The 113,446-nt window shown below is 40.0% G+C and overlaps 6 protein-coding genes across 10 annotated transcripts; all 6 read left to right on the forward strand.

Moving 5' to 3' along the window:
• Window positions 1-6,760: 6,760 nt before the first annotated feature.
• On the forward strand, window positions 6,761-8,261 carry LOC145450313 (acylglycerol kinase, mitochondrial-like). Its single transcript, XM_080328826.1, has one exon. The coding sequence runs from the start codon at window positions 6,890-6,892 to the stop codon at window positions 8,162-8,164; it is 1,275 nt and encodes a 424-aa protein (XP_080184952.1). The 5' UTR covers window positions 6,761-6,889; the 3' UTR covers window positions 8,165-8,261.
• LOC145450312 (RNA cytidine acetyltransferase-like) lies at window positions 8,216-17,680 on the forward strand. The gene is made up of 23 exons (XM_080328825.1): window positions 8,216-8,489; window positions 9,241-9,412; window positions 9,700-9,822; window positions 9,883-9,944; window positions 10,229-10,400; window positions 10,457-10,580; window positions 10,648-10,802; window positions 10,870-10,968; window positions 11,055-11,191; window positions 11,250-11,337; window positions 11,616-11,791; window positions 12,724-12,820; window positions 12,880-12,996; window positions 13,064-13,207; window positions 13,677-13,832; window positions 13,902-14,035; window positions 14,104-14,270; window positions 14,506-14,798; window positions 15,674-15,751; window positions 15,808-15,966; window positions 16,907-16,983; window positions 17,134-17,214; window positions 17,278-17,680. The coding sequence occupies exons 1-23, from the start codon at window positions 8,290-8,292 to the stop codon at window positions 17,393-17,395; spliced, it is 3,129 nt and encodes a 1,042-aa protein (XP_080184951.1). The 5' UTR covers window positions 8,216-8,289; the 3' UTR covers window positions 17,396-17,680.
• Window positions 17,681-23,133: 5,453 nt separating this feature from the next.
• On the forward strand, window positions 23,134-33,892 carry LOC145450331 (protein STPG4-like). Of its 2 annotated transcripts, none has more exons than XM_080328844.1 (7): window positions 23,134-25,339; window positions 27,949-28,020; window positions 28,086-28,172; window positions 29,470-29,699; window positions 29,762-29,816; window positions 30,405-30,512; window positions 33,636-33,892. In XM_080328844.1, exons 1-7 carry the CDS (start codon window positions 25,214-25,216, stop codon window positions 33,747-33,749), a joined length of 792 nt encoding a protein of 263 aa, XP_080184970.1. In that variant the 5' UTR covers window positions 23,134-25,213; the 3' UTR covers window positions 33,750-33,892. The 2 variants fall into 2 exon arrangements, with proteins under 2 accessions (XP_080184970.1, XP_080184969.1); XM_080328843.1 differs by lacking the exon at window positions 23,134-25,339 and adding an exon at window positions 25,409-27,075.
• A 15,984-nt stretch (window positions 33,893-49,876) lies between these two features.
• On the forward strand, window positions 49,877-93,356 carry LOC145450562 (organic cation/carnitine transporter 2-like). 2 transcript variants are annotated; one of them, XM_080329080.1, is made up of 11 exons: window positions 49,877-50,232; window positions 52,034-52,240; window positions 58,421-58,521; window positions 87,028-87,182; window positions 87,263-87,431; window positions 87,605-87,743; window positions 87,854-87,978; window positions 91,453-91,667; window positions 91,726-91,908; window positions 92,935-93,076; window positions 93,139-93,356. In XM_080329080.1, the coding sequence occupies exons 1-11, from the start codon at window positions 50,056-50,058 to the stop codon at window positions 93,230-93,232; spliced, it is 1,707 nt and encodes a 568-aa protein (XP_080185206.1). In that variant the 5' UTR covers window positions 49,877-50,055; the 3' UTR covers window positions 93,233-93,356. The 2 variants fall into 2 exon arrangements, with proteins under 2 accessions (XP_080185206.1, XP_080185205.1); XM_080329079.1 differs by lacking the exons at window positions 49,877-50,232; window positions 52,034-52,240; window positions 58,421-58,521 and adding exons at window positions 80,222-82,838; window positions 85,028-85,237; window positions 85,996-86,096.
• On the forward strand, window positions 58,597-70,001 carry LOC145450564 (solute carrier family 22 member 4-like). Its single transcript, XM_080329083.1, has 8 exons — window positions 58,597-59,507; window positions 59,592-59,760; window positions 62,361-62,499; window positions 62,608-62,732; window positions 64,671-64,885; window positions 64,948-65,130; window positions 69,075-69,216; window positions 69,279-70,001. Exons 1-8 carry the CDS (start codon window positions 59,459-59,461, stop codon window positions 69,403-69,405), a joined length of 1,149 nt encoding a protein of 382 aa, XP_080185209.1. The 5' UTR covers window positions 58,597-59,458; the 3' UTR covers window positions 69,406-70,001.
• A 5,521-nt stretch (window positions 93,357-98,877) lies between the features above and the next one.
• On the forward strand, window positions 98,878-109,489 carry LOC145450571 (organic cation/carnitine transporter 2-like). 3 transcript variants are annotated; one of them, XM_080329089.1, is made up of 12 exons: window positions 98,878-98,893; window positions 99,732-99,941; window positions 100,477-100,683; window positions 101,303-101,403; window positions 101,527-101,678; window positions 102,285-102,453; window positions 102,599-102,737; window positions 102,858-102,982; window positions 103,463-103,681; window positions 103,762-103,940; window positions 108,640-108,781; window positions 108,843-109,489. In XM_080329089.1, exons 2-12 carry the CDS (start codon window positions 99,765-99,767, stop codon window positions 108,943-108,945), a joined length of 1,713 nt encoding a protein of 570 aa, XP_080185215.1. In that variant the 5' UTR covers window positions 98,878-98,893; window positions 99,732-99,764; the 3' UTR covers window positions 108,946-109,489. The 3 variants fall into 3 exon arrangements, with proteins under 3 accessions (XP_080185215.1, XP_080185216.1, XP_080185214.1); XM_080329090.1 differs by lacking the exon at window positions 98,878-98,893 and having other exon boundaries at window positions 99,075-99,941; window positions 101,527-101,639; XM_080329088.1 differs by lacking the exon at window positions 98,878-98,893 and having other exon boundaries at window positions 99,076-99,941.
• The last annotated feature ends 3,957 nt before the right edge of the window (window positions 109,490-113,446 follow it).

Here is a 113,446-nt window from a genome sequence, read left to right on the forward strand (position 1 = left end):
CAATGTACTTAAATAAACAGGTTTTGGTGACGTTGGAAGAGTATTACCAAGTAAAATCCGTCCTGAGTGGATGACATCTCGCAATCTCGCTGGACGGAATATACTTTCAGTCAAATCCATTTGCGCGGGTTTTAGCCGCGATAAGCGTGGATCAGACGGCGGCCCATTTGCACTGGATAAGGGTGCATATTAAGAGTGCGTTTTATGGCAGATGTGGAATCAAAATAAAAAAATCTCAATTACATTATTTAGTACATTTCGGGTGGAAAACAAAATTCGATTCCATCATCGTACATCGATCGACCGCGCATGCGTCAGCGCGATTGCGGAAATATTAACTAAAACGCGACAAATCGAAGAGAAAGAATGTAATCGCCGTAGTCCCGGGCCTTTATTACAAACGAACGACACCGAGTTATTCCACTTTATAAAGGGAGATAATGTAATTATGACCGCAGGGAAGTAAATAAACAATGAAGTTTTACTTCGGGCGACATATTTCATAATCCAATTCTACGGTTGATATATGTCCCCAAGTGTTGGTGTACTCGTAAATAGTAACCGCTAATGGCGGGGGATGACACAGACGACATCTGTTATACAAGCATATATTACAAGGTCCGAACAGGAATTATGAATGAGTGAATTTCGTTGACTCGATAACGCCTACTATACAATACACGCATCTCCCTTGATAAAGCGACCGTTATTGCAATTCCTATGAATGTTCGATTTTTCACACCAACAGATGACCAGACAAAAACGCAGCTTCTTTTGTAGTAGAATTACAAATATTTTCGGAAATGAATTGTTGTAATTGCGAATCGTGACGTCAAAACACAATGCCACGATGTTGCTCTGACTTAGTGCAAATGCCGCATGGAATTAACTGTACAGGATTAGACGACTTCCTAAAATCGTAAAGGCACGATCCATTAGCATGCAGAAATTTATTTACTATAGCTGCAGTAAATCCTTTCTCGGACACAACGAACAGCATCGTTTAATTGAAAACAGCATGTTGTCCCACTAATATGTCCAATTTGTACATATGATGAGATACACAATGTACACATATGCTCACCTTGCAAAGAATCACTGTATCCCAGAATACTTTCAGTTAGATATTTTACAAAATAAACCTTTTGCCGTAAGTACCCGTAAACTTTTATGAATGCCAATGCTCCGGATTTAAATATGGTATATTTTAGTAATTTTTTGCGCAACAATGTTCCTCAGTTGCATTCTATTCTGGATAAATGAGTAACGTAACCATATGTAAAACCGAATCACCAACAATATTATGTAGGAGATATGTATGATTCACTTCATACAGTACTCACGGCTTTCAGCATAGTTGAATTTATACTAATATGGCAAATATGAATCATTATTTTTATCCACAAAAATTCTACCCATATTATAACACCATCTCATTTATGAAACCGGGTAAATTTATACTAGATTTTTACCCGTTCTGGGCTCGTGCGTTCAAATTATTCGCTTCGATCTTGATGCCTGCTCGACTTCAATGCTTTCGCGGCAATGTAGACGCGCCCCTCGATTATATCGCAACCGCATCATTAAAATGAAAAGTTCTGTCTCAAATGATTAGAATGCGAATCGATATTTCGGAAATCCCTACCACGTCGGCATGACAATTTCTATATTTGATTCCCTCGGCCACAATTAATCTTGCGATTATCTGAAACAGAATTAACGACGCAGAAAAGGCATAAATTGGAACGATTTGTCCTGCCTTTGCGATTGTGATGTGAATGAAATTGCCAACGAAAATGATTTGAGGCTGTCGAGGTATTGATTTTTCGCGAACGGGAATAGATCGAGAAGCTATAAAAACATTTCTTTTTGACAAATTTGAAATAATTCATTCCAGCAGTATGACTGTGACAGTCGTCATTACTAATCCTTCGATCCATTACGTCAAATTTATCCGCCTGTCGCAGGCAGAAAAAAAGTTTTAATGATAGTAGCAGTAGTGAACTTTCACCTCAGTTACACAACAGGCTTTCAGAAAAATAGGAATGCCTAAAGGGTGCGAATTACTTATCTGTAGGCTCCTAATTCCAGCTGGCTGGACGAAAGCCCGGTGCATGCGTTATTCAATGCTTCATTGCATGGTTACCATAGCAATCATCAGAATTACGTACTGATGTAGCCTACAGATATACTATATATTATGTATAGATATATATTCAAAATATGTATGATTCTGAATAATTGATGGACGTATCTTCTGATGTTACAATGCAAGTAGATGAAGGGTACTCGCAATGAAAACATATTGTGAAAAACTCGTTTCACTGCTCGCATATAAGGAAGTATACAAGCGATTGTGATTATGCGTAATTAAACTGAGCGTATAAATTCAAGTATTGTCACGTAGGCGATTTGGCATCTCATAACGAAGGCTCATTCTTTTGCCGAAAAAACCTACTTTTGTGCGGAAAGTCAAGCAGTATTTCGAAATTATATATAATGATCAGAAGCAGGAATTCATCGTATTCCAAAAAAGTAGCAGCAGTGTTCGTCAGTTGATATGAAAACCGCATTCGATGCTATTGTCACCGGTAAGACTGACACAAATTCACTAATAGATCAAACGACATAGCGCAAAAATAAAATCCGGTTCAGACACGGTCAACATGACAATCACTGACCAATCTGTTTTCAAATAACGATCTCTATCGCCAGCTGCTGAATAAAAAAGGATAAAGGGGTGATAATATTTTGATTGAAAAAGACTCGTGAGATGACTCTGAATTCTGGGCATTAATTCGTAATCACAGTGGATGATAGTATCGATGACTGCGAGAGAGAGAGAGAGGAAGAGAGAGAGAGAGAGAGAGAAGAAGAGAGAGAGAGAGAGAGAGAGAGCAAGAGTGAGAGAGAGAGAAGGGGAGAGAGAGAGAGAGAGAGAGAGAGAGAGATAAAGGCTATATATGTATTTCATCAAGTTGGAAAGCGATATGACGATTGTGAATGGGCCACTGCAGAATCTCCACCAACACTATGATGTTCTGCTGAGGTAACGGGCGTTCGGCGCTTCGTGGTGGGACTAAATTTCAATGATGATAGGATTCCCAACGTTTGAAATATTGTGATATTATTTATATCAGGGTTGACCAACCTTTTCGGTCAAAGGGTCACGTGCAATTGACGAACCATTGCGCGAATTTTTTTCAAAGTTTATACGTCAATAATATTGTTACTTGAGTATATTGCGGGTCTGTTGTAGGCTATATCGCTAGACTCAGTGTGTAAGGACAGGACTATTCGGCGCCTGAATATATCGAAGCTTCGGTCAACAATCCTCAATGATTTTGTGCCTAGGTTTCCTTGTGGACCGTCTTTCTGCGAGGAAAAACGCAAGGTCGCATGTAGTACGACACTTTGTCTCGTATTATGGCGATTATACTTGGACTCAATATGGTACGTTTTCAGGGGGGGTAACAATATTAATAGCAATATATCGAGTGACAACATATTGCGCGAGGCTTGAAGAAAATTTTACTTTAGATAAATCTACCGAAAAATATTCTACTTTATTGTAATGTACGATGATTTACCAAAAATATGACTGGGCCTTGGATCTTCCAATGTAACGGAGCTGATATTTTAGTCATCAACATCCCAAAGGTTGCTGTCATTGCTCCGAATATTTCAACTTCTTTACCTCGGAATCAAAAGCGCACAAGTACAACACACCAGAGGTGGTCAAAGTAGTCAAGAAAGCTACACAAGTAGAAGTAGCGATGAAAAAAATCTACTCAAGTACGAGTAGAAGTACTTCTTCCATAAGCAACCTAAAACTACTTGAAGTAGAAGCAGAATTGACTGACTTTAAATCTACTCAAGTAAGTAAGTAGTTGTGAAAACGATCGTCATTCGTTCGCAGGGATTGTCAAAAGGTGCAAATAGAGCTACGCGAAAGGTGCAGATCTTGCTGCATATTGATGCATACCAGGAGGTGTTCAATTTTCGAGACCATATGCATTCGTCCGCATCATTGGATGAAAATGATAGTATTGATATGGAAATGCGATATTAATCCTCTGTTTAATCGAACAGCACGTTTTAGAAAATGTATCATGGTATGGCGCACTCCCCCATATTATGAGATCAGTAGTTCAGTCGAAGAGCAATACGGAGAAGTTGTATAGGATACGGTGTAAACACTTTGCACGATTAGTAAACGTGATTAAAAACTATGGTGGATCGTAAAAATGCCATATTTTGTAGCTTTATATCCGGAAATTAAAGGCATTACTACACGTGCTTGCACACTTCAACATGTATGTTATGCAGACAAAAAAACTGATATTAATCAGAACTCAAAGTATATGATACTGGGAATTAAAAGTGAAGTATAAATACTACTTCTAAAAGCGGAAAATGTATTTCATGTTTTTAGTCCCGAAAGTTTCAAAGGTAGAATGCTAAAACAGCTCTAAAACTAAAAAAAGTCAGAGTACACTTTTCCAGATTAGGTCACGCCATGGACTGCTAGATTACGATATGATACGTAAATGCTAGATAGCAAAACATCGGTTTCAGACGTTATGATGAGCCATATAGAATGTGATGAAATATTTCATATGGGCGAAGGGCGACAATGCGGTGTGAACGGAACCACGCCAACCCGCTACCTAAATTATTCACCGATACTCTCGTGAAATCATACTGGTTACTCCCTATCCACTGAGCGCGAAGCGCGACGAAAATTATTGGCTTTACTAAACTTTAATGAAAATTAAATGTTGAGACTCTTTGAAAACAGCCTCGAAATTCCTCAGGCTATCTTCCCGATTGGAGGATTAAACTACTTCTACTTGACAAACTGAAAATAGCGAAAAGTAAGTAAGTAGTTCACAAAATATTACGAAGTATAAGCAGAAGTAGCGAAAATCAGATCTACTTGAGTAAGTGCCAGAAGTAGAGGAAAATTACTTGAGTACTTCGAAAAAGTAGAAGTACTTCGTTACTGACCACCTCTGCAACACACGCGCGTCCACATCGTCCAAATATCATATGATCGACCGAAAAGATCATCGCTCCATCAAATATGCCGGAACTGATGTGTGGAACAGTATCCTGCCAGCCATCCGACAGTCGACGAGCATGTCCACTGTCCAGTGTCCACATTCAAGTCAAAATACAAGCAGCCACTACTAAATAAATACTAGTCCATCCTCCAGATTATCGGACCACGACTGACCTATCGATCTCGCCTTCCACGACATGCCACTCCATTTTTGTCGCTTGCTTTTTTTCTATACTATAATCTTCTTTTACTTTTCATTCAATGTGCATGCCTCCCCCTTACATCGCCTAGGCCAAGGTGGGTGTCTGATTCCATAGACTACTCCAAGTCGCTTCGACACCTCCCTATCTTTTCATTGTATCGCATTTTTGTGGTGTATTGAACTGATAAAAATTGCTAATCAACCAGCAATGATGATGCAATGATGCTGCAGACTAATCAAATTTCCAGTTGGCCTTGCAAGTTCACAATCTGGGCAGTTCATTTTTGATAATATAACTAATTTCGAAAATTACATCGCGGGCCGCTCCTGATTTATATTATTGGCAAGATCAATAACTGTAGACTTGCTTTACTGCACCGGATGTTCCCGGGGTACCCCAGGGGTTCCCTGAGCCAGTCTCATGGGTTCCATGGAGGTCAAGACACTCACTCGATCAATTCATACAGCCTAGGATTTGAGATGAAACACCCGCCTTGACCACCATTCATTGCAGGCAATTTGCCCTGATTACTATACTAGTGTCGATACGTCGTGTGCAACGGTGTATGAAGGATAGGCTGGGGTCCAAAATTTTTCTAACTCAAAAAATTCATTCGTGCGAGGTGCGATTTCATGATAACGGTCGTCTTGATTTTAATATAGATAACATCAGAAGTAGTGTTGGAAATGGACAGTGGCTACGAGAAATTTTATTGAAACCTCACGTGGTACGAACGCTAAAAAGGTCAGGAAACACTCTTCTCTTAGAGTATAGCGTTACATTATAGCGCTATTGCGTTTCGACCGAGAATGCGATGGCCCCTTCCAAGGTGAAGCCACACATTCTGTACTGGTATCCGAGAGGGAACAGCAGAATAGTCACACAATACATATTCATTACAATGTTTCATTTTGAGTGAAAATGATTGTATAACACTATGTTGATGCAGAGCTCATTTAGTAAACAATAATCAATAATTCTGTACTAATAGTGTATTAGATGTGTAGTTCGATTTGCATTGCATTCTAGAACTGAAAGAAAATTTGGGGATCCCGCAGGCTTGCAGCTTAGCGTAACTGTTCCCTAGGTTGGTAGTGGAAGAACCACTGAACTAGACTACTAGGTAATAAACTAGTAGAACTTTTACCTGTACGTCTGTCTCTTATTTAGATAGCTCAGTGGTCAAAACAATGAAGCTGAGCGCAAAATAGCAGCAGGCGATCGGCGGTAGTCCTGTCATCGACTGTCGCTTGCGACACGAAACCATCCATCGCGGCATTGGAAGCATACACGACCCAACGACACGGAAAGAAATATGACTGGCGTTATCCTTCCTGTGGCCAAATTAATTTTCACAGATCAGTAATCGTGAATTTGAGATACATTGTTTAGCCTATGCGCATCATTATTACAAGAGAAACAGTAATACCCAAAATATTATTTGTATATCATCATTTTGATTGATTGATACGCCCAGCCAAAATTGGTGGTCACTGGAGCAGAAAGACAATGAAAACAGCGTGGGTTCTGTATATTCGTGTATAGTGACTTTTCTTCCAAAATTCGAAAGCTCCTATGAAGCATCTTGCTGTTTGCCGTAGTGAGTGTTAGTTCATTTGCCATGTTTGCGGTAAAATTTGCTAAATCGATAAAAAACAACCCAAAAAAATCAGTTGTTGTAGCTGGAGCGCTAGCATGGGCTGCTTCGTACGCAAGAGATAAATATGTTGCGTTTCTGACGGTTCGAGGTGAATGTCAATCAGCGGTGTTATTGGGACGACAGCCGCTAAACCAATTCCAGAACCCGACCCGCGTGTCCGTTTTCATAAACCCGGCAGCAAATAACGGAAAATCCGTGAAATTATACGAGAAATATGCCGAGCCGATCTTGCATTTGGCTGGATTCAAAGTTCAATTGGTGAAGTTGCAGTATGAAGGGGAAGCTAAACAGTTGATGTCAGTTGTGGACGAAACGGATATTATCGTTTCTGCAGGAGGGGATGGCACCCTGACCGAAATTGTGACAGGTTTACTCCGCAGACCAGATGACGAATGGAAAAAAATTCCAATTGCAATTTTACCTTTGGGAAAGTCAAACACATTATGTAAACGCTTATTGCCGGATGCCGACCATGAAAAACACCCTCACCTTATCAGTTCGGCTGCAACTGCGATCACCAAACAAGCATGCACTCCAGTTGATGTGATGCAAATTGAGGGGTCGGAAGGCAAAACAGTTTATGCCGTGAATAGAATTTCTTGGGGAAATTACTGTGACGTCGAAGAGAGATCACGTAAAATGTGGTATCTTGGTTATCTAAAACCGTATGCCGCATATTTCTTGTACTACCTCAGAGGGCGCTTGGATCCACAAACTTTCAAAGTTGCTTTTACAGATCCCTGTGAAGCTCCTGGTTTAGTGGAAAATGCTGACTATCCCACACAGCAGCAGCAAATATCAAGCTCGTCTGTTCTGTCAAGAATTTTCACAAGACTTTGGCCGTGGCAGTCATCGTCTGCCGATGCCCAAGATGAATTTCCAGAGCCACAAGAAGAATGCTCAAATTACGCCTGGCACGGCCATGAATCGTCGAGCGTTGAATTCACAGCAGAGGCAAACACCCATCTGACGGCAGGCAATCGTGATCTGGCCTCCATAAAAGTGTTCGTTAATAGCGACACGGCATCGATAAATGACTTCTTAAGCCAAAAGGATCATGATTTTTCAAAGGTGCAAGAAACCTTTGATGCAGGCTCGTTCCAAGTGTCATCCGATGAAAGTGCTTCTGAAAACCGATATATTTCTATTGATAATGATAGGTACGAAGCAATGGATTTAACAGTGAAACTGTTGCCAAACTGCATAAAAATGATCCACTCTCCATCTGCTGTATAGGCTAACTATCTTGTGATGTTTTATTATTGATATTACTGGTATATGATAACATTATACTACAATTATGTTCAGTGTCGCATCATATTATGTTTCAGAATTTTCTGTAATTACCAAATAGTATCAGTATGGTTCGGAAAAAGGTTGATAATCGCATAAGAGTCCTCACCGAAAATGGCGTGGCGTTGAATCAAAGGACTATGTTCGTAATTGTTGGGGATCGGGGAAAAGATCAAGTCGTCATCCTACATCACATGCTATCGAAAGCTGCTGTGAAAGCAAGACCCTCAGTTCTTTGGTGTTACAAGAAAGAATTGGGTTTCAGCACGTATGATCATTATTTATTGTCATAAATTTTAATATCCTTGGCAAATAATTACAGTAGAGACTTTGTATTATTGATATGATTTACTCGCTATTAATATGCTTACACAATGACTAGACTTTTCGTAGCTGAAATTCTATAATATTTTTACATCATTGATATTTGTTGTATTATAGAGACTCTTGGAGGTACAGAACTCAAGTATAAACCCAGACTGGAATCGGTGGTTGTTTTCGTCAATAAGTTGCGCGTGACAGAAGGGTTTCTTCCGTAGAATAATTGAAGAATTAAATGAAAAGTTGCGCGTGACGTTTGCCACCAATTCCACTCTGGATATAAACTGAATAATATATTCATATTGAAATATAGCCTACCTGGATATTTTCGGCTGATACTCGTCAGGGGTAATCGTCACTCCTCTACTAGTTCACTACTATAGTTGCTGACGATTAGTCCTGACGAGTGTCAGCCGAAAATATTCGGGTGTCCGTTGATATACATCAGTGATACTACTAAAATGTCACTTACGAAAAGTCGAGTTCGGTCAATTATTATTCATGATCATTAAGTGATCATAACATCATAAAATATTTCTCTAATAACAGAGTAGTTCTGTCGAATTAATTGAATTGTCATATTGTAAGATTGTAAGGGGATCAAGTCTGCACTACTTAAATGAGTTGGTCAGTTTACTTGCCAGACTGCTGTGTATATTGCACTTGAATGTAGTACCAAACAATAATCCAACATTTAGAAATCGTAAGAAAAGAATGAAGCATCTTCAGAAAAGAATCTCGAAAGGCACTCTGGATGTGAATGAAGACGATCCTTTCGAATTGTTTGTTGCCGCAACCAACGTCCGGTATTGCTATTACAATGAGACGCACAAGATTTTAGGAAGCACATATGGAATGTGCGTCCTTCAGGTAATGTGATTTTAATGCTACTATCATACACGCTTAAAACTTGATACTCATGTGTCATGTAAACTTGAATTCCATGTCTGGATATTGAATAAATTCCCTCTCTCCAGGTTTGTTTTTTGTTAGATGTGAGCCTATTAAAATTCAGACTATGCCCGATCGACTATTACACCTAAGGGTAGCAATTGTGATTATTGTGATGCAAACGCGAGGTTGAATAAGCATATTATTTGTTGCACCATGGAAAGTTGATGGACGGGTTCATCTAGTGATAATTCTACATTTTCCAGGATTTCGAGGCACTCACGCCAAATCTTCTGGCTCGGACCATCGAGACAGTCGAAGGCGGCGGAATCATTTGTATCCTGTTAAGAACTATGAAGTCATTGAAACAGCTCTATACGATGACAATGGTATTGTGCCAGCCGTTATGAACTATGATTAGTTGGGTATTAATTTTGATTGGCATTTAGGACGTTCACTCACGATTCCGTACCGAGTCGCATCAGGATGTGGTCGGACGCTTCAATGAAAGGTACGAATCATTTCACACGACACGAAGTTTGATGCTGCAGATTGACATGAGCCCAAATCTAGTGGCAATTTTGTATCTTTGATTAGTTGGTGGTTATTCGGTGCGATTTCACTCCCAAGTATATATACCACCCATTGTAACTTAACTTACTACTTTCAAAATTTAATGTTGCCACAACCAACCATATTTGCTGTGTTAATATTCCGGTTGTGTCCTATTTGTTAGATTATGATTGTTGTCCATCAATTTCAAGTTTCATATCAAATCAGATAATGTTTTCACAGATTTCTACTATCGCTGTCGTCGTGCAAGCATTCGTTGGTGATCGACGACCAACTCAACATCTTACCGGTATCTTCACACGCGCTTAACATCACTGCCATACCTCCAAAGCCGGCGGAAGAATCAATGCTACCCAAAGAAAGAGAGCTGGCCGATTTGAAAGAAAGTTTACAAGTAACGTTTGCCTTGCACGGTTGCCGCCGAGCGTTTTTCACATTGAGATTTCCCAGGACACTCAACCGATCGGGTCAATCGTGAACTGTTGTAAGACGATGGATCAAGGTAAAGCGTTGCTGAAGTTTATCGACGCGATTTCCGAAAAGACGCTACGCGCCACTGTCGTGATGACGGCAGGTATGCAAAGAGATTAAAGCCACGGTCGCGACTTTACTTTCAAAGCGACTTATTTTCTGCTTTCCAGCCAGAGGAAGAGGCAAGTCTGCAACACTAGGTCTGGCGCTGGCCGCCGCGGTCGCGTTCGGTTATTCTAACATATTTGTGACGTCGCCAAGTCCCGAGAATCTCAAGACCCTCTTCGATTTTGTATTCAAAGGCTTCGATGCTTTGGAGTATCAGGTACCTGACCTTGCTGTTGCAAACTGGGATATTTATATCATGTCTCACGCCCGCTGCTTTCGTGTAGGAGCATATCGACTACGAGTTGGTTCAATCCACCAACCCAGCCCTCAACAAAGCGATCGTCAGAGTCAATATATTTCATGAACATCGGCAAACCATTCAGGTACTTACTTGTTGGCCAACTTGATTTCGTGAATGCTGTGCTTCTCCATTTGACTTCACTTGACTAATTCACTCGTACCTTTGCAGTATGTGCATCCCACCGACTCAGCTATGTTAGCGCAAGCAGAGCTGTTGGCTATTGACGAAGCAGCAGCTATACCATTGCCACTTGTCCAAAAGCTCATGGGCCCGTATCTGGTATTTATGTCTTCCACCATTAACGGGTATGTTGAAATATTGGTTAGGGGGCTCTAGCCTTGTTGAATCTGATTGTTGTTAAAGTTACGAAGGAACCGGTCGATCGCTTTCGCTCAAACTGGTACAGCAATTGCGGCAACAGAGTGCGACCAACTGGGCTGACTCAAAATCGGTGAGACACTTGCAGTATTTACTTTTCGGTGACATTCATTGTCCTTACTTGAATTTAAGAAAAAGTAGTATTCTACAATGTCATTTATCGTTACTTGAATTAATAATTATGCAATAGTTGTTGTTGATGTCACGCTAGTAGACATAACCCATCTAGAGCATCAGCATCAACAATAGATCGCCATTGACTCCATGATCACCCCTGGCGGAGATTTTCTGTGATATATGTCGCCATTTAGAGCGGCGCTTGATATTTTGTCATGGCCGCGTGTGTTTCAGACAAAGTCCCCTCTCGGACGGTCGTTGTACGAGCTTACGTTGGAAGAATCGATCCGATACGCTCCAAACGATCCCGTGGAGAACTGGCTCAACGATTTGCTGTGCCTGAATTGTACGTCGTCGTCGCCTCTCGGGCTCATTGGGGCCGGATGCCCTGTCCCTGATGCGTGTGAACTATATCCTTTGCTTAGACGTTTTGTGCTCATAATATGACGTGTTCCACGGTGGTATTACGGAAGCTAGTCGACAGAAGCGGTGTCGACCGCGGGGTGGCGGACTGCGAGTTTTTCAACTACGCTGTGATGCAGCGATGCAGGGGCTCGGCATTCAAAGTCTACTTCCCTAGGGTCACCATAGTTTGAATTCCAAAAAAGAGGACACTTTTTACAAGGTATTAAAGCTTTGGTAGTGGTCAAGGGTAAAATTTTTGCGGATAATATTATTGGGTTGACTGAAAGAAAGTAATTCTTCCAACTCGACTCTCGTAAGACCGACTCCCACGTGAATTCGCCTTTTTTGTCAACCATGCCGGCAACCAATCTTCCCTCTAATTTGTGACGAGTCTGCTCACACTCACCAACTCACTGCGCAGACCCTTGGAAAACCGTGCGTAACGACTAAAAAAAAGGTCATCACTTCAGATTTTTCGTGCGCAAGTTAGATTTTCTGTGCGCAGAGACCGTGAAAGCACTGCGCATTTGCGCACGTGCGTAGCTTAGAGGGAGCATTGCCGGCAACCCTCTCACAATCTAGATATGACGTCATTTATGCCATTTATTAGCCGTCCCTGTACAGTCGCCTGGCTATCAAAGCTATAAAGGAGGACAAATTGCCAAAAATGGGGACATTTTCGATTCCTTGGAAGAGCGGGACAAATCATCAAAAGAGGACATATGCTAACCCTATGTACCTGATGCCAGTTCTGAGACTGCGATTCTCTTCAAAATGCGTCTTAGTAAACCACCTGGGTAGTGCTAGGGAAAGTTTTAGAACTTGTGATAAGACGTTAAAATTTGGAATAGTTTTCATTGTTCTTCCTCATGATTATCTGTTAGTGTTTATATTCAATCGAAATCAGTATGTGGCATCTCCTTGACTCCGATCGCACATATTACGTGAATCGCGACACTCTGTTTTGCTACCACAAAGCGTCGGAATCTTTCCTGCAAAAGCTCATGTCTCTGTATGTCGCCTCGCATTACAAGGTATGCGGTCGTGATTGATTTTCCTCCACCTTTCTGTTTCGTAACCGCCTCGCGTTTAGAATTCTCCGAACGATCTCCAGATGTTGTCAGATGCTCCAGCTCATCATATATTCTGTTTGCTACCGCCCGTCAAGCCGGATCAAAAGAACATACCGGACGTCTTGTGCGTTTTGCAGGTAAGATAAATTTATTTGCCCCCCCCCCCACCCACGTGGCCATTTCTGGGAATACGCCTGTTTTTAGGTGTGCTTCGAAGGGGAGATTAGCAAGGAATCGATATCCGCAAGTTTGAGGCGAGGCAAGCGTGCCTCTGGCGATCTGATCCCGTGGACGATATCGGAGCAGTATCAGGACCATCAGTTCGGGAATTTGTCGGGGATTCGAATCGTAAGTGTTTGAAGTAGATTCAGTATGCTTTCAAGTGTGGTCAGGATCGATCATTGGCTAGAATTCTGTGTCAATGTCAGTATCAGCCACTTGATGGTCAGTAACGAAGTGCTTCTACTTTTTTGCAGTACTCAATTACGTTTTGCCTACTTGCACTTCGATCTTTCGATTGCTTCCACTTCTACCTGACAGTTAGATTTCAGTTTCTTAGGAAAAGCTGGCCTAGAAGACTTACTTTTCTGCTATGAAATCATTACGTCTACTACTTGAGTACCAATGATGACTACATCGACCACCTCTCTGGTCATCGTTATGCGTTCGACAAGAATATAAAAGATTGTGTAACTTGTAGATGTATCAGCATATTTTGTGAATTTCGAGAAGTAACTTTCTCATCGTAATGCAGAGACACTCACTCGCCCTATATTTCCGAAATATTCCCTTGTGCCGATTACGATTTCTGATTTAGGTGAGAATCGCCACGCATCCGAGTTACCAAAGCATGGGGTACGGGGGACAAGCGTTGTCCATGCTGCAAAAGTATTTCGAAGGCAAAATATATGACATATCGGAATGGTCCGGGCCGCGCGAAAATGAACTCGCCATCAACAGAGTAACGGAAGAGGTACGGGATTTTGCAATCAAATGTCACTCCAAATGTTTTAAGATATTATAATTTGCGCCTCTTTACCAGGACGTCGGATTGCTGGATGAGGCAGTCGTGCCTAGGAAGAATCTTCCCCCGTTGTTGTTGAAATTAACCGAAAGGAGACCGGAAAGACTGGACTACATTGGCGTGTCGTTCGGACTGACCGGACCGCTTTTAAGGTGCTCTTGCGTACCCTAATATTAATTAATTAATTAATTAATGACTGAACCGTTGCGCTTGCCTCAAGGTTTTGGAGCCGGCAGGGGTTTGTGCCGTTGTATTTGAGACAGACCGCTAACGATTTAACGGGAGAGCATTCGTGCATCATGCTGAAAGGCCTCTCGCATCAGCAGAAGTCGGATTCGTACGGAACACCGGACCCGAAGTCCGACTGGTTATCGGCGTATTGCAAAGGTACGCGTGCGACGCTGACACACAATTAGGGTTTTCTCTAGCTTGCTTAATTAATAATTCAATCACATAAAGAGGCGTCGCTTGCTTTTGGTCAGGAACCACTTGAGCTTCCACCGATCGGAAAGGCCCCAAATTTGGTCGATGACGATTATTTGGACAATACAACCAGTCGCGACCGATTAGCTAGCTAAATTTGTGGAAACAGCCGGTGCTATGAAGTTATGAATTATTCCAGATTTTGAACGGAGATTCGTGTCGCTCCTTCCCTATCAGTTTGCGAAGTTCAAGACGTCGGTCGCGCTTCAGATCCTCCACCGGAAAAAGACGGAATTCAAGAGTCTTGCCGGCGACTCGACGCTTTTAACCAAATCCGAGCTGGACATTCATTTTCTTCCGTACGACTTCAAGCGGCTCGAGATCTACTCGAAAAACATGGCCGACTACCATCTGATACTGGACCTGCTGCCGTGCGTCGCGAGGCTGTTCTTCCTCCGCAAGATCGACGTGCCGCTGTCGTCGGCGCAAAAGGTACGGTGTTACCGATGTTGATCAAGCTAATATACGCGACTTATTTGCAGAAGTGGTCGAAATAGTCAGCATTGCCAGTAAGAGTAGAAATAACGCGGCCAAATTACAAGTAGACAGACTGTTTCAAGGGAGATTAGAAACTGATAGGTTTGAAAAGTACTCGAGTAGTTTTGAAACTTGGACTCAGTCACGGGTTCGCATGCTTTAGCATTTGCTCGTAGTTGGCTACATTTGAAATTGCAAGATGCGTCTTCACAGAGGGGGACCAAGCAGTCGGCGTTGCTACTCAAGTAAAAGTAGAAGCAACGGCGTGACTTTCTGCTTGTTTAAAAGTTGAAGTAGCAATTACCGAAACATAGCAAAACTGCTTTGACTGGAAGTAGAAAATGGAACGTCTGAAAAGTGTTCAAATAGACACTTTCAGAAATTTTATTCGGTTGATTGTGTGCATCCTTGGGCACTGGGCAGTTACTTGGTGGTGGCTACTTTCGAATTTGCGAGATGCATCTTTGCGAGTAACGCAAAGTCGGTACTGGCACTACAAATGGGTACGATCTTTGAATTATATTTACCATTACCAGTTACTGTTACACAGGCTAAATTCGCGACGTTCTTACAACGATTTCACATGATGCAAACTTAACCCAAAACTAATTTATTTATTAAATTTCCAAGTGTTAACAGTAAGTAGTTTTACCAAAAAGGTTCAAGTGTACAAACATAACCAAGAATGACTAAGCGTTTCGTTACAGACTACGTCTGTAATTGCTATAGTGTGGTTTTGTAAATTCATCGCCACTTGAGTATGTAGCGCAAATAGGCAAAACCTAGGTTGCTTGGCGACTTTGTTACCGACCGCCACTGGTTGTTCGCAGGCGATTTTGATGGGGATGGGCCTGCAGCACAAAAGCGTCGACGCGCTGGCGAAGGAACTCGGCTTGCCGTCGTCTCAAGTAAGCTTTTGTTTTCGCTCCCGGCCGGCGCATGCTGATGTCGTCGCTATTTGTAGATTCTGGGACTTTTCAACCGTACCGTCAGGAAGCTGACTGGTTTTCTCGACGAGGTCGTCGCAAAAGACGTCGAGATATCTCTGGAGGGCTTGAAACCGGCGAGCGCCGCGAAAGACGTCGACATGAAGCCCGTCGAGGTGTCTTTGGACGATGAACTGGTGAGATTTGAGGATGGTTGAAATGATTATATCGGCTAATTTGTGGAGTCTGCTGCCACGGAGCAGAAGGAGAAGTAACATCGTAGATTGCTACTCTATTTCGAGTAGATATACTACTTTGAGTAAATTAGAAAATGGATGTCTGTAAAGTAATCTTGCGAGTAGTTTCAAAGGTGGCCATTTTGACAATTCCAGGGTGCGTCTTCACGACTTAACCGAAACGAAAAACTTCACTACAAATAGGTGCAATTTTCGAAAATGTGTTCATTGTTTTTTACCGCGAGACGGTTGCTATTTTGCCGTTTTGCCCATTCACTTATGGAAGCGATACATATTCCAAAACTACTTCTGCTTTACAAAATCCAAAGTTTAAAAAGGAAGTAGTTTTACCTTGATATGTTGAAGAAGTGGAAGCAGTCTAAAGACGTAACCGTTTGAGACGAATGGATATCTGTGAGGGCTTGTTAATGTGGGTAGCAGGATTGCCATACAGAGTTAGTGGTAGGTTTCGTTTATCCGTTGTGACAACTTGTCATTATAGTGTTAAGCTGTGAATGTGCTAGAATTTCCAGCTGAAATTATTAGGATACTAACATCAGATCCACTATTCTGGTTGCTCTACTAACACACTGGTAAGAACATCAACGAGATGTAGTCATGTCAGGACAATAAACTCCCAGTACTCATAACAGATTGGTGATGACATGGTACTTGCGTGGACCTCCGTCGATAATCGCGTATGCATGTGGTCTTGAAATTGGCGATGTTAAGAGCCGGCCGTGTTCAAGACAATGAATTGTTGAGTTATTGTGTAATCTTAAACCTTTTGAAAGTCCTTGCTATCCCTGATCATTTTTACGAACCGGAATCCTTGTTGGCGTGCTCAAATGTGCATGACATGTGAGGGATTTCATCTGTCAAATTTTGATTTCAAATTTAGGACCAAGCTGCCGAGGAAGTGAAGAAGAAGCACACGACTGAAATCAAAGCTGCCTTGGATGGTCTCGACTTGGCACAGTAAGATTTCAATTTCCAAACATTTTCGCTGAGAAATCATCCTCCAGGACACCACCACAAAGCATATTTGTTTTGCACATACAAACTTTTGAATGTGGAAATGCACTTTCATTAGTGTTTTCCATTTGATGTGAAAAGACTATTTTTCAGGTATGAGATTCGCGGGTCCAAGGATGATTGGGACAAAGCTTTGTCCAAGGGCAAGAAAGTGAACATCATCAGCGTCAAAAGGTATACTTATTATCAAGACACTTCTCTTGGAATTCAGAGTGGCAACTTTTTTATTTTGCTTAGCGGGGAGAAAAGAAGCGCCGACAACGATGAATCGGTTGTGACGGAAGAAAAGTCGAAAGTTCGAAAAAAGAAGAAATTTGGCGAAAAGTCGAACAAAAAATTCCGCAAACAAAAATAGCCTTGGTTTCATGACCATGCGAATTTGTCGTGAAGGATGTCCGATTGTCCGTCCAGGGCGAGAAATAAATGTCAGCATCGGCGCTATCGTGTTTTCGTGACCACAGCCTTTTTAGTCTGAATCCTTTTAGAATACAGGTGACTATGGTACCTGCTGCGTGATCGTGGAAGTGTCATTTCATGCTGTTTCGCGCATCGCAGCATTTTCGGTGGGGTTGCGCGGTGTTAAATGTGTAATGATGGCAATACTTCATCGCATTTTGATAATAAAGCCATTCACTGCAAAGACTACTTTTTCGGATCTTCCGTGTTTATTGTTAGCCTTTGCGACCGTCAGACTTGTGGCATTTTCGACAATTATCAGCTTGGCTATGTTTACTTACTGGAGACGCACATTTTTATCGTTAATACCATGGTAGTTATGCGTTACTGCTGTTGGCCAAACGGTTCTCGAAATTGATAGCTTCGTAGTTCAACACGGACGCGCCCGGTCAATAACAAAGTAGGCTACTTCTTTGCAGTACTAAGCAGATTTCACCTGTTTGAACTACTCTAGTTCTGATGTTGGGCTGCTTAGCGCTTATACTTTTCAGGCAAAACAAGGCCTAGAATACTTCTACGTGAATTTAGTAGAAATTTACGACGTTACTACTACTACTTGGGCATTAGTGATGAGTTTAGCTGATCGCCGCTGTTGCCTCACCGCTGCAGGAGTTCAGAATTCCCAGCTATATTTGGCCGTAACGGTCTAGGACTTGGGGGGGGGGGGGGGAGAATTGCGCAAAAATTATGATCGACCAATTGAAGTGTTGTATTGTCGGGCCACATTACTCTGCCCGAATCTGAAGATACGTTGTTTTGCCGATCTGTGCGAAACGCGAAGACTATGTGGGGTTGCATTTAAAACAAATGGTTGTTTAAAACCAGAGGTGGTCAGTAACGAAGTACTTCTACCATTTGGAAGTACTCAAATAGTTTTCCTCTACTTCTGGTACTTACTAGAGGTCGACCGATACTGATTTTTGCAGGTCGATACCGATTATCGACACACTCTCAAGGCCGATAACCGATATCATTGGCCGATATTATTATGAAAGGAGCAGAGAACCATTTCGTCAAAGGCAAGATGGCACTTGTACGGTACATGCCACAGAAAGCTGAACAACAAACGAGAAAACTGAAGATATAAAAAGTTATTGCTTGATTGTGCATTTTCATGGAAATTTGGGATAACCCAAAAAGCAAGACGTGATACAGAAATGCAGATCAGTCCAGTAGAGGTACATTGTAATGCAGGGAGCAAAGTTTCTCTGCATGCTTGCTCGCCAGTTAAACTCGTCCGACAAGGGTAAATCAGTCACGTATCGCCCTATGCGTCATCGATTTCTTGAGATTGAGAACGGAGCATTGAATTTCCAATATTTTAGAATTTTTTCATGTATAAAATATTGGCCGCGATATCGACCTTCATAGGCCGATATCGATAATCGGGAAACCTCCAAACATCAGCCTCGATAATCGGCCAGGTCGATAATCGGTCGACCTCTAGTACTTACTCAAGTAGATCTGATTTTCTCTACTTCTACTTCGTAATTTTTTGTGATCTACTTACTTATTTTTCGCTACTTTCAGTCTGTCAAGTAGAAGTAGTTTCATCCCCAATACGAAAGATAGCCTGAGGAATTTCGGGGTTGTTTTCACAGAGTACCAACATTTAATATTCATAAAAGTCAAGTAACCCAGAAGCTTAGTTGTGCTTCGCGCACAGTAGTCATGGAGTGACAAATGTGTTTTGACGAAAGTATCAATGAACATAATTTAGGTATCGGATTTCTTGGTTCAGCTCACACCGCATTGGCGCTCATATCAAATATTTCATCACAGTAAATACGGCCCACCATAACGCTTGAAACTTATCGTTTCGCAATCTAGCAATTAGCTATAAGTCGGCAGTTACGGAATAAAATGAAGAATATTGGCCTGGTGTAAATGACCATAGTAGTCGACAAACACCATGAATAGGCCTACCTCAAAACCAACCATCCAAACCTTTCATATCGTATTCTAGCAGCCTAAGACGTGTCCTGTCAATCTGGAAAATCCGGCTTTTTTGACGTTACACCTTTTTTAGCAGATCATCTCTGAAGCTTTATGGACAATACACTAAATACATGAAATATATTTTCCGCTTTTTAGAAGTGGTATTTGTATTTCACATTCAATTCCGAGTATCATACTTTGATTTCGAATTACTTTCAGTTCTTTCGTCTGCAGAACATACATGTTGAAGGACAAAAGCAAGTGTAGTAATGCTTCTGTTTACCGAAAATAAAGCTACACTGAATATAAATTTACAATCCACAATATTTGTTATCAACGTATAGTAATCGCGCAAAGTGTTGAAACCTCCTATATAAAACTTTTCGGTATTGCTCTTCGTCTAAACTTGGGGCCTTATAATATGGGGTAGGGTGCGATGCAATGATATTCTCTAAATGGGGTCTTCTAGTAAACAAAGGGTTAAAGTATCGCATTTTCATATCAATACTATAATTTGCATCCCATGATGCGAAAGAATGCTTATTCTGTCGAAAATTGATACCTCCTGGGATGCATCAATACGAATCAAGCTCTCTGCACCTTACGCATAGCTCAATTTGCAGCTTTTGACCGTCCATGCGAACGAATTAAGACTGTTTTCAAAACTACTTACTTACTTTGAGTAGATTTAAAGCCAGTCAATTCTACTTCTACTTCAAGTAGTTTTAGTGGCTTATGGAAGAAGTACTCCTACTCTTACTTGAGTAGAATTTTTCGTCGCTACTTCTACTTCCACTTGAGCTTTCTTGACTACTTTGACCACCTCTGTTTAAAACACTTTGTTTGAAACATATTTTACAGTTTTTGAACAAAGGCGTTTTTGAAAAACAGAAATGTTATTTTCAAGTTATATAACTGTGTAAATACTTTGAAAAAAATATGTTGTATGAGCCTACGAACGACAATTACCACCCGATATAGCCGACGTATACGATATCCGATATGACAGGTTGGAACGCACGAAGTAGTTTGTTCAACAGCTATAGCACGTAGATATAGATCATTGGTACGAAATGAATGTTCTGATGATGATGACCGCCGACCGTAAAAATTCTGCAAGACTATGTAGTCCTGGTTAAAGATATTTTTGGTCCGTATATGAGAGTGTTTGAAAGCCTATTTCAAGGAGCTATATTTATCGTGTATTTTCAGTTGCTTCGGGTTTTAATATATTTATGATGTTAATATATTATTAAAATGTATATTTAAATTCTGTACGCCAAAAAGTATTTTCGATTGTGAATATGAATTTACTATGACGTCACAATTGAATATGTGTGACGCAGGGCTGCGGAGTCGGTAAATTCTACCACCGACTCCAACTCCGACTCCTGAGTCTTTCAACGTACCGACTGCGACTCCGGCTCCAACAGTATATTACCGGTTTGGTTCGAAAATTATAGGACACAGTGGCGGTTAAATGACCATTATATAACCATTAAACATATGCAAACATATGATTAACGGTAGCATGCAAAATTGTTTTATTGTGGCACAGCTCGAATTTTATTCACTATGCAATTAACATAGAAGAATGCATTTTTAAATATGCTTCCTTTTTTCATTTTTTCTTAGTTTTTATAACATGAATAATTCAAACATGACATATATACAATCATTTATAAAGAGCTTCTTGGAGGTACAGAACTTCAATATACAATTAAATAGTATATTCATATTGAAATGAACCCGAATATTTTCGGCTGACACTCGTCAGGGGTAATCGTCAGCAACTAGTAGAGAATTGGAAAGAACATTGTATATCAACAATCGTATCACAAAATATGACGTCACCAGCATGAAATTTCGAATGAGAGAGCGTTCAATGTACTATTTTTAGGTGGTACACGAACTCCTTTTGTTGACAGAGTTTTGGTTGGTGTATTTATAATTTATAATCAAAATGTCGGGATAAAACAATCGAAGTGTAGCTCTTGTGTATGAGTCAGCAACTAATACAGATATGTAAGTTACTAATTTTCTCATTACACATACTGATTACAAGCACATACACACTCTCACTGCTGATAAACATTGGCCAGATCCAAAATTTTGGAAGTTGTCAAATAGCACACGTTTATTCCACATGCAGTTAGTGAAGTATTCAAGGACTAGGACTTGCGCTCTTTCTTAATCATTTGTTCGACCCAAGCAGCTGAGCTACACTAAAAATATTTTGAATTTTGTCAAGTGGAAAGCAGCGTTTGGTTATATTTACATCAATTTTAGAATTCTACAAAACTAGATGATGTATTTTCTCTGTCGCCGTATAATTCCGAAAATTGCATCAATTTTTGACTGCATCGCGAAGATGCATATTGCAACTGCAACTGAATTGCAATTTGCAAATGATGTTTAGTTTTTATCAATATCGCTTATTCGCTACTAATAACAGTGATTGATGGTACATAAAAATCCTATTTTAGTTATTATTAGGGCAAGTTTTTGCAACTATTGCAAGCTTCCTAATTACTCGGAAGTTATGTAGCATGGTGTTTTAAGCTGTTTGGAGGAATCCCATAGTGCAACTTTTTGCAACATTTCTCCATTTTTTCAGACAATTTTTTTCAACTTTATCGGTATTTCATGCAACTTTTTCCGATTTTTCATGTAAATTTTTGCAAGATTATTTTTCGATTTTTCATGCATCTTACTTTTTACTGGAAATATTTGGCACTATGTGAATAGATCGCTCGATTATTTCACAGTCGTTCAAATTTGAGGTCCTTTCTGATTTGACGTATATTCAGGCTAGATCGCCGAAAATTATATTTTCACTGGGTAAATTTTTTCAGGCTTTCGATTTTGTCGAAGTCGGCAATATTGAGTTTTGCTACAGTGACTTGGATATGGATCGATTTCAGTATCTCATACCCTCATGATTTCAACGAACTTGTCCATAAATACAACTGTAGTGTAACTTTTGTGAAAAATAAATGCAACTTTTGTAAAAAAAATGATGCAGCTTTCGTCGGATTTGACTGCAACAAAAACTTGCACTAGTTATTATTTGTAATTTAAAGATACCTTTGAAAGCAATTGTTTTCAATTGTTTTCTGGTGTGACGCCAGGGCTTAAAAAAACAATAAAAAACATGTTTTAAACAAGGTCTTTGTTTCAAACATGTTTTTTTTAAATTGATTTTTGTTTTGAAACACAATCCCAAGGATCGGTCTATTCTATATCTCTTCGTGCAGTGTATTTGATTGCTAGTAAATCCGTATCTGGAGTGTCAGCGGTCGAAACACCAATGTTCTTATGGTCTCATGACATGCCTGTAGCCTACATTCTTGTCCGATATGTGGGATTCATGATTTTGGGATACAGCTATGATGTCAACGCCTGCCTTTTCCAACGACATGTCGTGTTGTTTTTACCGTAATTACGGGAGAGGCATTGTTATATTGACCGGGCTGAGGCTTACGTCTCGTGTTCCGGTTTTGTTCGACCTTTTGTATCATGGTAATAACCCTTTAATCACAGCTCGCACTGACTATGCTCCGTAGCAATAACAATATCATTCATCCGACATGTACGGTTGTACGCGCGCTACTGGCAACGCCCCCGATTGTTATTATACACACGGGACGGGTCAAAAGTGTAGTATGACTTCATATTTTGGCAACAGTTAAGCTAGATAGCATAAATGGATATGGGCGGTTATCTGTTGAGTTTGCGATACAATAGATTATCGAATCTTCAGTAAGATATTCTAGCTAGGCCGGTTAAAAGCGGATATGGTTTTGAACTACATGCAGCTTCTCCAGCCAAAGAACTAATAGCCATCAGTTAACCCTGAATTATAACCGAATGTGGCCTGGTGACGACGTACATCCCCATACTTTTAGGGCGGTTTTTGAAGCAGCCTTTATTCATTTACTTGCCTACTGGTCGCAGTGTCAATTCTTAAATGATATACAATACATGTTTCTTTATTGCCCCTAGAAGGCAGATATATAGCCTATGTACGCTATATACTACAAGGACCATCTTCATAACCTGTCCAACCCAATGTTCATTTCATACCTATATATTCTCTGGTTCCACCGACAAGATAGCGTAATAGTGGAGGTCTGGCTTCTTTTGATCGGTAGGTCGTGGCTCGAGGGTAGCTGTAGCGGTAGCTTCTCCGCTTGGCGCTCAGCATATCTGGGATAGCATGGAGGGGTGGGGCAAGACTTACAAAGCCTTGCAAGACAATATCTGCACTTTCCTTGTCCAATGTCCAGCGGCATATGCATATCATGCATACCACGGATGCATGATATGCACATTTACAATGTACATTGTACATAATGTGTCGGTGTATATACGCCGCTAAAACATTAAGAACAAAAATAAATAATGTCCTATTCTCCTATTCTATTCCACAAATCTACCATGGCTGACAGTTAGTCGCCTACGTATGTCCTATGAATGTCTCTATTGGAGATTTATTGCTCGTATTGCTCAATCGCACACACCGTGTGTATAATGGTTAATGAATGATATTTATGGTCCGTTGTGTGAGATTGATCCTGGACTCCGAAGAGCAGCCCTACAATATCGGGCGCAAGCGAACTCAAAGTGACCTCAGATCCAGGGAAATGTTAGCAACGATCGAGTTACTCTGTCATCTATGATAAGACACGCGCTCTAGTAATATTTGTATTACTCATGTTATGAATTGCACCAGGCGCATTTTCATTTGTTGACTTTCACAGAGAAAATGGCATATTTTGGAGACAGCACCATGAAAGAAAGTGAGGCAACAGTTATATCAAGGCCGTGTTATTTTTGGCATTTCGGGAGCCAAATGCCAAAACTACCAAAATTAAAAAATTTAAAATGCCAAAAATAAGACTTTTTCAAAATATAGATTTTTATGAAAGATTTTGATACGAATGTCAACAAGAATTGGCGAGAGTTTTTAAGAAGCGACAAAACAAGTGTGTGAAGCAGAATTCTCAAATTAGGGTCCATGAATCCTTCGGGGGTCCGCAGACTATATCCTAGGGGTCCATGAAACGTGAATGAAAAGGTCAAAAAGTACAGTGAATAAATCCGGAATTACGGCCTATCTGTGGATTGATCAATCCAGAGATTTGGACCCTTATGAATTGTTATCATAAAGTATTGTGACCCGTGTGAATGCCCGTAATGTTGCAAGCATGGTATTCGACTATTGCGAATAGATATTGCATAAGCACTTGGTTTTGTTTTGAAGAAATTTGGTCTTCAACATCGTTTTCAATCAGGATTTAAATAACGCGGCCTGGTAGTTTTTGTTGTTGTTGTTTATTAAACAGAAATAATGGCGCTTATCGCCTGACGGCCTTTTGCGCCACGGTCAATAACATTGTACACGAATAATGACGAACTAACGGAATAAAGTGGATACAGTCAGATCGTAACGGAAGCGGTTTCACAAGACACGGCGTGGTTATATCCTTGTGGAAATGTAGTATATTGAAATATAACTTTGCGACGTCACAGGCCCGTGTTTACTGAGAATCTCTATTAGTGTTAGTGTTCACACGAACCAGAAACTTTCGCGGGCTCACAACATACCTACTTGGTTGGACTTTTTCACCATGCCGCGCTCATGCGATATCCAGTCGAAAACAATCGTCTTCTGGATCTTTTAATTCATTTTCAGTAACGAATGGATAAGTCCGCCAGAAAGGGCATCAGATAATTTCAAGTCAAACCAATAGGCGAAACAAAATATTCACATGCAATGACGGAATCTGTTGAGATAGCCAGAACTGCCCCTGTGTACAAGCGGCCAATATCTAGGGGCCCTGTACGAATATCAACGAGAGGTGCAATATCAATGAGAGAACTAAGAATCATACCAAGGAGGGTAAGTTGTTTATTATTTGTAGTTTCCTATACATTTCTAGTAACAAGATGAGGATGTCAAAGTATTCATTGCTGGCACCCATGTACAAGTAAAAGAACGGAGTAAATTTTTTCTCCATTACAACTGGAAATAGTGATATTCAATGTTTCTCAAAACAGCGCTGTATAGCGGGAGTTGAGATTCGATAAATTTTCTCTTGGTGGTTTTGGGGAAACACATACTAGCTGGAGTCAGCGTTTGTTAAAGTGCTCCGACCCCTTCTCCGACTACCTTAAAATCGAACCGAATGTTCTCATATCGTACAAAGAAGTGCTGTAGCAGTTGCAGAAGTTTTTCACGTAGTGAACCTTCCCATTTATGTATAATTCTTTCTGTGAGCACATTGGTAAATAATAACTGAATAGTATATTCATATTGAAATGAACCCGGATATTTTCGGCTGACATTCGTCAGGGGTAATCGTCAGCAACTGGTAGATAATTCAAAAGAACATCCGGGGTCTACGATACTTAAGTATGTATTAAGTATCGTAGGCCCCGGAACATCATATATGAACAATCGTAGCACAAAATATGACGTCACCAGCATGAAATGTCGAATACGAGAGCGTTCAATGTATTTGGAATAGGAACTGGAGTCGAAGTCCGTGGGTCTAAAAGTATCAGGAGTCGGGGTCGGTATATTGAAAATGTCTGAAGTCGTAGTCGGAATTAGAGTCGGTGGTAAAATGAACCGACTCCGGGGCCCTGTGACGAAACTATTTCAAGTAAAAGTACAAAACGAAGGTTCAAATAAGTGCCCACGGTTGTAGTTCGAAGAGGTGAATTGGGATAAGGCATCACAGACTTTTGTTACTCAATACCGATGTCAGTTGTCAAAATTCCAAGATCCACAAGGCAGAATGACTGACGAAGATAACAAGGTGCGAGTATCTTCTTAGTGATGGACGTTTTCCTATCAGCCAAAGTAACAAGACTATCGAGAGACATCTCCACAACTACTCTATTACTATTGCTGCGGGGTTGGAATGCAATTAAAAATACCTACTCTGTGTAGATTTGCGCACGCCCGTTCGTATAATATGATATCTTTCAATCCGATATTTTATGGCCCGCCCAAATACACACATCCCGGTTGCGCGAAATATGCTCTTTGGATTACCGTCATTCAACAACGGAATACTATTTACCGTTACTCGCTGGTCTATTGTTTGGCAGGTAGACAAGCGTGCCACAGCAAGATGTAGGGTAAATACATCTTTATTAAAGACGTATCAGCGACTGTTGAGAGCGTCTCAGCGAGTCTCGAGTATAGCTGGCGTATCAAGGATAAGCACTGCAGCTGTCAACAGGCCCACGAAATTCAATAAAATCATGGAATACAGTGAGATCAATATGGCTGAGCAATTGAACATTTCAAATCAATCTAATTTTGCTACACCCGTGGCCAGATTAAGCCACTTTTGTACAGCTTAGTAAGCACAACAACAGACGCTATACATTCATACAGTTATACAGTATGATATGGCGCACCATAAATGTTCAAGCTTGTTTCTAGTTTTTGTTCACGATGTTTGGCCAAATTCAGAATATTTAATTATAGTTTTTCTTACTGATGTTTTATCAGAAGATATGAATGCCGAAAGGAAGAAGTCCAATGTTCTAAGTCGAATGCATAGGGCTACCTTATCTGAAGGAACTATACCCCTAAGGCGGGAATACAGCACCTATGCAAGGGTAAGATCAGACAGTATATACAATGTACATCAGATCTCGTTGAGCATACGATGCGATCTTGATGAGCAGTGAGCACGGGTGGGCTGCATAATTCGCATGTATATAGAATTGCGAGATGAGTGTGAGCCATGTTAATATAATGTGTGATGAAATACCTCCACATGATTGCATTCCGACTTTATCCATATAGTTATTCCAGTCGCCTAGATGCTACTATATGTGGGCGAGTAACCGTACCACCGTACCACCGAACCATTGATGGTGAGTCCAGAGAAATACCCGATCAAGGACCAAACCAAGGATGAGAACCGAAATAGCGAGGAAACAGAGAAAGAAAGCTAAAGTTTAAACACTGGCATTAGGCTGAGGGGGTCGCCAGATTGAGAGACCGTATACTTGGTCATTTCGACATCCTCCCTCTGTTCATTGCATCGCATCGTAATTTGAGCGTGGGTGAAAATAATATAGAACCGCCGATTATGCCATATTCAGAAATTTGGATTTCCTGATTGTTGATATATGTCGATAGACCCCTGATCAATCCAATCGGCACACTGGTGTGCCGCGACACAATGGTTGAGAACGACTGCGTTAGTGTATGGTAGGCTAATATACACGCTAAAAACTCTGCCGATTGCAGATTTGGGGAGTCGATGCCAACAATTCCCTTACGCAACGATAACTTTCTATTTGCACAAGCGTTGGTTGAGTTACGCTTTGACACCATATATTTGGTCTCCGTCATGCATATATATTCACTTAACATGATTTACATGCAACGATACCCACAACTACATTCACTGCAGCAGTCATTCCAAAGGCTGGTCTAGAGATGTTGTTGCAATCCAATAGTCAATTTCCCTTTCCATTCAGGGTAGACGAAGTCCAAATCCGAACTACGACCCTCCTGTAAGTGGAAGGGAATGGTGGAGAGTAACGTTGAAGGTACGCTCCCACGGCTTTGAAGATCGTGTATAGCCTTCATTTCATGATATTCAATGCTTATTCAGGATACTCCAATTCCGGGAAGATATGATCATCGCGACTTTCTAGAGGAAAAGGAATTGAACACAATAAAACCGCGCTATAACTTCAAGGTAGCATATATAGAGAAAAATTCAATCACAAGGGCTCTAAACCAGGGATATATGTACCTCTGGGACATACGAAGCACCAACGCAGGCGGTACGACATACAGTGTGAAATTGCTCGTTGGTGAATTAGTGAATTGGTGATTCGTGTCATGTAAAGCTTACCAAACTGTTTTAATGCATGCATTCAAGTTATAAATACATATGCATTGATTTTAATCAGTATTATTAAAACTTTATTTACTTGCGTCGGCCATTCCAAACAGGGGTACGAGAAAATTTCATAAAAACTCAAGGGGTACGAGCGCTAAAATGGTTAAGAAACTCTGGTCCTTTGTATTTTCTTCTCGTTCTATTCATTAACGGTAGCATGATAACCATAATTATGACCATCTTATGGTCGGTATCTAATTCCGCGACCCATCTCCAAATTTAGTAGCTGAGCTAGAAAAAGGAGGCAGTACCTTCCCCAAGACCTATTCACGTCCTATAAAGGAAAACTCATAAAAAAAGGGCCAGCACCTTTAAAACGGCGCCTTGGACGCTTTAAATATCAGTGTTTTAAATGCATTTTCATAAAAAAAAATACAATCATGCATATATATTTGACGATAGCATGCAGAAACGCACAAATCGGTTTCAACTGTGCCAGCCCCAGGTAAATGTGCAAGTCATATCCCAATTTTTTACGGAAAAATTTCGAAGATTTGTACTGAATATGGCAATGAATGTCAGATGACATATATCATGGCGGTCGAAAATGGTGCATGCGTGACGCGAACGCTATATTGTTATTATGAACTTACTCGTGATTCACGACGAAATCGTAAATTAGTCAAATCAGAAATTGCCCCAACAGCAGCAATAGCCTATTGACTCGTGTATTTCCATTTTGCCGTTTTGTAGCCTGCATGTTATTAGAATATCTTACATTGAGACGCAAATAAACATACACCACCAGAAACCATACAAAAAGACGGTTGGCGTGATTAGGAAAGATAATCATGTTTCTATTTCCATAGTCTTTATACATAGTTGTAGCTTCTCCATTCGCATTGCGACCCGCGAGGTTTTCCTTATTCTTCAATGCCCTGCTAGCATTCTTGGTCGATCCTGATACCGAGGCTCGATGCATGCAACGGGTATAAGCACTCCAGCACCAGGCATAGTGAAGTTTTTTTTTCCACTAAACGATATGACGTTTACACCGTTGTGCGTACCCAGCATTTTCGACACTAACGTGGCGTGTCAGTATGGAAATACTCGATATGATGCTGCAAAATTTCCCATCACCTCTCCACAGGGTGAAGGAAGAAAAAAGAAACCAGGTGTGATAAGAGATGGCGGGACTCTACTACCTGGAGCTTATGACTATCAAGATTTCATTTATAATATCGAGAAGTTGCCTTTGACATACACATTTAAAGACTCTGGTCGTACTAGAGACCTGCCCGGATTGAGGGACAAAGACGTGACCGCAGCTCCCTGCCAGTACGAAACGGCAAGCAAACCAGTGAAAAAGATGCCTTCGTGGTAATTCAAATTTCGTATAGTCCTCCGAAAACCGCACCAAATTTTCCAACTTTGCATTTTAGGCACGGATCCTTTCGATCGCAATCCCACCGCTTCCCGACCAAGTATTTCGTGCCGGTAGGTCTATTACAGTGTATGAGTTGGCAACGCGTGCTGTTTTTCATGTTCCAAGCTGCAAATTCCTAACGCCCCTGAGATTGTTCCGCGATACTTGCTGAGCACAAAAGAATTGTTTTTTCATTACTTTTTTTTTTCTTTCCGGAAAATGCTTGATTTACAGCGACTAACGTAGCATATAGTACAACTTTACGCAGATACCGCTGATTATCATATATCAAATTGGGCTTCGTTGATAATTGCTCATAAATTTAGGCATAGTGCGACGCAACGTCTAAAGTTAATGATATTATACATCAATGTGTATGCCATGTAATTATTTCTATGCGTCTATAACACTTTAATGGTTTTCCGATGCTCCACCTATCTAGACATCACACGGCCCCGTCTCCCTTCTCTCTTCGCAAAAAGATGATCGACTTTTGTATCATCTGTGCATCATTTGTGTATAATTGTAAATGTACAAACAGAAGCTCAAGTGCAAAATACCATATTTTTACCCGGTGTCGATATAATCAACCACCGTATGTCGATTCGTTACTTCACATATCCATTTTTAATGACGCTACGTGCTTTCATCATGAACAGAAAACCGGTCCCCCGCCCGGGTATTATGATCCGGAGAATTTAGAAACGAAGAGAGCAATATCTTCGAGCTTTGTGTCCAGAACTCCAAGGTTCTCTACTTCCCAAACGGTGAGCGTATAATCTGTCTAACCACTTAAAGGCAGACATATTTATCCCTCCGTAATCGTGTAGTCGGTAGGTATTCGGTCTTTGTAGTTCTATTAAGATTGAGAGCCATTGTTCAATCATAATCGTGTCTCTATGTCGTAGAAGGAAAACGACAAGCACTCCCTGCTGGGATTGAAACTTTTTTGTATCGTTCAAGTCGAACCTATCACTGATAGTTAAACAGACGCTCGGTTATGTTTACAAGAAGGAATGTTGTGAAACCATGAAAGGTTCTGGTTCGTGTGAATGCGAACCTTTTTGAAAAGTTCAATGTGAAAGCGAACATGAATACGAACCTATGACGTCATATTGCTAATTCCAACCCTCCATTCCAGTAAAGTAATATATTTATGCACGTACAATGCAGTGTTGGGATGACTCGAGTCATGACTTGACTCGAGTCAGACTCGAGTCAACTTTTTTGTATGACTTGACTTGACTCGAGTCACTTTGCCAAAATGACTTGACTTGACTTGACTCGGCGCTTCAAAAATGTGGATTGACTCGTGACTCGGAGCAAAATTCACGAGTCAATTTCAAGTCATCAAGTTAACTGGCTCGATCAAATATCTGTGTCTTGTGTATGTTCGGATTGTTTGCGATAAGCCGATGTCACTTGTTAGAATAACCACTCATTCACTGATTGTACGTTTCATTGATCCTTCATTGTTACATCACAAATAAATTGACGGTAAGCGAAATTATCACAGCTCACGTTGTAGTAATAGTAGAATAATCTAATTCTAATAGCAACGCATCTATAATTCTTAGACGGCTCACGTTTACCAACTCTATTGCGTGATTTAAATCGAACGAATATAGTTTATGCGTTTATAAGCTTACGGATGTGTAGATGGATGGGTAGTGTATTGTACGATATCCATTTGTTTCAACTTCCCGAGGCTTCGAATTCGATCTTCAACTTTGGATGATAATAACAGACTGAAGCATGGAGCTATACAGATACTCACGTATTTTATTACCAGTTCTACATATGCGTGAGTGACTCAACACCTTTTGACATGTATTCAACTTCAAATTTGCTATTTCATTCAGGATAAATAGCCAATTAATATGTACTTCACGCAGCGAGCAAAATGTAATGACTTTGAATCATCACTCATGCTTCGAAAGTTCAAATTGACTTGAATTGTGACTTGACTCGTGACTTGACTTGACTTGACTCGACTTGACTCGAGTCACCTCCAAAAAACGAGTGACTTGACTTGACTCGAGTCACCTTCGAAAATCGATTGACTTGACTTGACTCGAGTCAAAATGTGCAATGACTCGAGATGACTCGTGACTCGAAGGTAGTGACTTGATCCCAACACTGGTACAATGTACGTACATACGCGATACCTAACGCCGAGTCACATCATATCACTACGCTGCAGTACAGGCTGACTTTTCAACTATCCCCTCCCCATATATCAACTGGAATAATCAAATGCTCTACTAATTCGGTAGAATCAATACCTTCCGTGGCTTTGCCAACGATCTCGACGAGCACTCGCAAGGTTAGATCGGACAATACATTCTTAAGCCTATTGCTACATTGAAATTGATCAGAGAAAAACCCGGTTTCCATACTTGCTACATTACCTCATAAACAATTTATACAGTAGCCAACACCCCCATCGGACGGATTTGGTTTTTATGATACAATAAACAAACCAAATCAAGATAGATCCCGTACGCCTGCTAAATTTTTTACATTTGACAATGATGCATTCTTTATGTCAATTTGTCAATAATTTATTGGTTTAGTAAGCTCAATTCGCTGACTGTAGCTACAAGTAGTGTATTTCGTTCTTGATGTTGTGTGATTGCGGGGCAAGCTCACAGAAGAGTCACTAATGCATCTCAAATGGAAAGCTGGATATTTCGAGCAAACTTTTCTAATAAGCAAGTAATAGTTCGGAAATTGGCAAGGTGCATGCTCATTGCTCATTTAGTGCTGAGTTTCTTTTTATGCTGTCAGCGCCATAAAGAGTCCGAAGTTGAAATGGAAATAATTATAATGACGTGAAAAATCCCAATAAATAAAAAAGGCTTAAAGTGTAGAACCAATTAATACTCGTTTGCGAACGCGAACCTCCAAATTTCTGAGGTTCGAACGCAAACGCGAACATTACGTTCGCACCATCTCTTCTTACAAGGTAAACTCGAATTGAAACGTTGCTGCTTTTCAACAAGTATATATAACCACAACCACACAATGGAACCTATACGGAAACGATTAAGATTTGAAAATTTCATGCTCTTCATTTGAAATATCAAATCATTACAAGTAAGCGGTGCCGATCTGATATAAGTCGTGAATATAAATCAGCTTTTCTTGGAATATCAGCTGTTCTTCAGCGGCTTGGAATACCCGTATTATGTGGATTGCCGGCATACGTGCGTACATCCCGAGAGGCAGTAATTTTTATGGTATAATTTCATATTCAATTTTTTTCTTTATTTATCCGATGTTCCTACTTGGAGAGGGCACCCATTGTTATTTCGCCATTCTTTACTCACGGTTTGAATCTGCCGGTAGGTACCCGTTCCCGGTTATCTACACACAAAGTAATATTTTATCGGTGAAAATTTAGTTTCAATATATTCATTCCCGGCGTTGTAGTCTCGAAAGCTCGATGGTCCGAAACTCCACATCGATGGGGACAAAGCTCCGCAAGATAGCTTTGGCCACGAATACAAACTTATTTATATAACGTGTAACTGGAATCATTTTCTTGTCAGTTCGTGTCAGTCATCTGCTGTTACGGCGTCATAATAAGAGGTACTTGAATGCTCAAATCGACTTGAAGGTTTACACTCGACTCGGAGTCGAATTACTCCGGTACTAGACTTTTCGCAGCACTACTTATTGTAAGGATACATAAGCACTAAGCAGCAGGCCTGAGAGTTGAGACCATGACCTCTAATGAAAGGAAGGAATTTTCTCGATATCAGACTATCATACCAAATCACATTTCAACAAAACCGAATTCAACAGCGAGACCCTCGATCTGTATAGTAAGCTACCCATCATGTGTATATATGTTCGTAAACATGTTGTTTTTCTTCTGCCTTCAGAAAGTACCTGGGCCCGGATCTTACGCTGCAACATACCAGACCCCTCAAGCGAGTACACTGATTAAAATGGGAAGGATGCACGGCCTGTTTTTCAGAAATGCCTTTGAGATATAACTTTCTTGTATTTAGCATGACTGCCATTTCAGCGATTCTGCCATCGTTATATGCCGTTTGAGATTATGTGGTATGCAAGTTTTTGTAACAATGCCGTCTTATGTGCTTGATGCTTCTACTGAACGAATAAGTCACATTCCTAATTCGAGGCGTATATTGCAATGGGTATTTAGAAGTTCATGATCACAGCACCAGATGTGTTAAGAAGAACCGTATGTAACGTTCGAAACTATGCATAAGCGGTCACATGCCAGCCAGCCGCAGCGGCCAAGAGTTAGTCCCTCATGATATCGATATTTGCGAACAATAGCGATCGCAAGAATAAAAGAAGCTGAGCGAATCATGGAAAATTTGATGGGCCGAAACGTAGACTACACTACCGCATATCTGAGGGAAAGTCGGGTTATCTCGTTTTGACGTATAGGTCTAATCATTTTCGAATGCATGTAGGCAGACCTTTAAAATATGTCGAGCAAGCCCTTTTACAGTGGGGTGATGCTGCGATTCTATGTAAGCGAAGCGAAATACGTTGAGGTGTAATTTGCAGCCACTAATATATTCAAATGGGCTGGATGCATTGCCCATCGATAAAGCATAGTAGCTGGGACGTCAAAGGCATTTCAAGCGCGCTCCCCATCAGTTTACTGAACGACTTCTATGGGCATTGGGCATGATATACATGACATACAGATATAGCTAAACAATTGCAACACTCTATCAATGTTGAATATGTTTGAGTATAGGCCTACATATTTATAGAATTACTTATTCAAATTACAAATAGAACAGCCGCAAGGTAAATCTATATTCTTATTGTTCAGTTTTAAATTAGTTACTTTATGACGGCCACATAATTCAAACAATCAAGAAGAAAACTATGCAAAGGACAATTATATCCGTATGATCCAAAAAATTTTCAACCTTACGCCATGTTACTAACTTTATTCAAAATTGTTTGTGTTATAGTTCTGAGGGATTCAAGTATAGCTCAAAGCAATACTTGGGAGCTATTAAGAGCACGTGCATCGGATGTATTTTTTTTAGAAATATATGATCTATGATTCTAGTTAGTGTCACACGTGGCATATATCCGGAAAATCATGTGGTTTGATCTCAAGAAACACTCCCATCCGGCCGTTGTCGAGTGCGGGAGTTTGTAGTGAAACTATAATTATGGCTAGTGTATACGCGTCGTCTCATCACGGACCGACACTACACGCGGTTAGGTATTTTCTTGGTGTATACAGAGTGATGTTACTGTTCCTTAATAATTTAGACAGCCCAGTTGTAGTTACATACTGTCAAGGGTGGTAAGTGAGGCAGAGTCCTACCTGTTGTCAATATGAGTAAAAGCAATTTGTGAAGCCATCGATGATTATAATACAAATAATTGTGGGTATTTTCTATCGATATTTATGAAAGACTAAATTGTAAACATTTACGGAATTTGCATATTCTATTTATTTGAAAAAAATGTAACGGAAAAGGCGAGGTGAGGCACAGCATACCGTGTGATACTGCAATTCATCGTTTATCAGCTGTTTCTGAAAATCTAAATAATTATAATGCCGGAGTAAGAATGGTGTAAAACAAGAATGAGAGAATGAGCGTTGCGTTTCTGGCTGTACAGTGTACATTATAGCCATTTCGTATTGCTGAGTCTAATTATTGTTTTATATCATTCTTACGTCACACTATCTATTTCATCTTATGATTTAGAATTGTAATCTCCGTATTTACGGACGGCCGCTCCCGATGACTATCAGTTGAATAGCTTAGAGTGAATAAATTGCGAATATGAATGTGTTGTTTGTTGCAATTAATGATTTTAGTGAAACAATGACGAACCATGCAGTAACAAAGGTGTCAGTGTCAAAAGTGTCAGCTTGATTGCGGGTACAATTGCGTGCATCTTGTAGAACAGATTCGTACAGAAAAGTTTAGCAGAAAAAGTGAAATTGCTCACTAAAGTGAACGACGAAAAAAGTAAAAACACTTCCATGAGAGTTCGGCAGTTAGTGGGGATATAAAAAAAAGTACTATTTGAACCCTATATGCGTGTCACACAGTAATACAGTATACGGTGTTTGTTGAATGGGTTGGTATCGAAAATACTGTATAATAAACAAACCTGAAGGGATAACCAATGTGCGTTTTATGGGACCTGTGCCAATTACTGCAGTATAGCGCAGCTGGACTAATTTCATCTGATTTTCTGGGGATTCAGCAAACCTAGACTAACCGTACGCTGCGTATTTAATTCCAATGCAAACATATTTCCGTTCATGGCAGTGGGTAGGGACTCGAGCGGTTAAGTAATTCGTACCACGGCATTTCTTAGTATCCTAGCAATGCGGTACTACAAAATATCTTACCATACTTTAATGTCATGTTAAATTATTGTAGCATAATTTCGTAACTTCACTATATGCGTGCAGACGGAATACATCGCGATTATGTTCGACGAAATGATGACGTCATTTTGTGTACTCAGTCAAGTGCGAAGTCTGATGAAGAAATTGTGCACATAGGCCGCTTCTAAAACACTATCTCGAAAGATATTAATCAACTCCCAAAATATGAACACCTGATAGGACTTTCATTATTCATCGTGCTTGCCGTGAGAAATATAGATAACAGGTGTTATGTGGTTTATACATTCGTATTTGTGTGAAACTTATCGCTGTAATTCTTAAACAGTGTCTTTGAACGTGAGGGACGGCACGCGCTCGTGCGGATGAAAAAATAGCAGAGAGGGGCAACTAGGGTGCGGGTGGAAATTGTGCATATTTTTCACATTTTCCGACGTGGAATATTACAAATAAACCTAATTGGATATCAAGTACAGTGACTCTTAAATTTTGTCGTTGTGTCGCATTTGTAAAGACCTGGACTGACGACGCACCACCAGACATGGGGTAATCGCGATTAGTAATCGTAATCGATTACGACGATTACAGCATTTAAAGTAATCGTAATCGCAATCGATTACATTCCAAAATATTCCCAAGTAATCGCAATCGTAATCGACTACTTCCCATATTTAATCGATTTCTTTGTGAAAGAACGATTACTTTTTATTTGTACAGGACTATGACATAAACTGAATATTCGTGAACGTGAACAATGATTATACCCGTTAGTGGTAGCACAAACGTCAGATTTCCAAATGACACTGCTCATTATTACGTCAAAAGTGGCCTATCAGCTTTGCTCGTCATTGCGTAAGTATTAAGTATCCAGCAATCCACACATAGTGAATAGATATTCGATGTACATTGGAGTGATTGTAAGAACTTTCACCCTGCTGTATATCAGGTTATCAGTGAGGCAAGTTTTTGCAACTTTTGCAACTTTACAGCTTCTGGCAGCTTCCTAAATATTCGTAAGATATGTAGAATGCTGTTTTAAGCTGTTTGAAGGAATCTTATAGTGCAACTTTTTGCAACTTTTGTCCATTTTTTTCATGCAACTCTTAGCAACATTTTGTAACTTTTTCGATTTTTCATGGAAGTATTTTCGGTTTTGGTGAAACACACGGCCAAATTCGACTGAAACACCGTAAATCAGTACCGAAGTACGGGTATTTCGGGAGCTGAGCCGGTAAATTGACTTTTTGTTTAGTCAACTGAGCAAAATGTGGTCTTTTAGTGCAACTTTTGCAACTTTCGTCAAAAATAGATAAATAAATGCAACTTTCCGCGGATTTAACTGCAACAAAAACTTGCCCTAGTTATCAGGATAGTTAATCACCACTCTCCCTAGTTTAAAATAGTAACTTTTGTATTGCTGTTTGGTTATGCTTAGTTAAACGCAGTTTCACAGTTGCTGCTTGGCGAGCAGTAGGCTTATGTAGCACGAACGTACACCGGACTAAGGTTTGAAATTTCGTAGGCCTACTCGTCAAATAAAACATTGCGGTTTCCACGACGAAGCATTAAAAATCAACAGCTGCTGATATATATCACAACCGAGCCGTTTCTCGTAATGACCGCTTGTATTACATTATCTGTATTAAGTTGAAGGCAGAATTTTATGTTCACTTTCTCTTATTCTCATATGATTCTACTTGAAACGGGCGCGTTATTTCACAATGCTTTACTCAACATTTGGACCTGCCGCCATAGCCATCGGATTATATACAATGTTAGCGTGGCATGTAGCTAAAATCAGGACGAACACAGCAAATCGTCCCCCACTCCAAACGTTGCTCTTGGGCCCCCATAGGGTAGTAAATTTTCAAGTTGAAGATTTAATTTCGTCAATAATATTGGTAATTGCATTATATAACTATTCATTTTTAATCCTCTCTCAGCCCCCGATGGTCAGGTTTACCTGAAGAGCTGGAGGCACGTAATTCATAATTATAACATCTGGTATCTTGTAATTACTACTAATTTACTTTAGGGGGTGTTGTTAATTCGTGACCTCTGGTCTATTATATAATCAAAGAGATATTGTAGTGGCCCAGACGTAGCAGACTAAAAGAAATACTTGCGTGAGACGCACACACAAATTGCCATGTCTTTAATGCTCTGTGAATGCCCGGGTGGCATTTGCATTGTGGTCTCAAATTGGACGGACCAGACTATAGTCACGCCCACCCAGCGCGGCTATTGACAATGGACAGTATGGAAACATACCCCAAGTTTCGGCAAATGTATTTCATTAGTAGCAAACTTCGTGGATTCGCATGTTGGTCGAAACTGCATGTCTTTTGGTGTGTCGTGGCGTGGTATTGACTGGCACCTAAATGCCTGTTACTATAAATTATGCATGCTTTTTTTTCTTGAGGAGGAGACGTAAGTATTTCAAAATCAAGCTATATAGAGACATTTAAATCACGATGCTCGTAGGCAATTTTCAAGTTCATGAAATCTCTCGAAAATAGTCTATAATTTGTGTTGGTTTACGAATTAGGCCTACTTTTGATTTCCTTTCGAGCTCGCTCTCCACCCTATTAGGAAATTTAGGGTGCGGCAGTTGTTGACGTAGCCAGAATGCAAATCGTTGGGTGCGATAAATCGTCCTCTAAGAGACGCTTAGGAGTACAGAACTTCATGACACATTTGAATAAAATATTCATTTTATTCCCGAAGCTTTTCGGCTGACCCTCGGCTGACCCTCGTCACCCCGATATTTACATAACGAAACCAGATAAAGGTACTGGCGTGGTAATTTTAAACAAGAAAGATTACGTTTCAAAGATGATGAGCATTCTCGAGGATAAATCCAAATTCGTTGTACTCGGCCCGGTCTCGGAATACGACAATACTGCTAAGTCTGAAAGACGACTACAACGACGCCTTCGAATCTTGAAAAACGATGACGTAATATCCACTGAGGAATATGACTCCATCAGGCCTGTTGGCTCCCAAAGACCGCGTATGTATGGATTACCGAAGACGCATAAAGACGATGTGCCACTCAGACCGATTCTCAGCATGACTGGGTCAATGCAACAGAAGTTGGCGAAGTGGTTGATCAACATACTGGAACCTGTTCGCGAACTTTACGGGTGGCATTGCGTACGCGATTCATTTACGTTCGCTGATGAGATGCGTCGCTCACAGCTATCCGCGCGCGATAATTTCCTAGGCTCATTCGACATAAAGAGCCTTTTCACCAACGTACCACTAAATGAGACGTTGAATATTTGCGCTGATGCTCTATATAACGGTAAGCTAATACCCCCTCCTTTTTCGAGAGCTACCTTCATTGAATTGATGAGAAACGCTGTGTGTTCTGTTGAATTTAGTTTCAACAATATCATGTTCCGACAATCTGATGGTGTAGCAATGGGATCACCATTGGGTCCTATTCTAGCAAATATATTTGTAGGATTCCATGAAGATAAGCTCTTCTCTTCTTGTATTAAACCGCCCTTATCATACCATCGCTATGTCGATGACACGTTCGTGATATTCGATAATGAATCAGACTGTGATAGTTTCCTGGAAAATTTAAACAAACTACATCCAGCATTGCAATTCACGCCGGAAAAAGAAATTAACAATCGCCTGGCATTCCTTGACGTTCTTGTGGAGAAACGGGATGGCAAATTCCTTACCTCCGTTTATAGGAAGCCCACGTTTTCGGGTCATTACCTTCGATGGAGCTCTTTCAGCCCAAAAAGTCGTAAAATCAATTTAATCGGCACCTTGGTTCACCGGGCGTTGATGATTTGTTCCGAGGTCAAATTGAATAATGAACTTGTCTACATCCGTAAAATTTTCATTGACAACGGATACCCAGAGTATGTTATTAAGCGGACAATAAGTAAAAAGTTAAGTCATTGGAATGATACCAAACCAGAAGAAACCCCCAAAGTAATTTCTCGTGAAAATAGGGATGTGTACATTCATCTTCCTTGGATTGGCCCGGTTTCTTATCGATTTGAGAAACAGATAACTTCAGCAGTCTACCGCTGTTATCCAGCGGTGAAAACCAATGTTGTTTTTACCACGATACCAATGTTTCCTGCAACCCGAAAGGACGTTCTCCCGGCTATAAAACAAAGCAACGTAATTTATGAATTCAAGTGCCACTGTGATTGTCGGTACGTAGGGAGAACTTCCAAACGGTTGCAGGACCGTATCAAAGAGCACATTCCACCGTCTGTCAAATCTTATATCTCAAATTCGCAGCTTAACAATCCGCTTGTTCTTGAACATAACCAGGCCATGGGTCAAAAATCTTCTATAGGCAAACATTTACTAGAAAATCATACGTGTGCTGTTAACTATCACGAGGACATGTTCTCTATATTGGCTAAGGGTCGCAATTTATTTCATTTGTCTGTTCTTGAGTCCACCATCATCACTATGAGCAAACCTAGTCTATGCCAACAGAAAGAATTTGTGTATCATTTGAAAATCGCGCATTAACTTGTTTTGCTTCGCTATCTCCATGCCAACGCTGCAGTTCTCTCGTTTTCCCAACTTTGTATATTTTCTCTGTGACGTCATAATTAGCGATATATATTGTTGCTGAACATAGTTATTCGAATTCTCGCATTATTGCTGACGATATTTCCCTGACGAGGGTCAGCCGAAAAGCTTCGGGAATAAAATGAATATTTTATTCAAATGTGTCAAATCGTCCTCTATAAAATGGGCAATGGTTACTTTATGACGTTACAAACAAATGTCGCATCCTTTTTAAAGAAAGTTGTTATCTCATTAGGCCTTTCAGCGCAGTCCATATATTGTCTTCTCATACAACTTTAAGATGCAAAATAAATGTAATCGTGAGTAATCGTGATTACTTTTCCAATGTAATCGTAATCGTAATCGACTACTTCCTGATTTTGCTGTAATCGTAATCGTAATCGTAATCGCGTCATTCAGAAGTAATCGTAATCGCAATCGATTACATGCAGAAGTAATCGTAATCGCAATCGATTACATTCACGAAGTAATCACCCCATGTCTGCGCACCACTAATCATAGCTTCGAGGATAATCTTGTCTCGCACCAGCCTGAGTGTATTAATATTAGCGCACAATCATTATTACGTAATCAAAAGTGAGGTTGGAATGCTGGTGGAGTGACAGACATACACTGAATCAGAACGTCTGAGCCTGCGATACGCGCAAGAATATACGTAAAATTGGCTTTCGTCTTTCTTTCATCAATCGTTATAATTTTATAATAATGAATTCTATTGGCACAACGCATGAAGATTGTAAACTGCCACCAGTATACAGATTCAAATCCGCAAGAAGTTATTGAAGTGGAAATTTCTCTCCCGCTTACTGAACTCTGCTCTGAACTTCTAAGCTCAATCGAGCTAAAGGGCCAAAGACACGGTAGACATTCACTCGCGTTTTTTCTCCGCTATTTCGTCGCGAATCGCTAACTGTGGGTTCAAGTTCGCGAGCTGGCGACAGAAGCATTTATTCAAAACAAAGCTCTTGGTTTCTAAGATCAAGCATTTGTCAATTGCGGGAAAAACGCTGCATTTTGAATAAAAGTTATGGATAGTTCTTATAATCAAATCCATCCAAGCATTACAAGTGATCGTACAAGACCCACAACTTATTTTTACACAGAGCTTTAGCTCACTGCCGGCAGTTGGCATAAAAACGAGGAAAGGAGTAGTCTTCTTGATCGGACATTCGATGGCCTAATGCGGGAACTTTGGAGCAAAATGTGGTGTTCCACTGGTCTGAAATTACCAGAAATATTCAGCAGTAACCGAGTCATTGATAAAGCGGTCACTTACTTGTTCGGGATTTAAATAAAAAAGTCTCTTCATTTTTGTTATGTGTACTAATTTTCGCTTGGTTTGTGCGGATGAATTTTTTTGCCCCAAAATAAGTACGGATGATACTCAAAGAGGCTGAAAAGCACTGTTCCAAAATTTAACACAATATTCGAATCTTCAATTGGTTCAATAACGACAATACGTCGTGGAAACGGTAACAATGAATTATATTTAGTGATATTTATTTGGTGCTGCTGATGTCAGCACGCAATCCTTCGACGAGTTGACTGAGAAGTTGTCTACACACATCAATATCTCCGTTCTCGTGCAAGCAGCTAGATACGAATTTTGCAATCGCAAAACGCAAGCGGGACAGTCGTGTGCTGATTGGATCGCTACTATATGCGGATCTTCAGAGATTGCAAGTTAATATGTTTGAGAAGGCTATGATCAGATCTAGGTTGATCAGCTAATGCTGCGCGATCTCATCATTAAAGAAACGCCGCACGCGGATGTGAGACTGTGAGACGGCATTGTTAGCAACACTAACAAGAAAAAAAATACACAAAATCATTTTAATGCCCAACTTTGCATTGGCTTTGAATTTCGAGAAGTGTGTCAAAGCGAGGCGTAATTGCAGACAATGCAGTACGCAGTAGCTGTTTGAGGTAGTCATCGGTCAATTGATTGCGATATTGATTATTGTTGATTCTTGACTATTTTGCTAAAAAGTGCTTCACATACATAAGTGAGGATCGTTTTTCTGGGCATTGGTTATCAAGTTGGGATACTTCCCCAATGGAACTTGACTGCAAAATTCAAGTAAGTCTTCACTTTTAAATAGTTGCTTGTGCTCTATATCTGACTGCATGTCTAGCAACTCAAGTTGGAAATTACTAGGGGCAGTGGCCACATTATCTGCAATAGGATTTGAAAACATTTTCATTATGGTCAAAAAAGCATTCATTCCATCAATGCGGCGGCTGAACTCATCAATAAAGTTGCTGATAAACCTGTTGTATGCATCGAAGGATACATTTGTTTAATGATCAGATCCCGTTGGAAAATATGCTGTAACACCACCTATGATGCACTTATGTCTGGTGGTGAACTGACTTGAATTTTTGGTACCGATCCGAACACATTTGAGTGTGCTTTTTGGCGTGTCGTTGCTGACTAGAGAATCGCGACTCGGCAGCAGAGGAATTGGGCTCCACCGTTGATTATAAACTCCAGACTCCAAGCCAAGCAAGGGTACTTTTTGAATTTGAGTTTTATTTTTTTGTCATATATTAATTTCCTAATATTTTTGTGGGATTTTCAAGCGTCAATGAAAGCCGCAAGAAGGCTAGTTGGGAGCCGCATGCGGCTCTCGGTGTCGCGGTTGGGAATTACTGGTCTAAACACAGGAATCGCCAACTCAAAATGCGTCGCGAGCCACAAAATTTGTAGAGACAGAGGCCGCATGACTTCAATATATGATGTGTATTATAATTGATGGTCAACTAACTAACGGCTTTTTGGGTACATCTAGTTCCAGTTCTAGTTGCTGATTTTGAAAATTGGGTAGCTCGATGGTTGTAGTGGCGGATTTTAAAAGCTGGGTAGTTCTAGTTCTAGTTCTAGCTGCACTTTTTGAAAATCCAGTAGTTTGTACAAGTCTGGTAACACCGTCTTCTCACTCTGCCTCAAACGGGGGAAGCGGAGCAATTCGATACGTTTTGTTCGGATTTGGCAATGAGCCATATCGCATGACCATCTTCCCACCCTGCCTCGAACGGGGAAGCGAAGCATTTCGCTCAGAGTTTAAAATTTGGGTTGATGTAAATTGCGACGGGGTAAATATGTTAACATTCACCTTCCAAACACTTCTCGCTATGTACCGATGCGCACCCCAGCCGGGCATAGACTGGAAAACACCTGCTGAGATTTTGCATGGTCGACAGCCGCGCAATTTAAGTTTGTGTCCGACCGGGGCCTACGATCGTAGTAGTAGTAGGCCCCGGTCCGACCTTCGATAAATCGAAAACCGGTATGCTTAGACCAGGGGGGGGGCAAACTGTTGAGCTAACGGGCCGCATTCAACATCCGAATCCATTCGCGGGCCGCACTACGTAAAATTGGGATTATAAACCAAAAAGCAATATTGGTATTTGATTATATAGTGAGGACATTGAGATAATATATGCGCCTAATTAAAACAAACCAAACATTGCTTTGATGATATCGTACACGCGTGACAAGCAAAGTGGCGAGATTTCATAAGCTGGTCGCCCTCAATATAACCTATTTGTCAAAACTATAGAGATGAAAGTCGGTTGTCTCGATTTTTAGAACACGATTGAAGTTTAGATCTGTGAACAGCGATCTGTTCATAGATTTACTAATTTCACTTTTGGTTCAGTTCAAGGACACACAATGCTGATAGCATCATAACCATGTTAGCTTCAAACACGCTTCTACTATGCGTAGATAAAATATAAATACTAGGGATGGTGTGAACGTGAGGTTCACGTTCGCGTTCTGTGTGTGAACCTCGGAAATTTTGAGGTTCGCGTTCACAACAGAACCTTGGTAGGTTCTGCACTGTGAACCTTTTTCATATATATTACAATTTACACTTCATTATAACTTATTTGGTTCACATTTATTGCATTTCAACTGCGAACCGCTCCATGCATAGCACTGGCAGCATAAACGATCAACACCTTGACAATTTCAAAACTTTACTTTCTAACAAAATTTTGCTCGAAATATCCAGCTTTCCGTTTGTGAATATTTAGTGACTCTCTGCTGTGAGCTTGACTGGCAATCACACAATATCAAGAGCGAAATACACTACATGTAGATAGCGAATGATGCTTATTCAATCGATTTCGTTTTCTGATGTAAAAATCTAGTATCGTACGGGGTCAATCTTGTCTTCACATGTTTGCTGTATCATAAAAACCAAATCCGTGCGATTAGGGTGTTGGCTATTGTTGTATAACTTGTTAATGGAGTAATAGCGGTAACAAGTATGGAAACCCGTTTTACACTCTGCGCAATATCCATGTAGCAATACTCAGACGCCGAATACATTTTCGGGTCTGGCTTAGACCGTTAAGGCGTAAGCTTACAGTGCCTGACAAGTCCTCGTCGAAATCGTTGGCGAAGCGACGGAAGATATTGATTTATGGGATTATTATATCATTTGATTGCCTCAGTTGAAACATTTAGCGACGTTTAAAACGTCAATATGTACTTCAGCATTGTGCCATTATGTGGCCCGAGTCGTCGCTGGGTATCGTGTACATTAATATAGGCTATCACTTCATTGAAATATAGGGTTGGAATTAGCAATATGACGTCACGTGACGTCATGAGGTTCACGTTCGCGTTCACACAGAACCTTTCAATAAGGTTCGCGTTCACACGAACCTGAACCTTTCAGAGGTTCACACCATCCCTAATAAATACCCCAATTCTACGCATACAGGGAGCGAATCTGCCTAAGACACGCGCTAATCGTTTTTTATAATTTTTTTTTAGGTGAGCTCAGCTTCGCGTCCCCTTTCAGATGCTTTCACGCCCTCAAGCGGGGCGCGCCCCCAGTTGTGAATCACTGTCTTAGAATTACCATGGTGAATTATACTAAGAAAAAGTTTAGTCAAGTCTCTGCATTATTTCGATTTTTAGTACGCATTTTATCAATACTTAAAAAAGTTTCTTTAGACTCTCGCGGACCGCGGGCCGTAGTTTGCCCACTTCTGGCCTAGACAATCAGTCACTCATTTGAGATTGCTTCTTCAGTTTACGCTCGAAGTTACCGACGTGGACTAAGTGGGTTGCGGGCGCGGTGATGGGATTATTGGGACGTGTTGTATACATGTACATTGTTAAACAGATCATGTATGTAGGAGAAGGCATTAAGACCAACTCCAACCATGCTTGATTTCAGCTGGTAATGATACAGTCTCATAGAAAGTTGCTCAGCCTCAGCAGTCACAATCTGAGCAACCATGCAATAGAGCACAACATTCTACAGCTTGTCCTGCTCGTACGTCGGGTAGACGTCATCCTGTTAGAAATAGGAAGCAAACTGATTTCTATTTGACAACGTAAATTACCGTTTACCAGGGTTGTAACCAAGCTCACTTTTATAGTTTTGAATCGAGTCAGATCGAGTCATTTTCAATTTACCACCGAGTCAAGTCCGAGTGCAGTTGTGGCGAGATAGCGCAGTGGTATAATCCGCGGCTGCAACACCAATGGGTGCGGGTTCGAGTGCGACCGACGTCGACTTCCGAATTCCGATACCTAAATGTTGGAGGCTTACCTAGGCTCCTCCTCGCCACCTCATCAGCGTCAGCGGTGTCTTGCAAAAGCCTAGAGAAGCCCGTGCTATAAGTCGGCAGTTACGGAAAATAAGAAGAATATCGGCCTGGCGTACATGACCATAGTGGTCGACAAGCACCATGAATACCCCAAAAACAGCCAAACAAGTCCGAGTGCAAGTCGGTGAGCAGAGGGTTAAGTCCGAGTCATGGTATTATGACTCGAGTCCGAGTTCCAGTCATAGTGTTGACTGCTCAGTTTCCAGTTAAAGTCTAGTTAAATCCACTTTTTATAACTCTATTTGGTGATATCGAATGGTCCGCATCTGTACATTACATCACATTGTGTGTCTTATCGCATTGTGCATCGTGTTTGTGTCATGGGCAGATGAAAATATAATCTGACGATTATTATTTTCCTTACTTTTAGCAGTTAGAGGTCGCATTTTCAAGTACCAGTACCAATAGACGAAATCCTAATAGTGTGCATGGTTACTCTTCGACATTGCAATGAAATGTCGGTCGTGGTCGTTGGAGTCTCCAGTCACATGACTCGGTTCCATTCATGCTCAATGACTCGAGTCCAAGTCGAGTCAATACACACATTGACTCGAGTCGAGTCGAGTCATTTCCGTATTTTGAGAAAATGACTCGAGTCGAGTCATCAGAAAATCGAGTCATTGCAGCCCTGCTACCCCTTCGACTTACAGTGGAGGACTGGTATATTCGCTTATTTATGTAGGTATCGTTTTACTCTGATTTTACGTAGGATTAGTAATTACCGCCAATCATTATTTCCTCGTGCGCCTTGCTTTGTATTTATTCTGTTCTCTACCGTATTTCGTTCAGTGTTGGGATCAAGTCACTACATTCGAGTCACGAGTCATCTCGAGTCATTGCACATTTTGACTCGAGTCAAGTCAAGTCACTCGTTTTTTGGAGGTGACTCGAGTCAAGCCAAGTCAGATTGAGTTTTCGACGTATCAGTGACAATTCAAAGTCATTACGTGTGGCTAGCTGTGTGAAAGACAAAATAATCGGCCATTTATCTTGAATCAAATAACTAATATAAAGTTAAATATGCATGCAAGAAGGCGTTGAATCCAGACTTGTACAAACTAAACATTTAGTTAGTTGACGGTCAACTAACTAACAGTTTTTGGAGTAGTTCTAGTTCTAGTTGTAGTTGCGGATTTTGAAAATTGCGTAGTTCTAGTTCTAGTTGTAGTTGCAGTTGCAGATTTTGAAAATTCAGTAGTTTTAGTTCTAGTTTTAGTTGCGCATTTCAAGAAAATATTAGTTGCCGAACAACTAGAAAACACTTGTGTGTCCTGCGTGATGAAAACTTTACTCGCGCGACAACTGACAAGTGAGGTTACTTAGGGTTACTGATGTGGCCTTGACAAAGGCTCAAATGCTCATTGTTGGATCATAGTTAATACATTGATTATGCCGAGTTCACTGATAACTCGGCAAATTTACAACGATCGACAATGCGCAGCGACACGCGATCTCCCGCTGAGGTTGTTTACTAATTGGAATGTGAACTAGTGATCTACTGCTGTGCGCTGGCGAGTATTATCTCGGAACCAAGCTGTCGCGTCTGTTAAACTTACGAGATTTGACTCGTGATGATGATACCGACCACGCCTGCCCAGGCACAAAGAGAAGACGATCTGGATTCGCCCAAGGTATCTTCACAAAGGAAATTTCAGAAATAGCCTGGGTCGTCTCCTACTGGCTCTCCAACGCACAAGAAACTGAGACTCTCACTCTTCAACTTTCTACCTCAAAGTCAGTGTCGTCCGCTTGAAGTTAAATCAGCCCCGTCTGAGGTGAAAAAGTATGCCATGGAACAGCGACTACCCCTGGGTCAGAATGTGCTAAACTGTTGGCGGAATATGACCGACTTGCCAGAATTACGAAACTTGGCGAAAGATTTTATTGGGATGACTGCGACATCTGCGTCCAGTGAAAGGGATTTCTCGCATGCTGGGATTTTGTATTCCCCAAAGCGGGCAAAACTCAACGAAAAAACATTTTCGCGACTCATGTTGATTCCCTGCAATCAGCAACAGCTGCAGAAAATGGTTTAGTTTATCCTGTACTGATTACAGAATAGTTCTGCCTGTCCGATTTTGCAGTAATTTCGCTGTACCGACGCTCATGTGGAAGGCTGGAACGCCGAATTCGAATAAAATAAAAATGAATGAGTTGATTAAGAATTAAATTTAGTTAGTTGTGTTTTAGTTAGTTAGTTGCCGATATTTAAATTTCGTTAGTTCTAGTTCTAGTTGCGAGTTTTGAAAATTGAGTAGTTCTAGTTCTAGTTCTAGTTGCAGGGTTTGAAAATTGGGTAGTTCTAGTTATAGTTATAGTTGCGAGTCTTAAAAATTGAGTAGTTTTAGTTATAGCTGTAGTTGCGCTTTTTGAAAATTCAGTAGTTTGTACAAGTCTGGTTGTATCGGTCACGCACACGTAGAACTGCAAATAAAATACGTGATTAACTGTATAGCTACATGCTACAGTCTGTTATTATCAGCCAAGAGGATCGAATACGAAACCCCGAGAAGTTAAATCAAATTGATATGGTACAACACACTACCAATCTACACATCCGTGAGAATATAAACGCATAAACTATATTCTCTCGGTTTAAATCATACTACAAGAGGGTTGGTAAAGGTGATCATTGCGCAATGCAAGCACTGAGCCGTCTAAGAAACGGCGATACGTTATGCTATTAGATTAATCTACTACTACTACGTAACGTAAGCTGTGATTATTTCGTTTGTTGTCAAGTTATTTGTGATGTAACCATGGAGGATCAGTGATACGTACAATCATTGAATGACTGGTTACTCTAACAAGCGACACAGTCGTATTGCGACAAATAGGTACATACACAGAATACAGTGATTTAACGACACCGTTTACTTCATGACTTGAAATTGACTCGTAGATTTGGCTCCCAGTCACGAGTCAATCTACATTTTTGAAGCGTCGAGTCAAGTCAAGTCATTTTTGCAAAGTGACACAAGTCGATTCCAGTCAAGTCATACGAAAAAGTCACGTCATGACTCGAGTCATCCCAACACTGCTTTCGTTTAACTGCACTCTGGGTCGTGATCGCCTGCCTTTAAAGTTATTCTGCTGTCAATACATTGATTTCGTATTGGAAGATCGTCGGATGACTAATTGTTGTACGACGACCAAGAACATAACACTGAGTACATAATTCCGACGACTAATTTAGGAAGAATTAAGAACCTGACAGACGTGGTTTTTGAAATATCACGAAACGAATAATGCACGTACGACGTACGTCATACACCAGTCAATTACCGATACCGGGTGCCGTAAAAATGGGACAGAAACTATTTTACTGGATCATCTCCGCTCGAAACATTATCACTGCCCAGAACGGTGATCATAAAGTTGGCTAATCCGAGAGGACATTAATCCTCTGATTGAAGGCTGTTAATCGTGGCGCATTATGTTGGGAATACTTCCGGTAAATGGAATGTATTTCAAGCATGCACTGCGATCCTTATGCTACCGGATACTGCGTGTTGCAGCGGAACAAAGGCTGCAGCAGTAGCTTTACTAATTCAGGCATAGCTACAGTAATTCGTTGCTGATTTGATTACGTATCGCCTACATAGCCCACCCACCACAGTATAGGAGAACAACATCCAAGCAAGGCTAACATTGATTTCACTTCTCATTCTGATTGAGCTTCATTTAGACAACGTCCAGAACCTGCCATTGGCTACCGCATTATGAATTTTGAAGAAGTTTTGGATGCGGTGGGATCATTTGGAAGATTTCAAAAAGGCGTTGTTGCAATGGTGTTACTGGCCGTAATACCGAACTCTTGGATGGATATGATGTTCGCATTTACACAGTATGAATCGGAATTTCACTGCAAGCTACCGCCATGGATTAACAACTCAGAGGTGTGGGTGTGGCAACTATGATATATATGATATTGCACAAGTCTACCTATTAGGGATGGTGTGAACGCGAGGTTCACGTTCGCGTTCTGTGTGTGAACCTCGGGAATTTGGAGGTTCGCGTTCACAACAGAACCTTGGTAGGTTCTGCACTGTGAACCTTTCTCATATATAACAATTTCCACTTCATAATGACATCTTTGGTTCGGATTTATTGCATTTCAACTGCGGGCCACTCTATGAATGACGCCGGCAGCATAAAAAAAAACTCAAAACGAGCATGCACTTTGACAATCTCAAAGATTTTACTTGCTTTGTTACAAAAATTCTGCTCTAAATATCCAACTTTCCGTTTGTGAATATATAGTGACTCTCTGCTGTGAGCTGAACCGCAATCACATAACATCACGAGCGACATACATAACATGTAGAGAGTGATTCAACCAATCAATGAGATTGATATCGTTTTTTGATGTAACAAATCTAGCTAGCGTACGGGGTCTATCTTCACTTCATATGTTTACTGTATCATTAAAACCAAATCCGTGCGATTGAGGTGTTGGTCACAGCTGTATAACTTTTGGGGTAGCCTAATATCGTTAGCAAGTATGAAAACCTGTATTACACTCTGCCCAATACCAATGTAGCAATACTCATACACCGAATACATTGCCCGGTCTGGTCACGATCGTTAAGGCGTAAGCTTATATTCCCTGGCAACAGTGGCAACACCTCTTCGAAATTATTGGCAAAACGACGGATGATATTGATTTTATGGGAGTAATATATCATATGATTGCCCCAGTTGATACATTTAGTGACGTTTAAATCGCCAAAATGTACTTCAGCATTATGGCATTATGTGGCCCGAGTCGTCGCTAGGTATCGTGTGCATTAATATAGGCTATCACTTCATTGAAAGATAGGGTTGGAATTAGCAATATGACGTCACGTGACGTCACGAGGTTCACGTTCGTGTTCACACAGAACCTTTCAAAAAGGTTCGCGTTCACACGAACCTGAACCTTTCAGAGGTTCACATCATCCCTACTACCTATACAAACTAGGTTAATTATAGAATACCTTTGCTGACAACCGTTATATATCTATAGATATATATATATGTTCGTGGAACTCGGTAGCCTTCGTACCTTGCTCACTGCGGACAGAATAAAATGGAAATATATTAAAACGCGAAGCACTTTTTCAACCTGCAACTCGTCAGGGATAATCGTCATGATGACTTGGTTTAAATTGACTCGTGTTTTAAATGCAACCCTAGCAGGAGTGCGTGAGACAATCCGTTCAGTATAGCTCCTCGATATCTTACATTTTGTTCATGGGAACATGTATTCTTGACTTATCTGCGGAAATTGGAACACAACAGACCAAACTTTTGTGTTGATAAGCATTTATCTGGGAATTCCTCTTTCGCCGAAAACTATAGTGGCGAGGGATTTTCAATATTTGGCTGAGGCCGCAATGTCTTCATCATTTGCTGACTCTAGTATCAGATGAGTGTCGGCCGGAAAAGCTTCGGGCTTTAACAAATTTTCATTTTATACTGTGTCTCTGTTATCAAGGTACTATATAGCCAGAGTAATAATTTTGGATCTGGTTGCGGCGAAATTTCTAACAGTAATGTGTCATTTATAAATCAATGACGCTGCGGTAGACTGCGTGACTGAAGTGAGCAGTGAGCATGATGATGCGGCTAGAAGAAAAACCAGTTATTCCCCAACTGTTTAAATAACCATGTTCATTTCACACACGCCATTTTATCAAGGAAATTGTACTTTCTCAGAGCTCCGTAACTCATGAAAAGCTACTGAATATTTCCATTCCATGGGAGATTAATTCGTATGGCGTTCCGACAAGAAGCCGATGCAAAATGTACAAAATTGATAACAACAGCCTCGCAAATCTTACCAAACAACAGCACAATCGCTCGTACCAAATGCAGTGTCAATATGGATATCATTTCGATGATTTCAACTCAGCTACTGCAGAGGTAACAGAATTGTGTGTATATATATAGCAAGCGCACGAATGGAATGCTACTCAAGTTTATTCTAGCCCCGATGTTACTGAAACTTCAGAATGCAATTTTCACCCATATCTGATTCACTGCATTACCAAGTATGGATAAATTCATTTCATTAAATTTGGATAATACGTCCGCCAAGTAAGAGATATAATCTCTCGCAACCAAAACATCAGGCCCAAGGCCAGAGTCGCAGCTTTGTAAATATGCCACGATTGTGTGAAACAAAGAGTAAAATCGCTCAAGGCAGTTTCCATTGAAAAGCCATCGCACCTTGGCGTGCAGCATTAGGCGTTCGAATGCTTCGTAAAGTCCACTGCATGAAATAAACGCGCTCGCTGAAGATTCCGCCGATTGCCGAGTCTGTCAATTGACGGAGAGGATCAACATTGTCAAGTAACAATGCAATTTTCCAATGAGACAGCTAATTCGATGTACCAACGCCTGGGTTGGTTCGACCGTAAAGTGCCATGAATGAATCGATTTGCATTACCTGATTCATCAGCACAGAGCCTTCTATACCTATACAGCCCCATTTGTTTTCAGCGCGCCCTGCCGATTAATTTATTGTAAACGCCCCCAATCGTCCTTTTTATGGCCATCGTCACCTTCACGCTTGCAAAAGCCCCCAGGTGGCGCTAGCGCTCACTTTGGGAATTACTGATCTTGCCCATAACTACCAGGGCTGTGGAGTCGGAATCGGAGACGTTGGAGTCGGTTTCGGAGTTTGGCTAATTTTCGCATGATGGAGTCGGAGTCGGAGTCGGAGTCGTGGAAAAAATACTGACTGGACTCAGAGTCGGAGTTTGTGAAAATGACCCTGACTTCGACTCCGACTTCTTCATCATGAAAACAATTGCTTTCAAAGTTATCTTTAAATGTTTAATATAGTATCTATAATTGGATTTTTATGTACCATCAATCACTGTTATTAGTAGCGATACCGATTAGGGTCGGCCAAACCATGCCCCGCGGGTCAGATGTGGCCCGCGAGAAGGTTTTGTGTGGCCTGCGAGGTAATTCTCGAAATTAGATATAACATCATGTAAAATTGCAAGGCCAACCAAAATTTTATTAGCCTGATCGCAGATTTATTTGACTTTTTTATTTTTCTTAGCACTTTGTATGATTTATTATCACATTTCTTGCATTTAGTATTGGAACCCCTCCTGGAAATTATAAATACGGGTAATTTACAGAATTGAGTCCAACTATACTCGCAATTAGGAGATAACGTGTCGTCCAACATGCGACTTCGCTTGTGCGCTCGAAGCGAGATCGTCGGCGATGAAACATTTGCACAAAATGACAGAGGAAAGTTCACCGAAACTGTCGGTATTGCTATGTCCAAAACGCCAAATAATCCTGTCCTTGCGAAATGAGCCCATTGCTATACAGAGGCGACCCCCAATATATGCAACTAATATATTTATTGATCGAATTCATTCATTATCTTTAAAAATATTTCGTGCTTCGCGCGACCAGGGCATGACCGCACACTGTACAGTTGCACACGGAGTTTTCATGACATAATGGTTATCAATTTTAAAGCGTATTCCTATAAGTCTTGTTTTAATGTTACCTAATTCGGTTCGTTCCTATCGGGCGACTAAAAAAAAGGTTATCAACAATCAAGTTGCCCGCGCAATGGTCCGTAATTCTCATGTGGCCCCTTTGCCGAAAATGTTGGCCACCCGTGACATAGATAAAATTGGACATTATTTGCAAATTACAATTGAGTTGCATGGGAAGAAAGAAGCAATATGCATCTTCGCGATGCAGTCACAAATTGATGCAATTTTGGAATTATACCATGATATTGTGACAGAGCAAACATATCGTCTGGTTGTAAAATTGATGTAAATATAACCAAACGCTCCTTCGCACTTGACAAAATTAAAAATATTTGTAATGTAGCTTAGCTGCTTGGGTCGAACCAATGATTAAGAAAGACTGCAAGTCCTAGTCCTTGAATACTTGACTAAGTGCATGTAGACTAAACAAATGCTATTTGACTACTTCCTAAATTTCGATTATGACCAATGTCTATTAGTAGTGAGAGTGTGCGTGCTTGTAATCAGTACAGTGTGTAATGAGAAAATTAGTAAGATGCATCAATTCGATTGTTTTATCTACATTTTAATTATACAGGACTGGATATATGTCGTGTTTGAATTATTCATACATATTAGGTTATTAGATAGTCCATGTTATAAAAACTGATAAAATATGAAAAAAGGAAGGATATTTAGAAAGGCAATCTTTCATGCACAGTGAATAATTTGAGCTGTGCCACAATGAAACAATTTTGCATACCACCGTTAATAATATGTTTGCATATAATTTTCGAAGTGAATTGGTAATACTGTTGGAGTCGGGGTTGGAGTCGGAGTCGGAGTCGTTAGGTTTAATAACTCAGGAGTTGGAGTCGGAGCCGGAGTCGGAGTCGGTACGTTCAGAAACTCGGGAGTTGGAGTCGGAGTCGGAGTCGGAGTCGGAGTCGGAGTCGTTCCATTGAAAATGTGTGGAGTCGGAGGTAAAATTTACCGACTCCACAGCCCTGATAACTACGGATTTGTTAATATTTGGATATGTGCCAATTGCGCCGGAGCATACACGGGTCTGATGGCTTAGTCGCCCCCGATTGAGCATTATTTCTCCTCTTCTCTTGCACCAGTCGTCACACTACGCCAGGGGTGTCAAACTCAATTCTGGTCTCGGGCCGGATACAAACTTTTTGATCGGTTGCGAACCAGGCCAGTCAAGTGATACCAGATGTTACATTCGAATCCGTACCTTACTCTATCGCTGGAATGCTTCATTATCGAGCGTAATACATAATACCGTACTGTTGCCTATTCATCCTTTTCTATTTTGAGGGAGACGATAGTTTAACTGTCAAATGCATACGTTGAAATTTGGTCCATTATCATAATATCCACTATTGGGTTTCTACGAAGGCCGGGGTACTGAATCAGAAGTTATACATCAGTTATATGACCACAGATATTTGCATCATAGCTATTATATTGTCAATACTATTTGCATATAACGGTTTCGCATTGGCGTTTTCGCATCTGTATATGTTCCCATTTTCCAAAAGAACTCTGAACGGAGTATGCACTTTTTTCCCTTTAGGAATTCGGTGTTGCTGTCACCGACTTGTTAATGTGCTGGATAATATCGATTGCTTTTATTTAGGCTACTCATAATTGCATCGCGCGCCGGATGAAATCGCCGGACGGGCCGGATACGGCCCGCGGGACGTATGTTTGACATCCCTGCTCTACGCAGTGCTATGATCTGAGGCTTTGTTTCTCCTCGTCGCTATGATTCTGTCCCAATACTGAATGCATAATGCTGATTTGGAGAGATTCCAGAGTCATGAATAGAATAACATTCCTATTTTCGTAATCATTATAGCGCAGTATAGCTCTCGGTCGATACCGGTTGTCATGTTCAATACCCGGGAAATCACCCCAAATATTGCCTTAAAAGGTCATTGGTCAAATGGAGAAAATGTTTGTGACTCAAGAGCAGTAAGCAGTCCGATTTTTTGTATCTATACCAGAGATGAGCACTGGACTGGACTTGGATGGACAGGATCAGGATTATGGGTTATTTTCGTTGGATCCGGGTTGGACCGGATTGTGATTTTTGAAAAAAAAATTGGATCCGGTTGGACTTGGACTTTGAGCACGGAAAAGTCCGGACTAGGGTACACCAGAACTTCGGGAAGATAGGAAAGACGATGAGAAAAGTTGTTACTCCAGGAATTTTCTATTTTGTAATGCCAGGACTGGTGCAAAAGTCACCAGCGTTGTTGACCTGAGAGCAAGTAGTAATCTTGCGTATGTGGCCTTCACAGACTAGGATGGTCTCCCTTATTTTTAAGTTTGGCACTGTGATAGTTTTCCGTAGTTTGCCTGATACCCAATCACATAGTGAAGACTGGTCGAAAGTAATGAATTCCCCACCGATTGGGTACCAAGGCACTACCACAGGAATGAAAAACAAATTACTGAGAAATGAAACAATAATGCACATATAACTTACTAATAATGCGAAAGTTGGGCCGAGGTGGTCCAAGTAGTCAGGAAAGCAACTCCGGTAGAAGTAGATATAGCGACGCTAAAATCTACTCAAATTCGAGTAGAAGTAGTCCATTTAAAAGCATCCCAAAACTACTTCAAGTAGAAGAAGCGACTCTAAAGTCTACTCAAGTAGGTAGGTAAGTAAGTAAGTAAGTACTTGTGATAAGCAGTCGTATATACTTCCGTTAAAACACAGTTGTCACTTCATATCTATTTAGCGCGAAGCACGACAAAAATTCTGAACTATCCTTAACTTTTGTGATAGTTACATTATTATTATTGTTGGTAATGATTGGCTTGATTTTCCAATTACTGAGGTTGACCTATTTTCGACCAACCGCGACGTGTAAGGTCGTCCAGTATTCCAAAAATTTCTTATTTGTAGTTATAGAATTGCTATCATATCAATTAAAAGATTGCTGTCATTCCATAACAATCTAGCTAGAGCAGGGGTGGCCAACATGCGGCCGTAGAACGAAATTTGTGCGGCCGTGGTCGCGTAGTTCAATTTGTATGTGTTGGCAGCCGTCGATATGCAAATCGAATATACCAATTGACTCCCGGATTTTTGAGTGATTTTAATTGATCTTGAAATTTTATTCGCGTCAGGCTCGATCCAATGCAACATCATACTTCGATTTTAATATAGTAGCACCGTTTGTAATCTGAGCCCCACAGTACAGATGTGAGCAGCAAAGGAAAATTAGGCCCCCCATTTAGAAATACCAACTTGGAATCGTGTGCTCCTCAGGAAAAAAATTTGTTTGTAGTACGTTTGGCCGATTCAAACATCTTTCCACTATAACGATGATCCAAAATTATTTCGTGAATTAGCATAAATTATAGAGTATTTTTTTTAATTAATGCAACTTTTTCAAAAAATTTTCGCGACATGCGCGATTTCAAGTTGCCAAATATCTTCATTTTCGGGTAGGCTACTCTTCCCCCACGAAAAAATACGCAAGATTTATAGAAATGGGCATGTCGGCATTGGCCATTACCGCGTAACGATGCAAGAAGACATATAAAGTTTTAGGCAATGTAACATGCGACTCCAGGAAGTGTGCCAGAACGATCGGCAGCGAGAAAACCTTGGCCGAAATGGACTGCCCTTATGCTGAGCGAAAACTTCGTTATATATACAAAATTCATACAGGATTAATTTTCCATAGGCGCCTAAATGACTGGTGCCGAATGTTCCTGTCTTGGCAATGTGAACCTTACAAGACAAATACCATCCCTCAGGGAAAAATTATATGCCAGTGAAGAAATACCAATTTGAAATCGTGTGCGTCTTTTAGTTTAGTAGCCAACGTTTGGGCGATTCTATATTTTTTGATATAGCAGACAGGAGGTCACGAAATAACATCATGTTACGGAGTCATACCAACGGGCCCTACAGTTTCCAAGACACCTTACTCAGCTCTACCGGTAAATCCGATTACGTGAGCAGAGAGGACAAGAAATTGATAGCAATATATATGCAATTCCCAATCTTATTGACCGATTTTATCATGAATTATCGAAAATTTTCGCGCGTGGCGCTGGCTCGCTAAACAGTACGATTAATTTCGTGACAAAAGCGAAAAACGTGTTTGAGGGTAGGTTCATCACCCTATGGGAGCCCATTTTTTGGGAGGGGGGGGGGGGCTGACGAAGTGCTGTTTCGTTCGTGCCAACGGGTATACGCCCGAAGATGTTTAATTATTATTGGGAGGTCCTACCTTTCCAAACATACCTCACTCAGCTCTACCTGTAAATCTGATTACGTGAGCATAGATGGAGGATAAAAATTGATAGCAATATATAGGCAATTCCCTATCATATTGACCGATTCAATCATGCATTATATAAATTTTTACGCGCTTGGCGCGTATGGGCGAGAACATCTGGTCTCGCATTGTCAATCCAGAGAGAGCATTTCAATTTTGTTTCCAGCGGCATGAGTCGAAATTGCATACTAAATTCGAGTGAATTGCACTTTAATAGTACATATGCGATCAACATGTTCTGTGTTATCCAGATACTAATCCCTATACTTTTTGTGATCCAGTTCGGTATGGTGTGTGCAGATTCGTGGAAGTCGGCCTTGGCGGTTACCTTTTCTATGATTGGCATGGGCGTAGGATCGTTTTCTGGCTACTTTTCTGACAGGTATTGACATGACTACTTTGCTAGCCAATGAGTCGATTTCCGTTTCGCGATACGGGGTTGGAGCCATTCCAGGGTCATTTTATGATAGGTAAAGATAATTTTATGAGAGCAATGTATGGGTAATTGACAGGGTTGTAACCAAGTCACAAGATCCCGAGTCCCAAGTCAATTCTACTTTTATAGTTTTGACTCGAGTCAAGTCGAATCATTTTCAATTCACCACCGAGTCACGTCGCAGTCCATATCAGTGTTCAAAGGTTCGAGTTCACAGTGCTGAAACTCGAGTCCGATTACAGGTCATTGTGTTCCATGTTGATTTTCGAGTTCTAACATATTCATCTCACTTCTTGACATCTTTGTTTGGGTGATAATGAATGCCACGCATACATAATATTTAAATTTTCCTCACTTTACACAGTTTCTGGCCTTCTTTACAAAACCAATAGTCCTGCTGATGAACGAAATGTACGAACAATGTGGTAGCTTACTATTCCTCGAAGTTGCAACGAAATGTCTGTCTTGGCCGCCCGAATCTTGAGTCATATGACTGGGTCAAGTCACGCGCAATGACTCGAGTACAAGTCGAGTCAATACACAAATTGAGTGAAGTCGAGTCACCAAAAAATCGCGACTCGAATCGGATTCGAGTCGAGTAATGACTCGAGTCATTACAACCCTGGCAATTGAGCCAGGGGTGGAAATCATCCTTCGTTCCCAGACAAGGTTTCGATTTAGGCGATTTGACGTCATTTTTATTACGACGTCACAGTAAGTCATCCCATCCCAAATTTTTATCCTGGCTTCGCCATTGCATAGTGCTTGTATTTATTGATTTGGAAGAAGACTGGTGTTTATATTGTTCAAGTTTGCACACTTCATTTTCGCTGGCTTATTATCGGTCTCGTGGAATTACACCTCGTACGTTGTTCTATCCTTCATGATCGGTTTGTCTTCCATGATCAATTATGCCAGCGGGTTTATTTTGGGTTAGTTTCAATCCCTTTACCAACGTTTTTATCGTAAAAGTTGACACCGGGCTCATTCGTATTCTGGTATAAATTTATTTACAGCGACAGAACTGCTCGGAGTAAAAAGTAGACTTCAAATCGGGATGGCCGTGTGTTTTTCTTATTCTATCGGAGTCATGACGTCACCATTGATCGGATACCTTCTCCCTAATTGGAGATTATATCTTCGGGCGAATTGCTTCATCGGTCTCCTGTATCTTCCTTTGCTTAGGTGTGTTGAAAAATTCTTACGATCTATCATATCTGTCTTCACCCTCAACCCGACTTGTACCAACTACTGGATTTCCAAAAAGCGCAACTACAACTACTCAATTTTTAAAACTAGCAACTAGAACTTGAACTAGAACTACTCACTTTTTAAAACCCGCAACTAGAACAAGAACTAACGACCTTAAAAAATCCGCAACTATAACTAAAAGACAACCAACTAGATCAGTGGTTCTTGACCGGTGATTCCGGGCGCACAATGTAAGCAGGGCCGCAACAGCACTTCGTCAGGCTCCCCCAAAAACGTTGGTCTTGGGCCCCCCACATGATGATAAAACGAACTTCTTGGTGGCTTCGCCCCACAGACCCCCCTCACGCTATCCGCTGTTTACCGCGATACTTGGCATCTAGATTAGGGGCCTTTAACTGTTCCAGATTTTCACGTCTAGACGCGCGAAGCGCGAAAAATTTCCATAATTCATGATTGAATCGGTCAATATGATCGGGAATTGCATATATATTGCTATCAATATTTATCCTCTCACTGCTCACGTAATCAGATTTACAGGTGAGGTGTGTTTGAAAAGTTAGGACCCCTCAATAATAATTAAACACCTTCGGGCGTATACCCTTTGGCAGGAACGAAACAGCACTTCGTCGGGCCCCCCCAAAAAACTAGGATCTTGGGCTACCATAGGGTGATAAACCTACCCCCAATCATGTTGTTCGCTTTTGTCACGAAATTAGCCGTACTGATCAGTGAGCCAGCGCCAAGCGCGAAAATTTTCGATAATTCATGATAAAATCGGTCAATAAGATAGGGAATTGCATATCTATTGCTATCAATTTCTTGTCCTCTTTGCTCACGTAGTCAGATTTACCGGTAGAGTTGAGTGAGGTGTCTTGGAAACTGTAGGGCCCTTTGGTATGACTCCGTAACATGATGTTATTTAGTGACCTCCTGTCTGCTATATCAAAATATATAGAATCGCCCAAACGTAGGCTACTAAACTAAAAGATTCATATTGAAATGAACCCGAATATTTTGGGCTGACACTCGTCAGGGGTAATCGTCAGCAACTAGCAGAGATGAGCACGGATTAGGATTAGGTTTTGAAAAAACAGGATTTGTGAATTTTTTTCGGATTTGGATTGGATTTGGATTAGACATTTTTTTCAGAACGGATTAGGATTTGGATTGGATTTACCTATTTTCTTGGAGATTGAAATGTCGTGTGGCGAATGACGACAAACTTTATTCAGATCAGTTATTAATGTACTTATGGTTACTGAGTTATCTTGAATCAAGTGAATCGTTGGTTGTGAAAGAAAATTTTCGAATCCCTCCATTGCATAAATTGGTATTTTTTCTGAATTTCAAGTTTGGATAGGATTAGGATTGGACATGGACTTTCAAATCCGCTCATCTCTGGCAACTAGTAGAGAATTGGAAAGAACATTGTATATCAACAATCGTATCACAAAATATGACGTCACCAGCATGAAATTTCGAATGAGAGAGCGTTCAATGTACTATTTTTAGGTGGTACACGAACTCCTTTTGCTAACTCCCTTTTCAGATTTTTGAAAATGTCCTTCGAGGACGCCGAAATGTCCTCCTTTTTGGCAATTCGTCCTCCTTTACAACAACTTTTACAGCTAAGATAATGGACAGATTCGAGTGTAAATAGGCATAAAGGACGCTAAATAGCTAAGACGGATGTTCGAGCGGGAAATTCGTGGTTCAATCAAAAGTGACGACCTTTATTTATTCAACACCACTAAATTTAAGTAAAAAGTGTTTAAATCGGGGGATTCGAACGAAAGTGATGAACTTTTTTTAGTCAACTCACCTGAGTTTACAGCAAAAACAGCGAAATCGGCCGTTTTCAGCCTCGATCTCCGATTTGGTCAAAGTGTCCTCCTTTCCCGATTCCAAAATATGATAGCCCTAATTAACGTAGCAAATGTAATGATACGCAGGAACAGGAAACGGTGGCGCAGTGGTTCCCAAGTCATTAAATGTTAAGAAGGGCGCACTGAATTGGATTCCATTATCCCAGACAACACATTAATATTACTACATCGGAAATATCAAACATTGAATCGACATTTCAAAAGGATGAAAATTCGAGTTTGAAATGGGAGAGATTTCGTACCCGAAAACCCACCCGCTGGCTACGTCACGGTTAGTATGGTGATGGCTCTGAGCTAGCAATGGCTACACATTGCACAAACATCATTCAACAGAACACCAGTGTCTCGACTCACGCAAAACGACGTCACGTGCTTCTAGTTATTCGGCAACTAATTTTCAATATCCGCAACTAGAACTAGAACTAGAACTAGAACTAGAACTACTCACTTTTCAAAATTCGCAACTAGAACTAATCAAAAACCGTTAGTTGGTTGTCCGTCAACTAACTTGACGGGTAGTTTGTACAAGTCTGCCCTCAACAACAATCTTCCGTAAGATAACTCAGAAATTCGGGTCACAGGTTGGTTTACTGACTGCAATCGGGTAGGCTATTAACCTTCATACACGTTTCCTTTTATCAAGCAATTTCCAACCGCTGACCATTTCCAGAAAAAATATTTTCGAAGGTATTTTCCGGAATCGCTACGGTGGTGCTCAGTCAGCGGAAAAAGGGAACAGTCGATTGTTTTGATGGAGAGAATGGCACGCGAAAACGGGAAAAAGATTGCAGCGGCGTCGATGTACGAAAGCTTCCAAAGATTCCACGTCAGCGTTTCTCTTGAGTTGCAATTCCTTCTTTCTGCACATTAGGCCTTAATCGCAGTTGGGTACCAGCTAAACATACGTACCAACGGGATGATATGTTGATTTTAGGCCAGTGAAGACAGGGGTAATGCCTGTTTCATTGGAAGTCGAATCAGTAGAGAAGACAAGTCGTATTTTCGCCAGTGCGGAAACCCGACGATGAGAATGCGATACGTCACTCTGTGTATTTCCTGGTGAGCTCGATATGTTGAATATGTGCGTTGTTTAGTTGACAACCTAATACAGATCGATTACGATGAGAGGCATTTTGTAATTGAAGAACAGAAAATATATTTAGACTTTAACGAGTTGAATAGCCCCGTTGAGCTTGACCTACAAGCATTAAGTACTGGCTGAGCAAAATTTTGGACTGGTTCATGTGATGTTATCTGCACTCATTACATCGCAATGACGGTCCTCCCAAATTTTCTACCGCCCATATAAAATTTTCATCCTTACTGCGCTAACGGGCTATAGGTATAATTTTTCGTATTTGAGGGAGGTTCATCTCGGAATATATTCCATATAACGAATCAATATCCCACATCAAGCATCGTCAGCATTCATTTCGCTTATCCCAAAGCATAACACTGTTGAAAGGTGAAACCAGAATTGATACACGTTATAGGGGCGTCGGTTTCGTAGTTTCGAAATCGATCGGTAGCGAAAACGACCCCTAAACTCACTCATCATCGCTGCTAAAGCTCACTTTTAAACCAATTTATCTTAGCAATCGGGCAGTGTCAGTGAATATGATGTGGTCTGAAATTAAAGTTGAAAATGTGCCAAATGTTTTAGCATTAATCATTTTCGTCAAAAAGACACCGTATTTGAATTACGGCTAAAATATTCTCAAGAGTTATACCATTCCACGTCATCTCTCCCCTTACCATACCGCATCTTAACCCGTTGCGAATATCTCGCACGCATTTCCTCACTGTTCTGCGATCTAAAATTCCTTTCTCCACCTGTTTATATATTCTTGGTCACGTGAAAAAAGTGCAACAGAGAAGAAATGCGCGTCAAAATCTCAATAAGGGTTAAGATGCGATGACGTTAGAGTGACGTATAGATACCACAGACATGGAGTGGAATGGTAGGCTATACTCGTGAAAATCGTTAAGCTGCAGTTCGAATACGGGGCTTTCCCGGTAAAATGGCTGGTGCTCAATTTTTTCTCTTATACTTTCAACCTTAATTTGTGAAAACATCATATTTAGAGCGCAATGGCCTTTAAGTGTGTTTGAATTATAAACTTGAGAATATATCTCTTCGTGTCCTTTCTTTCTATAGGAGATCTGACAATTATTTGAGGCAAGAGGTAAATCTATGTCACGGTGTATTGGGGATCCATGGGTTCTTAACCTTTACTCCCCAGGCGAACCCTTACGGCGACTCTGCAAGCCTTCGGCGAAAGCCTCATTTTTGTCGAGTCATAAAAACAATAATCGACGACATTAAACACTAACTGCACTGCAGTTGATTATCTGGTACGCAAGATGAACTGTCCATCAACAACAGTATTGAAAGTAAAAACAACAACATCTGAATATGATTTACATACAAAACGAAATGAATAAAGCGATTATTTTCTGCAAATCAGTGTGACCTCTTCTAATCCTTGATTGGTGGATAAATCCGAGAATTATCAACGAAAAACTTAAATAACTCCGCTTCTACTAGTTGGAATTCAGTCAAATTTGATTTGCATCGTTTTTGAAGACAGCTCAACGATGTCATTGTTGTTATGTATAATTGGAAATGGTGCGTATAACTGCAAATGGTTTTTTGCACCATGCCATTTCAAAATCGAACGTTCTACAAGTATATCTAGTGTCATATCTCTCTACCGGATGATATGACAAATTCAATAACTGGTGTACTCGTATAAGGGGAACTGACAGAAAAATTTGATTTTAAAAAAAATTTTCCCTAATAAATTAAATTTTTATTGGATCTGCGAAGTCTTATACTTGTTAGAATTGAACCAAATTTGGTGTGCAGGGTTTTTTAGGGTAACCTGACAATTTAATCAGTATATGGCTGGAATCCGTAAAAATGTTATTTTTTGAACAGCTCTGTTGTACAGTGTCTTGGTAGCAATCTAATATATACACTGTATTTTATCTCAGGGTGGCTACAACCACACTTTATTTTGCAATATCTCTCTATCCAGCCTATTTGAGTGGGGATCGGATCCTGAACATATTTTTAATCGGTTTGGCGCAGGTTCCGTCTGTTGCGATCGCGTACTTCTTGCCTCGGGCGATCGGCCGCGTGCGATCAGCTGCCGCTTTATATTTCTCTGCTGGTCTGTCGTGCGCCGTTTCCCCATATTTGCGGAAAGGTATACATGACTATCGTGATATTAATTTTTGAATGTGTGCAATGTGCAGTATATATTTCCAGTGAGCGCACTATCTGTCACGATCCTGGTTCTGGTTACAAAGATGACTATCACGGCATCGTTCAGCTTGATATATCTGATAACCACCGAAATTTCTCCTACGTTAATTCGAAGCACGTCGCTTGGAGTTGCGTCAGTGTGCGCGCGCGGTGGCAGTATTCTGATGCCGTTTTTTATGCTAACTGGTATGTAGAATTTACAGCAACATATCCTGTAGTGATGGATTGGTGTGTGAATCAATTTCGTACGCCTGTTCTTCGGACTACATGTCACTCAGTAATAAAAATTCTACATATACGTCACTGATGCTTAGGCATGCATTTAAAACAAATAGTGTCTTAAAATATTCTGTTCAAAACATGTTGTTTTTAAAACAGGTTTGTTTTAAACAGTGTTTTAAAACTTTGTGATTTTAAAAAGACCAAATTTTTTTTCAAATACGTCTGGGCTTAAGCCAGTGGTTCCCAACCGGTGTGCCGCGGCACACTAGTGTGCCAATTGGACTGCTCAGTTGTGCCGCGAGCAAATGCGCTAAACTACGTCGAAGTATAACAAAAATCCAAATTTTGAGTGTGTCATTGTTCGAGTTTCTATTGAATTTACTATATCAAGACACGCGATGTACAATCCGATGCAGTGAACAGATACAAGGATGTCGCGACGGCCATAGTAACGTTATCTCAATTAGGCATCCCCATCAGGTCATGGATTGGGTCTTTTTCTGGCTTTTTATTGTAAAGACGCTCTGAGCACAGCAACGTATAAGGTCGGAGAATCTCATAAATCTGCGACGCTTCGTAACTTGTTACTGCACTGCCATGAATGAAACTGTGGCCTCCACCGTCAATGGGTGTGATATGCTAGTTTGCCCACATATAGTAGCATTTAGGACGGTGATAGATAGAAAGCTAGACTCGGGCTATTGGACCGTGATGTTGAGGTGTGGCTGAAGGTGACCTTTTACTTGTTACCCCATCAGAACCGGAGGCAGAACAGGGACGTGACGTAGTTGATGACCTTTTTCTGTTGCTATTTGTAGTCGTATTCTTGCCATGTCTTCGTTATCGATGATAATTTCATACCATGCCGATATAACATATTTTGATTCCTGAGATGCCAACTTATAGCACGGTCCACTTTTTGTAAGATACTGCTTTTGCAGATCCGAGGACGAGTAGGAGCCAATATAAACCTCCAACACATAGGAAGGCATTCCCGCCATCGAGAAATGCATACTCATTTGGATGTGAGGTTTACGTTAACAAATTAGAATTGCCGACATAGCCATTCACATTGCGATTGTTAGGTAGCGTGCCAGCATTGCAGGTAAAATGTAGGCTCAGGGCGCAACGTAATGTTGCAGGCGACAAATTTGAGAATTGAGATGTTGATCAAATTATATCAGTTATCAAATTTCACCGGTCCTGAGGTTTATCATCTCGGTTTGTTGGAACTGCAATTGAACAGCAGCTGGCTGCCAGCAAGACTCTTGACTGAGAAATTGCTATCCTCACAGAAGCTATTACACGATCGGCATGGAAACGCGTTTGGCTTCCAAGTATAGACATTAGACACCTCTATACGCGTCTGTATTTGTTAGTGACGATCGCGATTGGACTCTTCCATGCGATGGTTAATTACATCGACAACGCGGTAGTGGGCAGACTTTGTTATCAAGCCAATCTTATGAAATTAGCCTCTGCCTGAGGTTTGAACGAGATCTCAGCAGGCAAGTTATGTGGCAACAGAGGTAATGGTTAGGGCTGGGCACAATGATTCGAGTACTCGAGTCTGAATCGAGTATTGATTTTAATGATTCGAGTCGAGTAGTAAATGACGATTTTATCGAGTACTGAAATTATACGCTCTTCGCCACTGAAAGTTTATTTATCAACGAGAGTTATAGTTTCGATACTATTTACCACTGTGACAGCATTGAAACCTCGATCGGCCGTGTCGCAGCATACAAAACATATAGTACAAAGCTACGAACGTTACTGAAAATAGCACATTTCCGAAGTCATGATCATCCCACGACATTGTCACCAAGTGCAATGAAATCGGTATGGTCGGAAAAATAACAAAGTATCTTTGATGTGATGGATAACAGGTATTATATTCTTTGTGGTCGCATAAAAGGTACATGTTTGAACTTTGACATATTGCATTCTGTTATGACGTCATAATGAGCGATACTCGATTACTCGAATCGACTCGAAGCATATTACGTGATTCAGAATCGAATCACTCAGGTACTCGATTTTGCCCAGCCCTAGTAATGGTTGATAATTCAAAACCTCACACGGATTGAGAGAAAGTCCATAGTCCTGTTTGCAATAAAATTGTAAAAAAAAGAAAAATTGAAAACGATCCCCATGTCAAATTATACCATTCGTAGACGTATTTGAGAAATGTCCGCAGAGATAAAAGAAAACTTAATTTCTTCTTTGAAGCAGCGAAAAGCCTACTTGAGAACACCGAAAAGGCAGAAGTACTTCGTCAGTGACCAGTGACCACCTATATATAAGACTGTGGTTGCTGCTATACGCATTCTGGTAGTTTGCTTTTGCCGTAAGCCAAAAGAGTTCAGAACCCATGTGCTAGTGTGCCGCTAACTCTTTTTCATTTTCAAAGTGTGCCGCGAGGTCAAAGAGGTTGGGAACCACTGGCTTAAGCCTATACTGACTACATATCATTCAGTAACACAATTTTTACGTTTACGTCAGTAATGCTGAATTAAAATTTTCATAGATTGCTGTTAACTAACAGGGATAGTGCTAAGTCCGTTCAAGTTGCGTGTCCGGTATGAAAAACTTGAATATTCACACTGTTAACATGTTTTTAAAAAAAGAGTATTTCACAGTCATTGTAACATTTTTAATCAAAATTTAAACTTCCATTTCAACAGAAGACTGAAATTTGCATGTATCGCAAAATATAGTAATATAATAATTTTGATTAAGATATCACTCAATTATATTGTTGCAAATAATGAATTAGCTATAGCTCCCGCCACGGCTACTTAACTTAACTTACAATTGTTCGGCCCAGAAACTGGATAGAGCGAGATCATGAACATAATGAAATTTTGGTCCAATGGTGCAAATTTGTTTCTAGGCTCCGAATATCCTATGAGCAGCAAAACAATACTTGGAGTTAATAAGAGAACCTTGTACGTAGAGTTGTGTTTAAAACAAAAATCAATTTAAAACAAACATGTTTAAAACAAGGCCCTGCCAAAATAGAGAATAGAGAAACGAATTGATAAGATGCAATACATTACCCATTTACAAATTGATATGATACAATTTGAGCCTGCGCCAATGGTTGAGGATCGACTATATAAACTATATTCGAATTCAATTTCAATAAAACAAGAGGTTTTGTTGAGGTAAGAACATAGAATAGATATTTTGCTATAAATTACTTATACTATTTTACGACAACGTAAGCTGTAAGCTTTGATCACTGCGTTTGCGGTCAATTTATTTGTGAGGGAACAATGGAGGCTCAGTAAAACGTAAAACGCACGATCATGGAATGATTGGTCGCTCTCTCGGGTTACATCAGCGTTTCGCGAACAATGCGGACATATGCAAGATAAAGTGATTGTCAGCGACACCCATTACTTGATGACTTGAAATTGATTCGTGAATTTTGCTCCGAGTCACGAGTCAATCCACATTTCTGATACACCAAGTCAAGTCAAGTCATACGAAAAAGGTGACTCGAGTCATCCCAACACTGCTTAGATGTGGTAATAAACGGTATACGATATAATTCGACTGTGATGTAAATATTAGGCGCGATCACATTACTATAATACGGATACTCTCGAGTCCTAAGCCAAATTTAGTTTTTTATTTAGATTTAGATTTTGCGATTCGAAGATCATGTGGGGTGCTGATGTTTACCGATATGGTCCATCGCGTATACACGTATAGCCGATGCATGCCTAGTAGAAAAAGATCAATGGTACAGTTGGATTGATTCCAAGAAGTAACCTAATTACATTAGATTTTCAATTACCTTTCCCAATGAGCTAATGCCAAAAATGATTGCATTGAAGAACCATACATATAACTATATGCAGGATTATATACGATGACAATATTTTAAATTTTCTCAGGTAATGGCGAAAACGACTCCATTCCTTACATAGCGATGGGCTCATGTGCGGTGGCTGCCGGAATCCTGTACCTCTTCTTCATACCAGAAACTGGGGACATGAAAATACCAGATTCCCTAAAAATGGCTTTAAACAATAAGCGGTAAATGCATCATGTTGACATTTAAAAACCGTTAATATAGGTTGCATCATGTTAACTTACAGAGTGCATGGTCTGAATCTGTCAAAAGATTTCCAAAGCATGAACGAAGATCCAAAACCGGATGGCGTAAAATATGTGCGGGATCCGCAAATATATAACCCAAGAAAGCCGGATACCGTTTGTGGATAACAATTATTTTTACTCGATAAATTTGAGAGTGATTGGAATATCAAGATTGGCGATGCCCCTGATTACGATCTGAGGCGCAAGCAGGAAAAGTTATCCATAACAAAACCGTGGAGTGACAAACATGTCATGATAAAGCTATAACAAAATCAATCTGAACTTTACTTTACTGGAGAAGTGTACATACTTACTCCCGCTTGGATATATCCCATTTCGTATAAAGAATTTTTAAGTGCTCCTTGTTGATTTCGAGTCCGTGGTGTTTCGATATCGACCCGTCATACCGTCGCCGAGTGCGGGAGTCTCTCGTGAACGGGCAATTATTATCGCTGCCCGTCGTTAGCCTCATTCGCAACCGACTGTCCACGAGGTTAGTTATTTTCTTCGTGTACTCAAAGTGAAGTTACTCTACCTTGATAACTCCGTAAGGCCAATTGCATCACTCCTCGCCGCCTTACAGGGTAGAGATAGGTTATGGAGAGCGTTTCCTCGTGGGTTAAACGTTATAATTGCCGTGCTATAAATATCGTCCGACATCGATAAGGATGTTGTAGAAACTTGCGTAATAAGTACCAATATCCCTGCAAGGGAATTCTGGTCAGTAGATCATCATGCTGCTCCGATGACCCTCCAGTCAACATCTAGTCAGGATCGGTATGGTTCTTCGGGTCAGAGCATAACTTCGAGCATTTCGTTAGCAACATCAACGTCTAGTGGTGGAGTTGAATCTAATCAGCTAAATCGCGGCTCTGCCATGAGCATGAACGTGATAATTTTGGGAAGAGATATGACGTGTATCAAGTCACTGCATTCAAGATATCTTCTTCTTACCTGTCACAATCACAAACAAGTGACCCTTGACAAAGCTCTTGGGTTGCAATTCGATAAGTGACTAAATGATTAGGGACTGCATGGGGTCATTTTTCTTTGTAACATTCAACACGAACAAACCAGCAATAACTTTTAACGTGAAGTGTAGGGCTTGTACCAGGCTATATAACGAGACTTTTTTATACCATCCTTGGGTGGACGTTTTTCAATTCAGACACATAAGTTATTGAGTTGGGGCCAATGATACCATAGCCAAATCAAGCAAAATAGTTAAGCTAACTAGTCACGTAACAACAGAGTCACGCCTATATATAATAATTACCTGTGAGGTTTCATCGTTATAATGAGCTGTTTGGAAGTTCAAAAATCCCGATTTAAGGGCAATGTGTCAAATTTGTAAGTTTGCGCTTAAATCGAAACGTGATTCCATGGCAACATTTGAATTATTAATTATTCTATGTTATCGACGGTTGCAACCGAACGTTCTTTTTTGATTCTATTTCACAGCATGGAAAGTTGAAATTTAAGTTCTTGAGCGTATGTCTCATAGGTGCCCAGGCCGTGTTCCTTACGACCCACCGTGTGGGGACCGATGATACGTCCGAGCAACAAATTTTGAACGTTCATGAATATTTTTTCAATATGTGGATATTTATGTATATATATCCGGTAGGCAGAGCTTGTAACAAAGTGTTGAGCGAGCAAAAGATCTGCTCTTATCTGCTGAAGATTTGGGGGACAGAAGTCATTTTGAAATTCTTGATCCATCGGTACCACATCTCCTCTATATCTCACAGGACGTCCTAACATTTTCGCCCCCCAGTCGCTCCCCTTTGGTGTTTTCGCCCTATTTTTTTCTTATCGTCCACGATGGGAAACAGTGCTATAACGTGAGGTTGTTGTATGACCACCACTACGAAAGTTATGCTGTCGTGTACCTGTAGGGTTACCATATGTTGGAGTCGGGAAAGGAGTACAAGTAGTAAGGGTTGATCAAATTGGCGCACACCCTCAGGCTATTTATGTTCATCGCTCATCACTAAATTATCGCGATGCGTATTTAGCACTGATAATTTGCTTCCGAGAAATAAATAACATTCAAGTGAGGGTACCTGGATTATACGCCCGCCAATCTCCGCCCCTGAGGCTATTTACGTTAATCGTGCTCGCTAGACTATTGCCGTGAACTATTAAGTATTGATAATAACTTGCATCCGAGAAATAGCTGTTTTGTGAATTTCAATACCGATTCTCCATGTGTATTCAGCACTATGTATTGATAATAACTTGCTTCCGAGAAATGCCACGTCGAAGTGGCCTTTGTTGGATTTGAACTAATTATTTCGTAAACTTGACACACCAAGCTGTTTTGTGACTTTCCTCGAAAACTATGATATCTATGCAAGAATATATTCGCTAGATATCCTATTATGTGTATTTAGGACTATATATTTTCGCGGATAATATGAGCTCTCAGATAACACTCATCAACGTTGAACTATGCGCGGTTTTATGGCGACATATTAAAATACTACATATATTTCGCGCAATCAATTTATGTGTATTTAAGACTAAATATGATGCACTCTGTAAATATTGAGAAATGGCATCATCACTAATTAATTTATGTTCATTTATTTCGAAAAAAGAGCATAGTATATCAGTAATAGCGTTAACGTCACAAACGCATTCAGCACGACCAGATGGCGTGAAACAACGCTTTCGCTCGATTCTTGTAGTCACCACATTTCATACGATTCAGTCCTTTTCATGTCACTAGAATGAGGGTAATTACATCGACACTAAAACGCCGGCGGCGTCTTATAACGTAATAATGTAAGCTTCGTCGGGTGCTGCTATAATGTTAGGAGCGAATATAGTTGAAAGTACACGTTTGAGCGCCTGTAAGCATGTGCGCATAGTAACGTAGTACGACGCATAACAGAATTCACGCAAAAGGAGATATGGCTTTGTGATTATTTTGATGTTGTTCCATACCGATTGGCAAGATAGCACACCTAATTTCGTAACTAACTACATAATCCCTAGTAACGTAGTCAGACACATAACGGAATTTACGCAAAATCGGTATTGCTCTGCGATAATTTTTATCATCATGTTTTGATAATGACTTGCTTCCGAGAAATAAATAACATTCATTATAGGTTAGATGATACTTTTCCTTAATATTCCATTGTGTGTAGGGCTAATGCGACATCACTATGTTGGCGACAGGCCCGATTTGAACACACTAATCTTGCGAATTAAACTTATCGTCCGCCACGGACACTCAATGAAGAGCACCCCGGAGCACCCACATAAATGCTCCACAATTCTTGACATATAATATACTGAGCATATAATAAGCTTACAAAACTTATACTTGAGTACTCCGAAATGTACAAGTACTTTACCTTTACACGACGTTTTTGTAAAATGAATACTAATTTTAATGAAAAGTAAAAAAGCGCGAAAAACAAAAAGATTTATGAATGCTATGCAAAGCATAGATCTGTAACTGTCTCCCCGGTAGGCGGTTATATCACTCTATTGACTGGAGATAACTCATCCGTCCATAGTTTTTAAACTTGATCTTATGTCTACCAGTTACGGTTTCTGCAGTCTCCACATTTTACGTCTTATTTTCCCTAGACGCAGACAAGCGATTCTCAAGCATAGAATCATAACTACTTACTGAAAAATCGTTAAGTAGAAGTGGGGTTAGTCTACGAACATAACCACTTACTTACTTTGAAATCTCTACTTGTACTTGTATTCGAGCGGAATTGCGACCGATGCATTAATGACTTTAATACTCTGTATTTTAAATTATCATCGCAAAGTGCACGAATTTCCATGTTGATCAAATATCACAAACTTTGCTTGCTATCAGAGTTAGTGACTAAGCGCATAACAGAATTTACCCAAAAAATCGGTACTCCGAAAATTTTGTAAAGTAGAGCTTTTTGGTGTTGGACTCAAGTTTCAATGAACAAGTGTTCACGTAGGTTCGAGGTCTGAATGAGTCTTTTGAAGTAGATAGAAACGAAAAAATTAAATGAAAAAATTTACGTAGTTTGGATGCGGTATATTTAGGTTTTTAAAAAATTATTCATACCCACGATTCGAAATATTGTTAACTAACTTATGTTTTCGACATAAGATAAGCGTGGAGTGTACAAATTTCGATGTTGCGCAAATACCACAGACTTTGGTTGCTTTCAGAACTGGCAACTAAATGCAAGACAGACTTTACACAAAAGTAACTATTCTGACAATTTTATCAAGTTAATAGTTTAAAAACTTATACTTGAGCACTACGAAATGTACAAGTACTTTACCTTTACACGACGTTTGTTTGTAAAATGAATACTAATTTTATTAAAAAGTAAAAAATAAAAAAGAGCGAAAAATTACATTTTATCGCGGAACGCAACAAGAAAAATCGTACGAATTTGTAAACTACTTATTCATGACATAATAATAATTCTACTTGTATACTTTTTCATATTTTATAACACTTTTAGTAGTACTCAACATTTACAGTTTTACATAAAATTCGGAATATAAACTAATCGAAAAATTCGGTAACCAATTTCGCATAGGCTATGCATACAAATGAGGAAAGTTACATCAACGCGTGTTAACTAATTGTATTATATACAGGGTTGCCATCGACATAGACCCAAAAATAAGGACAGTCGAAAAATTAGATTAGCATGAAAAAGCGTTTTTGAATATACTTTGTATTTATAAGAACCGTGGTATATCACATTCCATACTATTCGCCGGAAACAATCTGCTCCAGCAACTCCTTGTTATTAGAAAGTGCTCACGACAGCTCAGCTCTAGGTTTACCTTTACTCAGGGCCGAAACAGCACTTCGTCACCCCTCCACTCAAAAAATAAACGTTGGACTTGCCCCCCCCCCCACCATAGGGTGATAAACCAAACTTCTTCCCCTCGTTGCGATTAGAGGCGTCAACCAAGATGGAAAAAGACCGTACACCATGTTTAGTCAAAATCATTTTTGAGCGTATGGAGCAAGAACTCCAGTAACAATGCTTGTAGTCCTGGTCCTGGCCGAATAAAACTTATTTGTGATGTTGAAATCGGGGGAATATTGCTTTGAACAATTGCGATGTGCAATCGTTGGTGAGGAATGATTGCTGGCGTTTGACAGTATGGAATGCCCAGGTACCGTCTGCAGCAGCAGCCTTGTCGTCTGTGGTCGTTGGTGCTCACTGCTCATTGACTGGTAGAAAAATTATTCATCGACTGGCTCTAATTAATTATTATGACACACTTCTTGTGTTTGGGGTATCAATGTGAGTTTAAATGGCGGTCTTTCCTATGGCCTCCAAGTTAATGTCACAATTGCAGATATTGCAATGTGCGAAACACTCGCCCTTAAAACTTCGTTAGATACCTTTGAATTATCTCTCATAATCGTCACGAAAAACGTTTTTACGCCTGCTCATTTTAACTAATCAGATTTAGCCTTATTAGTAGCTAAGACTATGTGCGCAAGTGCAATATAATTTAGAACAATTCATCAATGACTATTAGCTTTACTACTTTTTAACCACTGTGTCGACTGCACTGCGCCTTTTTTCACTACGCAATAAATGCTGCCTTCCCCACAGCTTGAGTTTATTCTGCTGTAGACCAAACAGCAGGAACCTGGTACTGCTGTTTACTTATAAAATGACGTCCGCCGTGGTAGCTTGGTACAGACGAAACCACTCACGGCCCGAGCTATCACCACTAGAAGTCAAATCTTATGGTGTGTACGTCACGAGAGTTCCTTTCCTTTATGATGTCATGAAATCTCGACGCAAACATAATTTATGAATATTATGCAACACATATACCAGATTAAATAGTATATTCATATTGAAATGAACCCGAATATTTTCGGCTGACACTCGTCAGGGGTAATCGTCAGCAACTGACGAGTGTCAGCCGAAAATATTCGGGTTCATTTCAATATGAATATACTATTTAATTGTATATTGAAGTTCTGTACCTCCAAGAAGCTCTTCACATATACCAGAGGAAAACGGTCGAAGTTCCGTAGTGGTTGAAAATAAGACAAAATAAGGACGCAAGTCAAAAATAAGGACATTTCTTAGAAATAAGGACAGTTGAGTTTTCTAAGACGTGGCCCTTCAAAATAAGGACAAATCTTAGAAATAAGGACGGTATGGCAACCCTGATTATATAGCTTGTAATTCATGCAAGTTTCGAAACTTCTACACTGAGTCTTTTAAAGCAGATAGAATCGAAAAAACTAATCGAAAATATTTACGAAGTTTGGATGCGGCATATTTAGATTTCTAAAAATTATTCATACCCATGATTCGAAATATTGTTAACTAACTTTTGCTTTCGACATAAGATAAGCGTGTAGTGTACAAATCTCGATGTTGCGCAAGTACCACAAACTCTGCTTGCTTTCAGAGCCGGCTACTAAATGCAAGACAGAATTTACCCAAAAGTCGCTATTCTGAAAATTTTGTCAAGTTGATAGTTTAAAAACTTATACTTCAGTACTACGAAATGTACAAGTACTTTACCTTTGCACGACGTTTTTGTAAAATGAATTCTAATTTTAATGAAAAATAAAAAAGAGGTAAAAATTACATTTTAGCCCGGAACGCAACAAGAAAAATCGTATGAATTTGTTAACTACTTATTCATGACATAATAATAATTCTTCTTGTACACTTTTTCACATTTTATAACACTTTTAGTAGTACTTAACAGTTTCAGTTTCAAATCAAATTCGAATATAAACTAATCGAAAAATTCGCTAACCAATTTCGCGTAGGCTATGCATACAAATGAGGAAAGTTACATCAACGCGTGTTAACTAGTTGTATCGAGGTATCGAATGATTTTTTCCTTACATCAAAACAACTAGAATGTGTAGCTACATTAAAAAACGTTCCTAACCCTTTACACACCAGTGATAAATCGTACAAGCAACAAGTTTCGAGAATCGAGTTATTAAATAACGTGAAAGTATCACACCACAAACTGCGCTAGCCTTCAAAGTTGATAAGTACACAAGTACTTGCACTCCATCAGAATACTAAAGTTAATATGTGACTACTCACCTTGAAACTTGCTATGTAGTTGTAGGACATTGTGATTATGCAGAATACCAAATTTCGTCACACATTTCATGATGGAACAACTTTAAAACTAACGCAGTTCTATACCAACTTTTGCGTAAATCTGTTTTTCGGTAGCGTGCACCTATACATAGTCAGCTTTAATAGCGGAATTACCATGCCAATATGTGACTCCTCAATTTGAAACTTGGTACGTAGTTGCATGACATCGTGATTATGCAGCATACCAAATTTCGTCACTCATTTCATGATGGAACAACTTTAAAACTAACGCGGCTCTTCATCAACTTTTTGCGTACATCTGTTTTGCGGGAACGTATAGCACGTACCTATACATAGTCAACTTTAATAACGGAATTACCATGCTTAACATTGAATCCCAACTCGAAACTTGATACGTAGTTAGTTGTAGGACATTATGGCAATGCACCATGCTAAATTTCATCACACATCTAATGATGGAACACCTTTAAAACTAACGCAGTCGAATACCGACTTTTACGCATATCTGTTTTGCGTAAACATAGCATGTACCTATACATAGTCAATTTTAATAACAGAATTAGCATGCTAAACATTAAATTCTCACCTTGAAGGTCGGTACGTAGTTGTAGGACATAATAACAATGCACCGTACCAAATTTCGTCACACATCTCAGGATGTAACACCTTTAAAACTAACGCAGTTCTCTACAGACTTTTGCGTAAATCTGTTTTTCGGTAGCGTAGCACGTACCTATACATAGTAAGCTTTAATAACGGAATTAGCATGCTAATAATCACATCCCCACCCTGAAACTTGATACGCAGTTGTAGGACATTATGAAAATACACCATACCAAATTTCGTCAGACATTTCATGATGTAACACCTTTAAAACCAGCGCAGTTCTATACCGACTTTTGGCTAAATCTGTTTTTCCGTAGCGCAGCACGTACCTATACATAGTCAACTTTAATAACGGAATTACCATGTTAATAATCGACTCCCCACCTTGAAACTCGGTACACAGTTGTAAGACATTATGACAATGCACCATGTCAAATTTTGTTACGCATTTCATGATTGAACAACTTTAAAACTAACGCAGTTCTATACCGGCATTTGCGTAAATATGCTTTGCGGGAGCGTAGCACGTACCTATGCATAGTCAACTTTAATAACGGAATTACCATTCTAAACATTGAATGCGCAACTTGAAAATTGGTTCACAGGTGTAGGACATTATGACAATGTAACATATCAAATTTCATCACACATTTCATGATGGAACACCTTTAAAACTAACTCAGTTCTATACCGACTTCGCGTGAATCGGTTTTGCGGGAGCGTAGCACATATCTATGCGTAGTCAACTTTAATGACGGAATTACAGATGTAATTAAGTTTCAACACTTTTACAACGATTCGTCTTGCTTCCTATAACATCCCACTCGAAGCCCTCGTTATTAGGCTGTGCTTTCAGCCTGAGCTATGTCTTGAAGCCTACGGTACTCCGCAAATTGTTTCGATGTATTCTGCCCGTTTTAATTTAAGATAAGGAAGCCCATTTCACTCAATGTATCGATGCCTACGGTACTCTACAAAATTTTCTGATTAATTCTCCCTATGTTAATTTATCATAAGAAAGATGATTTGACTCCTAAAGTACGGATACTTGTTCGCTTGAGCTAAGCCGCAGCGCTTGGAGTGGAATTTTACGAGGTATGTGGACTCATTTCGAAGGGCTCTATGCCATAGGAGCATACTTTACGCTCCAATTCGATTCCCACACATTCCATATAATTACTAACAGAATCATTGAGTACCGGCCTTGAAAAATTGCGTAGTACCTGATGGCATGTATACAATTTCATGACACCCGACAGTACGACGGAGACTATCAAAATGTCGAAAGAAGTCCTCTATTCTTTTCTGAAATAATCAAGGTTTCATCAGGACTTCCCTTCATATAAACTTCAGCAGGATCACTAATAACCTCTCAAGTTTACTCAATTTACTCTAATTTGATACTCGAGTACTAAAACCGTATTTTCCGCAAGTATGATAGTGGCTATCGCACGATACTCAACAATTCGTAATTTTGCTGGAATACAAGTACAATTAGGGATTTAAAAGTAACTAATATAGGTGGTTATGTTTGTAGATTATTTACACTTCTACTGATCGGTTTTTCAGGAGAAACTACCTACTTTTAGGACTTTATATTTTAAAGTAGTTTGAGGTTACGTTTGTATCACCTTGACAAGTGCTATTATCAAAAACTGCTTTTACTAAACTCTTGCACTTCCACTAAACTTCTACACTGAATCTTGTAAAGTAGATAGAAAAGGAACACTATTAACATAAGGTAAGCGAGAAGCACGCAAATTTCGATTGCATACAAATACCACAAATTGCGATAACTTTCAGAGTTGTTAAGTATAGACGTACTCGTACTTCTTGAGAATACCCAAGTAGGTTTTTGGCCTACATGCACCAAATACTCTTAAGTCCTTATGATATTGGAGTACATCAACTTCATGATAGCTACAGTATTAAACAGAAATAGACCTAGAGTACTAACGTTTTACTTACTCGGAAATGACTACTTCTACCTTGTTTTAAAGGATTCCTCGCTCGGAGCGAAATTTTATGTGGTTTGGATAATATCCAAGATGTAGGCTCACTTTGAAGGGTACTTCGTAAAACTCAAATATTGCGCAGTGAGAGTTCGCAAATTCTCGAAGTATTTTTGTTATATTTATTGCGATAAGTCATTCTGCAGCGCAAAAATGCGTCGTAGGATATACATGAAATTAGCACCACTCATCATGGCCACTGAAAACAGTACATTTCATCATTTAGTAGCAGTAAATTTCTAGTAAAGTACAAGAAGTGATGATTTCCGAGTGAGTAAAAAAGTAAGTATTGAAGGTGTAGTTTACTTGAAAACCGAAAACTCTGAAATAGAAGTAGATGCAGTGTAAACAGTTAATCACTGGATTAAGTATAGTGCAAGCAGATAAAACTTATACTTGAGTACTACAAAATGCTCGAGTACTTCGCTATCGACTCCCTCCACGTAAAAAGTGACTACGGTTTAAGACTAGTTTTACCGATACTCGACAGTTTCAGTTTTAGATAAAATTCGGAAAAACAGGTAATTTCATAAACATATGCTAATTAAATGAATTTACTCGAATGTACTATGCCGCGCTGATAAGAGTAATTATAATATACTTATCATGTTACAGTGATTTTTCTAGCGGAGAAAATCTTTAAAATGTAGTAAGCAGGCCAATATGAAGATATTCGTTGAGCTGAATAAACATAAAAAATACTCTAGAATACTTTATCAGTACTTGACAATTTCAGTTTTAGATAAAAATTTTCCCTTTTACCTATAATTAGAACTCCTCGCTATTTAAACATGTTTAGAATATATTATTTGCGGTGATGCGAACCCGTAAAGTACTCAAGTAGCTTTTCGTAGGATATAGATGAAACTGACACCACTCACCAAGACCACTGGTCCACTGAAAAAAGTACATTTCAACATTTTAGTAGCAGTAAAGTCCTACTCAAGTACAAGAAGTGATGATTTCCGAGTGAGTTAAAAAGTAAGTATTGAAGGTATAGTTTGCTCGAAAACCGAAAAACTCTGAAATAGAAGTAGATGCAGTGTAAATAGGTAATCACTTCATTAAGTATAGCGCAAGCAGGCCAAACCTATACTTGAGTAATCCAAAATGTACAAGTACTTCGCTATGTACTCCCTCCACGTAAAACGTGACTAGGTTTTAGATAAAATTTGGTAAGACTCTAAATTTTAAAGTAGTTTGAGCTTACGTTTGCATCACCTTGACAAGTAACATTATCAAACATGAAAATGATATTATCACCTAATACAGAAGTTAACATACGTCTATGTGCTTCGGAATTCACGAGAAATTGCTTACTAAGAGAAGTATATTCTTGCATACACAATAGTGGAGAGAATCTTTAAAATGTAGTAAGCAGGCCGATGGGTATTCGTTGAGTTGTATAAGCTTAAAAAAAACATTCCCGCGCGCTCCTAAACCTAACTCTTCCTAACCCTACCACCTAATACTAAGACGCGCGCGAAGACACTTTCAAAAATAGTCAAAAAAGAGGACAAATCTTAATGAAAGAGGACGTATATGGTAACTCTATTAGTATCCGTCGGTGTTGTTCCAATGCCGGGCAATCAATCAGAAAATGGCTTACGTCTTCGTTGACTCCACAGTGGGCACTAAAGGGCGTCGCAGAAACCCCTATTCTGTGGAGGTGTCCATTCAATCCGCACTGTGCATTTAATTCTTCGCGATACCTGTCTTGGGATTGTCGTTTCGACGTTAGGCCGGAATACTGTCGATACGTGGTTTCCTGGTCCGGGCTTTGGTATTGTTCATCTCAGATCGACGTGCAATCGCGATTTTTGCGTCTGATAGCGGTGGATCGTTGCTCGTGGCTTCTTATGCGATGTTTGTGTCTTGTCTTGCAAGTCGATCAACAATTTCGTTACCTCTGAGTGCATGACGCCCGAATGTCAGGGTATTCACGCAATTGTAGTCGACATGCATCTGTTCTTCAGACGGTGGCTTGTTTCCGCAATTTCATTAATAAAGTGTCGAGCTGAATGAAAATTTTCCATGGCTTGCAGAGCACTAAGGCAGTCTGTTAAAACGATGGAATGGTAAATGTTGTTTTGGTCTATCCATCAAGTGCGAGTGAAGTCAAGCAATTTTAGTGCTGCGACTCGATTCTTGCAATAAATGAAAAGCAAGTTCAATCATGTAAGCACGATGCTATAGATATCGCATATCACGTAGATCCAATATACAATATTGAAACGATAGCTCAATTAACTAATGTTCGCACATCACACTAGATCAGTGGTTCTCAACCTTTTTGTCTTCGCGGACCCCTTTTGGAATGTAACGGACCCCCGCGGACCCCTAGAATTTTCACTTCAAATTTAGCTCTATTATCGTGTAATCGCTCGTCATCTGTCATGTGCAAATGATAACTGTAGGCTGGTAATAAACAGCAACAAAATGACTTTTCTTGGGAATAATACCATGCTATTTATGTAGAAAGTGGGTTGGGTTGACTATTATTATTTCATAGCGAATTCTGCAACTGCATTTCTTGAAATACGCGGTCGTGTCTTGAAAATCCGCGCCTTCGATTTTATTTGAACTAGTGCCGAGAAGCCATTTTCACAAATATAGGTGGTGGCGAATGTAATGATAACGTATAACGCTTCCGTTCCGACGACACATTTGGGTATGATCGCAACAAAATTGACAAACATTGTTTTTAAATGAACATATAGCGTCAAGCCTGGTCAATGGTCATTTCTATCTAGCCGCTCATCTTGAAGTTATTATGTAAAAAAGGCTATGTATATCACAAGAGAAAAGAGATTTTTGTAAACATCTCGAAGTCACCGTGATTGACCTTCCTAATCCAACTTATTATAATTTCTACAATCCACAACAAAACATCTTTAAACAGCAACATATTTGTATCAGTAGGCTATTGGCTATTTAGCAATTTAAATGAGTCTGCACAGCAAGATGTTTCACCTCAGACGGCCATTCTGTTAATGTGAGTTCTGGAGTTTTACTATAGTAATGAAGCAAAACTGTTACGTTATCAACTATGTTGTAAATTTAGACGCTTCGCGGACCCCCTGAAAATGCTTCGCGGACCCCCGGTTGAGAACCACTGACGTAAGTAATTGCATATCCTGAGTTTATAGTTACCAGCCAAAATAGAGAATAGAGAAACGAATTGATAAGATGCAATACATTACATTACCCATTTATACATATTGATATGATACAATTCGAGTCTGCGCCAATGGTTGAGGAGTATAAACTATATTCGAATTCAGATTCAGTAAAACACGAGGTTTGGTCAAGGTAAGAACAGAGAACAGAAATGGATATTTTGACATTAAATAACTTGACTATACTAGTTTACGACAAAGTTAGCTGTAACCGTCGATCACTTCGGTTGTGATCAATTTATTTTGAGAGAACAATGAGCACGCCTTGTAGAGTCGCTACAATATTATATAGCAGCGGAGGTAGCATACAGGTTATGTAAGTGTAACGTAGGCCTACTTTAGGTATCAATAATACTTTGCTGCTGATAACTTCTCACTTACTTCGCCCATCACCGTATGAGAACATCCAAGCAAAGCTAACATTCGCTACTTTTCTCATTCCGATTGGAACTCATTTAGCCCATACATAGAACCTGCTATACTGCAATATGAATTTTGAAGAAGTGTTGGATGTTGTGGGATCATTTGGAAGATTTCAGAAAGGAGTGGTTGCTATGGTGTTACTGGCCGTAATACCGAATGCCTGGATGGATATGATGTTCGCATTTACACAGTATGAATCTGAATTTCACTGCGAGCTACCGCCATGGATTAACATCTCAGAGGTGTGACTGCGACATACATGATATTGTATAAGTCTACTGGAAAATAATCAGTAGTAATATATTTTTGAGACTATAAATGTTTGTAGAAATCATCATTGCTATTATATCATACTTATTTCGGCACGGTATGAAATGGAAACAGGTTAGAACCTGAAGGATTTCTGGCTCACTCTGTTTACATCAGGGGTCACGAACACGCCACCTGCCAGGTGCGTTTTGCAGCCTGCGACCAGATTTCAGATTTCGGAAAATGTATGTGATTGTTGTATTTCTAAATCCTTGAAATGTTATATTTTAAAATCTTCATGTATATCACAATGATTTCTTCCTCCGCGCTCAATATCACAATTTTCGTTATAAAATGGATTTGGCATTACGACGGGCCGACGACACTGAACCACCTCGCTCTGACATTAGCAATTAGCAAGTCGCAGCTGATGACTGACACAGCATCTCCAAGCGGTCTTGAAACTAGTAAACCAACTACTATCAGGGTTCAGTCGCAGCATAGCACGGCCAGATATCGGGTGCGCGGGCTCAACTGCAGAATATAGCCTAGGCCTACATTGTGCATCATATGATATAATCAAACGACATATTTGATGGAGTTGTGTTAAGTTAAAGCAATGATTCCTTTTAGCAACGTGTACCACTCATGTTAGACAACCACACGGTACATTGACTTAACGTTTTTTCATCTTTGCTAAGAGCTATATTCGGATGCAGAATATTAGGTGTCGACATTACAATCTTGCGGCCCGGAGTCTATCAACTTCGGAAAGGGGCCCGCTATCCACTTCGTGTTGGCGACCGCTGGTTTAGATCAATCGTCAGCAAAGGAGAAAATTCAGTCAGTTCCTTTCATGAGATGTTGCTGCTTCAGAAGTCCCAGTCTTCTCTCTACTGAACTCTTTATGATTTGTTCTGTGCATCAATAAAGTGTTCGGGAATTGAATGCATTCGGAAAAACCGTAATTGATACGTTTAACCCTCACAACTCGCCAAGAGTACTGTCGAGAGAAAACTGAGAAAAGTTACCAAGTAACCATATCTTGAGAAAACAACGCTCTCTCCGCCGAAGATGTATGGTTATTGGTTATATCCACCTTATGACTTGGCTCCCATCTCTTCTCGCCTTTAGAAATAATTAGCTTTCGCGGTAAACCGTTTTTATGACAAGGTCAAAACCAACGCTGTGTTCACCACTACGCAATTACGTCCTGCAATGCCACAATATTCTTCCGGCTTCGCAACAAAGTAATAAAATCCATCAATTGAAGTACCACTGTGATTGATAGGCAGGTCGTAAGAACAACCCGGCGCATGCATGAATGCGTCAAACAATATTTCCATGAGTTGTTTGATCGCACACATTACATCCACGGGAAAATGTATCCATGGCGGATCTATAAATACCGGAATACCATCAGGCTATCGCTATGAACTAGACAAGCAACTTGTTGAGAATTTCACTCGTGCTAAAAACGATGTGGTGACGACAGATTCTCCATATTCGGGAGGGGCCGCGCACTAATCCATTGGTCGACATTTGAATCCACCAACTCATGCGCTATATGCGGTCACTATAGCTATACTAACAGTGTGCGTGCATCTTATATGCTGTTTTGTTTCTATGATGTCATGGTTGGTTGTATGCAATGCAGTTGCATTCAAGATATTAAAAAATCTTCAGTTACTGACGATTGCCTCTGAAGAGTGCTTGGTCGAAAAGCGTAGGATTTTGATATTTTCTATTTGTTATAATACAGTAACTCCGCACCGTACTTCACGGCAAAATCCAATCGTACCTCACCTAATATCGTTCCGTACCAATTTCTTGCCATGGACATTTCAGCGATCAGCCATTATATAGTATATATAGTTGAAACCATTCAATTTTCAAATATTTTTAAATTTCTGCGTTTCAATACGCACAGTTCATTCATATCGAATTGGCGACTATACAGCGAGCTCCAATTTATCTGATGTTGCGTCACGACATTCCGTGGCTTTTAATTCTTATTAAAGAGTAATATTTATGAATCGAACAACGTCGCGGTGGACTGGGTTTGGGAACACGATGATCTGGCTAGAAATAAGCAGCTGTTCAGCAGCCGTTTAAATAACCACGTTGATTTCACGACTTTACACGTCATTTTATATGGATTAAAGATTTCGTACTTTCTCAGAACTCCGCTACTTATGAAGAACTACTGAATCGTTCGATTCCATGGGAAGTTAATTCGTATGGCGTTCCGACAAGAAGTCGATGTAAAATGTACAAAATTGATAACAGCAGCAGCATCGAAAATATTTCCAAGCAACAGTACAATCGCTCGTATCAAATAGAGTGCCAATATGGATTTAACTTCAGAGATTTTAACTCCGCTACTGCAGAGGTAATCGGATTTTATCTCTGCATTCTGAACGTATATATAGAATGCCAACGAAGTCGCTTAGCATATATCTCTAACTACGGATATGTGAAAATGTCAATTTGTGCCGATTGAGCGGGGCCATACATGGATCTGACAGTGTGATTGTAGGGTGGCGAGTTGACGGTTTACTACTATACGTGGTTGCGCAATAATTTCAGAATTCGTGTACATTACTTGGAGCACTGTTAATTTTGAGAGCATCCATGAATCATATAGGTATTCAAAATATAGTATGAAACATATGAAAAGGCTCTAGCCGTTACAAACGCAGAGGAAAGTTCCCTTTATATGTAATACACACGTTCCCAAAGGACTATTGTTCAATCGCGGAGCATGAATGTATATTACTCATTTCAAAACTTTACGCTACTTCTCTAATCACCTATCAGTTTTGCACAAAAACACGAAAGCAAAAGAGACTATTGTCTTCTCCGATTTAGGCGCCGTATACCGTGACTTCGTATTCTATCGCTACCGGTACGTCATAATAAGTCTATACGGCGTAGCATCACTGACGAAAATTTCTCGCTCCCTCCAAATCTCTCTCGTAGCACTGAGACACTGTTGTCAAATTGTCAATCCAGAGAGAATATTCAATTTTTTCCAGCGGAACAAATATTAATTTCACAGATATATCTGGGTGAATTGCACTGTAATAGTATTTACGGCATCGCCAACTTTTGTATTATATGGATAATAATTCTCTTTTTTGTTATAAGTTTAGTATGGTGTGTGGGAATTCCTGGAAGTCAGCCTTGCCGGTGACCGCTGCTATGATTGGCATGGGCGTAGGATCGTTTTCTGGCTATTTTTCTGACAGGTATTACCACAACTACTTCTCTTACCGATTACATTTGCTTGGTATGGTTTCCGCGCCATTCGTTAATTTGTGAGATAAACAACTTTGTGGAATTGAGCGATATTAAAATAGAAAAGATATCATGGGGTATTGTTGTTGTTTATTCAACAAAAAGGCTTTGTGCTTGTCTGTCTCCTGTTAGCCTTTCGCACCACGGTCAATGGGAGCGCACATTACATAAGACGGAGATAGGTCATATGAAATAACTATCAAAACTCACTGTTGGACATAAATACTCAAGAATCAAATCACGGCGACGCGATAACACTATTCATGAAGTAATGATCAAAGTTGAGAATTGAGTATAAAAATTCAACTCACAAATGGCAACACGATAATACAAATTAAACATTGCGTGCATGCCAACGAAATATGTACCACTCTAAACAACGACTGAGTGACTCTTTAATCGAAATAGGAATACTTTAAAAATATATTCTGCGATTTTTTACATCGCAAAAAAACCGAAATTTTGTCAAAATCGTAGCGTTAGGTCAAACAATTGTCAAAATTGTTTACAGAGTCAAAAATTTTTGCAACCTGTATTCTGTTTGTATCGTAGATGTTTGCACTGTTGGTGTACTTATCATTTGACATTTTACATCTGGTAGCCTATTTTATAGGCCTACGGTGATAGACGGTCCATTGTCAAAACGTTTTTTCAGGCCAAACTACTTCGTAAGTACAGACAGTTCCAACCAGAAATGAAGATAAGTAGTACAATTTTAACATTATGTGCAAAAACACCCAATTTGCATCCGTGAGGTCAAAATCTTCCGTTTTTTAGGTAAAAAAAATCGCCCTTGTTATCAGTTATCTATACGTCAGACTGTACCCGCAATACTTAGAAATTTTCGTTCGCTCACCCTATGATTGTTCGGTGTATTTACAGATTCGGGAGAAGATTGATATTCATGGTGTTCAAGTTTGCTCAGTTCATGTTCGCTGGCTTATTATCGATGTCGTGGAATTATACTTCTTACGTGGTACTATCATTCATGGTCGGCGTGTCTACTATGATCAACTACACCACAGGATTTATTTTGGGTTAGTTTTATTTTCGTAACATCGATTCATCTGCACAAATTGATATAGTGGGGCTTCATGTCCTGGTATCAATTTTACAGCGACCGAACTGCTCGGCGTAAAACGAAGACTTCAAATCGGGATGGCTGTGTGCTTTTTTTATTCTATTGGATTCTCGACATCGCCGTTGGTAGGATACCTTCTTCCCAAGTGGAGATGGTATCTTCGAGCGAACTGCTTCGTCGGACTGCTGTATCTTCCTTTGTTTTGGTTTGTTGTTAAACTCTATGTTATTACATTTATCTTTGTCACCAACCATAATCTCCCGCAGGACTGTGACTATTCGTTTACGATGGCTACAATCGGGTTACTTTCATGTGCATATTTTCTTTTATCATGCATTGTCCTATCGGAGGCCTGTTACAGAAGTAATATTTCCAAAGGTTTTTTCCGGAATCGTTACGGTGGTGCCTGGTCAGCGGAAAAAAGGAAGAGTCGATCGCCTTGATGGAGAGAATGGCAAAAGAAAACCGGAAACAGATTCGCGCGGAATCGATATACGAAAGCTTCCACAGATTTGACGTGAGTCTACTCGCTTCAAAGTTGCAGCTCTTCATGTTCTGTGCATCAATCCTCGATCCCTATTGGTTAAGAACTAGATACGTACCTACGGGGCGGCGTGTTGATTTTAGACCAGCGAGCGTAAAGAGAAAGCCTGCTTCGCTGGAAGTCGAATCAAAAGAGAAGACAAGTCGTATTTTCTTCAATGCTGCAACCCCACGATGAGAATGCGATATGTCACTCTGTGTATTTCGTGGTGAGCTTATATTTAATACGATCTGCGTTATGGTGACAACCAAGTGGAAAGGAATTTCGATGATATTCATTTTCCGTTATACTAGCAGAATAGAAACTCAATTAAGACTTTAGCTATTCAGACCAATATATATGAACTTATACCTATATATTGTGGCCTATAAGCTCCGGCACAGCCAAGAGTGACTCGAGACGCCTTCGCCCCTCCAAATTTTTGACGTGTTCATTGTGACGCTATCTGTACTAACGGCATGACAACGGATGCGTCACGTCGCGTCATTGTTGGATAATTAATTATAATCGTTCGCTTTCTCTAATTTTCTACCGCTTATGCCTATTTCGTATTCGTATTATGGCCAGCTTAAAAAATCTCGTCAATGTTTCTGACGCATGTGCGTTCATTATATCAATGTTTAAATCGTTTGTGTATTGTCTTCATGTCTTCAGTTACTATATGGTACTTAACTACTTATATAATCAAAAAAAAAGCTTGCGTCGAGGCGGCCCGCAAAGGAATTCAGATGTTGAATGCGGCCCGCGAGATGAAAATTTTGCCCACCCCTGCCTAGACAATAGGGATATAGTTTCATCAATTTCCAATTGAACATACACATTTACACTGTGCAAAATGCCTCAGTCGCCAAAAAGCAACCCCCATCAATGTCTACAATACACAGGCCTTCAAACAGTCGGTGCAATATTGTTTTTTATATGTTTGCCTGTTGGATATTTCTTCCTATCATATTGAATATTAAAGCCACTCGTGATTTCTAACCATTGGTTAGCGAGTAAAGGGCTATGATTCAAACGTATCAGCAACAATTTTGAATTGTTCTCATAAGTGGTATTGTGATCTGTGTGAAACTGTGAATGCAGGTAATTATGCATGCATATCGTATCGCTATTCGCAGTAGATATTGCAGAAGCAGTCGGTCGGTTTTGTATTGGGTGAATTGACTTTCCAACACCGTTGTCAATTCGGTTTTACTACTGCTGTTTGATGAGACAAAGTAGATGCTGCACGTTTGGCGACTTTCGTTTGATATGATAGACTACACTATACAGCGTTTTACATCGTTAATTCGATTATACAAATATGAATTCCTGGTGACGCCAAAACTGCCAAAAATAAGCTATGCCAAAATAACACGGCCTGCCATAATATGCGAAATACTAACGTGAAATAGACATAGTAGTGCGGAGCATGGACCTGAGCCGGATTGGATATCCGGCCGGATTTTTTTCAATTTTTGCCTGACCGGATCGGAGCCGGATTAGTACTTTTTGATACGGCCAGAATCGTAATGGATAAGCATAACGTTTGTAACTAAATAACTACCAACCAACCACACGCTACTAATCGCCAAGCCAGTGCGCGAAATTAAACGAGCCATATTTATAAATTCACGGAACCACCGTATCGTGTCGGGCCGGATTTCCGGCCGGACTTTTTCATTTTTGGTCGGAGCTGGATCAGTACTTTTTCCTGATAAGGCCGGAGCCGGAACAGGGAATTTGTCGATCCGCTCCGCACTAAGACATAGGCGTGGTCAATAGGCCTGCAGTGGCTATCCACAATCCATTTGTGAAAATTAGGGACAAAAGTTAATTGTGTCGATTCTTAAGAAAGGATGGAAATTTGAATATGGGAGCAGTGATCAGCTCATAGATATATGCTGATTCTGTGCTTGGTTAACTTCAGAAAGCACAATGCTGGCAGCTTCATAACCAGCATATCACCTTTAAATGCGTTTCAGTAAAAGGCTTACCGGGTTAAACATGCCTTTTTGCGAACATGTGTGGGACGACATACACGACATAATTTACTGTTGTCTGAAATATTTGATTAATTCGGTTGATTTATTTTGCACCTCATAATTTGATAAATTGTGCCTGTCATTCGGATGGTCGGAATCAAATTGTGCTTCAAATTGCAGCAACAAAGCATCGCTCTTTGTATTGATTTGGATTTTTCTTTATGAATGTGTTGATACCGCGGTTATGAATGATTTGGACTAATCTACAACACACTCATGAACACTGAAAGTTGGACTTCTAATCTCAAATCACACTTGTGTTCCGAACTAAGTCATTTCCGATTTGATTTTCTTGGATATTTATCAATATTTTTAATATGTTTCTCGATGCCTTCGCAGGCCGCACATAATGTTGTCACGTGCCGCATGCAGCCCGCGGGCCGTAGTTTGCCCACCCCTGGTCTAGGGTAACATATTTTGGAATTGCAGAAGTTACTTAACAGAAATTAAAAACAACTGATTTTGAGATATTTACTGGAAATCTTGTTGTGTTGACTAAAAAAAAGGTCATCACTTTGACTCGACTCCCTAATTACCCACATTTTAACGATACGGTATCGGCTAAAAACATTTGGGCGGAGGCGGACATTTCTTCAAAAAGAAGGACAAATCCTACTAAAGGATGACGTATGGTAGCCCTGTTGTTGTCCAACGAGATTGCACGTGATTGCTCGATATGCTGACTTTTCATTACCAAGTTGAAAGTAAATGGAATTATATACGCGTCGACTTAAATGCGGCAGGGGTTGCGCGTGTCGGCTTCATGATGTAACGAAAATGCACGAGAGGTGACAGTAGGAGAATTCCTTGGCATTGAGCTACATCCCTCTAATTGCTGGATATCATTTGCTATCCGGGTTGATCAATCAACAGTATATCGTAAATCCAAATGTCAGTACTCGACTATTTTGCCTTGACGGCAAGATTCTCATTTTCATTACATAGATCCCTTGTGACGGTAGACCACGGCCTTCCGACATGTTCACGGGCCTCAATTTAGGAATTTTGCGTTACACACTTGTTTTGTCGCTTCATGCAGACTCATTTCAATACTTGTTGACATTTCTATCTAAAACAGTGGTTCCCAACCTTTTTCGACCCATCGCCCCCTTTTCAAGCTCAACACCGATCATTGCCCCCAAATTTTGTGTACCGAAAAATGGGCATACAAACTGTAATCGCCGGCGGGTCGACTAAAAAAAAAGGTCAACTTTTCGGCTCGATGTCGAATCTGACACTTTTGAAACTAAATTTCCGTGGGTTGACTAAATAAAAGGTCAGCCGTTTTGACGCGTCATCTCCCCCTATCGCCCCTTCGCTATTTTCGCCCCCTTTGTCCATTTTCGCACCCCTGTCGCCGCATTCGTCATTTTCGCCCCCCTAGACCGCCCACGTTGGGAAGCACTGATCTAAAACGTTCATAAAAATCTATATTTTGGTACATGCCAAAAATACGAAAATACTTTATTTTTGGCATTTTACAATTTTTATTTTGTCAGCTGTGGCATTTGGTTCCCGAAATTCCAAAAATAACACGACCCGCCTATTGGTATTCGTATAAGAGTATTAGTAACGTCACAGTCATGCCGTTTGTCCCTCATATCACACATTATCACTGCTGATTATGTTTATCTAATATATACTGTATTTCATCTCAGGGTGGCTACGACCACACTTTATTTCGCAATATCTCTCTATCCAACCTATTTGAGTGGGGATCGGATAGTCAACATATTTCTCATCGGGTTGGCGGAGGTTCCGTCTGTCGCGATCGCGTATTTCTTGCCTCGGGCGTTCGGCCGCGTCCGATCAACTGCTGTCTTATATTTGCTTGCAGGCCTGTCGTGTGCGGTTTCCCCATATTTGCGGAAAGGTACGGCGATACAGGTATCTTGAGATTCCTTCGCGAATGTGTACAGTATATTTTGCAGTGAGCGCTTTATCTGTAACGATCCTGATTCTGGTTGCCAAAACGACTATCACGGCATCGTTCGACTTGATATATCTGATAACCACCGAAATCTCTCCGACGCTGATTCGAAGCACGTCGCTCGGAGTGGCATCGGTGTGCGGGCGCGTAGGCAGTATTTTGATGCCGTTTTTCATGCTAGCCGGTATGTAATATTTACGAAAACATACACTACAGTGATGGATTGCTGTGTGAATCGATTTCATACGTCTGTTCTTCGAACTTTATGTCACTCAGTAATAATTTTTTTACATATACGTCATTGATGCTTGAGGTTGCATTTAAAACAAATATTGTCTTTAAATACTTTGTTTAAAACATGTTTTAATCAGTCTTATAAGACATTGCCATTTTAAAAAGAACAAGTTTTTTTCTTCATAAGTTTTTTAGTTACGCCATATACTTGTGTCAATAATTTCGAGAAAAATATGTAATATGAGCGTGCGGACAATTTGCACCCGATATAGTCAACGTACCCGATAAGGAATGATTGGAACCCTCGATATCGTCGTCGGTTCAACTATTATAACACGAAGTTTTAGATCAATGGTACGGAATGGATGGTCTGATGATGATGACCGCCAACCTTGAAAATGCTGCATTACAATGTAGACCTGGTCAAACATCTTATTTGGTCTGTTTAAGACAGAGGTCGGAAGCCTTTTTCTACAAACGAGTCATATTTACCCTAATTTTAGTTTCCAATATCATTACACTGTGACGTCACCATTAAAGATTCATGGCAAATAAAAAAACATGTTTTAAACAAGGGCCATGTTTTAAGCATGTTTGTTTTAAATTGATTTTTGTTTTAAATGCAACTCTACATGCTGTATTTGAATCTTCCTCGAAAACTGCTTACCAGAGACGGTGAGACAGTTCAATTAACTTTCGTGTTCGATATGCGAACCTTGATAATTCATAGGTTCGAACATACGCATCGCACGTATCGCAAGCCGCGACGGACGCTAGCCAATACATCATTTTCAAAAACACTCGCTACAGTAGGCTACATCCAAGATCCAATTCAATGGCTGAGGTGGAGTAATTCCAAGAAGTTACGACTAAAATACGCTGCAACTTAAAATAACAAATACCTTTCTCGCTATACTATTGGCAGATACTAACTATATGCATGATTCTATGATGGCAATATTCGACACTTTCTCAGGTAATGGCGAAAATGACTCAATTCCTTACATAGTAATGGGATCATGTGCGATCGGCGCCGGCATCCTGTACCTCTTCTTCATACCAGAAACTGGTGACATGAGAATGCCCGACTCATTAGAAATAGCTCTACGTAATAAGCGGTAAATGCATCATATTGAAATTTCATAAGCATACATATATATTGATTCATGTCAACTTACAGAGTGTATGGTCTGAATCTGACAAAAGATTTCAAAAGCACGAACGAAGATCACAAACCGGATAGTGTAAAATATTCGCGGGGTTCGGAACTATAGTATGAAGGAAGCCGGATACCTTTTATGGATGGTCAATATTTTTGGTGGTCAAATTTGAGAGTTAGTGGAATTTCATCACTGCTGGCGATAACACCGATCTTGCAATAAAATCAATATGAAATTTCAGTGGACAAGAGTAGCCTACATCTTTCATAGCGCCAGAATATTTTATTTCGCGCAAAAATTGTTTGAGTGCTCGTTGTCATCTGATGTCTGAGGTGTTTTAATCAGAGGTGGTCAAAGTAGTCAAGAAAGCTACCCAAGTAGAAGTAAAAGTAGCGACGAAAAATCTACTCAAGTACGAGTAGCAGTACTTCTCCCATGACCCACCTAAAACTACTTGAAGTAGAAGTAGAACTGACTGATTTTAAATCTACTCAAGTTAGTAAGTAGTTTTGAAAACAGTCTTGATTCGTTCGCATGGACTGTCAAAAGATGCAAATTGAGTTACGAGGATGGTGCAGTGAGCTTGATTCACATTGATGCATCCTAGGATGTATCAATTTTCGACAGAATGAGCATTTGTCCGCATCATGGGATGCAAATTATAGTATTGATATGAAAATGCGATACCAACCCTTTGTTTACAAGACGAACCCGTTTTAGAGAATATCATGCATGGTGCCCAACCCCATATTATAAGGCTCCAAGTTTAGGCGAAGAGCAATACGGAGAAGCTGTATCGGATACGGTTTCAACACTTTGCGCGATTAGTATACGGTAGTAACAAATATTGTGGATCGTAAAATTTATATTTAGTGTAGCTTTATTTCGGAAAATAATGGCATTATACTACACTTGATTTTATGCTTCAACATGTTTGTTCTGCAAACAAAAGAACTGAAAGTAATTAGAACTCAAAGTATGATACTCAGAATTGAAAGTGAAATACAAATCCCACCTCTAAAAAGCGGAAAATATATGTCATGTATTTTGTCCATAAAGCTTCAAAGGTGATCCGCTAAAACAGGCGTGACGTTAAAAAAAGACGGATTTTCCAGATTAGCAGGACACGTCATGTGCTGCTAGATTTCGGTATGAGAGGTAATTGCTAGATTGCGAAACGATAGTTTCAAATGTTATGGTGAGCCATATTTACCGTGATGAAATATTTGATATGGGCGACAAGGCGGTGTGAGCGGAACCAAGCAATCCGGTACCTAAATTATATTCACTGATACTTTCGTGAAAACATATTTGTCACTCCATAACTACTGTGCACGAAGCGCAACAAAATTTGCGGGTTTTACTTGACTTTTATGAATATTAAATGTTGGTACTCTGTGAATACAGCTCCGAAATTCCTCAGGCTATCTTTCGTATTGGGAGATTAAACTACTTCTACTTGACAAACTGAAAATAACGAAAAGTAAGTGGATTACAAAATATTACGAAGTAGTAGAAGTAAAAGTAGAGAAAATCAGATCTACTTGAGTAAGTACCAGAAGTAGAGGGAAACTACTTGGGTATTTTCAAAAAGCTGAAGTACTTCGTTACTGACCACCTCTGGTTTTAATATTTACCAAGCAGATACAATACATATCACTCTCGCTGTAGACCAGGGGCGGGCAACTTTTCCAGTAAGTCGGCCTGCTATAGGGAAATTAAGTCCTTTGCGGTCCTGATAGCTCGAATCGATAAATGAATCGCGGATATATTCACCTATAAAAGGGATATATCGTATTTAATGTCAACTTCAAGTTTAAAGCATAGAGGCCAAAATCCGTATTAAATGAATTTATTACCGTAATGTACTTCAATAGCTGTTGTAGCCAATTAGACATCTGTGATCGATTAAAGTTGTCAACGAGATTATCAGTTAGATTGAAACGCAACTTTGTCTTGTTAATGTCCGTATGGTCGAAAATGTTTGCTCGCAAATGCATGTAGAGGGTAAACCCGAACAGATCAAGTATAGTTTCGTGGTGCCCACCATTCTCAGGTTGGCAAACATAATTCAACAACGCATAAACGCACAACACAAAGAAAACAAAGAACTAAACCTTAAAGAATAACCTACAGTCACTGTAATTTGATATAGTAAGCAAGTAGAGTGTGGGGTTGCAGCAGACTGTGGCCTTGGTCTACATTGTCGTGTAAGACCGGAAACTCTCTGCGGGCTGGGTCTGGCCCGCTCACCGTATGCTGCTGGACGTGCTCGTCCATGCTGTATAGTGTCTAGTAGGGTTATGACTAGAAAAAAATATTCAAAATTTTGTGTGTCCTGTAGTCACAAACGGTGAACTTTTGTGTCCTGCAAAATTACCAAAAGTTAAGACTGGTTAAACAAAAACCTCCCACACAAAAATTTTCCAGTTTTTACGATATGAAGGATAGGCTTTTTTTGTAGATGCAGACCATATAATATATATACCGACTGATTTGAATTTAACTGACACAATTCCAATTGCAAAGATTTAAAATAGTATTTTGGTAAATTTTGATCGCTCATATTGAATTATTCCTATCGTTTTCTTGCTTACAGTCAAAATTAAATAATTAATAAATAATTATTAATTTCGATTTTAGATGTAGACTGTATAGATCGTATAATTTCAATTTTTCTGACACAAATCGAACTGGTTGTTCGAAAAGGCGAAAGTAGAACAACTTAACATATTTTCAGCGGTCTAGAAAACCGATTAGAGGAATATGATGGAAATTTGAAAATGTCATATCATATGTGACTCAGCATCTGTTGATACTGGGCGGCGAAATGGCGTTGTTGTGAAACTGCAAATTGCAGTGATGAGTAAGGGTTTTCATAAACCACAATACATTGGTTGCCAACATAATATTATCGATTCTTAAAGCATATATCAGAGTACTTCTATCCAACATCCTCAACAAATCCAAGTCTCAGCTACAAATTTGGAGATGATATTGCAAAATACTACGAAAACTTGGTACAATCCATCAAGCCAGGATTTCAAATGGAAGTATTAGAAAACCGATGACGAAAGGATGATTTTAAGTTTATCTATGTGCTGTGCAGAGCATGCCGCTCTTTCAGAGAAAATAGTAGATTACCACTAATCAAATGGCATAAACTTCCATCTCTACGCAATGCGAGATGGAGCTCAAGGGCTATGATTCCGTACTTCCAAGTCCCCAGATGGAGAGTAACTCTTGAGATATCATGCTTATTCCTCGCAAATGCGTGTCAGGAAGCCTGGTATTCTAACCAGATGTCTATAGATGGAATATAGTGGAGCCCGACCGTTTATTGGTTCGCCGATAATATCGGGACGATATCACACTTCGACAGAATTATCGGTATCAGCCATTGAAGCTGAAAAATTATCGGCAATTCTCCTGACGTCACAACATGGCGGCAGGAAGTCAGAAAACTATAATCTTTGACCGCTAGATTCAGAATATTGATATATGTCACAAGCTTACACTTACCAGGTGTCCAGATGTAGCCTGTCTAGTTTACTTCATGTTCAAATATAACAATGGATGTAAAGATGTTCAAATAAATGCTCTAAAGAAGCTTTGAAATGTGCTTATGTATATCCAACTTCTTTTGAATATCGGCTGAATGTATAGGGGTTCTCGGTCAAGGTGCGAGCTATCGGTTTTATCCGTATCGACCGGGCTCTAGAGTAAACCAAAGATTATTTGCTGCTATTTTTGCGCTCAAATGTCCTGCAGCGAAATCCCATTGGAAGTCGGATATGTCCGTTGTAGATGTCCCTGCCACTAACATAATAACAGAAATAGAAGTCAAATTGATGGATGAACTTCACCATAAGTACAAAAGGACATATATATGAAGATTAAATTTGTAGCAAAGAATAACTTTGAATTGTAATATTTTTCTATATTTGGACCGGTGTCGAAAATTGAAGCTGGTTTGTGCGGGACATGTTTTTCGATTTGAACAAAATGATTATAATTTTTTTAATTTATACCAAAATGCTCATCAATTCCTGCTACAGGCGAAATTTTTTTTCTAGTCATAACCCTAGTGTATAGGCTCTCGTATTATAGACATCACCGATGCAGAGTGGCTTAACAGACTATATGCGTTCATTGCAGCGATGAATCTTTGCTTTACGCCATATGTCTCCGCCTTCATACCAGAGGCTATTGCTTCTTTCTGAAATACTCGGCAGGTAGTAGTAGATATATAGAGTTTTAACTGGGTAAAATTATAGCCCCGAAGGAACAGCATAAAAAATAAGCAAAGGCCAACAAATGTGAGCTGGGGCGAGGAATGATTGCCAATATGATATCAGAGCTGATAAGAATAGATATGGCAGGCCTGGCATACAGCTGTCTGGTTTCATGCGGTTGATGCGTTCTTATGGAAGTATTTCGACTACGCAATTGCGCATGTTCGCTTCAGTTTTGTTCGTGTTTTGTGTCAATTTTAATAGGGAAATGCACAGCCCAAGATCTATAGACGCTAGGGATGGTGTGAACGTGAGGTTCACGTTCGCGTTCTATGTGTGAACCCCGGAAATTTAGAGGTTCACGTTCACAAACGAACCTTGGTAGGCTCTGCAGTCTGCACTGTGAAAGTTTTCCATCTATAACAATTTTCACGTTACTATAGCATCTTTGGTTGAAATTTATTGCATTTAAACTGCGGATGAGTACAATTAGAGTTGCATTTAAAACAAATGGTGGTTCAAAACGCTTTGTTTAAAACATATTTTAAGCAGTGTTTTAAGCAATGCCTTTAAAAAAATTGTGTTTTTTTAGTTTGTAAATTATGCCATAATTGTGTAAATACTTTCCAAAGAAACATGTTGTATGAGCCTATACGGACAATTACCACCCGATATAGCCGACGTATATCGATATGGGATTGTTTGGAACCCTCAAAATAGTCGGTTCAACAGCAATAATACATATATTTCGTCAAAGGAGCTAATTTTCAATTGTCAATGTCAATCCACTATTATGTCAGAATGGATATTCATGACGTTTTGGCTTAAAAAACATGTTTTAAACAAGAAACTTGTTTTAAACATGTTTGTTTTAATTGATTTTTGTTTTAAATGCAACCGTAAGTACAATAGGACCCTTCGTGAAAATATTTGTGATACAGTTTGAACATGGCGGCTTTCTGAGGAAAATGGCTGCTGCCAATATTTTGTCTCGCTTTCAACTTTAATTTGAGACCACATCATATTTAGAGCGCAGTTGTGTCAGAACTTTGCTATAGGCAGTTCAGTTCATGAGGCCTCAACCGAATGAGAATATCATCTTTCAACGCAATGGCATCGCTTGGATCAAGTGAGAGCTGACATTTTAAAAACAGTAGACTTGATGTATCCTATACGTCATATTGTTTTTGCTTAAATGATGATCAGGTAGGACGTAGATGTGTTGCACCCGACAAACTCACCTCCAATCCAAATTTTAGATCGGCAAGATGTGACGACAAATGAGTAAGTTTCGTCACTATTAATCTACATCATTTTGTTATTATAAGGTAGTGAAGCCCGTCACAATTTTTCCCTATAGCTATGAGCGTATATTACATGTCATCTGAGATATCTTTAGTTTATTTTGCCTTTGACCTTGGGAAGGGAATGACATAGGCGATCCGATTTCTGATACGCGTCTTAATGGTGTATATTTTCCGACAGTGATTTGATAGTTGACATGGACTTCATCAATTGTGCTGATTGTGCTGACATGGAGGTATGCTCGACTCATATGTTTGTGGCTATACTCAATTGTGACACCGTAACAACTCTGTTACGCTGTCGGCACGATTAGGAAGCAGGTCTTGATTACAAAACCGGTTTATTTCCCAATATCAATCAATTTCTCTTCCTGTATCATTGCAACTGCACTATACTTGATGGAAGCTCAATTGTGTAATGAATGTCTTTGCACAGCGTAGAATGCACTTCGATATCTGGACAGAACTAATTCGTTAGTCGCAGATATCGATTGTAGAAATTATATTGAATATCGCGGGCTATCAAGTTTGTCAGTAAAGTTACAAATATACAGCACTATATCTGCTGTCCATGCAGTCGGGGTTTAACGTTAATTATTCCTACCGTTCGTAATTGGTACTTCCACCAACCGGTCAAGATATCTCCATCAGCCACGCGGATAGGTTAATAGTGCCCAATTGGACAATGACGCGATATGATTTGATTGTACACAGGAAAAGGATGAAAAGATGGAAATGAAATTGATTTATCTTTTTCTATTGAAATGGCAACCATGATGATGTCCTCGTTATATGTATATGCTATTGCGTTTTGAGAAACAGTTTTATGTTGAATTCTTTAATAGTTTTACTGTGCTTACGCTCTCGATCTATAGGTGTACAAATGCGCTATAGTCAACCTAGGCAGTATAGTATTACTAAAATAAAAGTGGGATTATTTTGTATTCCGCTGCAAGTATAGGTCAATAGTCCTTCGCAAAGCAGCCGAAAATTACTTTAAGTGTCAGATTTTTATTGTCTATAATAGTCGTGAGAAATTTCCAACCTAATAATAGTTCCATAATTGTGCTGCAGATGCCCCAGAACGCTGCATACCACTAGACGAAAATGGATTATGAAGAAGTGCTGCATGCTGTAGGGTCGTTTGGAAGATATCAAAAAGTCGTTCTTGCAATGGTGTCTCTGTCACTACTGCCAAATCCCTTTCTTGATCTGATGTTCGCATTCACACAGTACGAGTCCGAATTCCACTGTGAACTTCCCACGTGGATGAACGTTTCCAAGGTAATAATTAGGGTTGATTTTTCGCAACGACTGGATTAGGGATGAAAGATCTTCGTCTGTACAACATGATTCCATCATACGCCCAATGTAATTGTACCGATAAGTTTACTGATATTACATTCCAATTATTTCATTATAACGAACTGTTCACTGCTAGAAGCCTTCACTGTACCGTGTTGCCACACGCTGGTTCTCAAATTATACCTTTCCGTGCTATCATTTTTGTTCACGCAAAGCATTTCAGAAATTACATGCACCGACCGCGTGACAAATTTATTGATTTGACCAAAAAGGCTGTAAGACTATGACGAAGCGAGACATCGGGTAAAATATTATGGTAGCTTTCGATAACCCAGCAGGCCCAGACTTGAGAGCATGACAACTCTAAATATATGCAAATGCACAAGACGAACTATGGCGCAAACGTCGCACAAGCGATGTAGATTTATACACGCATGATTATTGCAACATCACAGAAGCTATATTTAGGCCACGAAAACATTCTTGTCATGTCGATAAATTTGTTACTTTTTAGAATTCCGACGACTATGAAAAACTGCTGAATCTTTCGATACCATGGGAAGTCGATTCGTATGGAATTATGCGAAGAAATCGCTGCAAAATGTACAAAATTCAAAACATCAGTGACGATCACCGTACAATCAACTCCTTCAATCAGTCAGACATGATACGTTGTCGATACGGTTATCATTTCAATGATTTTAACTCGGCAACTGCAAAGGTAAAAGATAAAACTTGACTTCTTGGGCTTGACTAATAAGCTACCTATACTGGTAGGAGCTGCAAAAGTGTTTTACCGGGGTTGAAAGTAATAGACATTTTATAGATTTGCTTCCCCAATACGAGTGATATAACCTGAAACAACTGGGAGATCTAACTACTGTATCACTCACACCAATAGAGCATTATTTTGCATCTTGTACGTCTGCATCTGGAGTATTATTAAATTATGTGACATTTGGATGCATGCGTATGGGGCTGAAGAGCTCCCCGCAACATCTGTAACTTCAATTTCAGTGTGAGGCAAAAATTAATCGCGCTGTCACCTGATTAGTGACCTTTCCCTACCAATATCCATGAGAGTGCGATGTAGAATGAGGAAGAACTCCTTGAATTTTCTGATTACTAAGGATACAATACTTATTATGTTAGAAGAATTTATTTGAGCAGCTGACCGCCGACCGGCGTCAAATTTCGAATCAAGCATGATACACTATACTTCCACCAAATGACAATTGACTGCTTTGAATACTACACTTCATGGCTTTAACAATATAATCAGTAGATGCATCCCGAACGGGTTGGTCACATATACGGTACTGCCTTCAAACCCTTTTCAGTTCAGTATGGTGTGTGCCGATTCGTGGAAAGCTGCTCTCGCTATTACGTTTTACATGATGGGAATGGGTATAGCAATATTTTCCGGTTATATTTCTGACAGGTAAGGCGTGTTGACGGATTATGAGAAGAAAATCATCAAAATGGCATTTAGCGTGGTGAATCTATTTTGAGAAGCGTTAATTATGTTGTATAATTTAGTGTGGGGTATTATTCTGCTTTACAGATTTGGACGGAGACCGGTGTTCTTGGCGACCAAGTTTGGTCATTTCATTTTCGCAGGATTGTTGTCGATGTCCTGGAATTACACTTCCTACTTGGTGCTATCGTTACTTATTGGTCTCTGTTCGTCCAATTACTCAGCAGCTTTTGTTTTAGGTTCGTTGTACAATGGCACTTTCGCCCAGTTGTGATGACAAGTTCACTTTTAATAATGATGAAAAAACACATCAGAACTCACGTTATCCGCGTTAGCGGTGTCTTATAAAAAGCCTAGCAGTGGCCCGTGCTACAAGTTGATAAAATAAAATAAAGAGTATCAGCCAGGTGTGAAATGACCTATGTTGTCGAACCGCAATGAATATCAAAGACAAACAAACACATCAGAACTGCTTTCTACTTTGCAAATTCATAAGTGCAAAATATAAGTCGTTTTACCAAATTAAGTTTCCCGTAGAAGTGGTAGTAACCGGGGTTCCACGGAACACTAGGCGTTCCGTGAGACAGTTCCAGGGGTTCCGTTAAGGTCATGAAATATACTCAACTCATTCATATGATTTGTGATGATACACCCGTCTTGGCCATCATTTTGTCCACCAGAAATCTATAGCGTATTGTAGGATTGCAGATTAGCGCAAGTGTTCGGGGGGTTGGTAAAGGTTAAGATTCACTGGTATAGGTCCAAGTTGTGGCCCCACTGCATTCTTTCCACTGTTTTGATACACACTGGTAAAACTCTAAAATGGCTGAATCAATCTTTCGCAGCGACAGAAATGATTAAAACAAAACGGAACCTTCAAGTAGCCTTGGCCATTTCCGTAATGTACGCTGTTGGCGTCATTTCGTCACCTTTGCTCGGATATCTGCTCCCTAACTGGAGATGGTTTCTTCGGGCGAGCTTCTACATTGGTGTCTTGTATCTCCCGTTGATCTGGTATGTCACAAGATTCATTATCATATTATATTACGGCATATGTATTCGCAGTATTAACATTTGGTCGCATAACCTTTTCATTATGTCGCACAACGGAGTCACGTCAGAGCGGATTTCCAAGAATTTATCGTAACATTTCGAAAAGGTATTTTCCGGAATCACTGCGGTGGTGCATGGTCAGTAAAAGGAGAAAGCAGTCGATTGCATTGATGAAGAAAATTGCAGAAACAAACGGCAAAATGATCAATGCAGAATTGATATACGACCGTTTTCAGAGTTATCAAGTAAATAATGTTCTTCGATTTCATGCACGTAATTGAAAGTCACCATGTTTCACCAAAATATCTTATATGTACGTACGTACGTCGTACATGTGCTGAGACGCAAATCCCCGATGCTTATAGATAAACAAGGAACAAAGGAGCGCACGTGAGTCTGAGATGTCAATAACGAGAGAAGACCGATCGTATTTTCTTCAGTGGGTTAATCCAACAATGAGGATGCGGTACATCGGCGTATGTACATCATGGTCAGTAATCTACTTTTGCATACACTATACACGTGAGTCTTGAAACAACAATCAAATGATTCCAATATGATGTGATGTACTGAATGTGGCAGTCAAATGACAGCTAACATCGCTGAATCTAAGTCCGATACGAAAGAGATAAATATCGTAAGACACAGCATGCCGAAAAATTATGGTTGTCGTTTGTGGTATTCATGGTGTTTGTCGACTACAATGGTCAGTTACATCAGGCCGATATTCTTATTTTTGATTCCGTGACTGCCGACTTGCAGCACGACCCACTTCTAGGCTTTAGTAAGACACCGCTTACGCGGATAAGATGGCGAGGTGCAATTAGCGCACAATTTAGAATCCGCTGCGGCTATAGCAATCAGAACACTATGAACATGATGTAAATAAGCAACTGAACAAATGTAGAGCACTTTTCCTCCGCGAAGATATGTTCAATTGAAATCCTTCCAACGTTGTTTTTCCTCTCAGGATCGCTGCTTGTATGATGTCTTACGCCATATCTCTTTATCCGGCTAATCTGAGCGGTGATCGCATCATCAACAAACTACTTATCAGCTTGACGGATGTTCCTGTCATTGTGATATCATATTATTTGCCCCTCACCCTCGGTCGTGTACGATCAGCTGCGATCTTGTATTTGCTATCAGGCACTTCGTACGTCATCTCTCCATTTTTCAAAAAAGGCAAGTGATTGTACAAAACAAATAAACAATAATGCTCATTCTCTCTTCACTGAATGTAATTTGAAATATTACTATTGCAGTGAGCGCAGTGTTGGTCACTTCACTGATACTAGTCGCGAAGACAACTATACAATCGGCGTTCTGCGTAATATATCTGATAACTAATGAAATTTCACCGACGCTGGTACGAAGTACTTCGCTCGGAGTTGCGTCCATTTCTGCACGTGTTGGATGTATTATAATGCCGTTTTTGATGCTAGCCGGTAAGTTATTACACAGATAAGATTGATACGGTGGTCGATATGAAATGATACCAGTATGGCGATGTATGGCCAGGGACCATGGGCAATTGACCATAGCCAATACCGGAATTGCAGGAAGGTAAAGTACCTCAACAATGAAGCACGCTGCGAAGTAACGAATGATCGTTGTCTACATGACGTCACCAGTGCTGAGATGACTCGAGTAAACTTTTTCGTATGACTTGTCCCGAGTCAGCTATTAGCAAAAATAACATAACCTAACTTGACTCAGCATTTCAGAAATGGTGGTTGACTCATGGCTGAGGGCAAAATTCACGAGTCAATTTCGAGTCATTAAGTATAATCGGTGTCGACTAAACCGCTTTATCTTCTATATGTTCGGATTGTTCGCGATACGGTGGTGTGACCCCCCCCCCCCACCGTGGGGACGTGAAAGCACCTGACGGACGGGTGGCGCGAAGCCGCCTGAGAGAAATGATGTTTCTTGAAGTCGGAATGAGTTTACTTCCATGTTCAAACAACGGCAATAATCCTATTATACAGATATATTACGACTTTAAATGTCGAAATTGAGTCGTACCATTCATAAAAACACCAATGCTAGATTTTACCTGATAACCGGACCTTGAGCCGATCAGAAGATGTCTCTGACGTAGGATGAATGCGTGTAGTTGTTAGCCGGTGCTTTATGATCTGTCTGTCAGGCAGAGTGCGAAAAAAGGCGCAACGCTATGAAGAAGTAAGATATTTCCTTATAGCATGGGGTGGGAAACCTGCGGCCGTTGAAGGAAATTTGTGCGGCTGTGGAGTGGACACACAATTAATTTAGTATGAGCTGGCGGCCGTCGACAAGGAAATCGAATTTGCAATTTGAATCTCTGTGATATTTAATTAATATTGAAATTTACTTCCTTCATTTTCCGATTTTCGACGCCCCCCCCTCCCCGCGTGTTATGTATAGTAACACGATATGAAAAGGTAGATGAGTCCCGAGTCAAGCCGAAATCGACATCGCCAGTTTAACTTGGATATTTGGTGTCCAGTTCATTGCAGTTCATTCCATTTCATTGCGCTGCAGAAAAAAGGTTAGGAACCACTGTGCAACGTGCTACCGCTTCCCATGTATTTTTGCCAAAATCTTCAACTAATTATTTTTTCGCGCTCTGCGTGATTTACTTCCTGCCCATAATTATTGCTCTTTGAATTGTCCAAATTTCATATTTGGGAAGTCTCTCAACAGTCATTGCCTGCCATATTATCAAACTATGCAGTGGGATTGCAAACAGTCTGGTTTTTTAATATTTTTTCGGCTGCGACGATAAGGAATTTTTTTTACTACATTCAACAATGGCGTGTCGAAAAAAGTTTTGAGAACCCCTGAACTAAGTGATAAGAGCTTATAGCTTACGTTGTCATACATTAGTAGCAAAGTATGCCTAACTGTTAACTACTCACAGTGCTCAGTGCTTTCCTTAACCATCCCTCCTGCATGATTTGAATCTAATGGATATAATTTATACATTTATATTACTCGTCAGCAATTGGAGCAGGCTTAAATTGTATCTCATGGACTCGTGACGGGTGCGGTGGAGGCAGGGCAGTAACTGCCACACCCCAAAGCCCTAGAACCGAGCGAGATAGTGTTATGGTTATGCGTCCGGCTTCTCGATCGGTAGGTCGTGGGTTCAATCCCCGGCCGGGTCAGATCAAATACTCGAAAACTGGTATCCGCGGCTATCCTGCTAGGCCAGGGGTGGCAAACTACGGCCCGCAACACCGTTATGTGCGGCCGGCGAGAGTCCAAATAAATTTATCTAAAATATTGATAAAATGCGCACTACAAATCGAATTAATGCAGGGACGCGATTAAACTTTTTCTTAGTATATTTCACCATGATAATTCTGAGGCAGTGGTTCTCAAACTGGGGTGCGCGAAGCTGAACCCAACTGAAAATTTTTTTCGCGCTTCGCGCTATTAACATTCGATTCTTATTTATTGCTCTGTATTTATTCTGAATTTCATATTTTCAAAATCTCTCATTCACAGTCGTAACCTTCCATGCCAACAAACTATCCGTCAGGTTTGCTAACATACTGGTTGTGTTTTGTGATATGACGATAAGGGGGGGGGGGGGAGGGGGAGAAATCTTTCACCATCATAAGGTGGGCGTGTCTTAAAAAGTTCGAGTACCACTGTTCTATGGAAAATACTTCCATATTATTTTTTATGTTTAATTTTTGGCTCGACAGCCCGATCTCAAGGCCCACGAAGTTTGAAAGGTTTCTACTGTTAAAAATCACATAAATCCTAAACGAGATTGACATAATTCGGATCACAAGTGTGATTCCACATTGGCCACTCCAGTTTTAATTATTTCAGTGATGTGCTTATAAAAACGATTCATGCGTGTCTTAGGTAGATTCGTTCTCTCTATATGCGTAGAATTATTTATATTTTATCTACACATAGTAGAAGGGTGTTTGAAGCTAACATGGTTACGATGCTGTCAGCATTGTGTGTCCTGGAACTGGACCAAAAGCGGAATTAGTAAATCTATGAACAGATCGCTCTTCGCAGATTCAAATTTCAATCCTGTTCTTGAGGTTGACCATAGCCTATGAAATCTCGCCACTGTTTCTGACGCGTGTATGATATCATCAAAGCAATCTTCGGTTTGTTTTATATAAGCATATATATTATCTCCATGTCCTCACTATATAATCAAATACCAATATTGCGTTTTGGTTTATAATCCCAATTCGAAATAGTGCGGCCCGCAAATATATTCAGATGTTGAATGCGGCCCGCGAGCTCAAAAGTTTGCTCACCCCGGTGCTAGGCGCTCAGCAATCACGGATAGCATGGAGGAGAAAAAAGCGGGGGTGCAGACTAGATGACCTTACTATAAAGGCCGTATCGCATCTCCGTCGTCAAAAGCATCTCGATGGTGCAGGCGAAAAAGAATACCATAGCTCTCTCTCTCTCCAATTGGGGTGGCCGAGCTCGAAGGGTGCCCAAAATTATGTGGTAAATTATAGAGTATTTTTTTGATATTTATAGAAATTTACTAAAATTTTCTTCCCGTTTCGCGCGATTTACTGTTGCTTGCTGTCATTTCGGCATTGACGATTACCGCGTCACGACACGTCAAGATGTTGTCAATGACGTTTCGGCTAACATGCGACTCTGAAAAGTGTGCTACCAAAAAGATCGGCGGCGAGGAAACCTTGACCTCATGTTGTGTGAAACCGATATAAATATATATAAATGTCGAATTCTCCCTTACCCGTAGGCGCCTATATGGATATCGCCTAATATTCTTGTCCTGGAAATCTGAGCCCCACATTACAAATGCCACCCGTAGAGAAAAATTATGCGCCCCGCCAAGAAATGCCACTTCGAGTCGTGTGCGTCGCACGAAACACGTTCTTTAGATCTGGTGCGTTTCAGTGTTTCCGAAATCTTTTGATTATATAACAGACGGTAAGTTACGACAGAACAACACGTAACAAAGTAATTGATAACAACGGGTCCGCCTGCAGATGTATAAGTATTAATTACGGGCCCTATAAATTTTCAAATGCGTCAATGCCTTCAGTACGAACGCTACAATTCGACAGTAATATATGCATTTTCAATTTCATTGACTTAATTAAACCAACGCACGCTAACAATATCACGGTAATATTACCCTATGGGGGCCCAATACAAGCGTTTTTTCATGAGGGGGGCTGACGAAGTGCTGTTAAGGTCCTGGGTGGAGGAGTGGAGTAATTTCGGGGTGGGTATTGCATTGCATCATATCAATATGTTGCAATTTAATCGTGTTCGTGTTCTGTCCTTTATTTTGACTGATATTTATGGACTGGCGCTATGTAAATATGTGCAAAGTTTAGCAATTCTACGTATGCGTGGGCGATAAAACGCCTTTTTGCCTGTATATATTTAACTCTATATTCGTTACTCGATTCGGAATATATGGTGACTCAATCAGTATTTCATACAGCTAGCAAAATGCAATGACTGAATCATGCCTCGTATACTTCGAAAATTGATTTCGACTTGACTTGTGACTTGACTCGGGTCACCTCCAAAAATCGAGTGGCTTGACGTGGCTCTAGTCACTTTCAAACATCGATTCCTTTGACTTGACTCGAATTAAAATGTCCAATGACTCAAAATCACTCGTGACTCTAAGTTAATGACTTTTACCCAATACTGGACGTCGCCTACTATCTTCTTTACTTTCATTCAGTGTGCATGCCTCCTCTTTACATCGCCTAGGCCAAGGTGGGTGTCAGATTCCATAGACTGCTCCTTGTCGCTTCGACACCTTCCTGTCTTTTCATTGTATCGCATTTTTTGTGGTGTATTGAACTGATAAAATTGCTAATAAACCAATGATGATGATGATGATGATGCCTTCTTGAAATGCCACAATTTCACTTTTGCTACTCCTAGACGAGTTTCAAAGAAACCGTGAACCCAGCTACGGTGCTTCGAGTTTGTATTTGTTCAACTTCGGATCAAAGTTTATTGCTCAAAGTCAATTATCTATTCCCGTTGCTCATGCTCATCTTTCGAAACCTGATCTATCGAAACACCAACAACGAATTTGAAGCTTATTTGAAAATTTTCGAGACAATGTGAAATATTGCATAATTCTCTCTATGAAGATATTACCAAACAAATTGTCAGGAAAAGGCGAAAATGAATACACTCCGTACGTGACGATGGGCACGTGCGCACTCGTAGCCGCCATCATGTGCCTCTTCTTCATTCCGGAGACAGAAAACAGAGAAATGCCCGACTCCTTGGAAATGGCACTAAAGAATAGGCGGTAAATATCAAAAGAGGAAATCTTTTACTCACCCACTTTGTTCCACGACATGAACTTTCAGGATATACGGTCTGAATCTGAGAAAGAAATTCGAAAGCACGGACAAAGGCACCAAAATACACGTCGCAGGTGCTTCGGAGAAGTATAATCAATCGTGTGCGTGAAGAAAAGATTTCACCGAGCCTGGTTGAACGACATTGAAATTGCCGTGGTACATTCGATGAGCATTACATTTCCAAATGATTTATTGATTACGCGGTTTGAATATACGTTTGAACATTCGAGTCGGAGCAATTGTTTCGCTATAATTTGAATTTTAGTGGGTAAAATACTAGTAAGATTCTATTGATCAATTATACAGGTTTTGCTTAATATTCATAGTGTTTCGACTACATTGGACATTTTCTTCATTTTTGATTCCGCATTTACCGACTTCTAGCATGCACGACTCACTTCCAGGCTTTTTATAAGATGCCGCTTACGCGGATCACGTGGCGAGTGGGAGCCTATAGAAAAACCTCCAATCATTAGGTATGAGTCCTGGGAATCGACTGTGGTCGGACTCGAACCAGCAACCCGTTGGTGTTGTAGCTGTGAATCATACCACTACGCTATCTCGCCACTGCAATTGTACAGGTAAAATGTAAACGGAATGAAAAATCTTATCCAAATCAGTGGAATAGGCCTACCGGCCGGCAATGCTGAAAAGTGTTTTTGATGACATGATTGCATGGTGTGGTAGCGTATCAAATATCACTTCAGTCAAAAACCTACGATTGAAATTAATTAAGCAATATGAACTGCAGCACCATTTTAACCAGCATCGCGTTGATTATAAATTATAAACTTGGCTTTTAGACAATTTTAATACATGAATACGTAAATGTAAATATACGTATATTCAAACCTGACGCTTTTCGAGCTGACATTTTTCAAGGGAGATCGTCAGCAAATGAGTCATTTCAATGTCTTCAGTACAACTACATTGTATACATTCAATTATAGAAACAAGTACACCATAAAATACGGGCAAACGATGAGCGATTTTCTACATGAACAAAAATCTTTTGTCCCTTCTGGCAGTGTTGGGATCAAGTCACTACCTTCCAGTCACGAGTCATTTCGAGTCATTGCAAATTTTGACTCGAGTCAAGTCAAGTCAATCAATGTTTGAAGGAGACTCGAGTCAAGTCAAGTCACTCCATTTTTGGAGGTGACTCGAGTCAAGTCAAGTCACGTCAAGTCAAGTTACGAGTCAAGTCCTAATTCAAGTCAAGTTGCCTTTTCAAAGTATGAGGCATGATTACTTCATAGCATTTTGCTATATAACTGTCTAAAATACTGATTGAGTGGTCATTGATATTGAACCGATGAACGAATATAGTTAAATATACACGCAAATACGTATGTAATTGCATAGCCTCAGTTTTTAGTTACCAGCCAAAATATAGAATAGAGAAACGAATTGATAAGATGCAATACATTACCCATTTACAAATTTATATGATACAATTCAAGTATGCACCAACGGTTGAAGACTATATAAGCTAAATTCGAATGCAATTTCAATAAAACAAGAGGTTCGGTTAAGGTAAGAACAGAGAACAGAAATAATCATTTTACTATTAAATTACTCTACTTTACTATACTAACGTACGCTGTAAGCTTCGATCCCTTCGTTTGCGGTCAATTTATTTGTGAGAGAACAATGGAGGCCCAATAAAACGCACGATCATTGAATGATTTGTCGCTCTCATGGGTTACACCAGCGTTTCGCGAACAATCCGAACATATGCAAGATACACTGATTTTTATCACACCGATTACTTGATGACTTGAAATTGACTCGTGAATTTTGCTCTGAGTCACGAGTCAATCCACATTTCTGATACGCCGAGTCAAGTCAGGTCAAGTCATTTTAGCAAAGTGACTCGAGTCAAGCCAAGTCATACGAAAAAGGTTACTCGAGTCTGACTCGGGTCAAGTCATGACTAGAGTCATCCCAACACGGCCTTCTGGTGACACAGGCACGATTGGTGGATTTTAATAAAGGCTGATTCGTGAAAACGGAAAAGTGTGCAGACCCTCCCTAATACGGATAATATATCGTCATTACAGTGTGTTAGCACCAGTGGAAATCTAATCCGAATACTCGCTAACACAAGAGTACGTAGCCATGCCCGATTGTGTTCCAATATATGTAGATTTGCGTTTTGCTGTGCGTGATCGAATATGAAAATGGAACATATTGTTTGATGCGGTCCTGTAAGCGCTGTGATATTCTTCCCACGTAGCTACGTTCTAGAATCGCTCTGACATTCAACACTTTAGCTGCCAAGGTCTATCATGGAAATTACCAGTAAACGCCAGCAAACAATGAATTTTCGACTAGTTGGATATTTGGCTGGAATCGGGCGCGCTGTTAAGTGAAAAACTTGTGCATCTTATGAAAAAAAAAATTTTCATAATATCATGGAATTATAAAAATATTGTAATTTTTTGCTGCTCATTTTATGAAAAGCCACTTAGTGGTCAAGCCGGAAAAAAAGTTGACTTATCGTATACAGATGTGATTTTAAAAATACATCCATCAATACAGCCGTAATCCGGGGATAGAACGAATTCCGGACTTTACAGTACGCATTTGAAAAATATCCTAAATATAGGATCGCTGGCACTTTATGGGATTGAGTAAAATCCTAAATTTGGGATTGTTGGCAGTCAAAGTGTTAATTTGATCAATATAAATTGGTTTATTATGAAGGACGAATGACATCTTTGCACGTTGCAGAAAGTGGTTGTTTGGTGATGAACACAACGTTGGTTTTGACATTGTTATAACAGGATCTACCGCGGAAACCAATTGTTGCTCAAAACGAGAAAAGATCATGTTAGGCTAAGGTCGATGCATGTGTGCAATGTCAATGTGAGCGTTCGTTTATTGAGATTGTAATACATGGAAATTTGGTAGCTTGCGGCATGTGACATGAGATAACATTTCTGGGATAATAATTAAATTTCCGAGTGTTGCAGTAATTTCGAGCCCTATCGAATTAGGTGCGGTGTAAGTCATGTCGATGACAGTGCGACAGTATTCCCGAATATATCTGTGTACCAAATGTCAATTAGATCAATTTTCCTGAAGGACTGAACAAATACCCACACAAATATTGCCCGGTAAGGTATCCAGAAGTAACGAAGTTGCTACCTTGTTTTTTTCGGCAAGAACGTCTAAGAATGATAACGAATTATCAGACTTTTTCGAACCTGAATTTTAAAGACCAGTACGTACAGAATACTGCAAAGCTATAATTCTCTTTGGAAGATTGCGAACGTGTCGTCAACATATCTGCGGTCCATAAATGATTGTTATGATTTGATCTGCGGCGAAATGTTTGTTTCATGGAATCCTGCAAATGCATTTGCTATATAGTAGGATCGAGGGAAGAATCTATGTTAACACTGTCGAATCGCCTGTACACGTACAGTACATAGTGTCAAATTCGCCTGAGCAAGAAGCCGTATATGAAGTAGTCCAACGACCAAGTTTCGAGAAAAGGGGGTGGACGTCAATTACCATCGTACAGCACAAATATCATTAGTCTCTTTCTGTGGTACATTCGTGAACAGATTTACGATATCAAAAGACCTGAAGAGTAACATATTCGAGTTTGGCAAGTCGACGGTTTCATCATGATAGCGAATGTAAACAAAAATTTGAAGTTTAGATTTGGATTTGGCTTTCCGAACGGTGGTGTGACGCAAATTTAGGAGTGGGATTTAAAGTTTGTATTTTGATTTTGAATATTGATAAGAAAGTAATCCTAAACTTGTATTTGGAGTTCATAGGAGTATTGCTTACGTTCTGCGCGCGACTGCGCATAGTCTATGTTGTGCACTGTACAGTAAGGCTGTTCAAAAATACTTTTTTTCGGATTCCAGTCATTCATTGATTAAATTGTCAGTTTACCCTAAAAAAACGCTACACACAAAATTTGGAGGCTGCACCCAGGTCGCTATATATGATTATACCTGCCGATTCGATTCTGAAGTCCTTACCTCCACATTGTGTTGATCGTATAACACCATCGGCACGAAATGGACACAGGTCGCGATTATAGAGCTGGTTTGCATACTTATCGATCCCTTTCACTTCCTGGATCATTGCGATTACACTGCACGAGATGGAGTCAATTTGTCAATGAATGCATTCGCATAGCGCAGGTGCACGTCCAGGCCAGGACAATAATTGTTCGCTAGTAGCAATTAGGCTATATCATGCCGAAACAGTAATTCGCTCTATCAAGTTTATCAGAAACATTGAAAATATGGCGTGCCGTTGTCGATATCGCTATTGCCGTACAACCTTACTATTGCCTATCGCTGGTAACGTACTCCTAGCAAGTGGTCAAGTTGTAACTTCAATAAATTTCCATTTGGCCAGCGTATTCAGATTTCGTAGTTGGAACATTCCAATAGAAGCCTATTTATGGAAATAGAGAGGACTATTACAATTAATAGATGGCTGAATTTTTATTTGCATGAAAGGGAGCACAGCCTAAAAGCTTTGAAGGATGATATTATTTACCCTTTTCTCGTGGAATAACAACCATGCCCCTCGGTAAGCTGGTATCGAGTTTATCAAACAGTTCTGCACAGACGAAT

The sequence above is a fragment of the Botryllus schlosseri genome, chromosome 11 (assembly GCF_051294905.1).
Source record: "Botryllus schlosseri isolate E-star chromosome 11, Bs_hap1, whole genome shotgun sequence".
Taxonomy (NCBI): domain Eukaryota; kingdom Metazoa; phylum Chordata; class Ascidiacea; order Stolidobranchia; family Styelidae; genus Botryllus; species Botryllus schlosseri.

Coding starts and splice junctions, on each gene's coding strand:
- LOC145450313 (XM_080328826.1), top strand. CDS start 6,890: ATGTTTGCGGTAAAATTTGCTAAATCGATAAAAAACAACCCAAAAAAA.
- LOC145450312 (XM_080328825.1), top strand. CDS start 8,290: ATGGTTCGGAAAAAGGTTGATAATCGCATAAGAGTCCTCACCGAAAAT. Junction 9,823..9,882: donor AGCTCTATACGATGACAATG/GTATTGTGCCAG, acceptor ATTGGCATTTAG/GACGTTCACTCACGATTCCG. Junction 15,967..16,906: donor TGTCTTTGGACGATGAACTG/GTGAGATTTGAG, acceptor TTTCAAATTTAG/GACCAAGCTGCCGAGGAAGT.
- LOC145450331 (XM_080328843.1), top strand. CDS start 26,863: ATGGCGCACCATAAATGTTCAAGCTTGTTTCTAGTTTTTGTTCACGAT. Junction 28,173..29,469: donor AACCGCGCTATAACTTCAAG/GTAGCATATATA, acceptor ACCTCTCCACAG/GGTGAAGGAAGAAAAAAGAA. Junction 29,700..29,761: donor GTGAAAAAGATGCCTTCGTG/GTAATTCAAATT, acceptor TTTGCATTTTAG/GCACGGATCCTTTCGATCGC.
- LOC145450564 (XM_080329083.1), top strand. CDS start 59,459: ATGATCGGTTTGTCTTCCATGATCAATTATGCCAGCGGGTTTATTTTG. Junction 59,508..59,591: donor TGCCAGCGGGTTTATTTTGG/GTTAGTTTCAAT, acceptor ATTTATTTACAG/CGACAGAACTGCTCGGAGTA. Junction 64,886..64,947: donor TTCCCCATATTTGCGGAAAG/GTATACATGACT, acceptor ATATATTTCCAG/TGAGCGCACTATCTGTCACG.
- LOC145450562 (XM_080329079.1), top strand. CDS start 82,662: ATGAATTTTGAAGAAGTGTTGGATGTTGTGGGATCATTTGGAAGATTT. Junction 87,979..91,452: donor GTCACTCTGTGTATTTCGTG/GTGAGCTTATAT, acceptor ATTTCATCTCAG/GGTGGCTACGACCACACTTT. Junction 93,077..93,138: donor ATAGCTCTACGTAATAAGCG/GTAAATGCATCA, acceptor GTCAACTTACAG/AGTGTATGGTCTGAATCTGA.
- LOC145450571 (XM_080329089.1), top strand. CDS start 99,765: ATGGATTATGAAGAAGTGCTGCATGCTGTAGGGTCGTTTGGAAGATAT. Junction 102,983..103,462: donor ATCGGCGTATGTACATCATG/GTCAGTAATCTA, acceptor TTTTCCTCTCAG/GATCGCTGCTTGTATGATGT. Junction 108,782..108,842: donor ATGGCACTAAAGAATAGGCG/GTAAATATCAAA, acceptor ATGAACTTTCAG/GATATACGGTCTGAATCTGA.